The sequence below is a fragment of the Vicugna pacos genome, unplaced genomic scaffold, assembly GCF_048564905.1.
Source record: "Vicugna pacos unplaced genomic scaffold, VicPac4 scaffold_19, whole genome shotgun sequence".
Taxonomy (NCBI): domain Eukaryota; kingdom Metazoa; phylum Chordata; class Mammalia; order Artiodactyla; family Camelidae; genus Vicugna; species Vicugna pacos.
This window is the reverse complement of record NW_027328740.1, coordinates 4,555,390-4,699,568: the sequence shown is the minus strand read 5'-3', so window position 1 is coordinate 4,699,568 and position 144,179 is coordinate 4,555,390.

Below are 144,179 nucleotides of genomic sequence, written 5' to 3'. Positions count from 1 at the left end.
CAGAGCACACAATTTATAATATTGAATACAGAATACTGAATGTAAAATTTAGAATATAGAAAGTAGAACACAGAATATAGAATATAGAATAGAGAATATAGAAGACAGAATATAGAACATTGAATTCAGAACACAGAATTTAGAATATAGAATACAGAGTAATGAATATAGAATTTAGAATATAGAATGAAGAACACAGAATTTAGAATACAGTGTAAAGAATACAGAATATAGAATTTAGAATATAGAATTTAGAACACAGAATATAGCATATAGAATATAGAATGAAGAATATAGAATACAGAATATAGAAAGTTGAACACAGTATATAGAAATTAGAAAACAGAATACAGAACCCAGAATTTAGAAAATGGAATGCAGAGCACACAATTTATAATATTGAATACAGAATACTGAATGTAAAATTTAGAATATAGAATGTAGAACACAGAATATGGAATGTAGAATACGGAATGCAGAATATTGAATACAGAATATAGAATATGGAACACAGAATTTAGAATATGGAAAACAGAATATAGAACCCAGAATATAGAAAATGGAATGCAGAACACAGAATTTAGAGTATAGATTACAGAATACTGAATATAGAATTTAGAACATGGAATGCAGAACACAGAATCTAGAATATAGAATACAGTAAACTGAATATAGAATATAGAATATAGAATGTACAACACACAATATAGAATATAGAATAGAGAATATAGAACCCAGAATTTTGAACATGGAATGCAGAACACAGAATTTAGAATATAGAATACAGAATACTGAATATCGAATTTAGAATATAAACGCAGAACACAGAATATAGAATATAGAATACGGAATGCACTATATAGAATACAGAATATGGAATGTAGAATACAGAATATACATTATGGAAAACAGAATACAGAACCCAGAATTTAGAAAATGGAATTCAGAACACAGAATTTAGAATATAGAATACAGAATACATAATATAAATTTTAGAATATAGAATGTAGAACACAGAATATAGAATATAGAATAGAGAATATAGAAGACAGAATATAGAACATTGAATTCAGAACACAGAATTTAGAATATAGAATACAGAGTAATGAATATAGAATTTACAATATAGAATGAAGAACACAGAATTTAGAATACAGTGTAAAGAATACAGAATATAGAATTTAGAATATAGAATTTAGAACACAGAATATAGAATATAGAATATAGAATGAAGAATATAGAATACAGAATATAGAAAGTTGAACACAGTATATAGAAATTAGAAAACAGAATACAGAACCCAGAATTTAGAAAATGGAATGCAGAGCACACAATTTATAATATTGTATACAGAATACTGAATGTAAAATTTAGAATATAGAATGTAGAACACAGAATATGGAATGTAGAATACGGAATGCAGAATATTGAATACAGAATATAGAATATGGAACACAGAATTTAGAATATGGAAAACAGAATATAGAACCCAGAATATAGAAAATGGAATTCAGAACACAGAATTTAGAATATAGAATACAGAGTAATGAATATAGAATTTAGAATATAGAATGAAGAACACAGAATTTAGAATACAGTGTAAAGAATACAGAATATAGAATTTAGAATATAGAATTTAGAACACAGAATATAGCATATAGAATATAGAATGAAGAATATAGAATACAGAATATAGAAAGTTGAACACAGTATATAGAAATTAGAAAACAGAATACAGAACACATAATTTAGAAAATGGAATGCAGAGCACACAATTTATAATATTGAATACAGAATACTGAATGTAAAATTTAGAATATAGAAAGTAGAACACAGAATATAGAATATAGAATAGAGAATATAGAAGACAGAATATAGAACATTGAATTCAGAACACAGAATTTAGAATATAGAATACAGAGTAATGAATATAGAATTTAGAATATAGAATGAAGAACACAGAATTTAGAATACAGTGTAAAGAATACAGAATATAGAATTTAGAATATAGAATTTAGAACACAGAATATAGCATATAGAATATAGAATGAAGAATATAGAATACAGAATATAGAAAGTTGAATACAGTATATAGAAATTAGAAAACAGAATACAGAACCCAGAATTTAGAAAATGGAATGCAGAGCACACAATTTATAATATTGAATACAGAATACTGAATGTAAAATTTAGAATATAGAATGTAGAACACAGAATATGGAATGTAGAATACGGAATGCAGAATATTGAATACAGAATATAGAATATGGAACACAGAATTTAGAATATGGAAAACAGAATATAGAACCCAGAATATAGAAAATGGAATGCAGAACACAGAATTTAGAGTATAGATTACAGAATACTGAATATAGAATTTAGAACATGGAATGCAGAACACAGAATCTAGAATATAGAATACAGTAAACTGAATATAGAATATAGAATATAGAATGTACAACACACAATATAGAATATAGAATAGAGAATATAGAACCCAGAATTTTGAACATGGAATGCAGAACACAGAATTTAGAATATAGAATACAGAATACTGAATATCGAATTTAGAATATAAACGCAGAACACAGAATATAGAATATAGAATACGGAATGCACTATATAGAATACAGAATATGGAATGTAGAATACAGAATATACATTATGGAAAACAGAATACAGAACCCAGAATTTAGAAAATGGAATTCAGAACACAGAATTTAGAATATAGAATACAGAATACATAATATAAATTTTAGAATATAGAATGTAGAACACAGAATATAGAATATAGAATAGAGAATATAGAAGACAGAATATAGAACATTGAATTCAGAACACAGAATTTAGAATATAGAATACAGAGTAATGAATATAGAATTTAGAATATAGAATGAAGAACACAGAATTTAGAATACAGTGTAAAGAATACAGAATATAGAATTTAGAATATAGAATTTAGAACACAGAATATAGCATATAGAATATAGAATGAAGAATATAGAATACAGAATATAGACAGTTGAACACAGTATATAGAAATTAGAAAACAGAATACAGAACACATAATTTAGAAAATGGAATGCAGAGCACACAATTTATAATATTGAATACAGAATACTGAATGTAAAATTTAGAATATAGAAAGTAGAACACAGAATATAGAATATAGAATAGAGAATATAGAAGACAGAATATAGAACATTGAATTCAGAACACAGAATTTAGAATATAGAATACAGAGTAATGAATATAGAATTTAGAATATAGAATGAAGAACACAGAATTTAGAATACAGTGTAAAGAATACAGAATATAGAATTTAGAATATAGAATTTAGAACACAGAATATAGCATATAGAATATAGAATGAAGAATATAGAATACAGAATATAGAAAGTTGAACACAGTATATAGAAATTAGAAAACAGAATACAGAACCCAGAATTTAGAAAATGGAATGCAGAGCACACAATTTATAATATTGAATACAGAATACTGAATGTAAAATTTAGAATATAGAATGTAGAACACAGAATATGGAATGTAGAATACGGAATGCAGAATATTGAATACAGAATATAGAATATGGAACACAGAATTTAGAATATGGAAAACAGAATATAGAACCCAGAATATAGAAAATGGAATGCAGAACACAGAATTTAGAGTATAGATTACAGAATACTGAATATAGAATTTAGAACATGGAATGCAGAACACAGAATCTAGAATATAGAATACAGTAAACTGAATATAGAATATAGAATATAGAATGTACAACACACAATATAGAATATAGAATAGAGAATATAGAACCCAGAATTTTGAACATGGAATGCAGAACACAGAATTTAGAATATAGAATACAGAATACTGAATATCGAATTTAGAATATAAACGCAGAACACAGAATATAGAATATAGAATACGGAATGCACTATATAGAATACAGAATATGGAATGTAGAATACAGAATATACATTATGGAAAACAGAATACAGAACCCAGAATTTAGAAAATGGAATTCAGAACACAGAATTTAGAATATAGAATACAGAATACATAATATAAATTTTAGAATATAGAATGTAGAACACAGAATATAGAATATAGAATAGAGAATATAGAAGACAGAATATAGAACATTGAATTCAGAACACAGAATTTAGAATATAGAATACAGAGTAATGAATATAGAATTTACAATATAGAATGAAGAACACAGAATTTAGAATACAGTGTAAAGAATACAGAATATAGAATTTAGAATATAGAATTTAGAACACAGAATATAGAATATAGAATATAGAATGAAGAATATAGAATACAGAATATAGAAATTTGAACACAGTATATAGAAATTAGAAAACAGAATACAGAACCCAGAATTTAGAAAATGGAATGCAGAGCACACAATTTATAATATTGAATACAGAATACTGAATGTAAAATTTAGAATATAGAATGTAGAACACAGAATATGGAATGTAGAATACGGAATGCAGAATATTGAATACAGAATATAGAATATGGAACACAGAATTTAGAATATGGAAAACAGAATATAGAACCCAGAATATAGAAAATGGAATTCAGAACACAGAATTTAGAATATAGAATACAGAGTAATGAATATAGAATTTAGAATATAGAATGAAGAACACAGAATTTAGAATACAGTGTAAAGAATACAGAATATAGAATTTAGAATATAGAATTTAGAACACAGAATATAGCATATAGAATATAGAATGAAGAATATAGAATACAGAATATAGAAAGTTGAACACAGTATATAGAAATTAGAAAACAGAATACAGAACACATAATTTAGAAAATGGAATGCAGAGCACACAATTTATAATATTGAATACAGAATACTGAATGTAAAATTTAGAATATAGAAAGTAGAACACAGAATATAGAATATAGAATAGAGAATATAGAAGACAGAATATAGAACATTGAATTCAGAACACAGAATTTAGAATATAGAATACAGAGTAATGAATATAGAATTTAGAATATAGAATGAAGAACACAGAATTTAGAATACAGTGTAAAGTATACAGAATATAGAATTTAGAATATAGAATTTAGAACACAGAATATAGAATATAGAATATAGAATGAAGAATATAGAATACAGAATATAGAAAGTTGAACACAGTATATAGAAATTAGAAAACAGAATACAGAACCCAGAATTTAGAAAATGGAATGCAGAGCACACAATTTATAATATTGAATACAGAATACTGAATGTAAAATTTAGAATATAGAATGTAGAACACAGAATATGGAATGTAGAATACGGAATGCAGAATATTGAATACAGAATATAGAATATGGAACACAGAATTTAGAATATGGAAAACAGAATTTAGAACCCAGAATATAGAAAATGGAATGCAGAACACAGAATTTAGAGTATAGATTACAGAATACTGAATATAGAATTTAGAACATGGAATGCAGAACACAGAATCTAGAATATAGAATACAGTAAACTGAATATAGAATATAGAATATAGAATGTACAACACACAATATAGAATATAGAATAGAGAATATAGAACCCAGAATTTTGAACATGGAATGCAGAACACAGAATTTAGAATATAGAATACAGAATACTGAATATCGAATTTAGAATATAAACGCAGAACACAGAATATAGAATATAGAATACGGAATGCAGAATATAGAATACAGAATATGGAATGTAGAATACAGAATATACATTATGGAAAACAGAATACAGAACCCAGAATTTAGAAAATGGAATTCAGAACACAGAATTTAGAATATAGAATACAGAATACATAATATAAATTTTAGAATATAGAATGTAGAACACAGAATATAGAATATAGAATAGAGAATATAGAAGACAGAATATAGAACATTGAATTCAGAACACAGAATTTAGAATATAGAATACAGAGTAATGAATATAGAATTTACAATATAGAATGAAGAACACAGAATTTAGAATACAGTGTAAAGAATACAGAATATAGAATTTAGAATATAGAATTTAGAACACAGAATATAGAATATAGAATATAGAATGAAGAATATAGAATACAGAATATAGAAAGTTGAACACAGTATATAGAAATTAGAAAACAGAATACAGAACCCAGAATTTAGAAAATGGAATGCAGAGCACACAATTTATAATATTGAATACAGAATACTAAATGTAAAATTTAGAATATAGAATGTAGAACACAGAATATGGAATGTAGAATACGGAATGCAGAATATTGAATACAGAATATAGAATATGGAACACAGAATTTAGAATATGGAAAACAGAATATAGAACCCAGAATATAGAAAATGGAATGCAGAACACAGAATTTAGAGTATAGATTAGAGAATACTGAATATAGAATTTAGAACATGGAATGCAGAACACAGAATCTAGAATATAGAATACAGTAAACTGAATATAGAATATAGAATATAGAATGTACAACACACAATATAGAATATAGAATAGAGAATATAGAACCCAGAATTTTGAACATGGAATGCAGAACACAGAATTTAGAATATAGAATACAGAATACTGAATATCGAATTTAGAATATAAACGCAGAACACAGAATATAGAATATAGAATACGGAATGCACTATATAGAATACAGAATATGGAATGTAGAATACAGAATATACATTATGGAAAACAGAATACAGAACCCAGAATTTAGAAAATGGAATTCAGAACACAGAATTTAGAATATAGAATACAGAGTAATGAATATAGAATTTAGAATATAGAATGAAGAACACAGAATTTAGAATACAGTGTAAAGAATACAGAATATAGAATTTAGAATATAGAATTTAGAACACAGAATATAGCATATAGAATATAGAATGAAGAATATAGAATACAGAATATAGAAAGTTGAACACAGTATATAGAAATTAGAAAACAGAATACAGAACACATAATTTAGAAAATGGAATGCAGAGCACACAATTTATAATATTGAATACAGAATACTGAATGTAAAATTTAGAATATAGAAAGTAGAACACAGAATATAGAATATAGAATAGAGAATATAGAAGACAGAATATAGAACATTGAATTCAGAACACAGAATTTAGAATATAGAATACAGAGTAATGAATATAGAATTTAGAATATAGAATGAAGAACACAGAATTTAGAATACAGTGTAAAGAATACAGAATATAGAATTTAGAATATAGAATTTAGAACACAGAATATAGCATATAGAATATAGAATGAAGAATATAGAATACAGAATATAGAAAGTTGAATACAGTATATAGAAATTAGAAAACAGAATACAGAACCCAGAATTTAGAAAATGGAATGCAGAGCACACAATTTATAATATTGAATACAGAATACTGAATGTAAAATTTAGAATATAGAATGTAGAACACAGAATATGGAATGTAGAATACGGAATGCAGAATATTGAATACAGAATATAGAATATGGAACACAGAATTTAGAATATGGAAAACAGAATATAGAACCCAGAATATAGAAAATGGAATGCAGAACACAGAATTTAGAGTATAGATTACAGAATACTGAATATAGAATTTAGAACATGGAATGCAGAACACAGAATCTAGAATATAGAATACAGTAAACTGAATATAGAATATAGAATATAGAATGTACAACACACAATATAGAATATAGAATAGAGAATATAGAACCCAGAATTTTGAACATGGAATGCAGAACACAGAATTTAGAATATAGAATACAGAATACTGAATATCGAATTTAGAATATAAACGCAGAACACAGAATATAGAATATAGAATACGGAATGCACTATATAGAATACAGAATATGGAATGTAGAATACAGAATATACATTATGGAAAACAGAATACAGAACCCAGAATTTAGAAAATGGAATTCAGAACACAGAATTTAGAATATAGAATACAGAATACATAATATAAATTTTAGAATATAGAATGTAGAACACAGAATATAGAATATAGAATAGAGAATATAGAAGACAGAATATAGAACATTGAATTCAGAACACAGAATTTAGAATATAGAATACAGAGTAATGAATATAGAATTTAGAATATAGAATGAAGAACACAGAATTTAGAATACAGTGTAAAGAATACAGAATATAGAATTTAGAATATAGAATTTAGAACACAGAATATAGCATATAGAATATAGAATGAAGAATATAGAATACAGAATATAGACAGTTGAACACAGTATATAGAAATTAGAAAACAGAATACAGAACACATAATTTAGAAAATGGAATGCAGAGCACACAATTTATAATATTGAATACAGAATACTGAATGTAAAATTTAGAATATAGAAAGTAGAACACAGAATATAGAATATAGAATAGAGAATATAGAAGACAGAATATAGAACATTGAATTCAGAACACAGAATTTAGAATATAGAATACAGAGTAATGAATATAGAATTTAGAATATAGAATGAAGAACACAGAATTTAGAATACAGTGTAAAGAATACAGAATATAGAATTTAGAATATAGAATTTAGAACACAGAATATAGCATATAGAATATAGAATGAAGAATATAGAATACAGAATATAGAAAGTTGAACACAGTATATAGAAATTAGAAAACAGAATACAGAACCCAGAATTTAGAAAATGGAATGCAGAGCACACAATTTATAATATTGAATACAGAATACTGAATGTAAAATTTAGAATATAGAATGTAGAACACAGAATATGGAATGTAGAATACGGAATGCAGAATATTGAATACAGAATATAGAATATGGAACACAGAATTTAGAATATGGAAAACAGAATATAGAACCCAGAATATAGAAAATGGAATGCAGAACACAGAATTTAGAGTATAGATTACAGAATACTGAATATAGAATTTAGAACATGGAATGCAGAACACAGAATCTAGAATATAGAATACAGTAAACTGAATATAGAATATAGAATATAGAATGTACAACACACAATATAGAATATAGAATAGAGAATATAGAACCCAGAATTTTGAACATGGAATGCAGAACACAGAATTTAGAATATAGAATACAGAATACTGAATATCGAATTTAGAATATAAACGCAGAACACAGAATATAGAATATAGAATACGGAATGCACTATATAGAATACAGAATATGGAATGTAGAATACAGAATATACATTATGGAAAACAGAATACAGAACCCAGAATTTAGAAAATGGAATTCAGAACACAGAATTTAGAATATAGAATACAGAATACATAATATAAATTTTAGAATATAGAATGTAGAACACAGAATATAGAATATAGAATAGAGAATATAGAAGACAGAATATAGAACATTGAATTCAGAACACAGAATTTAGAATATAGAATACAGAGTAATGAATATAGAATTTACAATATAGAATGAAGAACACAGAATTTAGAATACAGTGTAAAGAATACAGAATATAGAATTTAGAATATAGAATTTAGAACACAGAATATAGAATATAGAATATAGAATGAAGAATATAGAATACAGAATATAGAAATTTGAACACAGTATATAGAAATTAGAAAACAGAATACAGAACCCAGAATTTAGAAAATGGAATGCAGAGCACACAATTTATAATATTGAATACAGAATACTGAATGTAAAATTTAGAATATAGAATGTAGAACACAGAATATGGAATGTAGAATACGGAATGCAGAATATTGAATACAGAATATAGAATATGGAACACAGAATTTAGAATATGGAAAACAGAATATAGAACCCAGAATATAGAAAATGGAATTCAGAACACAGAATTTAGAATATAGAATACAGAGTAATGAATATAGAATTTAGAATATAGAATGAAGAACACAGAATTTAGAATACAGTGTAAAGAATACAGAATATAGAATTTAGAATATAGAATTTAGAACACAGAATATAGCATATAGAATATAGAATGAAGAATATAGAATACAGAATATAGAAAGTTGAACACAGTATATAGAAATTAGAAAACAGAATACAGAACACATAATTTAGAAAATGGAATGCAGAGCACACAATTTATAATATTGAATACAGAATACTGAATGTAAAATTTAGAATATAGAAAGTAGAACACAGAATATAGAATATAGAATAGAGAATATAGAAGACAGAATATAGAACATTGAATTCAGAACACAGAATTTAGAATATAGAATACAGAGTAATGAATATAGAATTTAGAATATAGAATGAAGAACACAGAATTTAGAATACAGTGTAAAGTATACAGAATATAGAATTTAGAATATAGAATTTAGAACACAGAATATAGAATATAGAATATAGAATGAAGAATATAGAATACAGAATATAGAAAGTTGAACACAGTATATAGAAATTAGAAAACAGAATACAGAACCCAGAATTTAGAAAATGGAATGCAGAGCACACAATTTATAATATTGAATACAGAATACTGAATGTAAAATTTAGAATATAGAATGTAGAACACAGAATATGGAATGTAGAATACGGAATGCAGAATATTGAATACAGAATATAGAATATGGAACACAGAATTTAGAATATGGAAAACAGAATTTAGAACCCAGAATATAGAAAATGGAATGCAGAACACAGAATTTAGAGTATAGATTACAGAATACTGAATATAGAATTTAGAACATGGAATGCAGAACACAGAATCTAGAATATAGAATACAGTAAACTGAATATAGAATATAGAATATAGAATGTACAACACACAATATAGAATATAGAATAGAGAATATAGAACCCAGAATTTTGAACATGGAATGCAGAACACAGAATTTAGAATATAGAATACAGAATACTGAATATCGAATTTAGAATATAAACGCAGAACACAGAATATAGAATATAGAATACGGAATGCAGAATATAGAATACAGAATATGGAATGTAGAATACAGAATATACATTATGGAAAACAGAATACAGAACCCAGAATTTAGAAAATGGAATTCAGAACACAGAATTTAGAATATAGAATACAGAATACATAATATAAATTTTAGAATATAGAATGTAGAACACAGAATATAGAATATAGAATAGAGAATATAGAAGACAGAATATAGAACATTGAATTCAGAACACAGAATTTAGAATATAGAATACAGAGTAATGAATATAGAATTTACAATATAGAATGAAGAACACAGAATTTAGAATACAGTGTAAAGAATACAGAATATAGAATTTAGAATATAGAATTTAGAACACAGAATATAGAATATAGAATATAGAATGAAGAATATAGAATACAGAATATAGAAAGTTGAACACAGTATATAGAAATTAGAAAACAGAATACAGAACCCAGAATTTAGAAAATGGAATGCAGAGCACACAATTTATAATATTGAATACAGAATACTAAATGTAAAATTTAGAATATAGAATGTAGAACACAGAATATGGAATGTAGAATACGGAATGCAGAATATTGAATACAGAATATAGAATATGGAACACAGAATTTAGAATATGGAAAACAGAATATAGAACCCAGAATATAGAAAATGGAATGCAGAACACAGAATTTAGAGTATAGATTAGAGAATACTGAATATAGAATTTAGAACATGGAATGCAGAACACAGAATCTAGAATATAGAATACAGTAAACTGAATATAGAATATAGAATATAGAATGTACAACACACAATATAGAATATAGAATAGAGAATATAGAACCCAGAATTTTGAACATGGAATGCAGAACACAGAATTTAGAATATAGAATACAGAATACTGAATATCGAATTTAGAATATAAACGCAGAACACAGAATATAGAATATAGAATACGGAATGCACTATATAGAATACAGAATATGGAATGTAGAATACAGAATATACATTATGGAAAACAGAATACAGAACCCAGAATTTAGAAAATGGAATTCAGAACACAGAATTTAGAATATAGAATACAGAGTAATGAATATAGAATTTAGAATATAGAATGAAGAACACAGAATTTAGAATACAGTGTAAAGAATACAGAATATAGAATTTAGAATATAGAATTTAGAACACAGAATATAGCATATAGAATATAGAATGAAGAATATAGAATACAGAATATAGACAGTTGAACACAGTATATAGAAATTAGAAAACAGAATACAGAACACATAATTTAGAAAATGGAATGCAGAGCACACAATTTATAATATTGAATACAGAATACTGAATGTAAAATTTAGAATATAGAAAGTAGAACACAGAATATAGAATATAGAATAGAGAATATAGAAGACAGAATATAGAACATTGAATTCAGAACACAGAATTTAGAATATAGAATACAGAGTAATGAATATAGAATTTAGAATATAGAATGAAGAACACAGAATTTAGAATACAGTGTAAAGAATACAGAATATAGAATTTAGAATATAGAATTTAGAACACAGAATATAGAATATAGAATATAGAATGAAGAATATAGAATACAGAATATAGAAAGTTGAACACAGTATATAGAAATTAGAAAACAGAATACAGAACCCAGAATTTAGAAAATGGAATGCAGAGCACACAATTTATAATATTGAATACAGAATACTGAATGTAAAATTTAGAATATAGAATGTAGAACACAGAATATGGAATGTAGAATACGGAATGCAGAATATTGAATACAGAATATAGAATATGGAACACAGAATTTAGAATATGGAAAACAGAATATAGAACCCAGAATATAGAAAATGGAATGCAGAACACAGAATTTAGAGTATAGATTACAGAATACTGAATATAGAATTTAGAACATGGAATGCAGAACACAGAATCTAGAATATAGAATACAGTAAACTGAATATAGAATATAGAATATAGAATGTACAACACACAATATAGAATATAGAATAGAGAATATAGAACCCAGAATTTTGAACATGGAATGCAGAACACAGAATTTAGAATATAGAATACAGAATACTGAATATCGAATTTAGAATATAAACGCAGAACACAGAATATAGAATATAGAATACGGAATGCACTATATAGAATACAGAATATGGAATGTAGAATACAGAATATACATTATGGAAAACAGAATACAGAACCCAGAATTTAGAAAATGGAATTCAGAACACAGAATTTAGAATATAGAATAGAGAATACATAATATAAATTTTAGAATATAGAATGTAGAACACAGAATATAGAATATAGAATAGAGAATATAGAAGACAGAATATAGAACATTGAATTCAGAACACAGAATTTAGAATATAGAATACAGAGTAATGAATATAGAATTTACAATATAGAATGAAGAACACAGAATTTAGAATACAGTGTAAAGAATACAGAATATAGAATTTAGAATATAGAATTTAGAACACAGAATATAGAATATAGAATATAGAATGAAGAATATAGAATACAGAATATAGAAAGTTGAACACAGTATATAGAAATTAGAAAACAGAATACAGAACCCAGAATTTAGAAAATGGAATGCAGAGCACACAATTTATAATATTGAATACAGAATACTGAATGTAAAATTTAGAATATAGAATGTAGAACACAGAATATGGAATGTAGAATACGGAATGCAGAATATTGAATACAGAATATAGAATATGGAACACAGAATTTAGAATATGGAAAACAGAATATAGAACCCAGAATATAGAAAATGGAATTCAGAACACAGAATTTAGAATATAGAATACAGAGTAATGAATATAGAATTTAGAATATAGAATGAAGAACACAGAATTTAGAATACAGTGTAAAGGATACAGAATATAGAATTTAGAATATAGAATTTAGAACACAGAATATAGCATATAGAATATAGAATGAAGAATATAGAATACAGAATATAGAAAGTTGAACACAGTATATAGAAATTAGAAAACAGAATACAGAACACATAATTTAGAAAATGGAATGCAGAGCACACAATTTATAATATTGAATACAGAATACTGAATGTAAAATTTAGAATATAGAAAGTAGAACACAGAATATAGAATATAGAATAGAGAATATAGAAGACAGAATATAGAACATTGAATTCAGAACACAGAATTTAGAATATAGAATACAGAGTAATGAATATAGAATTTAGAATATAGAATGAAGAACACAGAATTTAGAATACAGTGTAAAGTATACAGAATATAGAATTTAGAATATAGAATTTAGAACACAGAATATAGAATATAGAATATAGAATGAAGAATATAGAATACAGAATATAGAAAGTTGAACACAGTATATAGAAATTAGAAAACAGAATACAGAACCCAGAATTTAGAAAATGGAATGCAGAGCACACAATTTATAATATTGAATACAGAATACTGAATGTAAAATTTAGAATATAGAATGTAGAACACAGAATATGGAATGTAGAATACGGAATGCAGAATATTGAATACAGAATATAGAATATGGAACACAGAATTTAGAATATGGAAAACAGAATTTAGAACCCAGAATATAGAAAATGGAATGCAGAACACAGAATTTAGAGTATAGATTACAGAATACTGAATATAGAATTTAGAACATGGAATGCAGAACACAGAATCTAGAATATAGAATACAGTAAACTGAATATAGAATATAGAATATAGAATGTACAACACACAATATAGAATATAGAATAGAGAATATAGAACCCAGAATTTTGAACATGGAATGCAGAACACAGAATTTAGAATATAGAATACAGAATACTGAATATCGAATTTAGAATATAAACGCAGAACACAGAATATAGAATATAGAATACGGAATGCAGAATATAGAATACAGAATATGGAATGTAGAATACAGAATATACATTATGGAAAACAGAATACAGAACCCAGAATTTAGAAAATGGAATTCAGAACACAGAATTTAGAATATAGAATACAGAATACATAATATAAATTTTAGAATATAGAATGTAGAACACAGAATATAGAATATAGAATAGAGAATATAGAAGACAGAATATAGAACATTGAATTCAGAACACAGAATTTAGAATATAGAATACAGAGTAATGAATATAGAATTTACAATATAGAATGAAGAACACAGAATTTAGAATACAGTGTAAAGAATACAGAATATAGAATTTAGAATATAGAATTTAGAACACAGAATATAGAATATAGAATATAGAATGAAGAATATAGAATACAGAATATAGAAAGTTGAACACAGTATATAGAAATTAGAAAACAGAATACAGAACCCAGAATTTAGAAAATGGAATGCAGAGCACACAATTTATAATATTGAATACAGAATACTAAATGTAAAATTTAGAATATAGAATGTAGAACACAGAATATGGAATGTAGAATACGGAATGCAGAATATTGAATACAGAATATAGAATATGGAACACAGAATTTAGAATATGGAAAACAGAATATAGAACCCAGAATATAGAAAATGGAATGCAGAACACAGAATTTAGAGTATAGATTAGAGAATACTGAATATAGAATTTAGAACATGGAATGCAGAACACAGAATCTAGAATATAGAATACAGTAAACTGAATATAGAATATAGAATATAGAATGTACAACACACAATATAGAATATAGAATAGAGAATATAGAACCCAGAATTTTGAACATGGAATGCAGAACACAGAATTTAGAATATAGAATACAGAATACTGAATATCGAATTTAGAATATAAACGCAGAACACAGAATATAGAATATAGAATACGGAATGCACTATATAGAATACAGAATATGGAATGTAGAATACAGAATATACATTATGGAAAACAGAATACAGAACCCAGAATTTAGAAAATGGAATTCAGAACACAGAATTTAGAATATAGAATACAGAATACATAATATAAATTTTAGAATATAGAATGTAGAACACAGAATATAGAATATAGAGTACGGAATGTAGAATATAGAATAGAGAATATAGAATATTGAACACAGAATATAGAAATAAGAAAACACAATACAGAACCCAGAATTTAGAAAATGGAATGCAGAGCAGAGAATTTACAATATAGAAAACAGAATACTGAATATAAAATTTAGAATATAGAATGTAGAACACAGAATATGGAATGTAGAATACGGAATGCAGAATATTGAATACAGAATATAGAATATGAAACACAGAATTTAGAATATGGAAAACAGAATATAGAACCCAGAATATAGAAAATGGAATGCAGAACACAGAATTTAGAATATAGAATACAGAATACAGAATGTAGAATTTAGAACATGGAATGCAGAACACAGAATCTTGAATATACAATACAGTAAACTGAATATAGAATTTAGAATATAGAATGTACAACACACAATATAGAATATAGAATAGAGAATATAGAATCCAGAATTTAGAACATGGAATGCAGAACACAGAATTTAGAATATAGAATACAGAATACTGAATATAGAAATTAGAACATGGAATGCAGAACACAGAATTTAGAATATAGAATACAGAATACTGAATATCGAATTTAGAATATAAACGCAGAACACAGAATATAGAATATAGAATACGGAATGCAGAATATAGAATACAGAATATAGAATGTAGAATACAGAATATACATTATGGAAAACAGAATACAGAACCCAGAATTTAGAAAATGGAATTCAGAACACAGAATTTACAATATAGAATACAGAATACATAATATAAATTTTAGAATATAGAATGTAGAACACAGAATATAGAATATAGAATAGAGAATATAGAAGACAGAATATAGAACATGGAATTCAGAACACAGAATTTAGAATATAGAATACAGAGTAATGAATATAGAATTTAGAATATAGAATGAAGAACACAGAATTTAGAAAACAGTGTAAAGAATACAGAATATAGAATTTAGAATATAGAATTTAGAACACAGAATATAGAATATAGAATATAGAATGAAGAATATAGAATACAGAATATAGAAAGTTGAACACAGTATATAGAAATTAGAAAACAGAATACAGAACACATAATTTAGAAAATGGAATGCAGAGCACACAATTTATAATATTGAATACAGAATACTGAATGTAAAATTTAGAATATAGAAAGTAGAACACAGAATATAGAATATAGAATAGAGAATATAGAAGACAGAATATAGAACATGGAATTCAGAACACAGAATTTAGAATATAGAATACAGAGTAATGAATATAGAATTTACAATATAGAATGAAGAAAACAGAATTTAGAATACAGTGTAAAGAATACAGAATATAGAATTTAGAATATAGAATTTAGAACACAGAATATAGAATATAGAATATAGAATGAAGAATATAGAATACAGAATATAGAAAGTTGAACACAGTATATAGAAATTAGAAAACAGAATACAGAACCCAGAATTTAGAAAATGGAATGCAGAGCACACAATTTATAACATTGAATACAGAATACTGAATGTAAAATTTAGAATATAGAATGTAGAACACAGAATATGGAATGTAGAATACGGAATGCAGAATATTGAATACAGAATATAGAATATGGAACACAGAATTTAGAATATGGAAAACAGAATATAGAACCCAGAATATAGAAAATGGAATGCAGAACACAGAATTTAGAGTATAGATTACAGAATACTGAATATAGAATTTAGAACATGGAATGCAGAACACAGAATCTAGAATATAGAATACAGTAAACTGAATATAGAATATAGAATATAGAATGTACAACACACAATATAGAATATAGAATAGAGAATATAGAACCCAGAATTTTGAACATGGAATGCAGAACACAGAATTTAGAATATAGAATACAGAATACTGAATATCGAATTTAGAATATAAACGCAGAACACAGAATATAGAATATAGAATACGGAATGCACTATATAGAATACAGAATATGGAATGTAGAATACAGAATATACATTATGGAAAACAGAATACAGAACCCAGAATTTAGAAAATGGAATTCAGAACACAGAATTTACAATATAGAATACAGAATACATAATATAAATTTTAGAATATAGAATGTAGAACACAGAATATAGAATATAGAGTACGGAATGTAGAATATAGAATAGAGAATATAGAATATTGAACACAGAATATAGAAATAAGAAAACACAATACAGAACCCAGAATTTAGAAAATGGAATGCAGAGCAGAGAATTTACAAAATAGAAAACAGAATACTGAATATAAAATTTAGAATATAGAATGTAGAACACAGAATATGGAATGTAGAATACGGAATGCAGAATATTGAATACAGAATATAGAATATGAAACACAGAATTTAGAATATGGAAAACAGAATATAGAACCCAGAATATAGAAAATGGAATGCAGAACACAGAATTTAGAATATAGAATACAGAATACAGAATGTAGAATTTTGAACATGGAATGCAGAACACAGAATCTTGAATATAGAATACAGTAAACTGAATATAGAATTTAGAATATAGAATGTACAACACACAATATAGAATATAGAATAGAGAATATAGAATCCAGAATTTAGAACATGGAATGCAGAACACAGAATTTAGAATATAGAATACAGAATACTGAATATAGAAATTAGAACATGGAATGCAGAACACAGAATTTAGAATATAGAATACAGAATACTGAATATCGAATTTAGAATATAAACGCAGAACACAGAATATAGAATATAGAATACGTAATGCAGAATATAGAATACAGAATATAGAATGTAGAATACAGAATATACATTATGGAAAACAGAATACAGAACCCAGAATTTAGAAAATGGAATTCAGAACACAGAATTTACAATATAGAATACAGAATACATAATATAAATTTTAGAATATAGAATGTAGAACACAGAATATAGAATATAGAATAGAGAATATAGAAGACAGAATATAGAACATGGAATTCAGAACACAGAATTTAGAATATAGAATACAGAGTAATGAATATAGAATTTACAATATAGAATGAAGAACACAGAATTTAGAAAACAGTGTAAAGAATACAGAATATAGAATTTAGAATATAGTATTTAGAACACAGAATATAGCATATAGAATATAGAATGAAGAATATAGAATACAGAATATAGAAAGTTGAACACAGTATATAGAAATTAGAAAACAGAATACAGAACCCAGAATTTAGAAAATGGAATGCAGAGCACACAATTTATAATATTGAATACAGAATACTGAATGTAAAATTTAGAATATAGAAAGTAGAACACAGAATATAGAATATAGAATAGAGAATATAGAAGACAGAATATAGAACATTGAATTCAGAACACAGAATTTAGAATATAGAATACAGAGTAATGAATATAGAATTTACAATATAGAATGAAGAACACAGAATTTAGAATACAGTGTAAAGAATACAGAATATAGAATTTAGAATATAGAATTTAGAACACAGAATATAGCATATAGAATATAGAATGAAGAATATAGAATACAGAATATAGAAAGTTGAACACAGTATATAGAAATTAGAAAACAGAATACAGAACCCAGAATTTAGAAAATGGAATGCAGAGCACACAATTTATAATATTGAATACAGAATACTGAATGTAAAATTTAGAATATAGAATGTAGAACACAGAATATGGAATGTAGAATACGGAATGCAGAATATTGAATACAGAATATAGAATATGGAACACAGAATTTAGAATATGGAAAACAGAATATAGAACCCAGAATATAGAAAATGGAATGCAGAACACAGAATTTAGAGTATAGATTACAGAATACTGAATATAGAATTTAGAACATGGAATGCAGAACACAGAATCTAGAATATAGAATACAGTAAACTGAATATAGAATATAGAATATAGAATGTACAACACACAATATAGAATATAGAATAGAGAATATAGAACCCAGAATTTTGAACATGGAATGCAGAACACAGAATTTAGAATATAGAATACAGAATACTGAATATCGAATTTAGAATATAAACGCAGAACACAGAATATAGAATATAGAATACGGAATGCACTATATAGAATACAGAATATGGAATGTAGAATACAGAATATACATTATGGAAAACAGAATACAGAACCCAGAATTTAGAAAATGGAATTCAGAACACAGAATTTAGAATATAGAATACAGAATACATAATATAAATTTTAGAATATAGAATGTAGAACACAGAATATAGAATATAGAATAGAGAATATAGAAGACAGAATATAGAACATTGAATTCAGAACACAGAATTTAGAATATAGAATACAGAGTAATGAATATAGAATTTACAATATAGAATGAAGAACACAGAATTTAGAATACAGTGTAAAGAATACAGAATATAGAATTTAGAATATAGAATTTAGAACACAGAATATAGAATATAGAATATAGAATGAAGAATATAGAATACAGAATATAGAAAGTTGAACACAGTATATAGAAATTAGAAAACAGAATACAGAACACATAATTTAGAAAATGGAATGCAGAGCACACAATTTATAATATTGAATACAGAATACTGAATGTAAAATTTAGAATATAGAAAGTAGAACACAGAATATAGAATATAGAATAGAGAATATAGAAGACAGAATATAGAACATTGAATTCAGAACACAGAATTTAGAATATAGAATACAGAGTAATTAATATAGAATTTAGAATATAGAATGAAGAACACAGAATTTAGAATACAGTGTAAAGAATACAGAATATAGAATTTAGAATATAGAATTTAGAACACAGAATATAGCATATAGAATATAGAATGAAGAATATAGAATACAGAATATAGAAAGTTGAACACAGTATATAGAAATTAGAAAACAGAATACAGAACCCAGAATTTAGAAAATGGAATGCAGAGCACACAATTTATAATATTGAATACAGAATACTGAATGTAAAATTTAGAATATAGAATGTAGAACACAGAATATGGAATGTAGAATACGGAATGCAGAATATTGAATACAGAATATAGAATATGGAACACAGAATTTAGAATATGGAAAACAGAATATAGAACCCAGAATATAGAAAATGGAATGCAGAACACAGAATTTAGAGTATAGATTACAGAATACTGAATATAGAATTTAGAACATGGAATGCAGAACACAGAATCTAGAATATAGAATACAGTAAACTGAATATAGAATATAGAATATAGAATGTACAACACACAATATAGAATATAGAATAGAGAATATAGAACCCAGAATTTTGAACATGGAATGCAGAACACAGAATTTAGAATATAGAATACAGAATACTGAATATCGAATTTAGAATATAAACGCAGAACACAGAATATAGAATATAGAATACGGAATGCACTATATAGAATACAGAATATGGAATGTAGAATACAGAATATACATTATGGAAAACAGAATACAGAACCCAGAATTTAGAAAATGGAATTCAGAACACAGAATTTAGAATATAGAATACAGAATACATAATATAAATTTTAGAATATAGAATGTAGAACACAGAATATAGAATATAGAATAGAGAATATAGAAGACAGAATATAGAACATTGAATCAGAACACAGAATTTAGAATATAGAATACAGAGTAATGAATATAGAATTTACAATATAGAATGAAGAACACAGAATTTAGAATACAGTGTAAAGAATACAGAATATAGAATTTAGAATATAGAATTTAGAACACAGAATATAGCATATAGAATATAGAATGAAGAATATAGAATACAGAATATAGAAAGTTGAACACAGTATATAGAAATTTGAAAACAGAATACAGAACCCAGAATTTAGAAAATGGAATGCAGAGCACACAATTTATAATATTGAATGCAGAATACTGAATGTAAAATTTAGAATATAGAATGTAGAACACAGAATATGGAATGTAGAATACGGAATGCAGAATATTGAATACAGAATATAGAATATGGAACACAGAATTTAGAATATGGAAAACAGAATATAGAACCCAGAATATAGAAAATGGAATGCAGAACACAGAATTTAGAGTATAGATTACAGAATACTGAATATAGAATTTAGAACATGGAATGCAGAACACAGAATCTAGAATATAGAATACAGTAAACTGAATATAGAATATAGAATATAGAATGTACAACACACAATATAGAATATAGAATAGAGAATAGAGAACCCAGAATTTTGAACATGGAATGCAGAACACAGAATTTAGAATATAGAATACAGAATACTGAATATCGAATTTAGAATATAAACGCAGAACACAGAATATAGAATATAGAATACGGAATACACTATATAGAATACAGAATATGGAATGTAGAATACAGAATATACATTATGGAAAACAGAATACAGAACCCAGAATTTAGAAAATGGAATTCAGAACACAGAATTTAGAATATAGAATACAGAATACATAATATAAATTTTAGAATATAGAATGTAGAACACAGAATATAGAATATAGAGTACGGAATGTAGAATATAGAATAGAGAATATAGAATATTGAACACAGAATATAGAAATAAGAAAACACAATACAGAACCCAGAATTTAGAAAATGGAATGCAGAGCAGAGAATTTACAATATAGAAAACAGAATACTGAATATAAAATTTAGAATATAGAATGTAGAACACAGAATATGGAATGTAGAATACGGAATGCAGAATATTGAATACAGAATATAGAATATGAAACACAGAATTTAGAATATGGAAAACAGAATATAGAACCCAGAATATAGAAAATGGAATGCAGAACACAGAATTTAGAATATAGAATACAGAATACAGAATGTAGAATTTTGAACATGGAATGCAGAACACAGAATCTTGAATATAGAATACAGTAAACTGAATATAGAATTTAGAATATAGAATGTACAACACACAATATAGAATATAGAATAGAGAATATAGAACCCAGAATTTAGAACATGGAATGCAGAACACAGAATTTAGAATATAGAATAAAGAATACTGAATATAGAAATTAGAACATGGAATGCAGAACACAGAATTTAGAATATAGAATACAGAATACTGAATATCGAATTTAGAATATAAACGCAGAACACAGAATATAGAATATAGAATACGGAATGCAGAATATAGAATACAGAATATAGAATGTAGAATACAGAATATACATTATGGAAAACAGAATACAGAACGCAGAATTTAGAAAATGGAATTCAGAACACAGAATTTACAATATAGAATACAGAATACATAATATAAATTTTAGAATATAGAATGTAGAACACAGAATATAGAATATAGAATAGAGAATATAGAAGACAGAATATAGAACATGGAATTCAGAACACAGAATTTAGAATATAGAATACAGAGTAATGAATATAGAATTTAGAATATAGAATGAAGAACACAGAATTTAGAATACAGTGTAAAGAATACAGAATATAGAATGTAGAATAAAGAATTTAGAACACAGAATATAGAATATAGAATATAGAATGAAGAATATAGAATACAGAATATAGAAAGTTGAACACAGTATATAGAAATTAGAAAACAGAATACAGAACACATAATTTAGAAAATGGAATGCAGAGCACACAATTTATAATATTGAATACAGAATACTGAATGTAAAATTTAGAATATAGAAAGTAGAACACAGAATATAGAATATAGAATAGAGAATATAGAAGACAGAATATAGAACATTGAATTCAGAACACAGAATTTAGAATATAGAATACAGAGTAATGAATATAGAATTTAGAATATAGAATGAAGAACACAGAATTTAGAATACAGTGTAAAGAATACAGAATATAGAATTTAGAATATAGAATTTAGAACACAGAATATAGCATATAGAATATAGAATGAAGAATATAGAATACAGAATATAGAAAGTTGAACACAGTATATAGAAATTAGAAAACAGAATACAGAACCCAGAATTTAGAAAATGGAATGCAGAGCACACAATTTATAATATTGAATACAGAATACTGAATGTAAAATTTAGAATATAGAATGTAGAACACAGAATATGGAATGTAGAATACGGAATGCAGAATATTGAATACAGAATATAGAATATGGAACACAGAATTTAGAATATGGAAAACAGAATATAGAACCCAGAATATAGAAAATGGAATGCAGAACACAGAATTTAGAGTATAGATTACAGAATACTGAATATAGAATTTAGAACATGGAATGCAGAACACAGAATCTAGAATATAGAATACAGTAAACTGAATATAGAATATAGAATATAGAATGTACAACACACAATATAGAATATAGAATAGAGAATATAGAACCCAGAATTTTGAACATGGAATGCAGAACACAGAATTTAGAATATAGAATACAGAATACTGAATATCGAATTTAGAACATAAACGCAGAACACAGAATATAGAATATAGAATACGGAATGCACTATATAGAATACAGAATATGGAATGTAGAATACAGAATATACATTATGGAAAACAGAATACAGAACCCAGAATTTAGAAAATGGAATTCAGAACACAGAATTTAGAATATAGAATACAGAATACATAATATAAATTTTAGAATATAGAATGTAGAACACAGAATATAGAATATAGAATAGAGAATATAGAAGACAGAATATAGAACATTGAATTCAGAACACAGAATTTAGAATATAGAATACAGAGTAATGAATATAGAATTTAGAATATAGAATGAAGAACACAGAATTTAGAATACAGTGTAAAGAATACAGAATATAGAATTTAGAATATAGAATTTAGAACACAGAATATAGCATATAGAATATAGAATGAAGAATATAGAATACAGAATATAGAAAGTTGAACACAGTATATAGAAATTAGAAAACAGAATACAGAACACATAATTTAGAAAATGGAATGCAGAGCACACAATTTATAATATTGAATACAGAATACTGAATGTAAAATTTAGAATATAGAAAGTAGAACACAGAATATAGAATATAGAATAGAGAATATAGAAGACAGAATATAGAACATTGAATTCAGAACACAGAATTTAGAATATAGAATACAGAGTAATGAATATAGAATTTAGAATATAGAATGAAGAACACAGAATTTAGAATACAGTGTAAAGAATACAGAATATAGAATTTAGAATATAGAATTTAGAACACAGAATATAGAATATAGAATATAGAATAAAGAATATAGAATACAGAATATAGAAAGTTGAACACAGTATATAGAAATTAGAAAACAGAATACAGAACCCAGAATTTAGAAAATGGAATGCAGAGCACACAATTTATAATATTGAATACAGAATACTGAATGTAAAATTTAGAATATAGAATGTAGAACACAGAATATGGAATGTAGAATACGGAATGCAGAATATTGAATACAGAATATAGAATATGGAACACAGAATTTAGAATATGGAAAACAGAATATAGAACCCAGAATATAGAAAATGGAATGCAGAACACAGAATTTAGAGTATAGATTACAGAATACTGAATATAGAATTTAGAACATGGAATGCAGAACACAGAATCTAGAATATAGAATACAGTAAACTGAATATAGAATATAGAATATAGAATGTACAACACACAATATAGAATATAGAATAGAGAATATAGAACCCAGAATTTTGAACATGGAATGCAGAACACAGAATTTAGAATATAGAATACAGAATACTGAATATCGAATTTAGAATATAAACGCAGAACACAGAATATAGAATATAGAATACGGAATGCACTATATAGAATACAGAATATGGAATGTAGAATACAGAATATACATTATGGAAAACAGAATACAGAACCCAGAATTTAGAAAATGGAATTCAGAACACAGAATTTAGAATATAGAATACAGAATACATAATATAAATTTTAGAATATAGAATGTAGAACACAGAATATAGAATATAGAATAGAGAATATAGAAGACAGAATATAGAACATTGAATTCAGAACACAGAATTTAGAATATAGAATACAGAGTAATGAATATAGAATTTACAATATAGAATGAAGAACACAGAATTTAGAATACAGTGTAAAGAATACAGAATATAGAATTTAGAATATAGAATTTAGAACACAGAATATAGAATATAGAATATAGAATGAAGAATATAGAATACAGAATATAGAAAGTTGAACACAGTATATAGAAATTAGAAAACAGAATACAGAACCCAGAATTTAGAAAATGGAATGCAGAGCACACAATTTATAATATTGAATACAGAATACTGAATGTAAAATTTAGAATATAGAATGTAGAACACAGAATATGGAATGTAGAATACGGAATGCAGAATATTGAATACAGAATATAGAATATGGAACACAGAATTTAGAATATGGAAAACAGAATATAGAACCCAGAATATAGAAAATGGAATGCAGAACACAGAATTTAGAGTATAGATTACAGAATACTGAATATAGAATTTAGAACATGGAATGCAGAACACAGAATCTAGAATATAGAATACAGTAAACTGAATATAGAATATAGAATATAGAATGTACAACACACAATATAGAATATAGAATAGAGAATATAGAACCCAGAATTTTGAACATGGAATGCAGAACACAGAATTTAGAATATAGAATACAGAATACTGAATATCGAATTTAGAATATAAACGCAGAACACAGAATATAGAATATAGAATACGGAATGCACTATATAGAATACAGAATATGGAATGTAGAATACAGAATATACATTATGGAAAACAGAATACAGAACCCAGAATTTAGAAAATGGAATTCAGAACACAGAATTTAGAATATAGAATACAGAATACATAATATAAATTTTAGAATATAGAATGTAGAACACAGAATATAGAATATAGAATAGAGAATATAGAAGACAGAATATAGAACATTGAATTCAGAACACAGAATTTAGAATATAGAATACAGAGTAATGAATATAGAATTTACAATATAGAATGAAGAACACAGAATTTAGAATACAGTGTAAAGAATACAGAATATAGAATTTAGAATATAGAATTTAGAACACAGAATATAGAATATAGAATATAGAATGAAGAATATAGAATACAGAATATAGAAAGTTGAACACAGTATATAGAAATTAGAAAACAGAATACAGAACCCAGAATTTAGAAAATGGAATGCAGAGCACACAATTTATAATATTGAATACAGAATACTGAATGTAAAATTTAGAATATAGAATGTAGAACACAGAATATGGAATGTAGAATACGGAATGCAGAATATTGAATACAGAATATAGAATATGGAACACAGAATTTAGAATATGGAAAACAGAATATAGAACCCAGAATATAGAAAATGGAATTCAGAACACAGAATTTAGAATATAGAATACAGAGTAATGAATATAGAATTTAGAATATAGAATGAAGAACACAGAATTTAGAATACAGTGTAAAGAATACAGAATATAGAATTTAGAATATAGAATTTAGAACACAGAATATAGCATATAGAATATAGAATGAAGAATATAGAATACAGAATATAGAAAGTTGAACACAGTATATAGAAATTAGAAAACAGAATACAGAACACATAATTTAGAAAATGGAATGCAGAGCACACAATTTATAATATTGAATACAGAATACTGAATGTAAAATTTAGAATATAGAAAGTAGAACACAGAATATAGAATATAGAATAGAGAATATAGAAGACAGAATATAGAACATTGAATTCAGAACACAGAATTTAGAATATAGAATACAGAGTAATGAATATAGAATTTAGAATATAGAATGAAGAACACAGAATTTAGAATACAGTGTAAAGAATACAGAATATAGAATTTAGAATATAGAATTTAGAACACAGAATATAGCATATAGAATATAGAATGAAGAATATAGAATACAGAATATAGAAAGTTGAACACAGTATATAGAAATTAGAAAACAGAATACAGAACACATAATTTAGAAAATGGAATGCAGAGCACACAATTTATAATATTGAATACAGAATACTGAATGTAAAATTTAGAATATAGAAAGTAGAACACAGAATATAGAATATAGAATAGAGAATATAGAAGACAGAATATAGAACATTGAATTCAGAACACAGAATTTAGAATATAGAATACAGAGTAATGAATATAGAATTTAGAATATAGAATGAAGAACACAGAATTTAGAATACAGTGTAAAGAATACAGAATATAGAATTTAGAATATAGAATTTAGAACACAGAATATAGAATATAGAATATAGAATAAAGAATATAGAATACAGAATATAGAAAGTTGAACACAGTATATAGAAATTAGAAAACAGAATACAGAACCCAGAATTTAGAAAATGGAATGCAGAGCACACAATTTATAATATTGAATACAGAATACTGAATGTAAAATTTAGAATATAGAATGTAGAACACAGAATATGGAATGTAGAATACGGAATGCAGAATATTGAATACAGAATATAGAATATGGAACACAGAATTTAGAATATGGAAAACAGAATATAGAACCCAGAATATAGAAAATGGAATGCAGAACACAGAATTTAGAGTATAGATTACAGAATACTGAATATAGAATTTAGAACATGGAATGCAGAACACAGAATCTAGAATATAGAATACAGTAAACTGAATATAGAATATAGAATATAGAATGTACAACACACAATATAGAATATAGAATAGAGAATATAGAACCCAGAATTTTGAACATGGAATGCAGAACACAGAATTTAGAATATAGAATACAGAATACTGAATATCGAATTTAGAATATAAACGCAGAACACAGAATATAGAATATAGAATACGGAATGCACTATATAGAATACAGAATATGGAATGTAGAATACAGAATATACATTATGGAAAACAGAATACAGAACCCAGAATTTAGAAAATGGAATTCAGAACACAGAATTTAGAATATAGAATACAGAATACATAATATAAATTTTAGAATATAGAATGTAGAACACAGAATATAGAATATAGAATAGAGAATATAGAAGACAGAATATAGAACATTGAATTCAGAACACAGAATTTAGAATATAGAATACAGAGTAATGAATATAGAATTTACAATATAGAATGAAGAACACAGAATTTAGAATACAGTGTAAAGAATACAGAATATAGAATTTAGAATATAGAATTTAGAACACAGAATATAGAATATAGAATATAGAATGAAGAATATAGAATACAGAATATAGAAAGTTGAACACAGTATATAGAAATTAGAAAACAGAATACAGAACCCAGAATTTAGAAAATGGAATGCAGAGCACACAATTTATAATATTGAATACAGAATACTGAATGTAAAATTTAGAATATAGAATGTAGAACACAGAATATGGAATGTAGAATACGGAATGCAGAATATTGAATACAGAATATAGAATATGGAACACAGAATTTAGAATATGGAAAACAGAATATAGAACCCAGAATATAGAAAATGGAATTCAGAACACAGAATTTAGAATATAGAATACAGAGTAATGAATATAGAATTTAGAATATAGAATGAAGAACACAGAATTTAGAATACAGTGTAAAGAATACAGAATATAGAATTTAGAATATAGAATTTAGAACACAGAATATAGCATATAGAATATAGAATGAAGAATATAGAATACAGAATATAGAAAGTTGAACACAGTATATAGAAATTAGAAAACAGAATACAGAACACATAATTTAGAAAATGGAATGCAGAGCACACAATTTATAATATTGAATACAGAATACTGAATGTAAAATTTAGAATATAGAAAGTAGAACACAGAATATAGAATATAGAATAGAGAATATAGAAGACAGAATATAGAACATTGAATTCAGAACACAGAATTTAGAATATAGAATACAGAGTAATGAATATAGAATTTAGAATATAGAATGAAGAACACAGAATTTAGAATACAGTGTAAAGAATACAGAATATAGAATTTAGAATATAGAATTTAGAACACAGAATATAGCATATAGAATATAGAATGAAGAATATAGAATACAGAATATAGAAAGTTGAACACAGTATATAGAAATTAGAAAACAGAATACAGAACCCAGAATTTAGAAAATGGAATGCAGAGCACACAATTTATAATATTGAATACAGAATACTGAATGTAAAATTTAGAATATAGAATGTAGAACACAGAATATGGAATGTAGAATACGGAATGCAGAATATTGAATACAGAATATAGAATATGGAACACAGAATTTAGAATATGGAAAACAGAATATAGAACCCAGAATATAGAAAATGGAATGCAGAACACAGAATTTAGAGTATAGATTACAGAATACTGAATATAGAATTTAGAACATGGAATGCAGAACACAGAATCTAGAATATAGAATACAGTAAACTGAATATAGAATATAGAATATAGAATGTACAACACACAATATAGAATATAGAATAGAGAATATAGAACCCAGAATTTTGAACATGGAATGCAGAACACAGAATTTAGAATATAGAATACAGAATACTGAATATCGAATTTAGAATATAAACGCAGAACACAGAATATAGAATATAGAATACGGAATGCACTATATAGAATACAGAATATGGAATGTAGAATACAGAATATACATTATGGAAAACAGAATACAGAACCCAGAATTTAGAAAATGGAATTCAGAACACAGAATTTAGAATATAGAATACAGAATACATAATATAAATTTTAGAATATAGAATGTAGAACACAGAATATAGAATATAGAATAGAGAATATAGAAGACAGAATATAGAACATTGAATTCAGAACACAGAATTTAGAATATAGAATACAGAGTAATGAATATAGAATTTAGAATATAGAATGAAGAACACAGAATTTAGAATACAGTGTAAAGAATACAGAATATAGAATTTAGAATATAGAATTTAGAACACAGAATATAGCATATAGAATATAGAATGAAGAATATAGAATACAGAATATAGACAGTTGAACACAGTATATAGAAATTAGAAAACAGAATACAGAACACATAATTTAGAAAATGGAATGCAGAGCACACAATTTATAATATTGAATACAGAATACTGAATGTAAAATTTAGAATATAGAATGTAGAACACAGAATATAGAATATAGAATAGAGAATATAGAAGACAGAATATAGAACATTGAATTCAGAACACAGAATTTAGAATATAGAATACAGAGTAATGAAAATAGAATTTAGAATATAGAATGAAGAACACAGAATTTAGAATACAGTGTAAAGAATACAGAATATAGAATTTAGAATATAGAATTTAGAACACAGAATATAGCATATAGAATATAGAATGAAGAATATAGAATACAGAATATAGAAAGTTGAACACAGTATATAGAAATTAGAAAACAGAATACAGAACCCAGAATTTAGAAAATGGAATGCAGAGCACACAATTTATAATATTGAATACAGAATACTGAATGTAAAATTTAGAATATAGAATGTAGAACACAGAATATGGAATGTAGAATACGGAATGCAGAATATTGAATACAGAATATAGAATATGGAACACAGAATTTAGAATATGGAAAACAGAATATAGAACCCAGAATATAGAAAATGGAATGCAGAACACAGAATTTAGAGTATAGATTACAGAATACTGAATATAGAATTTAGAACATGGAATGCAGAACACAGAATCTAGAATATAGAATACAGTAAACTGAATATAGAATATAGAATATAGAATGTACAACACACAATATAGAATATAGAATAGAGAATATAGAACCCAGAATTTTGAACATGGAATGCAGAACACAGAATTTAGAATATAGAATACAGAATACTGAATATCGAATTTAGAATATAAACGCAGAACACAGAATATAGAATATAGAATACGGAATGCACTATATAGAATACAGAATATGGAATGTAGAATACAGAATATACATTATGGAAAACAGAATACAGAACCCAGAATTTAGAAAATGGAATTCAGAACACAGAATTTAGAATATAGAATACAGAATACATAATATAAATTTTAGAATATAGAATGTAGAACACAGAATATAGAATATAGAATAGAGAATATAGAAGACAGAATATAGAACATTGAATTCAGAACACAGAATTTAGAATATAGAATACAGAGTAATGAATATAGAATTTAGAATATAGAATGAAGAACACAGAATTTAGAATACAGTGTAAAGAATACAGAATATAGAATTTAGAATATAGAATTTAGAACACAGAATATAGCATATAGAATATAGAATGAAGAATATAGAATACAGAATATAGACAGTTGAACACAGTATATAGAAATTAGAAAACAGAATACAGAACACATAATTTAGAAAATGGAATGCAGAGCACACAATTTATAATATTGAATACAGAATACTGAATGTAAAATTTAGAATATAGAAAGTAGAACACAGAATATAGAATATAGAATAGAGAATATAGAAGACAGAATATAGAACATTGAATTCAGAACACAGAATTTAGAATATAGAATACAGAGTAATGAATATAGAATTTAGAATATAGAATGAAGAACACAGAATTTAGAATACAGTGTAAAGAATACAGAATATAGAATTTAGAATATAGAATTTAGAACACAGAATATAGCATATAGAATATAGAATGAAGAATATAGAATACAGAATATAGAAAGTTGAACACAGTATATAGAAATTAGAAAACAGAATACAGAACCCAGAATTTAGAAAATGGAATGCAGAGCACACAATTTATAATATTGAATACAGAATACTGAATGTAAAATTTAGAATATAGAATGTAGAACACAGAATATGGAATGTAGAATACGGAATGCAGAATATTGAATACAGAATATAGAATATGGAACACAGAATTTAGAATATGGAAAACAGAATATAGAACCCAGAATATAGAAAATGGAATGCAGAACACAGAATTTAGAGTATAGATTACAGAATACTGAATATAGAATTTAGAACATGGAATGCAGAACACAGAATCTAGAATATAGAATACAGTAAACTGAATATAGAATATAGAATATAGAATGTACAACACACAATATAGAATATAGAATAGAGAATATAGAACCCAGAATTTTGAACATGGAATGCAGAACACAGAATTTAGAATATAGAATACAGAATACTGAATATCGAATTTAGAATATAAACGCAGAACACAGAATATAGAATATAGAATACGGAATGCACTATATAGAATACAGAATATGGAATGTAGAATACAGAATATACATTATGGAAAACAGAATACAGAACCCAGAATTTAGAAAATGGAATTCAGAACACAGAATTTAGAATATAGAATACAGAATACATAATATAAATTTTAGAATATAGAATGTAGAACACAGAATATAGAATATAGAATAGAGAATATAGAAGACAGAATATAGAACATTGAATTCAGAACACAGAATTTAGAATATAGAATACAGAGTAATGAATATAGAATTTACAATATAGAATGAAGAACACAGAATTTAGAATACAGTGTAAAGAATACAGAATATAGAATTTAGAATATAGAATTTAGAACACAGAATATAGAATATAGAATATAGAATGAAGAATATAGAATACAGAATATAGAAAGTTGAACACAGTATATAGAAATTAGAAAACAGAATACAGAACCCAGAATTTAGAAAATGGAATGCAGAGCACACAATTTATAATATTGAATACAGAATACTGAATGTAAAATTTAGAATATAGAATGTAGAACACAGAATATGGAATGTAGAATACGGAATGCAGAATATTGAATACAGAATATAGAATATGGAACACAGAATTTAGAATATGGAAAACAGAATATAGAACCCAGAATATAGAAAATGGAATGCAGAACACAGAATTTAGAGTATAGATTACAGAATACTGAATATAGAATTTAGAACATGGAATGCAGAACACAGAATCTAGAATATAGAATACAGTAAACTGAATATAGAATATAGAATATAGAATGTACAACACACAATATAGAATATAGAATAGAGAATATAGAACCCAGAATTTTGAACATGGAATGCAGAACACAGAATTTAGAATATAGAATACAGAATACTGAATATCGAATTTAGAATATAAACGCAGAACACAGAATATAGAATATAGAATACGGAATGCACTATATAGAATACAGAATATGGAATGTAGAATACAGAATATACATTATGGAAAACAGAATACAGAACCCAGAATTTAGAAAATGGAATTCAGAACACAGAATTTAGAATATAGAATACAGAATACATAATATAAATTTTAGAATATAGAATGTAGAACACAGAATATAGAATATAGAGTACGGAATGTAGAATATAGAATAGAGAATATAGAATATTGAACACAGAATATAGAAATAAGAAAACACAATACAGAACCCAGAATTTAGAAAATGGAATGCAGAGCAGAGAATTTACAATATAGAAAACAGAATACTGAATATAAAATTTAGAATATAGAATGTAGAACACAGAATATGGAATGTAGAATACGGAATGCAGAATATTGAATACAGAATATAGAATATGAAACACAGAATTTAGAATATGGAAAACAGAATATAGAACCCAGAATATAGAAAATGGAATGAAGAACACAGAATTTAGAATATAGAATACAGAATACAGAATGTAGAATTTAGAACATGGAATGCAGAACACAGAATCTTGAATATAGAATACAGTAAACTGAATATAGAATTTAGAATATAGAATGTACAACACACAATATAGAATATAGAATAGAGAATATAGAATCCAGAATTTAGAACATGGAATGCAGAACACAGAATTTAGAATATAGAATACAGAATACTGAATATAGAAATTAGAACATGGAATGCAGAACACAGAATTTAGAATATAGAATACAGAATACTGAATATCGAATTTAGAATATAAACGCAGAACACAGAATATAGAATATAGAATACGGAATGCAGAATATAGAATACAGAATATAGAATGTAGAATACAGAATATACATTATGGAAAACAGAATACAGAACCCAGAATTTAGAAAATGGAATTCAGAACACAGAATTTACAATATAGAATACAGAATACATAATATAAATTTTAGAATATAGAATGTAGAACACAGAATATAGAATATAGAATAGAGAATATAGAAGACAGAATATAGAACATGGAATTCAGAACACAGAATTTAGAATATAGAATACAGAGTAATGAATATAGAATTTAGAATATAGAATGAAGAACACAGAATTTAGAAAACAGTGTAAAGAATACAGAATATAGAATTTAGAATATAGAATTTAGAACACAGAATATAGAATATAGAATATAGAATGAAGAATATAGAATACAGAATATAGAAAGTTGAACACAGTATATAGAAATTAGAAAACAGAATACAGAACACATAATTTAGAAAATGGAATGCAGAGCACACAATTTATAATATTGAATACAGAATACTGAATGTAAAATTTAGAATATAGAAAGTAGAACACAGAATATAGAATATAGAATAGAGAATATAGAAGACAGAATATAGAACATTGAATTCAGAACACAGAATTTAGAATATAGAATACAGAGTAATGAATATAGAATTTACAATATAGAATGAAGAACACAGAATTTAGAATACAGTGTAAAGAATACAGAATATAGAATTTAGAATATAGAATTTAGAACACAGAATATAGAATATAGAATATAGAATGAAGAATATAGAATACAGAATATAGAAAGTTGAACACAGTATATAGAAATTAGAAAACAGAATACAGAACCCAGAATTTAGAAAATGGAATGCAGAGCACACAATTTATAATATTGAATACAGAATACTGAATGTAAAATTTAGAATATAGAATGTAGAACACAGAATATGGAATGTAGAATACGGAATGCAGAATATTGAATACAGAATATAGGATATGGAACACAGAATTTAGAATATGGAAAACAGAATATAGAACCCAGAATATAGAAAATGGAATGCAGAACACAGAATTTAGAGTATAGATTACAGAATACTGAATATAGAATTTAGAACATGGAATGCAGAACACAGAATCTAGAATATAGAATACAGTAAACTGAATATAGAATATAGAATATAGAATGTACAACACACAATATAGAATATAGAATAGAGAATATAGAACCCAGAATTTTGAACATGGAATGCAGAACACAGAATTTAGAATATAGAATACAGAATACTGAATATCGAATTTAGAATATAAACGCAGAACACAGAATATAGAATATAGAATACGGAATGCACTATATAGAATACAGAATATGGAATGTAGAATACAGAATATACATTATGGAAAACAGAATACAGAACCCAGAATTTAGAAAATGGAATTCAGAACACAGAATTTAGAATATAGAATACAGAATACATAATATAAATTTTAGAATATAGAATGTAGAACACAGAATATAGAATATAGAATAGAGAATATAGAAGACAGAATATAGAACATTGAATTCAGAACACAGAATTTAGAATATAGAATACAGAGTAATGAATATAGAATTTACAATATAGAATGAAGAACACAGAATTTAGAATACAGTGTAAAGAATACAGAATATAGAATTTAGAATATAGAATTTAGAACACAGAATATAGAATATAGAATATAGAATGAAGAATATAGAATACAGAATATAGAAAGTTGAACACAGTATATAGAAATTAGAAAACAGAATACAGAACCCAGAATTTAGAAAATGGAATGCAGAGCACACAATTTATAATATTGAATACAGAATACTGAATGTAAAATTTAGAATATAGAATGTAGAACACAGAATATGGAATGTAGAATACGGAATGCAGAATATTGAATACAGAATATAGAATATGGAACACAGAATTTAGAATATGGAAAACAGAATATAGAACCCAGAATATAGAAAATGGAATTCAGAACACAGAATTTAGAATATAGAATACAGAGTAATGAATATAGAATTTAGAATATAGAATGAAGAACACAGAATTTAGAATACAGTGTAAAGAATACAGAATATAGAATTTAGAATATAGAATTTAGAACACAGAATATAGCATATAGAATATAGAATGAAGAATATAGAATACAGAATATAGAAAGTTGAACACAGTATATAGAAATTAGAAAACAGAATACAGAACACATAATTTAGAAAATGGAATGCAGAGCACACAATTTATAATATTGAATACAGAATACTGAATGTAAAATTTAGAATATAGAAAGTAGAACACAGAATATAGAATATAGAATAGAGAATATAGAAGACAGAATATAGAACATTGAATTCAGAACACAGAATTTAGAATATAGAATACAGAGTAATGAATATAGAATTTAGAATATAGAATGAAGAACACAGAATTTAGAATACAGTGTAAAGAATACAGAATATAGAATTTAGAATATAGAATTTAGAACACAGAATATAGCATATAGAATATAGAATGAAGAATATAGAATACAGAATATAGAAAGTTGAACACAGTATATAGAAATTAGAAAACAGAATACAGAACCCAGAATTTAGAAAATGGAATGCAGAGCACACAATTTATAATATTGAATACAGAATACTGAATGTAAAATTTAGAATATAGAATGTAGAACACAGAATATGGAATGTAGAATACGGAATGCAGAATATTGAATACAGAATATAGAATATGGAACACAGAATTTAGAATATGGAAAACAGAATATAGAACCCAGAATATAGAAAATGGAATGCAGAACACAGAATTTAGAGTATAGATTACAGAATACTGAATATAGAATTTAGAACATGGAATGCAGAACACAGAATCTAGAATATAGAATACAGTAAACTGAATATAGAATATAGAATATAGAATGTACAACACACAATATAGAATATAGAATAGAGAATATAGAACCCAGAATTTTGAACATGGAATGCAGAACACAGAATTTAGAATATAGAATACAGAATACTGAATATCGAATTTAGAATATAAACGCAGAACACAGAATATAGAATATAGAATACGGAATGCACTATATAGAATACAGAATATGGAATGTAGAATACAGAATATACATTATGGAAAACAGAATACAGAACCCAGAATTTAGAAAATGGAATTCAGAACACAGAATTTAGAATATAGAATACAGAATACATAATATAAATTTTAGAATATAGAATGTAGAACACAGAATATAGAATATAGAATAGAGAATATAGAAGACAGAATATAGAACATTGAATTCAGAACACAGAATTTAGAATATAGAATACAGAGTAATGAATATAGAATTTAGAATATAGAATGAAGAACACAGAATTTAGAATACAGTGTAAAGAATACAGAATATAGAATTTAGAATATAGAATTTAGAACACAGAATATAGCATATAGAATATAGAATGAAGAATATAGAATACAGAATATAGACAGTTGAACACAGTATATAGAAATTAGAAAACAGAATACAGAACACATAATTTAGAAAATGGAATGCAGAGCACACAATTTATAATATTGAATACAGAATACTGAATGTAAAATTTAGAATATAGAAAGTAGAACACAGAATATAGAATATAGAATAGAGAATATAGAAGACAGAATATAGAACATTGAATTCAGAACACAGAATTCAGAATATAGAATACAGAGTAATGAATATAGAATTTAGAATATAGAATGAAGAACACAGAATTTAGAATACAGTGTAAAGAATACAGAATATAGAATTTAGAATATAGAATTTAGAACACAGAATATAGCATATAGAATATAGAATGAAGAATATAGAATACAGAATATAGAAAGTTGAACACAGTATATAGAAATTAGAAAACAGAATACAGAACCCAGAATTTAGAAAATGGAATGCAGAGCACACAATTTATAATATTGAATACAGAATACTGAATGTAAAATTTAGAATATAGAATGTAGAACACAGAATATGGAATGTAGAATACGGAATGCAGAATATTGAATACAGAATATAGAATATGGAACACAGAATTTAGAATATGGAAAACAGAATATAGAACCCAGAATATAGAAAATGGAATGCAGAACACAGAATTTAGAGTATAGATTACAGAATACTGAATATAGAATTTAGAACATGGAATGCAGAACACAGAATCTAGAATATAGAATACAGTAAACTGAATATAGAATATAGAATATAGAATGTACAACACACAATATAGAATATAGAATAGAGAATATAGAACCCAGAATTTTGAACATGGAATGCAGAACACAGAATTTAGAATATAGAATACAGAATACTGAATATCGAATTTAGAATATAAACGCAGAACACAGAATATAGAATATAGAATACGGAATGCACTATATAGAATACAGAATATGGAATGTAGAATACAGAATATACATTATGGAAAACAGAATACAGAACCCAGAATTTAGAAAATGGAATTCAGAACACAGAATTTAGAATATAGAATACAGAATACATAATATAAATTTTAGAATATAGAATGTAGAACACAGAATATAGAATATAGAATAGAGAATATAGAAGACAGAATATAGAACATTGAATTCAGAACACAGAATTTAGAATATAGAATACAGAGTAATGAATATAGAATTTAGAATATAGAATGAAGAACACAGAATTTAGAATACAGTGTAAAGAATACAGAATATAGAATTTAGAATATAGAATTTAGAACACAGAATATAGCATATAGAATATAGAATGAAGAATATAGAATACAGAATATAGACAGTTGAACACAGTATATAGAAATTAGAAAACAGAATACAGAACACATAATTTAGAAAATGGAATGCAGAGCACACAATTTATAATATTGAATACAGAATACTGAATGTAAAATTTAGAATATAGAAAGTAGAACACAGAATATAGAATATAGAATAGAGAATATAGAAGACAGAATATAGAACATTGAATTCAGAACACAGAATTTAGAATATAGAATACAGAGTAATGAATATAGAATTTAGAATATAGAATGAAGAACACAGAATTTAGAATACAGTGTAAAGAATACAGAATATAGAATTTAGAATATAGAATTTAGAACACAGAATATAGCATATAGAATATAGAATGAAGAATATAGAATACAGAATATAGAAAGTTGAACACAGTATATAGAAATTAGAAAACAGAATACAGAACCCAGAATTTAGAAAATGGAATGCAGAGCACACAATTTATAATATTGAATACAGAATACTGAATGTAAAATTTAGAATATAGAATGTAGAACACAGAATATGGAATGTAGAATACGGAATGCAGAATATTGAATACAGAATATAGAATATGGAACACAGAATTTAGAATATGGAAAACAGAATATAGAACCCAGAATATAGAAAATGGAATGCAGAACACAGAATTTAGAGTATAGATTACAGAATACTGAATATAGAATTTAGAACATGGAATGCAGAACACAGAATCTAGAATATAGAATACAGTAAACTGAATATAGAATATAGAATATAGAATGTACAACACACAATATAGAATATAGAATAGAGAATATAGAACCCAGAATTTTGAACATGGAATGCAGAACACAGAATTTAGAATATAGAATACAGAATACTGAATATCGAATTTAGAATATAAACGCAGAACACAGAATATAGAATATAGAATACGGAATGCACTATATAGAATACAGAATATGGAATGTAGAATACAGAATATACATTATGGAAAACAGAATACAGAACCCAGAATTTAGAAAATGGAATTCAGAACACAGAATTTAGAATATAGAATACAGAATACATAATATAAATTTTAGAATATAGAATGTAGAACACAGAATATAGAATATAGAATAGAGAATATAGAAGACAGAATATAGAACATTGAATTCAGAACACAGAATTTAGAATATAGAATACAGAGTAATGAATATAGAATTTACAATATAGAATGAAGAACACAGAATTTAGAATACAGTGTAAAGAATACAGAATATAGAATTTAGAATATAGAATTTAGAACACAGAATATAGAATATAGAATATAGAATGAAGAATATAGAATACAGAATATAGAAAGTTGAACACAGTATATAGAAATTAGAAAACAGAATACAGAACCCAGAATTTAGAAAATGGAATGCAGAGCACACAATTTATAATATTGAATACAGAATACTGAATGTAAAATTTAGAATATAGAATGTAGAACACAGAATATGGAATGTAGAATACGGAATGCAGAATATTGAATACAGAATATAGAATATGGAACACAGAATTTAGAATATGGAAAACAGAATATAGAACCCAGAATATAGAAAATGGAATGCAGAACACAGAATTTAGAGTATAGATTACAGAATACTGAATATAGAATTTAGAACATGGAATGCAGAACAGAGAATCTAGAATATAGAATACAGTAAACTGAATATAGAATATAGAATATAGAATGTACAACACACAATATAGAATATAGAATAGAGAATATAGAACCCAGAATTTTGAACATGGAATGCAGAACACAGAATTTAGAATATAGAATACAGAATACTGAATATCGAATTTAGAATATAAACGCAGAACACAGAATATAGAATATAGAATACGGAATGCACTATATAGAATACAGAATATGGAATGTAGAATACAGAATATACATTATGGAAAACAGAATACAGAACCCAGAATTTAGAAAATGGAATTCAGAACACAGAATTTAGAATATAGAATACAGAATACATAATATAAATTTTAGAATATAGAATGTAGAACACAGAATATAGAATATAGAGTACGGAATGTAGAATATAGAATAGAGAATATAGAATATTGAACACAGAATATAGAAATAAGAAAACACAATACAGAACCCAGAATTTAGAAAATGGAATGCAGAGCAGAGAATTTACAATATAGAAAACAGAATACTGAATATAAAATTTAGAATATAGAATGTAGAACACAGAATATGGAATGTAGAATACGGAATGCAGAATATTGAATACAGAATATAGAATATGAAACACAGAATTTAGAATATGGAAAACAGAATATAGAACCCAGAATATAGAAAATGGAATGAAGAACACAGAATTTAGAATATAGAATACAGAATACAGAATGTAGAATTTAGAACATGGAATGCAGAACACAGAATCTTGAATATAGAATACAGTAAACTGAATATAGAATTTAGAATATAGAATGTACAACACACAATATAGAATATAGAATAGAGAATATAGAATCCAGAATTTAGAACATGGAATGCAGAACACAGAATTTAGAATATAGAATACAGAATACTGAATATAGAAATTAGAACATGGAATGCAGAACACAGAATTTAGAATATAGAATACAGAATACTGAATATCGAATTTAGAATATAAACGCAGAACACAGAATATAGAATATAGAATACGGAATGCAGAATATAGAATACAGAATATAGAATGTAGAATACAGAATATACATTATGGAAAACAGAATACAGAACCCAGAATTTAGAAAATGGAATTCAGAACACAGAATTTACAATATAGAATACAGAATACATAATATAAATTTTAGAATATAGAATGTAGAACACAGAATATAGAATATAGAATAGAGAATATAGAAGACAGAATATAGAACATGGAATTCAGAACACAGAATTTAGAATATAGAATACAGAGTAATGAATATAGAATTTAGAATATAGAATGAAGAACACAGAATTTAGAAAACAGTGTAAAGAATACAGAATATAGAATTTAGAATATAGAATTTAGAACACAGAATATAGAATATAGAATATAGAATGAAGAATATAGAATACAGAATATAGAAAGTTGAACACAGTATATAGAAATTAGAAAACAGAATACAGAACACATAATTTAGAAAATGGAATGCAGAGCACACAATTTATAATATTGAATACAGAATACTGAATGTAAAATTTAGAATATAGAAAGTAGAACACAGAATATAGAATATAGAATAGAGAATATAGAAGACAGAATATAGAACATTGAATTCAGAACACAGAATTTAGAATATAGAATACAGAGTAATGAATATAGAATTTACAATATAGAATGAAGAACACAGAATTTAGAATACAGTGTAAAGAATACAGAATATAGAATTTAGAATATAGAATTTAGAACACAGAATATAGAATATAGAATATAGAATGAAGAATATAGAATACAGAATATAGAAAGTTGAACACAGTATATAGAAATTAGAAAACAGAATACAGAACCCAGAATTTAGAAAATGGAATGCAGAGCACACAATTTATAATATTGAATACAGAATACTGAATGTAAAATTTAGAATATAGAATGTAGAACACAGAATATGGAATGTAGAATACGGAATGCAGAATATTGAATACAGAATATAGGATATGGAACACAGAATTTAGAATATGGAAAACAGAATATAGAACCCAGAATATAGAAAATGGAATGCAGAACACAGAATTTAGAGTATAGATTACAGAATACTGAATATAGAATTTAGAACATGGAATGCAGAACACAGAATCTAGAATATAGAATACAGTAAACTGAATATAGAATATAGAATATAGAATGTACAACACACAATATAGAATATAGAATAGAGAATATAGAACCCAGAATTTTGAACATGGAATGCAGAACACAGAATTTAGAATATAGAATACAGAATACTGAATATCGAATTTAGAATATAAACGCAGAACACAGAATATAGAATATAGAATACGGAATGCACTATATAGAATACAGAATATGGAATGTAGAATACAGAATATACATTATGGAAAACAGAATACAGAACCCAGAATTTAGAAAATGGAATTCAGAACACAGAATTTAGAATATAGAATACAGAATACATAATATAAATTTTAGAATATAGAATGTAGAACACAGAATATAGAATATAGAGTACGGAATGTAGAATATAGAATAGAGAATATAGAATATTGAACACAGAATATAGGAATAAGAAAACACAATACAGAACCCAGAATTTAGAAAATGGAATGCAGAGCAGAGAATTTACAATATAGAAAACAGAATACTGAATATAAAATTTAGAATATAGAATGTAGAACACAGAATATGGAATGTAGAATACGGAATGCAGAATATTGAATACAGAATATAGAATATGAAACACAGAATTTAGAATATGGAAAACAGAATATAGAACCCAGAATATAGAAAATGGAATGCAGAACACAGAATTTAGAATATAGAATACAGAATACAGAATGTAGAATTTTGAACATGGAATGCAGAACACAGAATCTTGAATATAGAATACAGTAAACTGAATATAGAATTTAGAATATAGAATGTACAACACACAATATAGAATATAGAATAGAGAATATAGAATCCAGAATTTAGAACATGGAATGCAGAACACAGAATTTAGAATATAGAATACAGAATACTGAATATAGAAATTAGAACATGGAATGCAGAACACAGAATTTAGAATATAGAATACAGAATGCTGAATATCGAATTTAGAATATAAACGCAGAACACAGAATATAGAATATAGAATACGGAATGCAGAATATAGAATACAGAATATAGAATGTAGAATACAGAATATACATTATGGAAAACAGAATACAGAACCCAGAATTTAGAAAATGGAATTCAGAACACAGAATTTACAATATAGAATACAGAATACATAATATAAATTTTAGAATATAGAATGTAGAACACAGAATATAGAATATAGAATAGAGAATATAGAAGACAGAATATAGAACATGGAATTCAGAACACAGAATTTAGAATATAGAATACAGAGTAATGAATATAGAATTTAGAATATAGAATGAAGAACACAGAATTTAGAAAACAGTGTAAAGAATACAGAATATAGAATTTAGAATATAGAATTTAGAACACAGAATATAGAATATAGAATATAGAATGAAGAATATAGAATACAGAATATAGAAAGTTGAACACAGTATATAGAAATTAGAAAACAGAATACAGAACACATAATTTAGAAAATGGAATGCAGAGCACACAATTTATAATATTGAATACAGAATACTGAATGTAAAATTTAGAATATAGAAAGTAGAACACAGAATATAGAATATAGAATAGAGAATAGAGAAGACAGAATATAGAACATTGAATTCAGAACACAGAATTTAGAATATAGAATACAGAGTAATGAATATAGAATTTACAATATAGAATGAAGAACACAGAATTTAGAATACAGTGTAAAGAATACAGAATATAGAATTTAGAATATAGAATTTAGAACACAGAATATAGCATATAGAATATAGAATGAAGAATATAGAATACAGAATATAGAAAGTTGAACACAGTATATAGAAATTAGAAAACAGAATACAGAACCCAGAATTTAGAAAATGGAATGCAGAGCACACAATTTATAATATTGAATACAGAATACTGAATGTAAAATTTAGAATATAGAATGTAGAACACAGAATTTGGAATGTAGAATACGGAATGCAGAATATTGAATACAGAATATAGGATATGGAACACAGAATTTAGAATATGGAAAACAGAATATAGAACCCAGAATATAGAAAATGGAATGCAGAACACAGAATTTAGAGTATAGATTACAGAATACTGAATATAGAATTTAGAACATGGAATGCAGAACAGAGAATCTAGAATATAGAATACAGTAAACTGAATATAGAATATAGAATATAGAATGTACAACACACAATACAGAATATAGAATAGAGAATATAGAACCCAGAATTTTGAACATGGAATGCAGAACACAGAATTTAGAATATAGAATACAGAATACTGAATATCGAATTTAGAATATAAACGCAGAACACAGAATATAGTATATAGAATACGGAATGCACTATATAGAATACAGAATATGGAATGTAGAATACAGAATATACATTATGGAAAACAGAATACAGAACACAGGATTTAGAAAATGGAATTCAGAACACAGAATTTAGAATATAGAATACAGAATACATAATATAAATTTTAGAATATAGAATGTAGAACACAGAATATAGAATATAGAGTACGGAATGTAGAATATAGAATAGAGAATATAGAATATTGAACACAGAATATAGAAATAAGAAAACACAATACAGAACCCAGAATTTAGAAAATGGAATGCAGAGCACAGAATTTACAATATAGAAAACAGAATACTGAATATAAAATTTAGAATATAGAATGTAGAACACAGAATATGGAATGTAGAATACGGAATGCAGAATATTGAATACAGAATATAGAATATGAAACACAGAATTTAGAATATGGAAAACAGAATATAGAACCCAGAATATAGAAAATGGAATGCAGAACACAGAATTTAGAATATAGAATACAGAATACAGAATGTAGAATTTAGAACATGGAATGCAGAACACAGAATCTTGAATATAGAATACAGTAAACTGAATATAGAATTTAGAATATAGAATGTACAACACACAATATAGAATATAGAATAGAGAATATAGAATCCAGAATTTAGAACATGGAATGCAGAACACAGAATTTAGAATATAGAATACAGAATACTGAATATAGAAATTAGAACATGGAATGCAGAACACAGAATTTAGAATATAGAATACAGAATACTGAATATCGAATTTAGAATATAAACGCAGAACACAGAATATAGAATATAGAATACGGAATGCAGAATATAGAATACAGAATATAGAATGTAGAATACAGAATATACATTATGGAAAACAGAATACAGAACCCAGAATTTAGAAAATGGAATTCAGAACACAGAATTTACAATATAGAATACAGAATACATAATATAAATTTTAGAATATAGAATGTAGAACACAGAATATAGAATATAGAATAGAGAATATAGAAGACAGAATATAGAACATGGAATTCAGAACACAGAATTTAGAATATAGAATACAGAGTAATGAATATAGAATTTAGAATATAGAATGAAGAACACAGAATTTAGAATACAGTGTAAAGAATACAGAATATAGAATTTAGAATATAGAATTTAGAACACAGAATATAGAATATAGAATATAGAATGAAGAATATAGAATACAGAATATAGAAAGTTGAACACAGTATATAGAAATTAGAAAACAGAATACAGAACACATAATTTAGAAAATGGAATGCAGAGCACACAATTTATAATATTGAATACAGAATACTGAATGTAAAATTTAGAATATAGAAAGTAGAACACAGAATATAGAATATAGAATAGAGAATATAGAAGACAGAATATAGAACATTGAATTCAGAACACAGAATTTAGAATATAGAATACAGAGTAATGAATATAGAATTTAGAATATAGAATGAAGAACACAGAATTTAGAATACAGTGTAAAGAATACAGAATATAGAATTTAGAATATAGAATTTAGAACACAGAATATAGAATATAGAATATAGAATGAAGAATATAGAATACAGAATATAGAAAGTTGAACACAGTATATAGAAATTAGAAAACAGAATACAGAACCCAGAATTTAGAAAATGGAATGCAGAGCACACAATTTATAATATTGAATACAGAATACTGAATGTAAAATTTAGAATATAGAATGTAGAACACAGAATATGGAATGTAGAATACGGAATGCAGAATATTGAATACAGAATATAGAATATGGAACACAGAATTTAGAATATGGAAAACAGAATATAGAACCCAGAATATAGAAAATGGAATGCAGAACACAGAATTTAGAGTATAGATTACAGAATACTGAATATAGAATTTAGAACATGGAATGCAGAACACAGAATCTAGAATATAGAATACAGTAAACTGAATATAGAATATAGAATATAGAATGTACAACACACAATATAGAATATAGAATAGAGAATATAGAACCCAGAATTTTGAACATGGAATGCAGAACACAGAATTTAGAATATAGAATACAGAATACTGAATATCGAATTTAGAATATAAACGCAGAACACAGAATATAGAATATAGAATACGGAATGCACTATATAGAATACAGAATATGGAATGTAGAATACAGAATATACATTATGGAAAACAGAATACAGAACCCAGAATTTAGAAAATGGAATTCAGAACACAGAATTTAGAATATAGAATACAGAATACATAATATAAATTTTAGAATATAGAATGTAGAACACAGAATATAGAATATAGAATAGAGAATATAGAAGACAGAATATAGAACATTGAATCAGAACACAGAATTTAGAATATAGAATACAGAGTAATGAATATAGAATTTACAATATAGAATGAAGAACACAGAATTTAGAATACAGTGTAAAGAATACAGAATATAGAATTTAGAATATAGAATTTAGAACACAGAATATAGCATATAGAATATAGAATGAAGAATATAGAATACAGAATATAGAAAGTTGAACACAGTATATAGAAATTTGAAAACAGAATACAGAACCCAGAATTTAGAAAATGGAATGCAGAGCACACAATTTATAATATTGAATGCAGAATACTGAATGTAAAATTTAGAATATAGAATGTAGAACACAGAATATGGAATGTAGAATACGGAATGCAGAATATTGAATACATAATATAGAATATGGAACACAGAATTTAGAATATGGAAAACAGAATATAGAACCCAGAATATAGAAAATGGAATGCAGAACACAGAATTTAGAGTATAGATTACAGAATACTGAATATAGAATTTAGAACATGGAATGCAGAACACAGAATCTAGAATATAGAATACAGTAAACTGAATATAGAATATAGAATATAGAATGTACAACACACAATATAGAATATAGAATAGAGAATAGAGAACCCAGAATTTTGAACATGGAATGCAGAACACAGAATTTAGAATATAGAATACAGAATACTGAATATCGAATTTAGAATATAAACGCAGAACACAGAATATAGAATATAGAATACGGAATACACTATATAGAATACAGAATATGGAATGTAGAATACAGAATATACATTATGGAAAACAGAATACAGAACCCAGAATTTAGAAAATGGAATTCAGAACACAGAATTTAGAATATAGAATACAGAATACATAATATAAATTTTAGAATATAGAATGTAGAACACAGAATATAGAATATAGAGTACGGAATGTAGAATATAGAATAGAGAATATAGAATATTGAACACAGAATATAGAAATAAGAAAACACAATACAGAACCCAGAATTTAGAAAATGGAATGCAGAGCAGAGAATTTACAATATAGAAAACAGAATACTGAATATAAAATTTAGAATATAGAATGTAGAACACAGAATATGGAATGTAGAATACGGAATGCAGAATATTGAATACAGAATATAGAATATGAAACACAGAATTTAGAATATGGAAAACAGAATATAGAACCCAGAATATAGAAAATGGAATGCAGAACACAGAATTTAGAATATAGAATACAGAATACAGAATGTAGAATTTTGAACATGGAATGCAGAACACAGAATCTTGAATATAGAATACAGTAAACTGAATATAGAATTTAGAATATAGAATGTACAACACACAATATAGAATATAGAATAGAGAATATAGAACCCAGAATTTAGAACATGGAATGCAGAACACAGAATTTAGAATATAGAATAAAGAATACTGAATATAGAAATTAGAACATGGAATGCAGAACACAGAATTTAGAATATAGAATACAGAATACTGAATATCGAATTTAGAATATAAACGCAGAACACAGAATATAGAATATAGAATACGGAATGCAGAATATAGAATACAGAATATAGAATGTAGAATACAGAATATACATTATGGAAAACAGAATACAGAACGCAGAATTTAGAAAATGGAATTCAGAACACAGAATTTACAATATAGAATACAGAATACATAATATAAATTTTAGAATATAGAATGTAGAACACAGAATATAGAATATAGAATAGAGAATATAGAAGACCGAATATAGAACATGGAATTCAGAACACAGAATTTAGAATATAGAATACAAAGTAATGAATATAGAATTTAGAATATAGAATGAAGAACACAGAATTTAGAATACAGTGTAAAGAATACAGAATATAGAATGTAGAATAAAGAATTTAGAACACAGAATATAGAATATAGAATATAGAATGAAGAATATAGAATACAGAATATAGAAAGTTGAACACAGTATATAGAAATTAGAAAACAGAATACAGAACACATAATTTAGAAAATGGAATGCAGAGCACACAATTTATAATATTGAATACAGAATACTGAATGTAAAATTTAGAATATAGAAAGTAGAACACAGAATATAGAATATAGAATAGAGAATATAGAAGACAGAATATAGAACATTGAATTCAGAACACAGAATTTAGAATATAGAATACAGAGTAATGAATATAGAATTTAGAATATAGAATGAAGAACACAGAATTTAGAATACAGTGTAAAGAATACAGAATATAGAATTTAGAATATAGAATTTAGAACACAGAATATAGCATATAGAATATAGAATGAAGAATATAGAATACAGAATATAGAAAGTTGAACACAGTATATAGAAATTAGAAAACAGAATACAGAACCCAGAATTTAGAAAATGGAATGCAGAGCACACAATTTATAATATTGAATACAGAATACTGAATGTAAAATTTAGAATATAGAATGTAGAACACAGAATATGGAATGTAGAATACGGAATGCAGAATATTGTATACAGAATATAGAATATGGAACACAGAATTTAGAATATGGAAAACAGAATATAGAACCCAGAATATAGAAAATGGAATGCAGAACACAGAATTTAGAGTATAGATTACAGAATACTGAATATAGAATTTAGAACATGGAATGCAGAACACAGAATCTAGAATATAGAATACAGTAAACTGAATATAGAATATAGAATATAGAATGTACAACACACAATATAGAATATAGAATAGAGAATATAGAACCCAGAATTTTGAACATGGAATGCAGAACACAGAATTTAGAATATAGAATACAGAATACTGAATATCGAATTTAGAACATAAACGCAGAACACAGAATATAGAATATAGAATACGGAATGCACTATATAGAATACAGAATATGGAATGTAGAATACAGAATATACATTATGGAAAACAGAATACAGAACCCAGAATTTAGAAAATGGAATTCAGAACACAGAATTTAGAATATAGAATACAGAATACATAATATAAATTTTAGAATATAGAATGTAGAACACAGAATATAGAATATAGAATAGAGAATATAGAAGACAGAATATAGAACATTGAATTCAGAACACAGAATTTAGAATATAGAATACAGAGTAATGAATATAGAATTTAGAATATAGAATGAAGAACACAGAATTTAGAATACAGTGTAAAGAATACAGAATATAGAATTTAGAATATAGAATTTAGAACACAGAATATAGCATATAGAATATAGAATGAAGAATATAGAATACAGAATATAGAAAGTTGAACACAGTATATAGAAATTAGAAAACAGAATACAGAACACATAATTTAGAAAATGGAATGCAGAGCACACAATTTATAATATTGAATACAGAATACTGAATGTAAAATTTAGAATATAGAAAGTAGAACACAGAATATAGAATATAGAATAGAGAATATAGAAGACAGAATATAGAACATTGAATTCAGAACACAGAATTTAGAATATAGAATACAGAGTAATGAATATAGAATTTAGAATATAGAATGAAGAACACAGAATTTAGAATACAGTGTAAAGAATACAGAATATAGAATTTAGAATATAGAATTTAGAACACAGAATATAGAATATAGAATATAGAATGAAGAATATAGAATACAGAATATAGAAAGTTGAACACAGTATATAGAAATTAGAAAACAGAATACAGAACCCAGAATTTAGAAAATGGAATGCAGAGCACACAATTTATAATATTGAATACAGAATACTGAATGTAAAATTTAGAATATAGAATGTAGAACACAGAATATGGAATGTAGAATACGGAATGCAGAATATTGAATACAGAATATAGAATATGGAACACAGAATTTAGAATATGGAAAACAGAATATAGAACCCAGAATATAGAAAATGGAATGCAGAACACAGAATTTAGAGTATAGATTACAGAATACTGAATATAGAATTTAGAACATGGAATGCAGAACACAGAATCTAGAATATAGAATACAGTAAACTGAATATAGAATATAGAATATAGAATGTACAACACACAATATAGAATATAGAATAGAGAATATAGAACCCAGAATTTTGAACATGGAATGCAGAACACAGAATTTAGAATATAGAATACAGAATACTGAATATCGAATTTAGAATATAAACGCAGAACACAGAATATAGAATATAGAATACGGAATGCACTATATAGAATACAGAATATGGAATGTAGAATACAGAATATACATTATGGAAAACAGAATACAGAACCCAGAATTTAGAAAATGGAATTCAGAACACAGAATTTAGAATATAGAATACAGAATACATAATATAAATTTTAGAATATAGAATGTAGAACACAGAATATAGAATATAGAATAGAGAATATAGAAGACAGAATATAGAACATTGAATTCAGAACACAGAATTTAGAATATAGAATACAGAGTAATGAATATAGAATTTACAATATAGAATGAAGAACACAGAATTTAGAATACAGTGTAAAGAATACAGAATATAGAATTTAGAATATAGAATTTAGAACACAGAATATAGAATATAGAATATAGAATGAAGAATATAGAATACAGAATATAGAAAGTTGAACACAGTATATAGAAATTAGAAAACAGAATACAGAACCCAGAATTTAGAAAATGGAATGCAGAGCACACAATTTATAATATTGAATACAGAATACTGAATGTAAAATTTAGAATATAGAATGTAGAACACAGAATATGGAATGTAGAATACGGAATGCAGAATATTGAATACAGAATATAGAATATGGAACACAGAATTTAGAATATGGAAAACAGAATATAGAACCCAGAATATAGAAAATGGAATTCAGAACACAGAATTTAGAATATAGAATACAGAGTAATGAATATAGAATTTAGAATATAGAATGAAGAACACAGAATTTAGAATACAGTGTAAAGAATACAGAATATAGAATTTAGAATATAGAATTTAGAACACAGAATATAGCATATAGAATATAGAATGAAGAATATAGAATACAGAATATAGAAAGTTGAACACAGTATATAGAAATTAGAAAACAGAATACAGAACACATAATTTAGAAAATGGAATGCAGAGCACACAATTTATAATATTGAATACAGAATACTGAATGTAAAATTTAGAATATAGAAAGTAGAACACAGAATATAGAATATAGAATAGAGAATATAGAAGACAGAATATAGAACATTGAATTCAGAACACAGAATTTAGAATATAGAATACAGAGTAATGAATATAGAATTTAGAATATAGAATGAAGAACACAGAATTTAGAATACAGTGTAAAGAATACAGAATATAGAATTTAGAATATAGAATTTAGAACACAGAATATAGCATATAGAATATAGAATGAAGAATATAGAATACAGAATATAGAAAGTTGAACACAGTATATAGAAATTAGAAAACAGAATACAGAACCCAGAATTTAGAAAATGGAATGCAGAGCACACAATTTATAATATTGAATACAGAATACTGAATGTAAAATTTAGAATATAGAATGTAGAACACAGAATATGGAATGTAGAATACGGAATGCAGAATATTGAATACAGAATATAGAATATGGAACACAGAATTTAGAATATGGAAAACAGAATATAGAACCCAGAATATAGAAAATGGAATGCAGAACACAGAATTTAGAGTATAGATTACAGAATACTGAATATAGAATTTAGAACATGGAATGCAGAACACAGAATCTAGAATATAGAATACAGTAAACTGAATATAGAATATAGAATATAGAATGTACAACACACAATATAGAATATAGAATAGAGAATATAGAACCCAGAATTTTGAACATGGAATGCAGAACACAGAATTTAGAATATAGAATACAGAATACTGAATATCGAATTTAGAATATAAACGCAGAACACAGAATATAGAATATAGAATACGGAATGCACTATATAGAATACAGAATATGGAATGTAGAATACAGAATATACATTATGGAAAACAGAATACAGAACCCAGAATTTAGAAAATGGAATTCAGAACACAGAATTTAGAATATAGAATACAGAATACATAATATAAATTTTAGAATATAGAATGTAGAACACAGAATATAGAATATAGAATAGAGAATATAGAAGACAGAATATAGAACATTGAATTCAGAACACAGAATTTAGAATATAGAATACAGAGTAATGAATATAGAATTTAGAATATAGAATGAAGAACACAGAATTTAGAATACAGTGTAAAGAATACAGAATATAGAATTTAGAATATAGAATTTAGAACACAGAATATAGCATATAGAATATAGAATGAAGAATATAGAATACAGAATATAGACAGTTGAACACAGTATATAGAAATTAGAAAACAGAATACAGAACACATAATTTAGAAAATGGAATGCAGAGCACACAATTTATAATATTGAATACAGAATACTGAATGTAAAATTTAGAATATAGAAAGTAGAACACAGAATATAGAATATAGAATAGAGAATATAGAAGACAGAATATAGAACATTGAATTCAGAACACAGAATTTAGAATATAGAATACAGAGTAATGAATATAGAATTTAGAATATAGAATGAAGAACACAGAATTTAGAATACAGTGTAAAGAATACAGAATATAGAATTTAGAATATAGAATTTAGAACACAGAATATAGCATATAGAATATAGAATGAAGAATATAGAATACAGAATATAGAAAGTTGAACACAGTATATAGAAATTAGAAAACAGAATACAGAACCCAGAATTTAGAAAATGGAATGCAGAGCACACAATTTATAATATTGAATACAGAATACTGAATGTAAAATTTAGAATATAGAATGTAGAACACAGAATATGGAATGTAGAATACGGAATGCAGAATATTGAATACAGAATATAGAATATGGAACACAGAATTTAGAATATGGAAAACAGAATATAGAACCCAGAATATAGAAAATGGAATGCAGAACACAGAATTTAGAGTATAGATTACAGAATACTGAATATAGAATTTAGAACATGGAATGCAGAACACAGAATCTAGAATATAGAATACAGTAAACTGAATATAGAATATAGTATATAGAATGTACAACACACAATATAGAATATAGAATAGAGAATATAGAACCCAGAATTTTGAACATGGAATGCAGAACACAGAATTTAGAATATAGAATACAGAATACTGAATATCGAATTTAGAATATAAACGCAGAACACAGAATATAGAATATAGAATACGGAATGCACTATATAGAATACAGAATATGGAATGTAGAATACAGAATATACATTATGGAAAACAGAATACAGAACCCAGAATTTAGAAAATGGAATTCAGAACACAGAATTTAGAATATAGAATACAGAATACATAATATAAATTTTAGAATATAGAATGTAGAACACAGAATATAGAATATAGAATAGAGAATATAGAAGACAGAATATAGAACATTGAATTCAGAACACAGAATTTAGAATATAGAATACAGAGTAATGAATATAGAATTTAGAATATAGAATGAAGAACACAGAATTTAGAATACAGTGTAAAGAATACAGAATATAGAATTTAGAATATAGAATTTAGAACACAGAATATAGCATATAGAATATAGAATGAAGAATATAGAATACAGAATATAGACAGTTGAACACAGTATATAGAAATTAGAAAACAGAATACAGAACACATAATTTAGAAAATGGAATGCAGAGCACACAATTTATAATATTGAATACAGAATACTGAATGTAAAATTTAGAATATAGAAAGTAGAACACAGAATATAGAATATAGAATAGAGAATATAGAAGACAGAATATAGAACATTGAATTCAGAACACAGAATTTAGAATATAGAATACAGAGTAATGAATATAGAATTTAGAATATAGAATGAAGAACACAGAATTTAGAATACAGTGTAAAGAATACAGAATATAGAATTTAGAATATAGAATTTAGAACACAGAATATAGCATATAGAATATAGAATGAAGAATATAGAATACAGAATATAGAAAGTTGAACACAGTATATAGAAATTAGAAAACAGAATACAGAACCCAGAATTTAGAAAATGGAATGCAGAGCACACAATTTATAATATTGAATACAGAATACTGAATGTAAAATTTAGAATATAGAATGTAGAACACAGAATATGGAATGTAGAATACGGAATGCAGAATATTGAATACAGAATATAGAATATGGAACACAGAATTTAGAATATGGAAAACAGAATATAGAACCCAGAATATAGAAAATGGAATGCAGAACACAGAATTTAGAGTATAGATTACAGAATACTGAATATAGAATTTAGAACATGGAATGCAGAACACAGAATCTAGAATATAGAATACAGTAAACTGAATATAGAATATAGAATATAGAATGTACAACACACAATATAGAATATAGAATAGAGAATATAGAACCCAGAATTTTGAACATGGAATGCAGAACACAGAATTTAGAATATAGAATACAGAATACTGAATATCGAATTTAGAATATAAACGCAGAACACAGAATATAGAATATAGAATACGGAATGCACTATATAGAATACAGAATATGGAATGTAGAATACAGAATATACATTATGGAAAACAGAATACAGAACCCAGAATTTAGAAAATGGAATTCAGAACACAGAATTTAGAATATAGAATACAGAATACATAATATAAATTTTAGAATATAGAATGTAGAACACAGAATATAGAATATAGAATAGAGAATATAGAAGACAGAATATAGAACATTGAATTCAGAACACAGAATTTAGAATATAGAATACAGAGTAATGAATATAGAATTTACAATATAGAATGAAGAACACAGAATTTAGAATACAGTGTAAAGAATACAGAATATAGAATTAAAATATAGAATTTAGAACACAGAATATAGAATATAGAATATAGAATGAAGAATATAGAATACAGAATATAGAAAGTTGAACACAGTATATAGAAATTAGAAAACAGAATACAGAACCCAGAATTTAGAAAATGGAATGCAGAGCACACAATTTATAATATTGAATACAGAATACTGAATGTAAAATTTAGAATATAGAATGTAGAACACAGAATATGGAATGTAGAATACGGAATGCAGAATATTGAATACAGAATATAGAATATGGAACACAGAATTTAGAATATGGAAAACAGAATATTGAACCCAGAATATAGAAAATGGAATTCAGAACACAGAATTTAGAATATAGAATACAGAGTAATGAATATAGAATTTAGAATATAGAATGAAGAACACAGAATTTAGAATACAGTGTAAAGAATACAGAATATAGAATTTAGAATATAGAATTTAGAACACAGAATATAGCATATAGAATATAGAATGAAGAATATAGAATACAGAATATAGAAATTTGAACACAGTATATAGAAATTAGAAAACAGAATACAGAACACATAATTTAGAAAATGGAATGCAGAGCACACAATTTATAATATTGAATACAGAATACTGAATGTAAAATTTAGAATATAGAAAGTAGAACACAGAATATAGAATATAGAATAGAGAATATAGAAGACAGAATATAGAACATTGAATTCAGAACACAGAATTTAGAATATAGAATACAGAGTAATGAATATAGAATTTAGAATATAGAATGAAGAACACAGAATTTAGAATACAGTGTAAAGTATACAGAATATAGAATTTAGAATATAGAATTTAGAACACAGAATATAGAATATAGAATATAGAATGAAGAATATAGAATACAGAATATAGAAAGTTGAACACAGTATATAGAAATTAGAAAACAGAATACAGAACCCAGAATTTAGAAAATGGAATGCAGAGCACACAATTTATAATATTGAATACAGAATACTGAATGTAAAATTTAGAATATAGAATGTAGAACACAGAATATGGAATGTAGAATACGGAATGCAGAATATTGAATACAGAATATAGAATATGGAACACAGAATTTAGAATATGGAAAACAGAATATAGAACCCAGAATATAGAAAATGGAATGCAGAACACAGAATTTAGAGTATAGATTAGAGAATACTGAATATAGAATTTAGAACATGGAATGCAGAACACAGAATCTAGAATATAGAATACAGTAAACTGAATATAGAATATAGAATATAGAATGTACAACACACAATATAGAATATAGAATAGAGAATATAGAACCCAGAATTTTGAACATGGAATGCAGAACACAGAATTTAGAATATAGAATACAGAATACTGAATATCGAATTTAGAATATAAACGCAGAACACAGAATATAGAATATAGAATACGGAATGCACTATATAGAATACAGAATATGGAATGTAGAATACAGAATATACATTATGGAAAACAGAATACAGAACCCAGAATTTAGAAAATGGAATTCAGAACACAGAATTTAGAATATAGAATACAGAGTAATGAATATAGAATTTAGAATATAGAATGAAGAACACAGAATTTAGAATACAGTGTAAAGAATACAGAATATAGAATTTAGAATATAGAATTTAGAACACAGAATATAGCATATAGAATATAGAATGAAGAATATAGAATACAGAATATAGAAAGTTGAACACAGTATATAGAAATTAGAAAACAGAATACAGAACACATAATTTAGAAAATGGAATGCAGAGCACACAATTTATAATATTGAATACAGAATACTGAATGTAAAATTTAGAATATAGAAAGTAGAACACAGAATATAGAATATAGAATAGAGAATATAGAAGACAGAATATAGAACATTGAATTCAGAACACAGAATTTAGAATATAGAATACAGAGTAATGAATATAGAATTTAGAATATAGAATGAAGAACACAGAATTTAGAATACAGTGTAAAGAATACAGAATATAGAATTTAGAATATAGAATTTAGAACACAGAATATAGAATATAGAATATAGAATGAAGAATATAGAATACAGAATATAGAAAGTTGAACACAGTATATAGAAATTAGAAAACAGAATACAGAACCCAGAATTTAGAAAATGGAATGCAGAGCACACAATTTATAATATTGAATACAGAATACTTAATGTAAAATTTAGAATATAGAATGTAGAACACAGAATATGGAATGTAGAATACGGAATGCAGAATATTGAATACAGAATATAGAATATGGAACACAGAATTTAGAATATGGAAAACAGAATATAGAACCCAGAATATAGAAAATGGAATGCAGAACACAGAATTTAGAGTATAGATTACAGAATACTGAATATAGAATTTAGAACATGGAATGCAGAACACAGAATCTAGAATATAGAATACAGTAAACTGAATATAGAATATAGAATATAGAATGTACAACACACAATATAGAATATAGAATAGAGAATATAGAACCCAGAATTTTGAACATGGAATGCAGAACACAGAATTTAGAATATAGAATACAGAATACTGAATATCGAATTTAGAATATAAACGCAGAACACAGAATATAGAATATAGAATACGGAATGCACTATATAGAATACAGAATATGGAATGTAGAATACAGAATATACATTATGGAAAACAGAATACAGAACCCAGAATTTAGAAAATGGAATTCAGAACACAGAATTTAGAATATAGAATACAGAATACATAATATAAATTTTAGAATATAGAATGTAGAACACAGAATATAGAATATAGAATAGAGAATATAGAAGACAGAATATAGAACATTGAATTCAGAACACAGAATTTAGAATATAGAATACAGAGTAATGAATATAGAATTTAGAATATAGAATGAAGAACACAGAATTTAGAATACAGTGTAAAGAATACAGAATATAGAATTTAGAATATAGAATTTAGAACACAGAATATAGCATATAGAATATAGAATGAAGAATATAGAATACAGAATATAGACAGTTGAACACAGTATATAGAAATTAGAAAACAGAATACAGAACACATAATTTAGAAAATGGAATGCAGAGCACACAATTTATAATATTGAATACAGAATACTGAATGTAAAATTTAGAATATAGAAAGTAGAACACAGAATATAGAATATAGAATAGAGAATATAGAAGACAGAATATAGAACATTGAATTCAGAACACAGAATTTAGAATATAGAATACAGAGTAATGAATATAGAATTTAGAATATAGAATGAAGAACACAGAATTTAGAATACAGTGTAAAGAATACAGAATATAGAATTTAGAATATAGAATTTAGAACACAGAATATAGCATATAGAATATAGAATGAAGAATATAGAATACAGAATATAGAAAGTTGAACACAGTATATAGAAATTAGAAAACAGAATACAGAACCCAGAATTTAGAAAATGGAATGCAGAGCACACAATTTATAATATTGAATACAGAATACTGAATGTAAAATTTAGAATATAGAATGTAGAACACAGAATATGGAATGTAGAATACGGAATGCAGAATATTGAATACAGAATATAGAATATGGAACACAGAATTTAGAATATGGAAAACAGAATATAGAACCCAGAATATAGAAAATGGAATGCAGAACACAGAATTTAGAGTATAGATTACAGAATACTGAATATAGAATTTAGAACATGGAATGCAGAACACAGAATCTAGAATATAGAATACAGTAAACTGAATATAGAATATAGAATATAGAATGTACAACACACAATATAGAATATAGAATAGAGAATATAGAACCCAGAATTTTGAACATGGAATGCAGAACACAGAATTTAGAATATAGAATACAGAATACTGAATATCGAATTTAGAATATAAACGCAGAACACAGAATATAGAATATAGAATACGGAATGCACTATATAGAATACAGAATATGGAATGTAGAATACAGAATATACATTATGGAAAACAGAATACAGAACCCAGAATTTAGAAAATGGAATTCAGAACACAGAATTTAGAATATAGAATACAGAATACATAATATAAATTTTAGAATATAGAATGTAGAACACAGAATATAGAATATAGAATAGAGAATATAGAAGACAGAATATAGAACATTGAATTCAGAACACAGAATTTAGAATATAGAATACAGAGTAATGAATATAGAATTTACAATATAGAATGAAGAACACAGAATTTAGAATACAGTGTAAAGAATACAGAATATAGAATTTAGAATATAGAATTTAGAACACAGAATATAGAATATAGAATATAGAATGAAGAATATAGAATACAGAATATAGAAAGTTGAACACAGTATATAGAAATTAGAAAACAGAATACAGAACCCAGAATTTAGAAAATGGAATGCAGAGCACACAATTTATAATATTGAATACAGAATACTGAATGTAAAATTTAGAATATAGAATGTAGAACACAGAATATGGAATGTAGAATACGGAATGCAGAATATTGAATACAGAATATAGAATATGGAACACAGAATTTAGAATATGGAAAACAGAATATAGAACCCAGAATATAGAAAATGGAATTCAGAACACAGAATTTAGAATATAGAATACAGAGTAATGAATATAGAATTTAGAATATAGAATGAAGAACACAGAATTTAGAATACAGTGTAAAGAATACAGAATATAGAATTTAGAATATAGAATTTAGAACACAGAATATAGCATATAGAATATAGAATGAAGAATATAGAATACAGAATATAGAAAGTTGAACACAGTATATAGAAATTAGAAAACAGAATACAGAACACATAATTTAGAAAATGGAATGCAGAGCACACAATTTATAATATTGAATACAGAATACTGAATGTAAAATTTAGAATATAGAAAGTAGAACACAGAATATAGAATATAGAATAGAGAATATAGAAGACAGAATATAGAACATTGAATTCAGAACACAGAATTTAGAATATAGAATACAGAGTAATGAATATAGAATTTAGAATATAGAATGAAGAACACAGAATTTAGAATACAGTGTAAAGAATACAGAATATAGAATTTAGAATATAGAATTTAGAACACAGAATATAGCATATAGAATATAGAATGAAGAATATAGAATACAGAATATAGAAAGTTGAATACAGTATATAGAAATTAGAAAACAGAATACAGAACCCAGAATTTAGAAAATGGAATGCAGAGCACACAATTTATAATATTGAATACAGAATACTGAATGTAAAATTTAGAATATAGAATGTAGAACACAGAATATGGAATGTAGAATACGGAATGCAGAATATTGAATACAGAATATAGAATATGGAACACAGAATTTAGAATATGGAAAACAGAATATAGAACCCAGAATATAGAAAATGGAATGCAGAACACAGAATTTAGAGTATAGATTACAGAATACTGAATATAGAATTTAGAACATGGAATGCAGAACACAGAATCTAGAATATAGAATACAGTAAACTGAATATAGAATATAGAATATAGAATGTACAACACACAATATAGAATATAGAATAGAGAATATAGAACCCAGAATTTTGAACATGGAATGCAGAACACAGAATTTAGAATATAGAATACAGAATACTGAATATCGAATTTAGAATATAAACGCAGAACACAGAATATAGAATATAGAATACGGAATGCACTATATAGAATACAGAATATGGAATGTAGAATACAGAATATACATTATGGAAAACAGAATACAGAACCCAGAATTTAGAAAATGGAATTCAGAACACAGAATTTAGAATATAGAATACAGAATACATAATATAAATTTTAGAATATAGAATGTAGAACACAGAATATAGAATATAGAATAGAGAATATAGAAGACAGAATATAGAACATTGAATTCAGAACACAGAATTTAGAATATAGAATACAGAGTAATGAATATAGAATTTACAATATAGAATGAAGAACACAGAATTTAGAATACAGTGTAAAGAATACAGAATATAGAATTTAGAATATAGAATTTAGAACACAGAATATAGAATATAGAATATAGAATGAAGAATATAGAATACAGAATATAGAAAGTTGAACACAGTATATAGAAATTAGAAAACAGAATACAGAACCCAGAATTTAGAAAATGGAATGCAGAGCACACAATTTATAATATTGAATACAGAATACTGAATGTAAAATTTAGAATATAGAATGTAGAACACAGAATATGGAATGTAGAATACGGAATGCAGAATATTGAATACAGAATATAGAATATGGAACACAGAATTTAGAATATGGAAAACAGAATATAGAACCCAGAATATAGAAAATGGAATGCAGAACACAGAATTTAGAGTATAGATTACAGAATACTGAATATAGAATTTAGAACATGGAATGCAGAACACAGAATCTAGAATATAGAATACAGTAAACTGAATATAGAATATAGAATATAGAATGTACAACACACAATATAGAATATAGAATAGAGAATAGAGAACCCAGAATTTTGAACATGGAATGCAGAACACAGAATTTAGAATATAGAATACAGAATACTGAATATCGAATTTAGAATATAAACGCAGAACACAGAATATAGAATATAGAATACGGAATGCACTATATAGAATACAGAATATGGAATGTAGAATACAGAATATACATTATGGAAAACAGAATACAGAACCCAGAATTTAGAAAATGGAATTCAGAACACAGAATTTAGAATATAGAATACAGAATACATAATATAAATTTTAGAATATAGAATGTAGAACACAGAATATAGAATATAGAGTACGGAATGTAGAATATAGAATAGAGAATATAGAATATTGAACACAGAATATAGAAATAAGAAAACACAATACAGAACCCAGAATTTAGAAAATGGAATGCAGAACAGAGAATTTACAATATAGAAAACAGAATACTGAATATAAAATTTAGAATATAGAATGTAGAACACAGAATATGGAATGTAGAATACGGAATGCAGAATATTGAATACAGAATATAGAATATGAAACACAGAATTTAGAATATGGAAAACAGAATATAGAACCCAGAATATAGAAAATGGAATGCAGAACACAGAATTTAGAATATAGAATACAGAATACAGAATGTAGAATTTAGAACATGGAATGCAGAACACAGAATCTTGAATATAGAATACAGTAAACTGAATATAGAATTTAGAATATAGAATGTACAACACACAATATAGAATATAGAATAGAGAATATAGAATCCAGAATTTAGAACATGGAATGCAGAACACATAATTTAGAATATAGAATACAGAATACTGAATATAGAAATTAGAACATGGAATGCAGAACACAGAATTTAGAATATAGAATACAGAATACTGAATATCGAATTTAGAATATAAGCGCAGAACACAGAATATAGAATATAGAATACGGAATGCAGAATATAGAATACAGAATATAGAATGTAGAATACAGAATATACATTATGGAAAACAGAATACAGAACCCAGAATTTAGAAAATGGAATTCAGAACACAGAATTTACAATATAGAATACAGAATACATAATATAAATTTTAGAATATAGAATGTAGAACACAGAATATAGAATATAGAATAGAGAATATAGAAGACAGAATATAGAACATGGAATTCAGAACACAGAATTTAGAATATAGAATACAGAGTAATGAATATAGAATTTAGAATATAGAATGAAGAACACAGAATTTAGAATACAGTGTAAAGAATACAGAATATAGAATTTAGAATATAGAATTTAGAACACAGAATATAGAATATAGAATATAGAATGAAGAATATAGAATACAGAATATAGAAAGTTGAACACAGTATATAGAAATTAGAAAACTGAATACAGAACACATAATTTAGAAAATGGAATGCAGAGCACACAATTTATAATATTGAATACAGAATACTGAATGTAAAATTTAGAATATAGAAAGTAGAACACAGAATATAGAATATAGAATAGAGAATATAGAAGACAGAATATAGAACATTGAATTCAGAACACAGAATTTAGAATATAGAATACAGAGTAATGAATATAGAATTTAGAATATAGAATGAAGAACACAGAATTTAGAATACAGTGTAAAGAATACAGAATATAGAATTTAGAATATAGAATTTAGAACACAGAATATAGCATATAGAATATAGAATGAAGAATATAGAATACAGAATATAGAAAGTTGAACACAGTATATAGAAATTAGAAAACAGAGTACAGAACCCAGAATTTAGAAAATGGAATGCAGAGCACACAATTTATAATATTGAATACAGAATACTGAATGTAAAATTTAGAATATAGAATGTAGAACACAGAATATGGAATGTAGAATACGGAATGCAGAATATTGAATACAGAATATAGAATATGGAACACAGAATTTAGAATATGGAAAACAGAATATAGAACCCAGAATATAGAAAATGGAATGCAGAACACAGAATTTAGAGTATAGATTACAGAATACTGAATATAGAATTTAGAACATGGAATGCAGAACACAGAATCTAGAATATAGAATACAGTAAACTGAATATAGAATATAGAATATAGAATGTACAACACACAATATAGAATATAGAATAGAGAATATAGAACCCAGAATTTTGAACATGGAATGCAGAACACAGAATTTAGAATATAGAATACAGAATACTGAATATCGAATTTAGAATATAAACGCAGAACACAGAATATAGAATATAGAATACGGAATGCACTATATAGAATACAGAAAATGGAATGTAGAATACAGAATATACATTATGGAAAACAGAATACAGAACCCAGAATTTAGAAAATGGAATTCAGAACACAGAATTTAGAATATAGAATACAGAATACATAATATAAATTTTAGAATATAGAATGTAGAACACAGAATATAGAATATAGAATAGAGAATATAGAAGACAGAATATAGAACATTGAATTCAGAACACAGAATTTAGAATATAGAATACAGAGTAATGAATATAGAATTTAGAATATAGAATGAAGAACACAGAATTTAGAATACAGTGTAAAGAATACAGAATATAGAATTTAGAATATAGAATTTAGAACACAGAATATAGCATATAGAATATAGAATGAAGAATATAGAATACAGAATATAGAAAGTTGAACACAGTATATAGAAATTAGAAAACAGAATACAGAACCCAGAATTTAGAAAATGGAATGCAGAGCACACAATTTATAATATTGAATACAGAATACTGAATGTAAAATTTAGAATATAGAATGTAGAACACAGAATATGGAATGTAGAATACGGAATGCAGAATATTGAATACAGAATATAGAATATGGAACACAGAATTTAGAATATGGAAAACAGAATATAGAACCCAGAATATAGAAAATGGAATGCAGAACACAGAATTTAGAGTATAGATTACAGAATACTGAATATAGAATTTAGAACATGGAATGCAGAACACAGAATCTAGAATATAGAATACAGTAAACTGAATATAGAATATAGAATATAGAATGTACAACACACAATATAGAATATAGAATAGAGAATATAGAACCCAGAATTTTGAACATGGAATGCAGAACACAGAATTTAGAATATAGAATACAGAATACTGAATATCGAATTTAGAATATAAACGCAGAACACAGAATATAGAATATAGAATACGGAATGCACTATATAGAATACAGAATATGGAATGTAGAATACAGAATATACATTATGGAAAACAGAATACAGAACCCAGAATTTAGAAAATGGAATTCAGAACACAGAATTTAGAATATAGAATACAGAATACATAATATAAATTTTAGAATATAGAATGTAGAACACAGAATATAGAATATAGAATAGAGAATATAGAAGACAGAATATAGAACATTGAATTCAGAACACAGAATTTAGAATATAGAATACAGAGTAATGAATATAGAATTTACAATATAGAATGAAGAACACAGAATTTAGAATACAGTGTAAAGAATACAGAATATAGAATTTAGAATATAGAATTTAGAACACAGAATATAGAATATAGAATATAGAATGAAGAATATAGAATACAGAATATAGAAATTTGAACACAGTATATAGAAATTAGAAAACAGAATACAGAACCCAGAATTTAGAAAATGGAATGCAGAGCACACAATTTATAATATTGAATACAGAATACTGAATGTAAAATTTAGAATATAGAATGTAGAACACAGAATATGGAATGTAGAATACGGAATGCAGAATATTGAATACAGAATATAGAATATGGAACACAGAATTTAGAATATGGAAAACAGAATATAGAACCCAGAATATAGAAAATGGAATTCAGAACACAGAATTTAGAATATAGAATACAGAGTAATGAATATAGAATTTAGAATATAGAATGAAGAACACAGAATTTAGAATACAGTGTAAAGAATACAGAATATAGAATTTAGAATATAGAATTTAGAACACAGAATATAGCATATAGAATATAGAATGAAGAATATAGAATACAGAATATAGAAAGTTGAACACAGTATATAGAAATTAGAAAACAGAATACAGAACACATAATTTAGAAAATGGAATGCAGAGCACACAATTTATAATATTGAATACAGAATACTGAATGTAAAATTTAGAATATAGAAAGTAGAACACAGAATATAGAATATAGAATAGAGAATATAGAAGACAGAATATAGAACATTGAATTCAGAACACAGAATTTAGAATATAGAATACAGAGTAATGAATATAGAATTTAGAATATAGAATGAAGAACACAGAATTTAGAATACAGTGTAAAGTATACAGAATATAGAATTTAGAATATAGAATTTAGAACACAGAATATAGAATATAGAATATAGAATGAAGAATATAGAATACAGAATATAGAAAGTTGAACACAGTATATAGAAATTAGAAAACAGAATACAGAACCCAGAATTTAGAAAATGGAATGCAGAGCACACAATTTATAATATTGAATACAGAATACTGAATGTAAAATTTAGAATATAGAATGTAGAACACAGAATATGGAATGTAGAATACGGAATGCAGAATATTGAATACAGAATATAGAATATGGAACACAGAATTTAGAATATGGAAAACAGAATTTAGAACCCAGAATATAGAAAATGGAATGCAGAACACAGAATTTAGAGTATAGATTACAGAATACTGAATATAGAATTTAGAACATGGAATGCAGAACACAGAATCTAGAATATAGAATACAGTAAACTGAATATAGAATATAGAATATAGAATGTACAACACACAATATAGAATATAGAATAGAGAATATAGAACCCAGAATTTTGAACATGGAATGCAGAACACAGAATTTAGAATATAGAATACAGAATACTGAATATCGAATTTAGAATATAAACGCAGAACACAGAATATAGAATATAGAATACGGAATGCAGAATATAGAATACAGAATATGGAATGTAGAATACAGAATATACATTATGGAAAACAGAATACAGAACCCAGAATTTAGAAAATGGAATTCAGAACACAGAATTTAGAATATAGAATACAGAATACATAATATAAATTTTAGAATATAGAATGTAGAACACAGAATATAGAATATAGAATAGAGAATATAGAAGACAGAATATAGAACATTGAATTCAGAACACAGAATTTAGAATATAGAATACAGAGTAATGAATATAGAATTTACAATATAGAATGAAGAACACAGAATTTAGAATACAGTGTAAAGAATACAGAATATAGAATTTAGAATATAGAATTTAGAACACAGAATATAGAATATAGAATATAGAATGAAGAATATAGAATACAGAATATAGAAAGTTGAACACAGTATATAGAAATTAGAAAACAGAATACAGAACCCAGAATTTAGAAAATGGAATGCAGAGCACACAATTTATAATATTGAATACAGAATACTAAATGTAAAATTTAGAATATAGAATGTAGAACACAGAATATGGAATGTAGAATACGGAATGCAGAATATTGAATACAGAATATAGAATATGGAACACAGAATTTAGAATATGGAAAACAGAATATAGAACCCAGAATATAGAAAATGGAATGCAGAACACAGAATTTAGAGTATAGATTAGAGAATACTGAATATAGAATTTAGAACATGGAATGCAGAACACAGAATCTAGAATATAGAATACAGTAAACTGAATATAGAATATAGAATATAGAATGTACAACACACAATATAGAATATAGAATAGAGAATATAGAACCCAGAATTTTGAACATGGAATGCAGAACACAGAATTTAGAATATAGAATACAGAATACTGAATATCGAATTTAGAATATAAACGCAGAACACAGAATATAGAATATAGAATACGGAATGCACTATATAGAATACAGAATATGGAATGTAGAATACAGAATATACATTATGGAAAACAGAATACAGAACCCAGAATTTAGAAAATGGAATTCAGAACACAGAATTTAGAATATAGAATACAGAGTAATGAATATAGAATTTAGAATATAGAATGAAGAACACAGAATTTAGAATACAGTGTAAAGAATACAGAATATAGAATTTAGAATATAGAATTTAGAACACAGAATATAGCATATAGAATATAGAATGAAGAATATAGAATACAGAATATAGAAAGTTGAACACAGTATATAGAAATTAGAAAACAGAATACAGAACACATAATTTAGAAAATGGAATGCAGAGCACACAATTTATAATATTCAATACAGAATACTGAATGTAAAATTTAGAATATAGAAAGTAGAACACAGAATATAGAATATAGAATAGAGAATATAGAAGACAGAATATAGAACATTGAATTCAGAACACAGAATTTAGAATATAGAATACAGAGTAATGAATATAGAATTTAGAATATAGAATGAAGAACACAGAATTTAGAATACAGTGTAAAGAATACAGAATATAGAATTTAGAATATAGAATTTAGAACACAGAATATAGCATATAGAATATAGAATGAAGAATATAGAATACAGAATATAGAAAGTTGAATACAGTATATAGAAATTAGAAAACAGAATACAGAACCCAGAATTTAGAAAATGGAATGCAGAGCACACAATTTATAATATTGAATACAGAATACTGAATGTAAAATTTAGAATATAGAATGTAGAACACAGAATATGGAATGTAGAATACGGAATGCAGAATATTGAATACAGAATATAGAATATGGAACACAGAATTTAGAATATGGAAAACAGAATATAGAACCCAGAATATAGAAAATGGAATGCAGAACACAGAATTTAGAGTATAGATTACAGAATACTGAATATAGAATTTAGAACATGGAATGCAGAACACAGAATCTAGAATATAGAATACAGTAAACTGAATATAGAATATAGAATATAGAATGTACAACACACAATATAGAATATAGAATAGAGAATATAGAACCCAGAATTTTGAACATGGAATGCAGAACACAGAATTTAGAATATAGAATACAGAATACTGAATATCGAATTTAGAATATAAACGCAGAACACAGAATATAGAATATAGAATACGGAATGCACTATATAGAATACAGAATATGGAATGTAGAATACAGAATATACATTATGGAAAACAGAATACAGAACCCAGAATTTAGAAAATGGAATTCAGAACACAGAATTTAGAATATAGAATACAGAATACATAATATAAATTTTAGAATATAGAATGTAGAACACAGAATATAGAATATAGAATAGAGAATATAGAAGACAGAATATAGAACATTGAATTCAGAACACAGAATTTAGAATATAGAATACAGAGTAATGAATATAGAATTTAGAATATAGAATGAAGAACACAGAATTTAGAATACAGTGTAAAGAATACAGAATATAGAATTTAGAATATAGAATTTAGAACACAGAATATAGCATATAGAATATAGAATGAAGAATATAGAATACAGAATATAGACAGTTGAACACAGTATATAGAAATTAGAAAACAGAATACAGAACACATAATTTAGAAAATGGAATGCAGAGCACACAATTTATAATATTGAATACAGAATACTGAATGTAAAATTTAGAATATAGAAAGTAGAACACAGAATATAGAATATAGAATAGAGAATATAGAAGACAGAATATAGAACATTGAATTCAGAACACAGAATTTAGAATATAGAATACAGAGTAATGAATATAGAATTTAGAATATAGAATGAAGAACACAGAATTTAGAATACAGTGTAAAGAATACAGAATATAGAATTTAGAATATAGAATTTAGAACACAGAATATAGCATATAGAATATAGAATGAAGAATATAGAATACAGAATATAGAAAGTTGAACACAGTATATAGAAATTAGAAAACAGAATACAGAACCCAGAATTTAGAAAATGGAATGCAGAGCACACAATTTATAATATTGAATACAGAATACTGAATGTAAAATTTAGAATATAGAATGTAGAACACAGAATATGGAATGTAGAATACGGAATGCAGAATATTGAATACAGAATATAGAATATGGAACACAGAATTTAGAATATGGAAAACAGAATATAGAACCCAGAATATAGAAAATGGAATGCAGAACACAGAATTTAGAGTATAGATTACAGAATACTGAATATAGAATTTAGAACATGGAATGCAGAACACAGAATCTAGAATATAGAATACAGTAAACTGAATATAGAATATAGAATATAGAATGTACAACACACAATATAGAATATAGAATAGAGAATATAGAACCCAGAATTTTGAACATGGAATGCAGAACACAGAATTTAGAATATAGAATACAGAATACTGAATATCGAATTTAGAATATAAACGCAGAACACAGAATATAGAATATAGAATACGGAATGCACTATATAGAATACAGAATATGGAATGTAGAATACAGAATATACATTATGGAAAACAGAATACAGAACCCAGAATTTAGAAAATGGAATTCAGAACACAGAATTTAGAATATAGAATACAGAATACATAATATAAATTTTAGAATATAGAATGTAGAACACAGAATATAGAATATAGAATAGAGAATATAGAAGACAGAATATAGAACATTGAATTCAGAACACAGAATTTAGAATATAGAATACAGAGTAATGAATATAGAATTTACAATATAGAATGAAGAACACAGAATTTAGAATACAGTGTAAAGAATACAGAATATAGAATTTAGAATATAGAATTTAGAACACAGAATATAGAATATAGAATATAGAATGAAGAATATAGAATACAGAATATAGAAATTTGAACACAGTATATAGAAATTAGAAAACAGAATACAGAACCCAGAATTTAGAAAATGGAATGCAGAGCACACAATTTATAATATTGAATACAGAATACTGAATGTAAAATTTAGAATATAGAATGTAGAACACAGAATATGGAATGTAGAATACGGAATGCAGAATATTGAATACAGAATATAGAATATGGAACACAGAATTTAGAATATGGAAAACAGAATATAGAACCCAGAATATAGAAAATGGAATTCAGAACACAGAATTTAGAATATAGAATACAGAGTAATGAATATAGAATTTAGAATATAGAATGAAGAACACAGAATTTAGAATACAGTGTAAAGAATACAGAATATAGAATTTAGAATATAGAATTTAGAACACAGAATATAGCATATAGAATATAGAATGAAGAATATAGAATACAGAATATAGAAAGTTGAACACAGTATATAGAAATTAGAAAACAGAATACAGAACACATAATTTAGAAAATGGAATGCAGAGCACACAATTTATAATATTGAATACAGAATACTGAATGTAAAATTTAGAATATAGAAAGTAGAACACAGAATATAGAATATAGAATAGAGAATATAGAAGACAGAATATAGAACATTGAATTCAGAACACAGAATTTAGAATATAGAATACAGAGTAATGAATATAGAATTTAGAATATAGAATGAAGAACACAGAATTTAGAATACAGTGTAAAGTATACAGAATATAGAATTTAGAATATAGAATTTAGAACACAGAATATAGAATATAGAATATAGAATGAAGAATATAGAATACAGAATATAGAAAGTTGAACACAGTATATAGAAATTAGAAAACAGAATACAGAACCCAGAATTTAGAAAATGGAATGCAGAGCACACAATTTATAATATTGAATACAGAATACTGAATGTAAAATTTAGAATATAGAATGTAGAACACAGAATATGGAATGTAGAATACGGAATGCAGAATATTGAATACAGAATATAGAATATGGAACACAGAATTTAGAATATGGAAAACAGAATTTAGAACCCAGAATATAGAAAATGGAATGCAGAACACAGAATTTAGAGTATAGATTACAGAATACTGAATATAGAATTTAGAACATGGAATGCAGAACACAGAATCTAGAATATAGAATACAGTAAACTGAATATAGAATATAGAATATAGAATGTACAACACACAATATAGAATATAGAATAGAGAATATAGAACCCAGAATTTTGAACATGGAATGCAGAACACAGAATTTAGAATATAGAATACAGAATACTGAATATCGAATTTAGAATATAAACGCAGAACACAGAATATAGAATATAGAATACGGAATGCAGAATATAGAATACAGAATATGGAATGTAGAATACAGAATATACATTATGGAAAACAGAATACAGAACCCAGAATTTAGAAAATGGAATTCAGAACACAGAATTTAGAATATAGAATACAGAATACATAATATAAATTTTAGAATATAGAATGTAGAACACAGAATATAGAATATAGAATAGAGAATATAGAAGACAGAATATAGAACATTGAATTCAGAACACAGAATTTAGAATATAGAATACAGAGTAATGAATATAGAATTTACAATATAGAATGAAGAACACAGAATTTAGAATACAGTGTAAAGAATACAGAATATAGAATTTAGAATATAGAATTTAGAACACAGAATATAGAATATAGAATATAGAATGAAGAATATAGAATACAGAATATAGAAAGTTGAACACAGTATATAGAAATTAGAAAACAGAATACAGAACCCAGAATTTAGAAAATGGAATGCAGAGCACACAATTTATAATATTGAATACAGAATACTAAATGTAAAATTTAGAATATAGAATGTAGAACACAGAATATGGAATGTAGAATACGGAATGCAGAATATTGAATACAGAATATAGAATATGGAACACAGAATTTAGAATATGGAAAACAGAATATAGAACCCAGAATATAGAAAATGGAATGCAGAACACAGAATTTAGAGTATAGATTAGAGAATACTGAATATAGAATTTAGAACATGGAATGCAGAACACAGAATCTAGAATATAGAATACAGTAAACTGAATATAGAATATAGAATATAGAATGTACAACACACAATATAGAATATAGAATAGAGAATATAGAACCCAGAATTTTGAACATGGAATGCAGAACACAGAATTTAGAATATAGAATACAGAATACTGAATATCGAATTTAGAATATAAACGCAGAACACAGAATATAGAATATAGAATACGGAATGCACTATATAGAATACAGAATATGGAATGTAGAATACAGAATATACATTATGGAAAACAGAATACAGAACCCAGAATTTAGAAAATGGAATTCAGAACACAGAATTTAGAATATAGAATACAGAGTAATGAATATAGAATTTAGAATATAGAATGAAGAACACAGAATTTAGAATACAGTGTAAAGAATACAGAATATAGAATTTAGAATATAGAATTTAGAACACAGAATATAGCATATAGAATATAGAATGAAGAATATAGAATACAGAATATAGAAAGTTGAACACAGTATATAGAAATTAGAAAACAGAATACAGAACACATAATTTAGAAAATGGAATGCAGAGCACACAATTTATAATATTGAATACAGAATACTGAATGTAAAATTTAGAATATAGAAAGTAGAACACAGAATATAGAATATAGAATAGAGAATATAGAAGACAGAATATAGAACATTGAATTCAGAACACAGAATTTAGAATATAGAATACAGAGTAATGAATATAGAATTTAGAATATAGAATGAAGAACACAGAATTTAGAATACAGTGTAAAGAATACAGAATATAGAATTTAGAATATAGAATTTAGAACACAGAATATAGAATATAGAATATAGAATGAAGAATATAGAATACAGAATATAGAAAGTTGAACACAGTATATAGAAATTAGAAAACAGAATACAGAACCCAGAATTTAGAAAATGGAATGCAGAGCACACAATTTATAATATTGAATACAGAATACTGAATGTAAAATTTAGAATATAGAATGTAGAACACAGAATATGGAATGTAGAATACGGAATGCAGAATATTGAATACAGAATATAGAATATGGAACACAGAATTTAGAATATGGAAAACAGAATATAGAACCCAGAATATAGAAAATGGAATGCAGAACACAGAATTTAGAGTATAGATTACAGAATACTGAATATAGAATTTAGAACATGGAATGCAGAACACAGAATCTAGAATATAGAATACAGTAAACTGAATATAGAATATAGAATATAGAATGTACAACACACAATATAGAATATAGAATAGAGAATATAGAACCCAGAATTTTGAACATGGAATGCAGAACACAGAATTTAGAATATAGAATACAGAATACTGAATATCGAATTTAGAATATAAACGCAGAACACAGAATATAGAATATAGAATACGGAATGCACTATATAGAATACAGAATATGGAATGTAGAATACAGAATATACATTATGGAAAACAGAATACAGAACCCAGAATTTAGAAAATGGAATTCAGAACACAGAATTTAGAATATAGAATACAGAATACATAATATAAATTTTAGAATATAGAATGTAGAACACAGAATATAGAATATAGAATAGAGAATATAGAAGACAGAATATAGAACATTGAATTCAGAACACAGAATTTAGAATATAGAATACAGAGTAATGAATATAGAATTTACAATATAGAATGAAGAACACAGAATTTAGAATACAGTGTAAAGAATACAGAATATAGAATTTAGAATATAGAATTTAGAACACAGAATATAGAATATAGAATATAGAATGAAGAATATAGAATACAGAATATAGAAAGTTGAACACAGTATATAGAAATTAGAAAACAGAATACAGAACCCAGAATTTAGAAAATGGAATGCAGAGCACACAATTTATAATATTGAATACAGAATACTGAATGTAAAATTTAGAATATAGAATGTAGAACACAGAATATGGAATGTAGAATACGGAATGCAGAATATTGAATACAGAATATAGAATATGGAACACAGAATTTAGAATATGGAAAACAGAATATAGAACCCAGAATATAGAAAATGGAATTCAGAACACAGAATTTAGAATATAGAATACAGAGTAATGAATATAGAATTTAGAATATAGAATGAAGAACACAGAATTTAGAATACAGTGTAAAGGATACAGAATATAGAATTTAGAATATAGAATTTAGAACACAGAATATAGCATATAGAATATAGAATGAAGAATATAGAATACAGAATATAGAAAGTTGAACACAGTATATAGAAATTAGAAAACAGAATACAGAACACATAATTTAGAAAATGGAATGCAGAGCACACAATTTATAATATTGAATACAGAATACTGAATGTAAAATTTAGAATATAGAAAGTAGAACACAGAATATAGAATATAGAATAGAGAATATAGAAGACAGAATATAGAACATTGAATTCAGAACACAGAATTTAGAATATAGAATACAGAGTAATGAATATAGAATTTAGAATATAGAATGAAGAACACAGAATTTAGAATACAGTGTAAAGTATACAGAATATAGAATTTAGAATATAGAATTTAGAACACAGAATATAGAATATAGAATATAGAATGAAGAATATAGAATACAGAATATAGAAAGTTGAACACAGTATATAGAAATTAGAAAACAGAATACAGAACCCAGAATTTAGAAAATGGAATGCAGAGCACACAATTTATAATATTGAATACAGAATACTGAATGTAAAATTTAGAATATAGAATGTAGAACACAGAATATGGAATGTAGAATACGGAATGCAGAATATTGAATACAGAATATAGAATATGGAACACAGAATTTAGAATATGGAAAACAGAATTTAGAACCCAGAATATAGAAAATGGAATGCAGAACACAGAATTTAGAGTATAGATTACAGAATACTGAATATAGAATTTAGAACATGGAATGCAGAACACAGAATCTAGAATATAGAATACAGTAAACTGAATATAGAATATAGAATATAGAATGTACAACACACAATATAGAATATAGAATAGAGAATATAGAACCCAGAATTTTGAACATGGAATGCAGAACACAGAATTTAGAATATAGAATACAGAATACTGAATATCGAATTTAGAATATAAACGCAGAACACAGAATATAGAATATAGAATACGGAATGCAGAATATAGAATACAGAATATGGAATGTAGAATACAGAATATACATTATGGAAAACAGAATACAGAACCCAGAATTTAGAAAATGGAATTCAGAACACAGAATTTAGAATATAGAATACAGAATACATAATATAAATTTTAGAATATAGAATGTAGAACACAGAATATAGAATATAGAATAGAGAATATAGAAGACAGAATATAGAACATTGAATTCAGAACACAGAATTTAGAATATAGAATACAGAGTAATGAATATAGAATTTACAATATAGAATGAAGAACACAGAATTTAGAATACAGTGTAAAGAATACAGAATATAGAATTTAGAATATAGAATTTAGAACACAGAATATAGAATATAGAATATAGAATGAAGAATATAGAATACAGAATATAGAAAGTTGAACACAGTATATAGAAATTAGAAAACAGAATACAGAACCCAGAATTTAGAAAATGGAATGCAGAGCACACAATTTATAATATTGAATACAGAATACTAAATGTAAAATTTAGAATATAGAATGTAGAACACAGAATATGGAATGTAGAATACGGAATGCAGAATATTGAATACAGAATATAGAATATGGAACACAGAATTTAGAATATGGAAAACAGAATATAGAACCCAGAATATAGAAAATGGAATGCAGAACACAGAATTTAGAGTATAGATTAGAGAATACTGAATATAGAATTTAGAACATGGAATGCAGAACACAGAATCTAGAATATAGAATACAGTAAACTGAATATAGAATATAGAATATAGAATGTACAACACACAATATAGAATATAGAATAGAGAATATAGAACCCAGAATTTTGAACATGGAATGCAGAACACAGAATTTAGAATATAGAATACAGAATACTGAATATCGAATTTAGAATATAAACGCAGAACACAGAATATAGAATATAGAATACGGAATGCACTATATAGAATACAGAATATGGAATGTAGAATACAGAATATACATTATGGAAAACAGAATACAGAACCCAGAATTTAGAAAATGGAATTCAGAACACAGAATTTAGAATATAGAATACAGAATACATAATATAAATTTTAGAATATAGAATGTAGAACACAGAATATAGAATATAGAGTACGGAATGTAGAATATAGAATAGAGAATATAGAATATTGAACACAGAATATAGAAATAAGAAAACACAATACAGAACCCAGAATTTAGAAAATGGAATGCAGAGCAGAGAATTTACAATATAGAAAACAGAATACTGAATATAAAATTTAGAATATAGAATGTAGAACACAGAATATGGAATGTAGAATACGGAATGCAGAATATTGAATACAGAATATAGAATATGAAACACAGAATTTAGAATATGGAAAACAGAATATAGAACCCAGAATATAGAAAATGGAATGCAGAACACAGAATTTAGAATATAGAATACAGAATACAGAATGTAGAATTTAGAACATGGAATGCAGAACACAGAATCTTGAATATACAATACAGTAAACTGAATATAGAATTTAGAATATAGAATGTACAACACACAATATAGAATATAGAATAGAGAATATAGAATCCAGAATTTAGAACATGGAATGCAGAACACAGAATTTAGAATATAGAATACAGAATACTGAATATAGAAATTAGAACATGGAATGCAGAACACAGAATTTAGAATATAGAATACAGAATACTGAATATCGAATTTAGAATATAAACGCAGAACACAGAATATAGAATATAGAATACGGAATGCAGAATATAGAATACAGAATATAGAATGTAGAATACAGAATATACATTATGGAAAACAGAATACAGAACCCAGAATTTAGAAAATGGAATTCAGAACACAGAATTTACAATATAGAATACAGAATACATAATATAAATTTTAGAATATAGAATGTAGAACACAGAATATAGAATATAGAATAGAGAATATAGAAGACAGAATATAGAACATGGAATTCAGAACACAGAATTTAGAATATAGAATACAGAGTAATGAATATAGAATTTAGAATATAGAATGAAGAACACAGAATTTAGAAAACAGTGTAAAGAATACAGAATATAGAATTTAGAATATAGAATTTAGAACACAGAATATAGAATATAGAATATAGAATGAAGAATATAGAATACAGAATATAGAAAGTTGAACACAGTATATAGAAATTAGAAAACAGAATACAGAACACATAATTTAGAAAATGGAATGCAGAGCACACAATTTATAATATTGAATACAGAATACTGAATGTAAAATTTAGAATATAGAAAGTAGAACACAGAATATAGAATATAGAATAGAGAATATAGAAGACAGAATATAGAACATGGAATTCAGAACACAGAATTTAGAATATAGAATACAGAGTAATGAATATAGAATTTACAATATAGAATGAAGAACACAGAATTTAGAATACAGTGTAAAGAATACAGAATATAGAATTTAGAATATAGAATTTAGAACACAGAATATAGAATATAGAATATAGAATGAAGAATATAGAATACAGAATATAGAAAGTTGAACACAGTATATAGAAATTAGAAAACAGAATACAGAACCCAGAATTTAGAAAATGGAATGCAGAGCACACAATTTATAACATTGAATACAGAATACTGAATGTAAAATTTAGAATATAGAATGTAGAACACAGAATATGGAATGTAGAATACGGAATGCAGAATATTGAATACAGAATATAGAATATGGAACACAGAATTTAGAATATGGAAAACAGAATATAGAACCCAGAATATAGAAAATGGAATGCAGAACACAGAATTTAGAGTATAGATTACAGAATACTGAATATAGAATTTAGAACATGGAATGCAGAACACAGAATCTAGAATATAGAATACAGTAAACTGAATATAGAATATAGAATATAGAATGTACAACACACAATATAGAATATAGAATAGAGAATATAGAACCCAGAATTTTGAACATGGAATGCAGAACACAGAATTTAGAATATAGAATACAGAATACTGAATATCGAATTTAGAATATAAACGCAGAACACAGAATATAGAATATAGAATACGGAATGCACTATATAGAATACAGAATATGGAATGTAGAATACAGAATATACATTATGGAAAACAGAATACAGAACCCAGAATTTAGAAAATGGAATTCAGAACACAGAATTTACAATATAGAATACAGAATACATAATATAAATTTTAGAATATAGAATGTAGAACACAGAATATAGAATATAGAGTACGGAATGTAGAATATAGAATAGAGAATATAGAATATTGAACACAGAATATAGAAATAAGAAAACACAATACAGAACCCAGAATTTAGAAAATGGAATGCAGAGCAGAGAATTTACAAAATAGAAAACAGAATACTGAATATAAAATTTAGAATATAGAATGTAGAACACAGAATATGGAATGTAGAATACGGAATGCAGAATATTGAATACAGAATATAGAATATGAAACACAGAATTTAGAATATGGAAAACAGAATATAGAACCCAGAATATAGAAAATGGAATGCAGAACACAGAATTTAGAATATAGAATACAGAATACAGAATGTAGAATTTTGAACATGGAATGCAGAACACAGAATCTTGAATATAGAATACAGTAAACTGAATATAGAATTTAGAATATAGAATGTACAACACACAATATAGAATATAGAATAGAGAATATAGAATCCAGAATTTAGAACATGGAATGCAGAACACAGAATTTAGAATATAGAATACAGAATACTGAATATAGAAATTAGAACATGGAATGCAGAACACAGAATTTAGAATATAGAATACAGAATACTGAATATCGAATTTAGAATATAAACGCAGAACACAGAATATAGAATATAGAATACGTAATGCAGAATATAGAATACAGAATATAGAATGTAGAATACAGAATATACATTATGGAAAACAGAATACAGAACCCAGAATTTAGAAAATGGAATTCAGAACACAGAATTTACAATATAGAATACAGAATACATAATATAAATTTTAGAATATAGAATGTAGAACACAGAATATAGAATATAGAATAGAGAATATAGAAGACAGAATATAGAACATGGAATTCAGAACACAGAATTTAGAATATAGAATACAGAGTAATGAATATAGAATTTACAATATAGAATGAAGAACACAGAATTTAGAAAACAGTGTAAAGAATACAGAATATAGAATTTAGAATATAGTATTTAGAACACAGAATATAGCATATAGAATATAGAATGAAGAATATAGAATACAGAATATAGAAAGTTGAACACAGTATATAGAAATTAGAAAACAGAATACAGAACCCAGAATTTAGAAAATGGAATGCAGAGCACACAATTTATAATATTGAATACAGAATACTGAATGTAAAATTTAGAATATAGAAAGTAGAACACAGAATATAGAATATAGAATAGAGAATATAGAAGACAGAATATAGAACATTGAATTCAGAACACAGAATTTAGAATATAGAATACAGAGTAATGAATATAGAATTTACAATATAGAATGAAGAACACAGAATTTAGAATACAGTGTAAAGAATACAGAATATAGAATTTAGAATATAGAATTTAGAACACAGAATATAGCATATAGAATATAGAATGAAGAATATAGAATACAGAATATAGAAAGTTGAACACAGTATATAGAAATTAGAAAACAGAATACAGAACCCAGAATTTAGAAAATGGAATGCAGAGCACACAATTTATAATATTGAATACAGAATACTGAATGTAAAATTTAGAATATAGAATGTAGAACACAGAATATGGAATGTAGAATACGGAATGCAGAATATTGAATACAGAATATAGAATATGGAACACAGAATTTAGAATATGGAAAACAGAATATAGAACCCAGAATATAGAAAATGGAATGCAGAACACAGAATTTAGAGTATAGATTACAGAATACTGAATATAGAATTTAGAACATGGAATGCAGAACACAGAATCTAGAATATAGAATACAGTAAACTGAATATAGAATATAGAATATAGAATGTACAACACACAATATAGAATATAGAATAGAGAATATAGAACCCAGAATTTTGAACATGGAATGCAGAACACAGAATTTAGAATATAGAATACAGAATACTGAATATCGAATTTAGAATATAAACGCAGAACACAGAATATAGAATATAGAATACGGAATGCACTATATAGAATACAGAATATGGAATGTAGAATACAGAATATACATTATGGAAAACAGAATACAGAACCCAGAATTTAGAAAATGGAATTCAGAACACAGAATTTAGAATATAGAATACAGAATACATAATATAAATTTTAGAATATAGAATGTAGAACACAGAATATAGAATATAGAATAGAGAATATAGAAGACAGAATATAGAACATTGAATTCAGAACACAGAATTTAGAATATAGAATACAGAGTAATGAATATAGAATTTGGAATATAGAATGAAGAACACAGAATTTAGAATACAGTGTAAAGAATACAGAATATAGAATTTAGAATATAGAATTTAGAACACAGAATATAGAATATAGAATATAGAATGAAGAATATAGAATACAGAATATAGAAAGTTGAACACAGTATATAGAAATTAGAAAACAGAATACAGAACCCAGAATTTAGAAAATGGAATGCAGAGCACACAATTTATAATATTGAATACAGAATACTGAATGTAAAATTTAGAATATAGAATGTAGAACACAGAATATGGAATGTAGAATACGGAATGCAGAATATTGAATACAGAATATAGGATATGGAACACAGAATTTAGAATATGGAAAACAGAATATAGAACCCAGAATATAGAAAATGGAATGCAGAACACAGAATTTAGAGTATAGATTACAGAATACTGAATATAGAATTTAGAACATGGAATGCAGAACACAGAATCTAGAATATAGAATACAGTAAACTGAATATAGAATATAGAATATAGAATGTACAACACACAATACAGAATATAGAATAGAGAATATAGAACCCAGAATTTTGAACATGGAATGCAGAACACAGAATTTAGAATATAGAATACAGAATACTGAATATCGAATTTAGAATATAAACGCAGAACACAGAATATAGTATATAGAATACGGAATGCACTATATAGAATACAGAATATGGAATGTAGAATACAGAATATACATTATGGAAAACAGAATACAGAACCCAGGATTTAGAAAATGGAATTCAGAACACAGAATTTAGAATATAGAATACAGAATACATAATATAAATTTTAGAATATAGAATGTAGAACACAGAATATAGAATATAGAGTACGGAATGTAGAATATAGAATAGAGAATATAGAATATTGAACACAGAATATAGAAATAAGAAAACACAATACAGAACCCAGAATTTAGAAAATGGAATGCAGAGCACAGAATTTACAATATAGAAAACAGAATACTGAATATAAAATTTAGAATATAGAATGTAGAACACAGAATATGGAATGTAGAATACGGAATGCAGAATATTGAATACAGAATATAGAATATGAAACACAGAATTTAGAATATGGAAAACAGAATATAGAACCCAGAATATAGAAAATGGAATGCAGAACACAGAATTTAGAATATAGAATACAGAATACAGAATGTAGAATTTAGAACATGGAATGCAGAACACAGAATCTTGAATATAGAATACAGTAAACTGAATATAGAATTTAGAATATAGAATGTACAACACACAATATAGAATATAGAATAGAGAATATAGAATCCAGAATTTAGAATATGGAATGCAGAACACAGAATTTAGAATATAGAATACAGAATACTGAATATAGAAATTAGAACATGGAATGCAGAACACAGAATTTAGAATATAGAATACAGAATACTGAATATCGAATTTAGAATATAAACGCAGAACACAGAATATAGAATATAGAATACGGAATGCAGAATATAGAATACAGAATATAGAATGTAGAATACAGAATATACATTATGGAAAACAGAATACAGAACCCAGAATTTAGAAAATGGAATTCAGAACACAGAATTTACAATATAGAATACAGAATACATAATATAAATTTTAGAATATAGAATGTAGAACACAGAATATAGCATATAGAATATAGAATGAAGAATATAGAATACAGAATATAGAAAGTTGAACACAGTATATAGAAATTAGAAAACAGAATACAGAACACATAATTTAGAAAATGGAATGCAGAGCACACAATTTATAATATTGAATACAGAATACTGAATGTAAAATTTAGAATATAGAAAGTAGAACACAGAATATAGAATATAGAATAGAGAATATAGAAGACAGAATATAGAACATTGAATTCAGAACACAGAATTTAGAATATAGAATACAGAGTAATGAATATAGAATTTAGAATATAGAATGAAGAACACAGAATTTAGAATACAGTGTAAAGAATACAGAATATAGAATTTAGAATATAGAATTTAGAACACAGAATATAGCATATAGAATATAGAATGAAGAATATAGAATACAGAATATAGAAAGTTGAACACAGTATATAGAAATTAGAAAACAGAATACAGAACCCAGAATTTAGAAAATGGAATGCAGAGCACACAATTTATAATATTGAATACAGAATACTGAATGTAAAATTTAGAATATAGAATGTAGAACACAGAATATGGAATGTAGAATACGGAATGCAGAATATTGAATACAGAATATAGAATATGGAACACAGAATTTAGAATATGGAAAACAGAATATAGAACCCAGAATATAGAAAATGGAATGCAGAACACAGAATTTAGAGTATAGATTACAGAATACTGAATATAGAATTTAGAACATGGAATGCAGAACACAGAATCTAGAATATAGAATACAGTAAACTGAATATAGAATATAGAATATAGAATGTACAACACACAATATAGAATATAGAATAGAGAATATAGAACCCAGAATTTTGAACATGGAATGCAGAACACAGAATTTAGAATATAGAATACAGAATACTGAATATCGAATTTAGAATATAAACGCAGAACACAGAATATAGAATATAGAATACGGAATGCACTATATAGAATACAGAATATGGAATGTAGAATACAGAATATACATTATGGAAAACAGAATACAGAACCCAGAATTTAGAAAATGGAATTCAGAACACAGAATTTAGAATATAGAATACAGAATACATAATATAAATTTTAGAATATAGAATGTAGAACACAGAATATAGAATATAGAATAGAGAATATAGAAGACAGAATATAGAACATTGAATTCAGAACACAGAATTTAGAATATAGAATACAGAGTAATGAATATAGAATTTACAATATAGAATGAAGAACACAGAATTTAGAATACAGTGTAAAGAATACAGAATATAGAATTTAGAATATAGAATTTAGAACACAGAATATAGCATATAGAATATAGAATGAAGAATATAGAATACAGAATATAGAAAGTTGAACACAGTATATAGAAATTTGAAAACAGAATACAGAACCCAGAATTTAGAAAATGGAATGCAGAGCACACAATTTATAATATTGAATACAGAATACTGAATGTAAAATTTAGAATATAGAATGTAGAACACAGAATATGGAATGTAGAATACGGAATGCAGAATATTGAATACAGAATATAGAATATGGAACACAGAATTTAGAATATGGAAAACAGAATATAGAACCCAGAATATAGAAAATGGAATGCAGAACACAGAATTTAGAGTATAGATTACAGAATACTGAATATAGAATTTAGAACATGGAATGCAGAACACAGAATCTAGAATATAGAATACAGTAAACTGAATATAGAATATAGAATATAGAATGTACAACACACAATATAGAATATAGAATAGAGAATAGAGAACCCAGAATTTTGAACATGGAATGCAGAACACAGAATTTAGAATATAGAATACAGAATACTGAATATCGAATTTAGAATATAAACGCAGAACACAGAATATAGAATATAGAATACGGAATGCACTATATAGAATACAGAATATGGAATGTAGAATACAGAATATACATTATGGAAAACAGAATACAGAACCCAGAATTTAGAAAATGGAATTCAGAACACAGAATTTAGAATATAGAATACAGAATACATAATATAAATTTTAGAATATAGAATGTAGAACACAGAATATAGAATATAGAGTACGGAATGTAGAATATAGAATAGAGAATATAGAATATTGAACACAGAATATAGAAATAAGAAAACACAATACAGAACCCAGAATTTAGAAAATGGAATGCAGAACAGAGAATTTACAATATAGAAAACAGAATACTGAATATAAAATTTAGAATATAGAATGTAGAACACAGAATATGGAATGTAGAATACGGAATGCAGAATATTGAATACAGAATATAGAATATGAAACACAGAATTTAGAATATGGAAAACAGAATATAGAACCCAGAATATAGAAAATGGAATGCAGAACACAGAATTTAGAATATAGAATACAGAATACAGAATGTAGAATTTAGAACATGGAATGCAGAACACAGAATCTTGAATATAGAATACAGTAAACTGAATATAGAATTTAGAATATAGAATGTACAACACACAATATAGAATATAGAATAGAGAATATAGAATCCAGAATTTAGAACATGGAATGCAGAACACATAATTTAGAATATAGAATACAGAATACTGAATATAGAAATTAGAACATGGAATGCAGAACACAGAATTTAGAATATAGAATACAGAATACTGAATATCGAATTTAGAATATAAGCGCAGAACACAGAATATAGAATATAGAATACGGAATGCAGAATATAGAATACAGAATATAGAATGTAGAATACAGAATATACATTATGGAAAACAGAATACAGAACCCAGAATTTAGAAAATGGAATTCAGAACACAGAATTTACAATATAGAATACAGAATACATAATATAAATTTTAGAATATAGAATGTAGAACACAGAATATAGAATATAGAATAGAGAATATAGAAGACAGAATATAGAACATGGAATTCAGAACACAGAATTTAGAATATAGAATACAGAGTAATGAATATAGAATTTAGAATATAGAATGAAGAACACAGAATTTAGAATACAGTGTAAAGAATACAGAATATAGAATTTAGAATATAGAATTTAGAACACAGAATATAGAATATAGAATATAGAATGAAGAATATAGAATACAGAATATAGAAAGTTGAACACAGTATATAGAAATTAGAAAACTGAATACAGAACACATAATTTAGAAAATGGAATGCAGAGCACACAATTTATAATATTGAATACAGAATACTGAATGTAAAATTTAGAATATAGAAAGTAGAACACAGAATATAGAATATAGAATAGAGAATATAGAAGACAGAATATAGAACATTGAATTCAGAACACAGAATTTAGAATATAGAATACAGAGTAATGAATATAGAATTTAGAATATAGAATGAAGAACACAGAATTTAGAATACAGTGTAAAGAATACAGAATATAGAATTTAGAATATAGAATTTAGAACACAGAATATAGCATATAGAATATAGAATGAAGAATATAGAATACAGAATATAGAAAGTTGAACACAGTATATAGAAATTAGAAAACAGAGTACAGAACCCAGAATTTAGAAAATGGAATGCAGAGCACACAATTTATAATATTGAATACAGAATACTGAATGTAAAATTTAGAATATAGAATGTAGAACACAGAATATGGAATGTAGAATACGGAATGCAGAATATTGAATACAGAATATAGAATATGGAACACAGAATTTAGAATATGGAAAACAGAATATAGAACCCAGAATATAGAAAATGGAATGCAGAACACAGAATTTAGAGTATAGATTACAGAATACTGAATATAGAATTTAGAACATGGAATGCAGAACACAGAATCTAGAATATAGAATACAGTAAACTGAATATAGAATATAGAATATAGAATGTACAACACACAATATAGAATATAGAATAGAGAATATAGAACCCAGAATTTTGAACATGGAATGCAGAACACAGAATTTAGAATATAGAATACAGAATACTGAATATCGAATTTAGAATATAAACGCAGAACACAGAATATAGAATATAGAATACGGAATGCACTATATAGAATACAGAAAATGGAATGTAGAATACAGAATATACATTATGGAAAACAGAATACAGAACCCAGAATTTAGAAAATGGAATTCAGAACACAGAATTTAGAATATAGAATACAGAATACATAATATAAATTTTAGAATATAGAATGTAGAACACAGAATATAGAATATAGAATAGAGAATATAGAAGACAGAATATAGAACATTGAATTCAGAACACAGAATTTAGAATATAGAATACAGAGTAATGAATATAGAATTTAGAATATAGAATGAAGAACACAGAATTTAGAATACAGTGTAAAGAATACAGAATATAGAATTTAGAATATAGAATTTAGAACACAGAATATAGAATATAGAATATAGAATGAAGAATATAGAATACAGAATATAGAAAGTTGAACACAGTATATAGAAATTAGAAAACAGAATACAGAACCCAGAATTTAGAAAATGGAATGCAGAGCACACAATTTATAATATTGAATACAGAATACTGAATGTAAAATTTAGAATATAGAATGTAGAACACAGAATATGGAATGTAGAATACGGAATGCAGAATATTGAATACAGAATATAGAATATGGAACACAGAATTTAGAATATGGAAAACAGAATATAGAACCCAGAATATAGAAAATGGAATGCAGAACACAGAATTTAGAGTATAGATTACAGAATACTGAATATAGAATTTAGAACATGGAATGCAGAACACAGAATCTAGAATATAGAATACAGTAAACTGAATATAGAATATAGAATATAGAATGTACAACACACAATATAGAATATAGAATAGAGAATATAGAACCCAGAATTTTGAACATGGAATGCAGAACACAGAATTTAGAATATAGAATACAGAATACTGAATATCGAATTTAGAATATAAACGCAGAACACAGAATATAGAATATAGAATACGGAATGCACTATATAGAATACAGAATATGGAATGTAGAATACAGAATATACATTATGGAAAACAGAATACAGAACCCAGAATTTAGAAAATGGAATTCAGAACACAGAATTTAGAATATAGAATACAGAATACATAATATAAATTTTAGAATATAGAATGTAGAACACAGAATATAGAATATAGAGTACGGAATGTAGAATATAGAATAGAGAATATAGAATATTGAACACAGAATATAGAAATAAGAAAACACAATACAGAACCCAGAATTTAGAAAATGGAATGCAGAGCACAGAATTTACAATATAGAAAACAGAATACTGAATATAAAATTTAGAATATTGAATGTAGAACACAGAATATGGAATGTAGAATACGGAATGTAGAATATTGAATACAGAATATAGAATATGAAACACAGAATTTAGAATATGGAAAACAGAATATAGAACCCAGAATATAGAAAATGGAATGCAGAACACAGAATTTAGAATATAGAATACAGAATACAGAATGTAGAATTTAGAACATGGAATGCAGAACACAGAATCTTGAATATAGAATACAGTAAACTGAATATAGAATTTAGAATATAGAATGTACAACACACAATATAGAATATAGAATAGAGAATATAGAACCCAGAATTTAGAACATGGAATGCAGAACACAGAATTTAGAATATAGAATACAGAATACTGAATATAGAAATTAGAACATGGAATGCAGAACACAGAATTTAGAATATAGAATACAGAATACTGAATATCGAATTTAGAATATAAACGCAGAACACAGAATATAGAATATTGAATACGGAATGCAGAATATAGAATACAGAATATAGAATGTAGAATACAGAATATACATTATGGAAAACAGAATACAGAACGCAGAATTTAGAAAATGGAATTCAGAACACAGAATTTACAATATAGAATACAGAATACATAATATAAATTTTAGAATATAGAATGTAGAACACAGAATATAGAATATAGAATAGAGAATATAGAAGACAGAATATAGAACATGGAATTCAGAACACAGAATTTAGAATATAGAACACAGAGTAATGAATATAGAATTTAGAATATAGAATGAAGAACACAGAATTTAGAATACAGTGTAAAGAATACAGAATATAGAATTTAGACTATAGAATTTAGAACACAGTATATAGAATATAGAATATAGAATGAAGAATATAGAATACAGAATATAGAAAGTTGAACACAGTATATAGAAATTAGAAAACAGAATACAGAACCCAGAATTTAGAAAATGGAATACAGAGCACACAGTTTATAATATTGAATACAGAATACTGAATGTAAAATTTAGAATATAGAATGTAGAACACAGAATATGGAATGTAGAATACGGAATGCAGAATATTGAATACAGAATATAGAATATGGAACACAGAATTTAGAATATGGAAAACAGAATATAGAACCCAGAATATAGAAAATGGAATGCAGAACACAGAATTTAGAGTATAGATTACAGAATACTGAATATAGAATTTAGAACATGGAATGCAGAACACAGAATCTAGAATATAGAATACAGTAAACTGAATATAGAATATAGAATATAGAATATACAACACACAATATAGAATATAGAATAGAGAATATAGAACCCAGAATTTTGAACATGGAATGCAGAACACAGAATTTAGAATATAGAATACAGAATACTGAATATCGAATTTAGAATATAAACGCAGAACACAGAATATAGTATATTGAATAAGGAATGCACTATATAGAATACAGAATATGGAATGTAGAATACAGAATATACATTATGGAAAACAGAATACAGAACCCAGAATTTAGAAAATGGAATTCAGAACACAGAATTTAGAATACAGAATACAGAATACATAATATAAATTTTAGAATATAGAATGTAGAACACAGAATATAGAATATAGAGTACGGAATGTAGAATATAGAATAGAGAATATAGAATATTGAACACAGAATATAGAAATAAGAAAACACAATACAGAACCCAGAATTTAGAAAATGGAATGCAGAGCACAGAATTTACAATATAGAAAACAGAATACTGAATATAAAATTTAGAATATAGAATGTAGAACACATAATATGGAATGTAGAATACGGAATGCAGAATATTGAATACAGAATATAGAATATGAAACACAGAATTTAGAATATGGAAAACAGAATATAGAACCCAGAATATAGAAAATGGAATGCAGAACACAAAATTTAGAATATAGAATACAGAATACAGAATGAAGAATTTAGAACATGGAATGCAGAACACAGAATCTTGAATATAGAATACAGTAAACTGAATATAGAATTTAGAATATAGAATGTACAACACACAATATAGAATATAGAATAGAGAATATAGAATCCAGAATTTAGAACATGGAATGCAGAACACAGAATTTAGAATATAGAATACAGAATACTGAATATAGAAATTAGAACATGGAATGCAGAACACAGAATTTAGAATATAGAATACAGAATACTGAATATCGAATTTAGAATATAAACGCAGAACACAGAATATAGAATATAGAATACGGAATGCAGAATATAGAATACAGAATATAGAATGTAGAATACAGAATATACATTATGGAAAACAGAATACAGAACCCAGAATTTAGAAAATGGAATTCAGAACACAGAATTTACAATATAGAATACAGAATACATAATATAAATTTTAGAATATAGAATGAAGAACACAGAATATAGAATATAGAATAGAGAATATAGAAGACAGAATATAGAACATGGAATTCAGAACACAGAATTTAGAATATAGAATACAGAGTAATGAATATAGAATTTAGAATATAGAATGAAGAACACAGAATTTAGAATACAGTGTAAAGAATACAGAATATAGAATTTAGAATATAGAAATTAGAACACAGAATATAGAATATAGAATATAGAATGAAGAATATAGAATACAGAATATAGAAAGTTGAACACAGTATATAGAAATTAGAAAACAGAATACAGAACCCAGAATTTAGAAAATGGAATGCAGAGCACACAATTTATAATATTGAATACAGAATACTGAATGTAAAATTTAGAATATAGAATGTAGAACACAGAATATAGAATATAGAATAGAGAATATAGAAGACAGAATATAGAACATTGAATTCAGAACACAGAATTTAGAATATAGAATACAGAGTAATGAATATAGAATTTAGAATATAGAATGAAGAACACAGAATTTAGAATACAGTGTAAAGAATACAGAATATAGAATTTAGAATATAGAATTTAGAACACAGAATATAGAATATAGAATATAGAATGAAGAATATAGAATACAGAATATAGAAAGTTGAACACAGTATATAGAAATTAGAAAACAGAATACAGAACCCAGAATTTAGAAAATGGAATGCAGAGCACACAATTTATAATATTGAATACAGAATACTGAATGTAATATTTAGAATATAGAATGTAGAACACAGAATATGGAATGTAGAATACGGAATGCAGAATATTGAATACAGAATATAGAATATGGAACACAGAATTTAGAATATGGAAAACAGAATATAGAACCCAGAATATAGAAAATGGAATGCAGAACACAGAATTTAGAGTATAGATTACAGAATACTGAATATAGAATTTAGAACATGGAATGCAGAACACAGAATCTAGAATATAGAATACAGTAAACTGAATATAGAATATAGAATATAGAATGTACAACACACAATATAGAATATATAATAGAGAAAATAGAACCCAGAATTTTGAACATGGAATGCAGAACACAGAATTTAGAATATAGAATACAGAATACTGAATATCGAATTTAGAATATAAATGCAGAACACAGAATATAGAATATAGAATACGGAATGCACTATATAGAATACAGAATATGGAATGTAGAATACAGAATATGCATTATGGAAAACAGAATACAGAACCCAGAATTTAGAAAATGGAATTCAGAACACAGAATTTAGAATATAGAATACAGAATACATAATATAAATTTTAGAATATAGAATGTAGAACACAGAATATAGAATATAGAGTACGGAATGTAGAATATAGAATAGAGAATATAGAATATTGAACACAGAATATAGAAATAAGAAAACACAATACAGAACCCAGAATTTAGAAAATGGAATGCAGAGCACAGAATTTACAATATAGAAAACAGAATACTGAATATAAAATTTAGAATATAGAATGTAGAACACAGAATATGGAATGTAGAATACGGAATGCAGAATATTGAATACAGAATATAGAATATGAAACACAGAATTTAGAATATGGAAAACAGAATATAGAACCCAGAATATAGAAAATGGAATGCAGAACACAGAATTTAGAATATAGAATACAGAATACAGAATGTAGAATTTAGAACATGGAATGCAGAACACAGAATCTTGAATATAGAATACAGTAAACTGAATATAGAATTTAGAATATAGAATGTACAACACACAATATAGAATATAGAATAGAGAATATAGAACCCAGAATTTAGAACATGGAATGCAGAACACAGAATTTAGAATATAGAATACAGAATACTGAATATAGAAATTAGAACATGGAATGCAGAACACAGAATTTAGAATATAGAATACAGAATACTGAATATCGAATTTAGAATATAAACGCAGAACACAGAATATAGAATATAGAATACGGAATGCAGAATATAGAATACAGAATATAGAATGTAGAATACAGAATATACATTATGGAAAACAGAATACAGAACCCAGAATTTAGAAAATGGAATTCAGAACACAGAATTTACAATATAGAATACAGAATACATAATATAAATTTTAGAATATAGAATGTAGAACACAGAATATAGAATATAGAATAGAGAATATAGAAGACAGAATATAGAACATTGAATTCAGAACACAGAATTTAGAATATAGAATACAGAGTAATGAATATAGAATTTAGAATATAGAATGAAGAACACAGAATTTAGAATACAGTGTAAAGAATACAGAATATAGAATTAAGAATATAGAATGTAGAACACAGAATATAGAATATAGAATACGGAATGAAGAATATAGAATACAGAATATAGAATGTTGAACACAGAATATAGAAATAAGAAAACAGAATACAGAACCCAGAATTTAGAAAATGGAATGCAGAGCACACAATTTAAAATATAGAATACAGAATACTGAATATAAAATTTAGAATATAGAATGTAAAACACAGAATATGGAATGTAGAATACGGAATGCAGAATATTGAATACAGAATATAGAACATGGTGCACAGTATTTAGAATATGGAAAACAGAATATAGAACCCAGAATATAGAAAATGGAATGCAGAACACAGAATTTAGAATATAGAATACAGAATACTGAATATAGAATATAGAACATGGAATGCAGAACACAGAATTTAGAATATAGAATAAAGTAAACTGAACATAGAATTTAGAATATAGAATGTACAACACACAATATAGAATAGAGAATATAGAACCCAGAATTTAGAACATGGAATGCAGAACACAGAATTTAGAATATAGAATACAGAATACTGAATATCGAATTTAGAATATAAACGCAGAACACAGAATATAGAATATAGAATAAGGAATGCAGAATATAGTATACAGAATATAGAATGTAGAATACAGAATATACATTATGGAAAACAGAATACAGAACCCAGAATTTAGAAAATGGGATTCAGAACAGAGAATTTAGAATATAGAATACAGAATACATAATATAAATTTTAGAATATAGAATGTAGAACAGAGAATATAGAATATAGAATAGAGAATAGAGAAGACAGAATATATAACATGGAATTCAGAACACAGAATTTAGAATATAGAATACAGAATAATGAATATAGAATTTAGAATATAGAATGAAGAACGCAGGATTTAGAATACAGTGTAAAGTATACAGAATATAGAATTAAGAATATAGAATTTAGAACAAATAATTTAGAATTTAGAACACGGAATGAAGAATATATAATATAGAATATAGAATGTTTAACACCGAATATAGGAATAAGAAAACAGAATACAGAACCCAGAATTTAGAAAATGGAAAGCAGAGCACACAATTTAAAATATAGAATACAGAATACTGGATATAAAATTTAGAATATAGAATGTAGAACACAGAATATGGAATGTAGAATACGGAATGCAGAATATTGAATACATAATATAGAATATGGAACACAGAATTTAGTATATGGAAAACAGAATATAGAAACCAGAATATAGAAAATGGAATGCAGAGCACAGAATTTAGAATATAGAATGCAGAATAATGAATATAGAAATTAGAACATGGAATGCAGAACTCAGAAATTAGAATATACAATACAGTAAACTGAATATATAATTTAGAATATAGAATGTACAACACACAATATAGAATATAGAATAGAGAATATAGAACCCAGAATTTAGAACATGGAATGCAGAACAAAGAATTTAGAATATAGAATACAGAATAATGAATATAGAATTTAGAATATAGAATGAAGAACACAGAATATAGAATACATTATAAAGAATACAGAACATAGAATTTAGAATATAGAATTTAGAACACAGAATATAGAATATAGAATACCGAATGCAGAATATAGAATACAGAAAATAGAATGTAGAATACAGAATATACATTATGGAAAAAAGAATACAGAACCCAGAATTTAGAAAATGGAATTCAGAATACAGAATTTAGAACATAGAATACAGAATACATAATATAAATTTTAGAATATAGAATGTAGAACCCAGAATATAGAATATAGAGTACAGAATGCATAATATAGGATACAGAATATAGAATTAGAACACTGAAAATGGAATATTTCATAGAGTATATGGAACCCAAAATTTAGAACATGGAATGCAGAACACAGAATTTAGAATATAGAATACAGAATAATGAATATAGAATTTAGAATATAGAATGAAAAACACAGAATATAGAATATATTAAAAAGAATACAGAACATAGAATTTAGAATATAGAATTTAGAACACAGAATATAGAATATAGAATACCGAATGCAGAATATAGAATACAGAATATAGAATGTAGAATACAGAATATACATTATGGAAGAAAGAATACAGAACCCAGAATTTAGAAAATGGAATTCAGAATACAGAATTTAGAACATAGAATACAGAATACATAATATAAATTTTAGAATATAGAATGTAGAACCCAGAATATAGAATATAGAGTACGGAATGCATAATATAGGATACAGAATATAGAACTTAGAACACTGAATATGGAATACTTCATAGAGTATATGCAACCCAAAATTTAGAACATGGAATGCAGAACACAGAATTTAGAATATGGAAAACAGAATACTGAATATGGAATTTAGAATATAGAATGTAGTATACAAAATATAGAATATAGAATATGGAATGTAGAATATAGAATATAGAATATTGAACACAGAATATAGAAATAAGAAAACACAATACAGAACCCAGAATTTAGAAAATGGAATGCAGAGCACAGAATTTAAAATATAGAAAACAGAATACTGAATATAAAATTTAGAATATAGAATGTAGAACACAGAATATGGAATGTAGAATACGGAATACAGAATATTGAATACAGAATATAGAATATGGAGCACAGAATTTAAAATATGGAAAACAGTATATAGAACCCAGAATATAGAAAATGGAATGCAGAACACAGAATTTAGAATATAGAATACAGAATACTGAATATAGAAATTAGAACATGGAATGCAGAACACAGAATTTAGAATATAGAATACAGAATACTGAATATCGAATTTAGAATATAAACGAAGAACACAGAATATAGAATATAGAATACGGAATGCAGAATATAGAATACAGAATATAGAATGTAGAATACAGAATATACATTATGGAAAACAGAATACAGAACCCAGAATTTAGAAAATGGAATTCAGAATACAGAATTTAGAATATAGACTACAAAATACATAATATAAATTTTAGAATATAGAATGTAGAACACAGAATATAGAATATAGAATAGAGAATATAGAAGACAGAATATAGAACATGGAATTCAGAACACAGAATTTAGAATATAGAATACAGAGTAATGAATATAGAATTTAGAATATAGAATTTAGAACACAGAATATAGAATATAGAATACCGAATGCAGAATATAGAATACAGAATATAGAATGTAGAATACAGAATATACATTATGGAAAAAAGAATACAGAACCCAGAATTTAGAAAATGGAATGCAGAATACAGAATTTAGAACATAGAATACAGAATACATAATATAAATTTTAGAATATAGAATGTAGAACACAGAATATAGAATATAGAGTACGGAATGCATAATATAGGATACAGAATATAGAATTTAGAACACTGAATATGGAATATTTCATAGAGTATATGGAACCCAAAATTTAGAACATGGAATGCAGAACACAGAATTTAGAATATAGAATACAGAATACTGAATATAGAATTTAGAATATAGAATGTAGTATACAGAATATAGAATATAGAATACGTAATGTAGAATATAGAATAGAGAATATAGAATATTGAACACAGAATATAGAAATAAGAAAACACAATACAGAACCCAGAATTTAGAAAATGGAATGCAGAGCACAGAATTTACAATATAGAAAACAGAATACTGAATATAAAATTTAGAATATAGAATGTAGAACACAGAATATGGAATATAGAATACGGAATGCAGAATATTGAATACAGAATATAGAATATGAAACACAGAATTTAGAATATGGAAAACAGAATATAGAACCCAGAATATAGAAAATGGAATGCAGAGCACACAATTTAAAATATAGAATACAGAATACTGAATATAAAATTTAGAATATAGAATGTAAAACACAGAATATGGAATGTAGAATACGGAATGCAGAATATTGAATACAGAATATAGAACATGGTGCACAGTATTTAGAATATGGAAAACAGAATATAGAACCCAGAATATAGAAAATGGAATGCAGAACACAGAATTTAGAATATAGAATACAGAATACTGAATATAGAATATAGAACATGGAATGCAGAACACAGAATTTAGAATATAGAATAAAGTAAACTGAACATAGAATTTAGAATATAGAATGTACAACACACAATATAGAATAGAGAATATAGAACCCAGAATTTAGAACATGGAATGCAGAACACAGAATTTAGAATATAGAATACAGAATACTGAATATCGAATTTAGAATATAAACGCAGAACACAGAATATAGAATATAGAATAAGGAATGCAGAATATAGTATACAGAATATAGAATGTAGAATACAGAATATACATTATGGAAAACAGAATACAGAACCCAGAATTTAGAAAATGGGATTCAGAACAGAGAATTTAGAATATAGAATACAGAATACATAATATAAATTTTAGAATATAGAATGTAGAACAGAGAATATAGAATATAGAATAGAGAATAGAGAAGACAGAATATATAACATGGAATTCAGAACACAGAATTTAGAATATAGAATACAGAATAATGAATATAGAATTTAGAATATAGAATGAAGAACGCAGGATTTAGAATACAGTGTAAAGTATACAGAATATAGAATTAAGAATATAGAATTTAGAACAAATAATTTAGAATTTAGAACACGGAATGAAGAATATATAATATAGAATATAGAATGTTTAACACCGAATATAGGAATAAGAAAACAGAATACAGAACCCAGAATTTAGAAAATGGAAAGCAGAGCACACAATTTAAAATATAGAATACAGAATACTGGATATAAAATTTAGAATATAGAATGTAGAACACAGAATATGGAATGTAGAATACGGAATGCAGAATATTGAATACATAATATAGAATATGGAACACAGAATTTAGTATATGGAAAACAGAATATAGAAACCAGAATATAGAAAATGGAATGCAGAGCACAGAATTTAGAATATAGAATGCAGAATAATGAATATAGAAATTAGAACATGGAATGCAGAACACAGAATTTAGAATATAGAATACAGAATACTGAATATCGAATTTAGAATATAAACGAAGAACACAGAATATAGAATATAGAATACGGAATGCAGAATATAGAATACAGAATATAGAATGTAGAATACAGAATATACATTATGGAAAACAGAATACAGAACCCAGAATTTAGAAAATGGAATTCAGAATACAGAATTTAGAATATAGACTACAAAATACATAATATAAATTTTAGAATATAGAATGTAGAACACAGAATATAGAATATAGAATAGAGAATATAGAAGACAGAATATAGAACATGGAATTCAGAACACAGAATTTAGAATATAGAATACAGAGTAATGAATATAGAATTTAGAATATAGAATTTAGAACACAGAATATAGAATATAGAATACCGAATGCAGAATATAGAATACAGAATATAGAATGTAGAATACAGAATATACATTATGGAAAAAAGAATACAGAACCCAGAATTTAGAAAATGGAATGCAGAATACAGAATTTAGAACATAGAATACAGAATACATAATATAAATTTTAGAATATAGAATGTAGAACACAGAATATAGAATATAGAGTACGGAATGCATAATATAGGATACAGAATATAGAATTTAGAACACTGAATATGGAATATTTCATAGAGTATATGGAACCCAAAATTTAGAACATGGAATGCAGAACACAGAATTTAGAATATAGAATACAGAATACTGAATATAGAATTTAGAATATAGAATGTAGTATACAGAATATAGAATATAGAATACGTAATGTAGAATATAGAATAGAGAATATAGAATATTGAACACAGAATATAGAAATAAGAAAACACAATACAGAACCCAGAATTTAGAAAATGGAATGCAGAGCACAGAATTTACAATATAGAAAACAGAATACTGAATATAAAATTTAGAATATAGAATGTAGAACACAGAATATGGAATATAGAATACGGAATGCAGAATATTGAATACAGAATATAGAATATGAAACACAGAATTTAGAATATGGAAAACAGAATATAGAACCCAGAATATAGAAAATGGAATGCAGAGCACACAATTTAAAATATAGAATACAGAATACTGAATATAAAATTTAGAATATAGAATGTAAAACACAGAATATGGAATGTAGAATACGGAATGCAGAATATTGAATACAGAATATAGAACATGGTGCACAGTATTTAGAATATGGAAAACAGAATATAGAACCCAGAATATAGAAAATGGAATGCAGAACACAGAATTTAGAATATAGAATACAGAATACTGAATATAGAATATAGAACATGGAATGCAGAACACAGAATTTAGAATATAGAATAAAGTAAACTGAACATAGAATTTAGAATATAGAATGTACAACACACAATATAGAATAGAGAATATAGAACCCAGAATTTAGAACATGGAATGCAGAACACAGAATTTAGAATATAGAATACAGAATACTGAATATCGAATTTAGAATATAAACGCAGAACACAGAATATAGAATATAGAATAAGGAATGCAGAATATAGTATACAGAATATAGAATGTAGAATACAGAATATACATTATGGAAAACAGAATACAGAACCCAGAATTTAGAAAATGGGATTCAGAACAGAGAATTTAGAATATAGAATACAGAATACATAATATAAATTTTAGAATATAGAATGTAGAACAGAGAATATAGAATATAGAATAGAGAATAGAGAAGACAGAATATATAACATGGAATTCAGAACACAGAATTTAGAATATAGAATACAGAATAATGAATATAGAATTTAGAATATAGAATGAAGAACGCAGGATTTAGAATACAGTGTAAAGTATACAGAATATAGAATTAAGAATATAGAATTTAGAACAAATAATTTAGAATTTAGAACACGGAATGAAGAATATATAATATAGAATATAGAATGTTTAACACCGAATATAGGAATAAGAAAACAGAATACAGAACCCAGAATTTAGAAAATGGAAAGCAGAGCACACAATTTAAAATATAGAATACAGAATACTGGATATAAAATTTAGAATATAGAATGTAGAACACAGAATATGGAATGTAGAATACGGAATGCAGAATATTGAATACATAATATAGAATATGGAACACAGAATTTATTATATGGAAAACAGAATATAGAAACCAGAATATAGAAAATGGAATGCAGAGCACAGAATTTAGAATATAGAATGCAGAATAATGAATATAGAAATTAGAACATGGAATGCAGAACTCAGAAATTAGAATATACAATACAGTAAACTGAATATATAATTTAGAATATAGAATGTACAACACACAATATAGAATATAGAATAGAGAATATAGAACCCAGAATTTAGAACATGGAATGCAGAACAAAGAATTTAGAATATAGAATACAGAATAATGAATATAGAATTTAGAATATAGAATGAAGAACACAGAATATAGAATACATTATAAAGAATACAGAACATAGAATTTAGAATATAGAATTTAGAACACAGAATATAGAATATAGAATACCGAATGCAGAATATAGAATACAGAAAATAGAATGTAGAATACAGAATATACATTATGGAAAAAAGAATACAGAACCCAGAATTTAGAAAATGGAATTCAGAATACAGAATTTAGAACATAGAATACAGAATACATAATATAAATTTTAGAATATAGAATGTAGAACCCAGAATATAGAATATAGAGTACAGAATGCATAATATAGGATACAGAATATAGAATTAGAACACTGAATATGGAATATTTCATAGAGTATATGGAACCCAAAATTTAGAACATGGAATGCAGAACACAGAATTTAGAATATAGAATACAGAATAATGAATATAGAATTTAGAATATAGAATGAAAAACACAGAATATAGAATATATTAAAAAGAATACAGAACATAGAATTTAGAATATAGAATTTAGAACACAGAATATAGAATATAGAATACCGAATGCAGAATATAGAATACAGAATATAGAATGTAGAATACAGAATATACATTATGGAAGAAAGAATACAGAACCCAGAATTTAGAAAATGGAATTCAGAATACAGAATTTAGAACATAGAATACAGAATACATAATATAAATTTTAGAATATAGAATGTAGAACCCAGAATATAGAATATAGAGTACGGAATGCATAATATAGGATACAGAATATAGAACTTAGAACACTGAATATGGAATACTTCATAGAGTATATGCAACCCAAAATTTAGAACATGGAATGCAGAACACAGAATTTAGAATATGGAAAACAGAATACTGAATATGGAATTTAGAATATAGAATGTAGTATACAAAATATAGAATATAGAATATGGAATGTAGAATATAGAATATAGAATATTGAACACAGAATATAGAAATAAGAAAACACAATACAGAACCCAGAATTTAGAAAATGGAATGCAGAGCACAGAATTTAAAATATAGAAAACAGAATACTGAATATAAAATTTAGAATATAGAATGTAGAACACAGAATATGGAATGTAGAATACGGAATACAGAATAATGAATACAGAATATAGAATATGGAGCACAGAATTTAAAATATGGAAAACAGTATATAGAACCCAGAATATAGAAAATGGAATGCAGAACACAGAATTTAGAATATAGAATACAGAATACTGAATATAGAAATTAGAACATGGAATGCAGAACACAGAATTTAGAATATAGAATACAGAATACTGAATATCGAATTTAGAATATAAACGAAGAACACAGAATATAGAATATAGAATACGGAATGCAGAATATAGAATACAGAATATAGAATGTAGAATACAGAATATACATTATGGAAAACAGAATACAGAACCCAGAATTTAGAAAATGGAATTCAGAATACAGAATTTAGAATATAGACTACAAAATACATAATATAAATTTTAGAATATAGAATGTAGAACACAGAATATAGAATATAGAATAGAGAATATAGAAGACAGAATATAGAACATGGAATTCAGAACACAGAATTTAGAATATAGAATACAGAGTAATGAATATAGAATTTAGAATATAGAATTTAGAACACAGAATATAGAATATAGAATACCGAATGCAGAATATAGAATACAGAATATAGAATGTAGAATACAGAATATACATTATGGAAAAAAGAATACAGAACCCAGAATTTAGAAAATGGAATGCAGAATACAGAATTTAGAACATAGAATACAGAATACATAATATAAATTTTAGAATATAGAATGTAGAACACAGAATATAGAATATAGAGTACGGAATGCATAATATAGGATACAGAATATAGAATTTAGAACACTGAATATGGAATATTTCATAGAGTATATGGAACCCAAAATTTAGAACATGGAATGCAGAACACAGAATTTAGAATATAGAATACAGAATACTGAATATAGAATTTAGAATATAGAATGTAGTATACAGAATATAGAATATAGAATACGTAATGTAGAATATAGAATAGAGAATATAGAATATTGAACACAGAATATAGAAATAAGAAAACACAATACAGAACCCAGAATTTAGAAAATGGAATGCAGAGCACAGAATTTACAATATAGAAAACAGAATACTGAATATAAAATTTAGAATATAGAATGTAGAACACAGAATATGGAATGTAGAATACGGAATGCAGAATATTGAATACAGAATATAGAATATGAAACACAGAATTTAGAATATGGAAAACAGAATATAGAACCCAGAATATAGAAAATGGAATGCAGAACACAGAATTTAGAATATAGAATACAGAATACAGAATATAGAATTTAGAACATGGAATGCAGAACACAGAATCTTGAATATAGAATACAGTAAACGGAATATAGAATTTAGAATATAGAATGTACAACACACAATATAGAATATAGAATAGAGAATATAGAACCCAGAATTTAGAACATGGAATGCAGAACACAGAATTTAGAATATAGAATACAGAATACTGAATATCGAATTTAGAATATAAACGCAGAACACAGAATATAGAATATAGAATAAGGAATGCAGAATATAGAATACAGAATATAGAATGTAGAATACAGAATATACATTATGGAAAACAGAATACAGAACCCAGAATTTAGAAAATGGGATTCAGAACACAGAATTTAGAATATAGAATACAGAATACATAATATAAATTTTAGAATATAGAATGTAGAACAGAGAATATAGAATATAGAATAGAGAATATAGAAGACAGAATATATAACATGGAATTCAGAACACAGAATTTAGAATATAGAATACAGAGTAATGAATATAGAATTTAGAATATAGAATGAAGAACACAGGATTTAGAATACAGTGTAAAGTATACAGAATATAGAATTAAGAATATAGAATTTAGAACAAATAATATAGAATATAGAATACGGAATGAAGAATATATAATATAGAATATAGAATGTTTAACACCGAATATAGGAATAAGAAAACAGAATACAGAACCCAGAATTTAGAAAATGGAATGCAGAGCACACAATTTAAAATATAGAATACAGAATACTGGATATAAAATTTAGAATATAGAATGTAGAACACAGAATATGGAATGTAGAATACGGAATGCAGAATATTGAATACATAATATAGAATATGGAACACAGAATTTAGTATATGGAAAACAGAATATAGAACCCAGAATATAGAAAATGGAATGCAGAACACAGAATTTAGAATATAGAATACAGAATACTGAATATAGAAATTAGAACATGGAATGCAGAACACAGAATTTAGAATATAGAATACAGAATACTGAATATAGAATTTAGAATATAGAATGTACAACACACAATATAGAATATAGAATAGGGAATATAGAACCCAGAATTTAGAACATGGAATGCAGAACACAGAATTTAGAATATAGAATACAGAATACTGAATATCGAATTTAGAATATAAACGCAGAACACAGAATATAGAATATAAAATACGGAATGCAGAATATAGAATACAGAATATAGAATGTAGAATACAGAATATATATTATGGTAAACAGAATACTGAACCCAGAATTTAGAAAATGGAATTCATAACACAGAATATAGAATACAGAATACATAATATAAATTATAGAATATAGAATGTAGAACACAGAATATAGAATAGAGAATAGAGAATATAGAAGACAGAATATAGAACATGGAATTCAGAACACAGAATTTAGAATATAGAATACAGAGTAATGAATATAGAATTTAGAATATAGAATGAAGAACACAGAATTTAGAATACATGTAAAGAATACAGAATATAGAATTAAGATTATAGAAGGTAGAAAACAGAATATAGAATATAGAATACGGAATGAAGAATATAGAATTTTGAACACAGAATATAGAAATAAGAAAACAGAATACAGAACACAGAATTTAGAAAATGGAATGCAGAGCACACAATTTAAAATATAGAATACAGAATACTGAATATAAAAATTAGAATATAGAATGTAGAACACAGAATATGGAATGTAGAATACGGAATGCAGAATATTGAATACAGAATATAGAACATGGAGCACAGAATTTAGAATATGGAAAACAGAATATAGAACCCAGAATATAGAAAATGGAATGCAGAACACAGAATTTAGAATATAGAATACAGAATACTGAATATAGAATTTAGAACATGGAATGCAGAACACAGAATTTAGAATATAGAATACAGTAAACTGAATATAGAATTTAGAATATAGAATGTACAACACACAATATAGAATATAGAATAGGGAATATAGAACCCAGAATTTAGAACATGGAATGCAGAACACAGAATTTAGAATATAGAATACAGAATACTGAATATCGAATTTAGAATATAAACGCAGAACACAGAATATAGAATATAGAATACCGAATGCAGAATATAGAATACAGCATATAGAATGTTGAATACAGAATACATTATGGAAAAAAGAATACAGAACCCAGAATTTAGAAAATGAAATTCAGAATACAGAATTTAGAATATAGAATACAGAATACATAATATAAATTTTAGAATATAGAATGTAGAACCCAGAATATAGAATATAGAGTACGGAATGCACAATATAGTATACAGAATATAGAACTTATAACACTGAATATGGAATATTTCATAGAGTATATGGAACACAAAATTTAGAACATGGAATGCAGAACACAGAATTTAGTATATACAATGTAGTATACAGAATATAAAATATAGAATACGGAATGTAGAATATAGAATAGAGAATATAGAATATTGAACACAGAATATAGAAATAAGAAAACACAATACAGAACCCAGAATTTAGAAAATGGAATGCAGAGCACAGAATTTAAAATATAGAATACAGAATACTGAATATAGAATTTAGAACATGGAATGCAGAACACAGAATTTAGAATATAGAATACAGTAAACTGAATATAGAATTTAGAATATAGAATGTACAACACACAATATAGAATATAGAATATAGAATATAAAACCCAGAATTTAGAACATGGAATGCAGAACACACAATTTAGAATATAGAATACAGAATACTGAATATCGAATTTAGAATATAAACGCAGAACACAGAATATAGAATATAGAATATAGAATACCGAATGCAGAATATAGAATACAGAATATAGAATGTAGAATACTGAATATACAATATGGAAAACAGAATACAGAACCCAGAATTTAGAAAATGGAATTCAGAACACAGAATTTAGAATATAGAATAGAGAATACATAATATAAATTTTAGAACAAAGAATGTAGAACACAGAATATAGAATATAGAATAGAGAATATAGAAGACAGAATATAGAACATGGAATTCAGAACACAGAATTTAGAATATAGAATACAGAATAATGAATATAGAATTTAGAACATAGAATGAAGAACACAGAATTTAGATACAGTGTTAAGAATACAGAATATAGAATTCAGAATATAGAATGTAGAACACAGACTATAGAATATAGAATACGGAATGAAGAATATAGAATACAGAATATAGAATGTTGAACACAGTATATAGAAATTAGAAAACAGTATACAGAACCCAGAATTTAGAAAATGGAATGCAGAGCACACAATTTATAATATTGAATAAAGAATACTGAATGTAAAATTTAGAATATAGAATGTAGAACACAGAATATGGAATGTAGAATACGGAATACAGAATATTGAATACAGAATATAGAATATGGAACACAGAATTTAGAATATGGAAAACAGAATATAGAACCCAGAATATAGAAAATGGAATGCAGAACACAGAATTTAGAGTATAGAATACAGAATACTGAATATAGAATTTAGAACATGGAATGCAGAACACTGAATTTAGAATATAGAATACAGTAAACTGAATATAGAATTTAGAATATAGAATGTACAACACACAATATAGAATAGAGAATATAGAACCCAGAATTTAGAACATGGAATGCAGAACACAGAATTTAGAATATAGAATACAGAATACTGAATATAGAAATTAGAACATGGAATGCAGAACACAGAATTTAGAATATAGAATACAGAATACTGAATATCGAATTTAGAATATAAACGCAGAACACAGAATATAGAATATTGAATACGGAATGCAGAATATAGAATACAGAATATAGAATGTAGAATACAGAATATACATTATGGAAAACAGAATACAGAACGCAGAATTTAGAAAATGGAATTCAGAACACAGAATTTACAATATAGAATACAGAATACATAATATAAATTTTAGAATATAGAATGTAGAACACAGAATATAGAATATAGAATAGAGAATATAGAAGACAGAATATAGAACATGGAATTCAGAACACAGAATTTAGAATATAGAACACAGAGTAATGAATATAGAATTTAGAATATAGAATGAAGAACACAGAATTTAGAATACAGTGTAAAGAATACAGAATATAGAATTTAGACTATAGAATTTAGAACACAGTATATAGAATATAGAATATAGAATGAAGAATATAGAATACAGAATATAGAAAGTTGAACACAGTATATAGAAATTAGAAAACAGAATACAGAACCCAGAATTTAGAAAATGGAATACAGAGCACACAGTTTATAATATTGAATACAGAATACTGAATGTAAAATTTAGAATATAGAATGTAGAACACAGAATATGGAATGTAGAATACGGAATGCAGAATATTGAATACAGAATATAGAATATGGAACACAGAATTTAGAATATGGAAAACAGAATATAGAACCCAGAATATAGAAAATGGAATGCAGAACACAGAATTTAGAGTATAGATTACAGAATACTGAATATAGAATTTAGAACATGGAATGCAGAACACAGAATCTAGAATATAGAATACAGTAAACTGAATATAGAATATAGAATATAGAATATACAACACACAATATAGAATATAGAATAGAGAATATAGAACCCAGAATTTTGAACATGGAATGCAGAACACAGAATTTAGAATATAGAATACAGAATACTGAATATCGAATTTAGAATATAAACGCAGAACACAGAATATAGTATATAGAATAAGGAATGCACTATATAGAATACAGAATATGGAATGTAGAATACAGAATATACATTATGGAAAACAGAATACAGAACCCAGAATTTAGAAAATGGAATTCAGAACACAGAATTTAGAATACAGAATACAGAATACATAATATAAATTTTAGAATATAGAATGTAGAACACAGAATATAGAATATAGAGTACGGAATGTAGAATATAGAATAGAGAATATAGAATATTGAACACAGAATATAGAAATAAGAAAACACAATACAGAACCCAGAATTTAGAAAATGGAATGCAGAGCACAGAATTTACAATATAGAAAACAGAATACTGAATATAAAATTTAGAATATAGAATGTAGAACACATAATATGGAATGTAGAATACGGAATGCAGAATATTGAATACAGAATATAGAATATGAAACACAGAATTTAGAATATGGAAAACAGAATATAGAACCCAGAATATAGAAAATGGAATGCAGAACACAAAATTTAGAATATAGAATACAGAATACAGAATGAAGAATTTAGAACATGGAATGCAGAACACAGAATCTTGAATATAGAATACAGTAAACTGAATATAGAATTTAGAATATAGAATGTACAACACACAATATAGAATATAGAATAGAGAATATAGAATCCAGAATTTAGAACATGGAATGCAGAACACAGAATTTAGAATATAGAATACAGAATACTGAATATAGAAATTAGAACATGGAATGCAGAACACAGAATTTAGAATATAGAATACAGAATACTGAATATCGAATTTAGAATATAAACGCAGAACACAGAATATAGAATATAGAATACGGAATGCAGAATATAGAATACAGAATATAGAATGTAGAATACAGAATATACATTATGGAAAACAGAATACAGAACCCAGAATTTAGAAAATGGAATTCAGAACACAGAATTTACAATATAGAATACAGAATACATAATATAAATTTTAGAATATAGAATGAAGAACACAGAATATAGAATATAGAATAGAGAATATAGAAGACAGAATATAGAACATGGAATTCAGAACACAGAATTTAGAATATAGAATACAGAGTAATGAATATAGAATTTAGAATATAGAATGAAGAACACAGAATTTAGAATACAGTGTAAAGAATACAGAATATAGAATTTAGAATATAGAAATTAGAACACAGAATATAGAATATAGAATATAGAATGAAGAATATAGAATACAGAATATAGAAAGTTGAACACAGTATATAGAAATTAGAAAACAGAATACAGAACCCAGAATTTAGAAAATGGAATGCAGAGCACACAATTTATAATATTGAATACAGAATACTGAATGTAAAATTTAGAATATAGAATGTAGAACACAGAATATAGAATATAGAATAGAGAATATAGAAGACAGAATATAGAACATGGAATTCAGAACACAGAATTTAGAATATAGAATACAGAGTAATGAATATAGAATTTAGAATATAGAATGAAGAACACAGAATTTAGAATACAGTGTAAAGAATACAGAATATAGAATTTAGAATATAGAATTTAGAACACAGAATATAGAATATAGAATATAGAATGAAGAATATAGAATACAGAATATAGAAAGTTGAACACAGTATATAGAAATTAGAAAACAGAATACAGAACCCAGAATTTAGAAAATGGAATGCAGAGCACACAATTTATAATATTGAATACAGAATACTGAATGTAATATTTAGAATATAGAATGTAGAACACAGAATATGGAATGTAGAATACGGAATGCAGAATATTGAATACAGAATATAGAATATGGAACACAGAATTTAGAATATGGAAAACAGAATATAGAACCCAGAATATAGAAAATGGAATGCAGAACACAGAATTTAGAGTATAGATTACAGAATACTGAATATAGAATTTAGAACATGGAATGCAGAACACAGAATCTAGAATATAGAATACAGTAAACTGAATATAGAATATAGAATATAGAATGTACAACACACAATATAGAATATATAATAGAGAAAATAGAACCCAGAATTTTGAACATGGAATGCAGAACACAGAATTTAGAATATAGAATACAGAATACTGAATATCGAATTTAGAATATAAATGCAGAACACAGAATATAGAATATAGAATACGGAATGCACTATATAGAATACAGAATATGGAATGTAGAATACAGAATATGCATTATGGAAAACAGAATACAGAACCCAGAATTTAGAAAATGGAATTCAGAACACAGAATTTAGAATATAGAATACAGAATACATAATATAAATTTTAGAATATAGAATGTAGAACACAGAATATAGAATATAGAGTACGGAATGTAGAATATAGAATAGAGAATATAGAATATTGAACACAGAATATAGAAATAAGAAAACACAATACAGAACCCAGAATTTAGAAAATGGAATGCAGAGCACAGAATTTACAATATAGAAAACAGAATACTGAATATAAAATTTAGAATATAGAATGTAGAACACAGAATATGGAATGTAGAATACGGAATGCAGAATATTGAATACAGAATATAGAATATGAAACACAGAATTTAGAATATGGAAAACAGAATATAGAACCCAGAATATAGAAAATGGAATGCAGAACACAGAATTTAGAATATAGAATACAGAATACAGAATGTAGAATTTAGAACATGGAATGCAGAACACAGAATCTTGAATATAGAATACAGTAAACTGAATATAGAATTTAGAATATAGAATGTACAACACACAATATAGAATATAGAATAGAGAATATAGAACCCAGAATTTAGAACATGGAATGCAGAACACAGAATTTAGAATATAGAATACAGAATACTGAATATAGAAATTAGAACATGGAATGCAGAACACAGAATTTAGAATATAGAATACAGAATACTGAATATCGAATTTAGAATATAAACGCAGAACACAGAATATAGAATATAGAATACGGAATGCAGAATATAGAATACAGAATATAGAATGTAGAATACAGAATATACATTATGGAAAACAGAATACAGAACCCAGAATTTAGAAAATGGAATTCAGAACACAGAATTTACAATATAGAATACAGAATACATAATATAAATTTTAGAATATAGAATGTAGAACACAGAATATAGAATATAGAATAGAGAATATAGAAGACAGAATATAGAACATTGAATTCAGAACACAGAATTTAGAATATAGAATACAGAGTAATGAATATAGAATTTAGAATATAGAATGAAGAACACAGAATTTAGAATACAGTGTAAAGAATACAGAATATAGAATTAAGAATATAGAATGTAGAACACAGAATATAGAATATAGAATACGGAATGAAGAATATAGAATACAGAATATAGAATGTTGAACACAGAATATAGAAATAAGAAAACAGAATACAGAACCCAGAATTTAGAAAATGGAATGCAGAGCACACAATTTAAAATATAGAATACAGAATACTGAATATAAAATTTAGAATATAGAATGTAAAACACAGAATATGGAATGTAGAATACGGAATGCAGAATATTGAATACAGAATATAGAACATGGTGCACAGTATTTAGAATATGGAAAACAGAATATAGAACCCAGAATATAGAAAATGGAATGCAGAACACAGAATTTAGAATATAGAATACAGAATACTGAATATAGAATATAGAACATGGAATGCAGAACACAGAATTTAGAATATAGAATAAAGTAAACTGAACATAGAATTTAGAATATAGAATGTACAACACACAATATAGAATAGAGAATATAGAACCCAGAATTTAGAACATGGAATGCAGAACACAGAATTTAGAATATAGAATACAGAATACTGAATATCGAATTTAGAATATAAACGCAGAACACAGAATATAGAATATAGAATAAGGAATGCAGAATATAGTATACAGAATATAGAATGTAGAATACAGAATATACATTATGGAAAACAGAATACAGAACCCAGAATTTAGAAAATGGGATTCAGAACAGAGAATTTAGAATATAGAATACAGAATACATAATATAAATTTTAGAATATAGAATGTAGAACAGAGAATATAGAATATAGAATAGAGAATAGAGAAGACAGAATATATAACATGGAATTCAGAACACAGAATTTAGAATATAGAATACAGAATAATGAATATAGAATTTAGAATATAGAATGAAGAACGCAGGATTTAGAATACAGTGTAAAGTATACAGAATATAGAATTAAGAATATAGAATTTAGAACAAATAATTTAGAATTTAGAACACGGAATGAAGAATATATAATATAGAATATAGAATGTTTAACACCGAATATAGGAATAAGAAAACAGAATACAGAACCCAGAATTTAGAAAATGGAAAGCAGAGCACACAATTTAAAATATAGAATACAGAATACTGGATATAAAATTTAGAATATAGAATGTAGAACACAGAATATGGAATGTAGAATACGGAATGCAGAATATTGAATACATAATATAGAATATGGAACACAGAATTTAGTATATGGAAAACAGAATATAGAAACCAGAATATAGAAAATGGAATGCAGAGCACAGAATTTAGAATATAGAATGCAGAATAATGAATATAGAAATTAGAACATGGAATGCAGAACTCAGAAATTAGAATATACAATACAGTAAACTGAATATATAATTTAGAATATAGAATGTACAACACACAATATAGAATATAGAATAGAGAATATAGAACCCAGAATTTAGAACATGGAATGCAGAACAAAGAATTTAGAATATAGAATACAGAATAATGAATATAGAATTTAGAATATAGAATGAAGAACACAGAATATAGAATACATTATAAAGAATACAGAACATAGAATTTAGAATATAGAATTTAGAACACAGAATATAGAATATAGAATACCGAATGCAGAATATAGAATACAGAAAATAGAATGTAGAATACAGAATATACATTATGGAAAAAAGAATACAGAACCCAGAATTTAGAAAATGGAATTCAGAATACAGAATTTAGAACATAGAATACAGAATACATAATATAAATTTTAGAATATAGAATGTAGAACCCAGAATATAGAATATAGAGTACAGAATGCATAATATAGGATACAGAATATAGAATTAGAACACTGAATATGGAATATTTCATAGAGTATATGGAACCCAAAATTTAGAACATGGAATGCAGAACACAGAATTTAGAATATAGAATACAGAATAATGAATATAGAATTTAGAATATAGAATGAAAAACACAGAATATAGAATATATTAAAAAGAATACAGAACATAGAATTTAGAATATAGAATTTAGAACACAGAATATAGAATATAGAATACCGAATGCAGAATATAGAATACAGAATATAGAATGTAGAATACAGAATATACATTATGGAAGAAAGAATACAGAACCCAGAATTTAGAAAATGGAATTCAGAATACAGAATTTAGAACATAGAATACAGAATACATAATATAAATTTTAGAATATAGAATGTAGAACCCAGAATATAGAATATAGAGTACGGAATGCATAATATAGGATACAGAATATAGAACTTAGAACACTGAATATGGAATACTTCATAGAGTATATGCAACCCAAAATTTAGAACATGGAATGCAGAACACAGAATTTAGAATATGGAAAACAGAATACTGAATATGGAATTTAGAATATAGAATGTAGTATACAAAATATAGAATATAGAATATGGAATGTAGAATATAGAATATAGAATATTGAACACAGAATATAGAAATAAGAAAACACAATACAGAACCCAGAATTTAGAAAATGGAATGCAGAGCACAGAATTTAAAATATAGAAAACAGAATACTGAATATAAAATTTAGAATATAGAATGTAGAACACAGAATATGGAATGTAGAATACGGAATACAGAATATTGAATACAGAATATAGAATATGGAGCACAGAATTTAAAATATGGAAAACAGTATATAGAACCCAGAATATAGAAAATGGAATGCAGAACACAGAATTTAGAATATAGAATACAGAATACTGAATATAGAAATTAGAACATGGAATGCAGAACACAGAATTTAGAATATAGAATACAGAATACTGAATATCGAATTTAGAATATAAACGAAGAACACAGAATATAGAATATAGAATACGGAATGCAGAATATAGAATACAGAATATAGAATGTAGAATACAGAATATACATTATGGAAAACAGAATACAGAACCCAGAATTTAGAAAATGGAATTCAGAATACAGAATTTAGAATATAGACTACAAAATACATAATATAAATTTTAGAATATAGAATGTAGAACACAGAATATAGAATATAGAATAGAGAATATAGAAGACAGAATATAGAACATGGAATTCAGAACACAGAATTTAGAATATAGAATACAGAGTAATGAATATAGAATTTAGAATATAGAATTTAGAACACAGAATATAGAATATAGAATACCGAATGCAGAATATAGAATACAGAATATAGAATGTAGAATACAGAATATACATTATGGAAAAAAGAATACAGAACCCAGAATTTAGAAAATGGAATGCAGAATACAGAATTTAGAACATAGAATACAGAATACATAATATAAATTTTAGAATATAGAATGTAGAACACAGAATATAGAATATAGAGTACGGAATGCATAATATAGGATACAGAATATAGAATTTAGAACACTGAATATGGAATATTTCATAGAGTATATGGAACCCAAAATTTAGAACATGGAATGCAGAACACAGAATTTAGAATATAGAATACAGAATACTGAATATAGAATTTAGAATATAGAATGTAGTATACAGAATATAGAATATAGAATACGTAATGTAGAATATAGAATAGAGAATATAGAATATTGAACACAGAATATAGAAATAAGAAAACACAATACAGAACCCAGAATTTAGAAAATGGAATGCAGAGCACAGAATTTACAATATAGAAAACAGAATACTGAATATAAAATTTAGAATATAGAATGTAGAACACAGAATATGGAATATAGAATACGGAATGCAGAATATTGAATACAGAATATAGAATATGAAACACAGAATTTAGAATATGGAAAACAGAATATAGAACCCAGAATATAGAAAATGGAATGCAGAGCACACAATTTAAAATATAGAATACAGAATACTGAATATAAAATTTAGAATATAGAATGTAAAACACAGAATATGGAATGTAGAATACGGAATGCAGAATATTGAATACAGAATATAGAACATGGTGCACAGTATTTAGAATATGGAAAACAGAATATAGAACCCAGAATATAGAAAATGGAATGCAGAACACAGAATTTAGAATATAGAATACAGAATACTGAATATAGAATATAGAACATGGAATGCAGAACACAGAATTTAGAATATAGAATAAAGTAAACTGAACATAGAATTTAGAATATAGAATGTACAACACACAATATAGAATAGAGAATATAGAACCCAGAATTTAGAACATGGAATGCAGAACACAGAATTTAGAATATAGAATACAGAATACTGAATATCGAATTTAGAATATAAACGCAGAACACAGAATATAGAATATAGAATAAGGAATGCAGAATATAGTATACAGAATATAGAATGTAGAATACAGAATATACATTATGGAAAACAGAATACAGAACCCAGAATTTAGAAAATGGGATTCAGAACAGAGAATTTAGAATATAGAATACAGAATACATAATATAAATTTTAGAATATAGAATGTAGAACAGAGAATATAGAATATAGAATAGAGAATAGAGAAGACAGAATATATAACATGGAATTCAGAACACAGAATTTAGAATATAGAATACAGAATAATGAATATAGAATTTAGAATATAGAATGAAGAACGCAGGATTTAGAATACAGTGTAAAGTATACAGAATATAGAATTAAGAATATAGAATTTAGAACAAATAATTTAGAATTTAGAACACGGAATGAAGAATATATAATATAGAATATAGAATGTTTAACACCGAATATAGGAATAAGAAAACAGAATACAGAACCCAGAATTTAGAAAATGGAAAGCAGAGCACACAATTTAAAATATAGAATACAGAATACTGGATATAAAATTTAGAATATAGAATGTAGAACACAGAATATGGAATGTAGAATACGGAATGCAGAATATTGAATACATAATATAGAATATGGAACACAGAATTTAGTATATGGAAAACAGAATATAGAAACCAGAATATAGAAAATGGAATGCAGAGCACAGAATTTAGAATATAGAATGCAGAATAATGAATATAGAAATTAGAACATGGAATGCAGAACACAGAATTTAGAATATAGAATACAGAATACTGAATATCGAATTTAGAATATAAACGAAGAACACAGAATATAGAATATAGAATACGGAATGCAGAATATAGAATACAGAATATAGAATGTAGAATACAGAATATACATTATGGAAAACAGAATACAGAACCCAGAATTTAGAAAATGGAATTCAGAATACAGAATTTAGAATATAGACTACAAAATACATAATATAAATTTTAGAATATAGAATGTAGAACACAGAATATAGAATATAGAATAGAGAATATAGAAGACAGAATATAGAACATGGAATTCAGAACACAGAATTTAGAATATAGAATACAGAGTAATGAATATAGAATTTAGAATATAGAATTTAGAACACAGAATATAGAATATAGAATACCGAATGCAGAATATAGAATACAGAATATAGAATGTAGAATACAGAATATACATTATGGAAAAAAGAATACAGAACCCAGAATTTAGAAAATGGAATGCAGAATACAGAATTTAGAACATAGAATACAGAATACATAATATAAATTTTAGAATATAGAATGTAGAACACAGAATATAGAATATAGAGTACGGAATGCATAATATAGGATACAGAATATAGAATTTAGAACACTGAATATGGAATATTTCATAGAGTATATGGAACCCAAAATTTAGAACATGGAATGCAGAACACAGAATTTAGAATATAGAATACAGAATACTGAATATAGAATTTAGAATATAGAATGTAGTATACAGAATATAGAATATAGAATACGTAATGTAGAATATAGAATAGAGAATATAGAATATTGAACACAGAATATAGAAATAAGAAAACACAATACAGAACCCAGAATTTAGAAAATGGAATGCAGAGCACAGAATTTACAATATAGAAAACAGAATACTGAATATAAAATTTAGAATATAGAATGTAGAACACAGAATATGGAATATAGAATACGGAATGCAGAATATTGAATACAGAATATAGAATATGAAACACAGAATTTAGAATATGGAAAACAGAATATAGAACCCAGAATATAGAAAATGGAATGCAGAGCACACAATTTAAAATATAGAATACAGAATACTGAATATAAAATTTAGAATATAGAATGTAAAACACAGAATATGGAATGTAGAATACGGAATGCAGAATATTGAATACAGAATATAGAACATGGTGCACAGTATTTAGAATATGGAAAACAGAATATAGAACCCAGAATATAGAAAATGGAATGCAGAACACAGAATTTAGAATATAGAATACAGAATACTGAATATAGAATATAGAACATGGAATGCAGAACACAGAATTTAGAATATAGAATAAAGTAAACTGAACATAGAATTTAGAATATAGAATGTACAACACACAATATAGAATAGAGAATATAGAACCCAGAATTTAGAACATGGAATGCAGAACACAGAATTTAGAATATAGAATACAGAATACTGAATATCGAATTTAGAATATAAACGCAGAACACAGAATATAGAATATAGAATAAGGAATGCAGAATATAGTATACAGAATATAGAATGTAGAATACAGAATATACATTATGGAAAACAGAATACAGAACCCAGAATTTAGAAAATGGGATTCAGAACAGAGAATTTAGAATATAGAATACAGAATACATAATATAAATTTTAGAATATAGAATGTAGAACAGAGAATATAGAATATAGAATAGAGAATAGAGAAGACAGAATATATAACATGGAATTCAGAACACAGAATTTAGAATATAGAATACAGAATAATGAATATAGAATTTAGAATATAGAATGAAGAACGCAGGATTTAGAATACAGTGTAAAGTATACAGAATATAGAATTAAGAATATAGAATTTAGAACAAATAATTTAGAATTTAGAACACGGAATGAAGAATATATAATATAGAATATAGAATGTTTAACACCGAATATAGGAATAAGAAAACAGAATACAGAACCCAGAATTTAGAAAATGGAAAGCAGAGCACACAATTTAAAATATAGAATACAGAATACTGGATATAAAATTTAGAATATAGAATGTAGAACACAGAATATGGAATGTAGAATACGGAATGCAGAATATTGAATACATAATATAGAATATGGAACACAGAATTTATTATATGGAAAACAGAATATAGAAACCAGAATATAGAAAATGGAATGCAGAGCACAGAATTTAGAATATAGAATGCAGAATAATGAATATAGAAATTAGAACATGGAATGCAGAACTCAGAAATTAGAATATACAATACAGTAAACTGAATATATAATTTAGAATATAGAATGTACAACACACAATATAGAATATAGAATAGAGAATATAGAACCCAGAATTTAGAACATGGAATGCAGAACAAAGAATTTAGAATATAGAATACAGAATAATGAATATAGAATTTAGAATATAGAATGAAGAACACAGAATATAGAATACATTATAAAGAATACAGAACATAGAATTTAGAATATAGAATTTAGAACACAGAATATAGAATATAGAATACCGAATGCAGAATATAGAATACAGAAAATAGAATGTAGAATACAGAATATACATTATGGAAAAAAGAATACAGAACCCAGAATTTAGAAAATGGAATTCAGAATACAGAATTTAGAACATAGAATACAGAATACATAATATAAATTTTAGAATATAGAATGTAGAACCCAGAATATAGAATATAGAGTACAGAATGCATAATATAGGATACAGAATATAGAATTAGAACACTGAATATGGAATATTTCATAGAGTATATGGAACCCAAAATTTAGAACATGGAATGCAGAACACAGAATTTAGAATATAGAATACAGAATAATGAATATAGAATTTAGAATATAGAATGAAAAACACAGAATATAGAATATATTAAAAAGAATACAGAACATAGAATTTAGAATATAGAATTTAGAACACAGAATATAGAATATAGAATACCGAATGCAGAATATAGAATACAGAATATAGAATGTAGAATACAGAATATACATTATGGAAGAAAGAATACAGAACCCAGAATTTAGAAAATGGAATTCAGAATACAGAATTTAGAACATAGAATACAGAATACATAATATAAATTTTAGAATATAGAATGTAGAACCCAGAATATAGAATATAGAGTACGGAATGCATAATATAGGATACAGAATATAGAACTTAGAACACTGAATATGGAATACTTCATAGAGTATATGCAACCCAAAATTTAGAACATGGAATGCAGAACACAGAATTTAGAATATGGAAAACAGAATACTGAATATGGAATTTAGAATATAGAATGTAGTATACAAAATATAGAATATAGAATATGGAATGTAGAATATAGAATATAGAATATTGAACACAGAATATAGAAATAAGAAAACACAATACAGAACCCAGAATTTAGAAAATGGAATGCAGAGCACAGAATTTAAAATATAGAAAACAGAATACTGAATATAAAATTTAGAATATAGAATGTAGAACACAGAATATGGAATGTAGAATACGGAATACAGAATAATGAATACAGAATATAGAATATGGAGCACAGAATTTAAAATATGGAAAACAGTATATAGAACCCAGAATATAGAAAATGGAATGCAGAACACAGAATTTAGAATATAGAATACAGAATACTGAATATAGAAATTAGAACATGGAATGCAGAACACAGAATTTAGAATATAGAATACAGAATACTGAATATCGAATTTAGAATATAAACGAAGAACACAGAATATAGAATATAGAATACGGAATGCAGAATATAGAATACAGAATATAGAATGTAGAATACAGAATATACATTATGGAAAACAGAATACAGAACCCAGAATTTAGAAAATGGAATTCAGAATACAGAATTTAGAATATAGACTACAAAATACATAATATAAATTTTAGAATATAGAATGTAGAACACAGAATATAGAATATAGAATAGAGAATATAGAAGACAGAATATAGAACATGGAATTCAGAACACAGAATTTAGAATATAGAATACAGAGTAATGAATATAGAATTTAGAATATAGAATTTAGAACACAGAATATAGAATATAGAATACCGAATGCAGAATATAGAATACAGAATATAGAATGTAGAATACAGAATATACATTATGGAAAAAAGAATACAGAACCCAGAATTTAGAAAATGGAATGCAGAATACAGAATTTAGAACATAGAATACAGAATACATAATATAAATTTTAGAATATAGAATGTAGAACACAGAATATAGAATATAGAGTACGGAATGCATAATATAGGATACAGAATATAGAATTTAGAACACTGAATATGGAATATTTCATAGAGTATATGGAACCCAAAATTTAGAACATGGAATGCAGAACACAGAATTTAGAATATAGAATACAGAATACTGAATATAGAATTTAGAATATAGAATGTAGTATACAGAATATAGAATATAGAATACGTAATGTAGAATATAGAATAGAGAATATAGAATATTGAACACAGAATATAGAAATAAGAAAACACAATACAGAACCCAGAATTTAGAAAATGGAATGCAGAGCACAGAATTTACAATATAGAAAACAGAATACTGAATATAAAATTTAGAATATAGAATGTAGAACACAGAATATGGAATGTAGAATACGGAATGCAGAATATTGAATACAGAATATAGAATATGAAACACAGAATTTAGAATATGGAAAACAGAATATAGAACCCAGAATATAGAAAATGGAATGCAGAACACAGAATTTAGAATATAGAATACAGAATACAGAATATAGAATTTAGAACATGGAATGCAGAACACAGAATCTTGAATATAGAATACAGTAAACGGAATATAGAATTTAGAATATAGAATGTACAACACACAATATAGAATATAGAATAGAGAATATAGAACCCAGAATTTAGAACATGGAATGCAGAACACAGAATTTAGAATATAGAATACAGAATACTGAATATCGAATTTAGAATATAAACGCAGAACACAGAATATAGAATATAGAATAAGGAATGCAGAATATAGAATACAGAATATAGAATGTAGAATACAGAATATACATTATGGAAAACAGAATACAGAACCCAGAATTTAGAAAATGGGATTCAGAACACAGAATTTAGAATATAGAATACAGAATACATAATATAAATTTTAGAATATAGAATGTAGAACAGAGAATATAGAATATAGAATAGAGAATATAGAAGACAGAATATATAACATGGAATTCAGAACACAGAATTTAGAATATAGAATACAGAGTAATGAATATAGAATTTAGAATATAGAATGAAGAACACAGGATTTAGAATACAGTGTAAAGTATACAGAATATAGAATTAAGAATATAGAATTTAGAACAAATAATATAGAATATAGAATACGGAATGAAGAATATATAATATAGAATATAGAATGTTTAACACCGAATATAGGAATAAGAAAACAGAATACAGAACCCAGAATTTAGAAAATGGAATGCAGAGCACACAATTTAAAATATAGAATACAGAATACTGGATATAAAATTTAGAATATAGAATGTAGAACACAGAATATGGAATGTAGAATACGGAATGCAGAATATTGAATACATAATATAGAATATGGAACACAGAATTTAGTATATGGAAAACAGAATATAGAACCCAGAATATAGAAAATGGAATGCAGAACACAGAATTTAGAATATAGAATACAGAATACTGAATATAGAAATTAGAACATGGAATGCAGAACACAGAATTTAGAATATAGAATACAGAATACTGAATATAGAATTTAGAATATAGAATGTACAACACACAATATAGAATATAGAATAGGGAATATAGAACCCAGAATTTAGAACATGGAATGCAGAACACAGAATTTAGAATATAGAATACAGAATACTGAATATCGAATTTAGAATATAAACGCAGAACACAGAATATAGAATATAAAATACGGAATGCAGAATATAGAATACAGAATATAGAATGTAGAATACAGAATATATATTATGGTAAACAGAATACTGAACCCAGAATTTAGAAAATGGAATTCATAACACAGAATATAGAATACAGAATACATAATATAAATTATAGAATATAGAATGTAGAACACAGAATATAGAATAGAGAATAGAGAATATAGAAGACAGAATATAGAACATGGAATTCAGAACACAGAATTTAGAATATAGAATACAGAGTAATGAATATAGAATTTAGAATATAGAATGAAGAACACAGAATTTAGAATACATGTAAAGAATACAGAATATAGAATTAAGATTATAGAAGGTAGAAAACAGAATATAGAATATAGAATACGGAATGAAGAATATAGAATTTTGAACACAGAATATAGAAATAAGAAAACAGTATACAGAACACAGAATTTAGAAAATGGAATGCAGAGCACACAATTTAAAATATAGAATACAGAATACTGAATATAAATATTAGAATATAGAATGTAGAACACAGAATATGGAATGTAGAATACGGAATGCAGAATATTGAATACAGAATATAGAACATGGAGCACAGAATTTAGAATATGGAAAACAGAATATAGAACCCAGAATATAGAAAATGGAATGCAGAACACAGAATTTAGAATATAGAATACAGAATACTGAATATAGAATTTAGAACATGGAATGCAGAACACAGAATTTAGAATATAGAATACAGTAAACTGAATATAGAATTTAGAATATAGAATGTACAACACACAATATAGAATATAGAATAGGGAATATAGAACCCAGAATTTAGAACATGGAATGCAGAACACAGAATTTAGAATATAGAATACAGAATACTGAATATCGAATTTAGAATATAAACGCAGAACACAGAATATAGAATATAGAATACCGAATGCAGAATATAGAATACAGCATATAGAATGTTGAATACAGAATACATTATGGAAAAAAGAATACAGAACCCAGAATTTAGAAAATGAAATTCAGAATACAGAATTTAGAATATAGAATACAGAATACATAATATAAATTTTAGAATATAGAATGTAGAACCCAGAATATAGAATATAGAGTACGGAATGCACAATATAGTATACAGAATATAGAACTTATAACACTGAATATGGAATATTTCATAGAGTATATGGAACACAAAATTTAGAACATGGAATGCAGAACACAGAATTTAGTATATACAATGTAGTATACAGAATATAAAATATAGAATACGGAATGTAGAATATAGAATAGAGAATATAGAATATTGAACACAGAATATAGAAATAAGAAAACACAATACAGAACCCAGAATTTAGAAAATGGAATGCAGAGCACAGAATTTAAAATATAGAATACAGAATACTGAATATAGAATTTAGAACATGGAATGCAGAACACAGAATTTAGAATATAGAATACAGTAAACTGAATATAGAATTTAGAATATAGAATGTACAACACACAATATAGAATATAGAATATAGAATATAAAACCCAGAATTTAGAACATGGAATGCAGAACACACAATTTAGAATATAGAATACAGAATACTGAATATCGAATTTAGAATATAAACGCAGAACACAGAATATAGAATATAGAATATAGAATACCGAATGCAGAATATAGAATACAGAATATAGAATGTAGAATACTGAATATACAATATGGAAAACAGAATACAGAACCCAGAATTTAGAAAATGGAATTCAGAACACAGAATTTAGAATATAGAATAGAGAATACATAATATAAATTTTAGAACAAAGAATGTAGAACACAGAATATAGAATATAGAATAGAGAATATAGAAGACAGAATATAGAACATGGAATTCAGAACACAGAATTTAGAATATAGAATACAGAATAATGAATATAGAATTTAGAACATAGAATGAAGAACACAGAATTTAGATACAGTGTTAAGAATACAGAATATAGAATTCAGAATATAGAATGTAGAACACAGACTATAGAATATAGAATACGGAATGAAGAATATAGAATACAGAATATAGAATGTTGAACACAGTATATAGAAATTAGAAAACAGTATACAGAACCCAGAATTTAGAAAATGGAATGCAGAGCACACAATTTATAATATTGAATAAAGAATACTGAATGTAAAATTTAGAATATAGAATGTAGAACACAGAATATGGAATGTAGAATACGGAATACAGAATATTGAATACAGAATATAGAATATGGAACACAGAATTTAGAATATGGAAAACAGAATATAGAACCCAGAATATAGAAAATGGAATGCAGAACACAGAATTTAGAGTATAGAATACAGAATACTGAATATAGAATTTAGAACATGGAATGCAGAACACTGAATTTAGAATATAGAATACAGTAAACTGAATATAGAATTTAGAATATAGAATGTACAACACACAATATAGAATAGAGAATATAGAACCCAGAATTTAGAAAATGGAATGCAGAACACAGAATTTAGCATATAGAATACAGAATACAGAATATCGAATTTAGAATACAAAAGCAGAACACAGAATATAGAATATAGAATACGGAATGCAGAATATAGAATACTGAATATAGAATGTAGAATACAGAAAATATATTATGGTAAACAGAATACTGAACCCAGAATTTAGAAAATGGAATTCAGAACACAGAATTTAGAATATAGAATAGACAATACATAATATAAATTTTAGAATATAGAATGTAGAACACAGAATAGAGAATATAGAATAGAGAATATAGAAGACAGATTATAGAACATGGAATTCAGAACACAGAATTTAGAATATAGAATACAGAATAATGAATATAGAATTTAGAACATAGAATGAAGAACACAGAATTTAGAATACAGTGTAAAGAATACAGAATATAGAATTTAGAATAAAGAATTTAGAACACAGAATATAGAATATAGAATACGGATTGAAGAATATAGAATACAGAATATAGAATGCTGAACACAGAATATAGAAATAAGAAAACAGAATACAGAACCCAGAATTTAGATAATGGAATGCAGAGCACACAATTTAAAATATAGAATACAGAATACTGAATATAAAATTTAGAATATAGAATGTAGAACACAGAATAAGGAATGTAGAATACGGAATGCAGAATATTGAATACAGAATATAAAATATGGAACACAGAATTTATAATATGGAAAACAGAATATAGAACCCAGAATATAGAAAATGGAATGCAGAACACAGAATTTAGAATATAGAATACAGAATTCTGAATATCGAATTTAGAATATAAACGCAGAACACAAAATATAGAATATAGAATACGGAATTCAGTATATCGAATACAGAATATGGAATGTAGAATACAGAATATATATTATGGAAAACAGAATACAGAACCCAGAATTTAGAAAATGGAATTCAGAACACAGAATTTAGAATATAGAATACAGAATACATAATATAAATTTTAGAATATAGAATGTAGAACACAGAATACAGAATAGAGAATAGAGAATAGAGAAGACAGAATATAGAACATGGAATTCAGAACACAGAATTTAGAATATAGAATACAGAGTAATGAATATACAATTTAGAATATAGAATGAAGAACACAGAATTTAGAATACATTGTAAAGAATACAGAATATAGAATTAAGAATATAGAATTTAGAACACAGAATATAGAATATAGAATAGGGAATGAAGAATATAGAATACAGAATATAGAATGTTGAACACAGAATATAGAAATAAGAAAATAGGATACAGAACACAGAATTTAGAAAATGGAATGCAGAGCACACAATTTAAAATATAGAATACAGAATACTGAATGTATAATTTAGAATATAGAATGTAGAACACAGAATATGGAATGTAGAATACGGAATGCAGACTATTGAATACAGAATATAGAATATGGAACACAGAATTTAGAATATGGAAAACAGAATATAGAAACCAGAATATAGAAAATGGAATGCAGAACACAGAATATAGAATATAGAATACAGAATACTGAATATAGAATTTACAACATGGAATGCAGAACACAGAATTTAGAATATAGAATACAGTAAACTGAATATAGAATTTAGAATATAGAATGTACAACACACAATATAGAATATAGAATAGAGAATATAGAACCCAGAATTTAGAACATGGAATGCAGAACACATAATTTAGAATATAGAATACAGAACCCTGAATATCGAATTTAGAATATAAACGCAGAACACAGAATATAGAATATAGTATATGGAATGCCGAATATAGAATTCAGAATATAGAATATAGAATACAGAATATACATTATGGAAAACAGAATACAGAACCCAGAATTTAGAAAATGGAATTCAGAACACAGAATTTAGAATATAGAATACAGAATACATAATATAAATTTTAGAATGTAGAATGTAGAACACAGAATATAGAATAGAGAATAGAGAATATAGAAGACAGAATATAGAACATGGAATTCAGAACACAGAATTTAGAATATAGAATACAGAATAATGAATATAGAATTTAGAATATAGAATGAAGAACACAGAATTTAAAATACAGTGTAAAGAATACAGAATATAGAATTTAGAATATAGAATGTAAAACACAGTATATAGAATATAGAATACGGAATGAAGAAAATAGAATACAGATATAGAATGTTGAACACACAATATAGAAGTAAGAAAACAGAATACAGAACCCAGAATTTAAAAAATGGTATGCAGAGCACATAATTTAAAATATAGAATACAGAATACTGAATATAAAATTTAGAATATAGAATGTAGAACAAAGAATATGGAATGTAGAATACGGAATGCAGAATATTGAATACAGAATATAGAATATGGAACACAGAATTTATAATATGGAAAACAGAATATAGAACCCAGAATATAGAAAATGGAATGCAAAACACAGAATTTAGAATATAGAATACAGAATACTGAATATAGAATTTAGAACATGGAATGCAGAACACAGAATTTAGAATATAGAATACAGTAAACTGAATATAGATTTTAGAATATAGAATGTACAACACACAATATAGAATATAGAATAGAGAATATAGAACCCAGAATTTAGAACATGGAATGCAGAACACAGAATTTAGAATATAGAATACAGAATACCGAATATCGAATTTAGAATATAAACGCAGAACACAGAATATAGAATATAGAATACGGAATGCAGAATATAGAATACAGAATATAGAATGTAGAATACAGAATATACATTATGGTAAACAGAATACCGAACCCAGAATTTAGAAAATGGAATTCAGAACACAGAACTTAGAATATAGAATACAGAATACATAATATAAATTTTAGAATATAGAATGTAGAACAGAGAATATAGATTATAGAATAGAGAATATAGAAGACAGAATATAGAACATGGAATTCAGAACACAGAATTTAGAATATAGAATACAGAGTAATGAATATAGAATTTAGAATATAGAATGAAGAACACAGGATTTAGAAAATGGAATGCAGAGCACACAATTTAAAATATAGAATACAGAATACTGGATATAAAATTTAGAATATAGAATGTAGAACACAGAATATGGAATGTAGAATACGGAATGCAGAATATTGAATACAGAATATAGAATATGGAACACAGAATTTATAATATGGAAAACAGAATATAGAACCCAGAATATAGAAAATGGAATGCAAAACACAGAATTTAGAATATAGAATACAGAATACTGAATATAGAATTTAGAACATGGAATGCAGAACACAGAATTTAGAATATAGAATACAGTAAACTGAATATAGAATTTAGAATATAGAATGTACAACACACAATATAGAATATAGAATAGAGAATATAGAACCCAGAATTTAGAACATGGAATGCAGAACACAGAATTTAGAATATAGAATACAGAATACCGAATATCGAATTTAGAATATAAACGCAGAACACAGAATATAGAATATAGAATACGGAATGCAGAATATAGAATACAGAATATAGAATGTAGAATACAGAATATACATTATGGTAAACAGAATACCGAACCCAGAATTTAGAAAATGGAATTCAGAACACAGAACTTAGTATATAGAATACAGAATACATAATATAAATTTTAGAATATAGAATGTAGAACAGAGAATATAGATTATAGAATAGAGAATATAGAAGACAGAATATAGAACATGGAATTCAGAACACAGAATTTAGAATATAGAATACAGAGTAATGAATATAGAATTTAGAATATAGAATGAAGAACACAGGATTTAGAAAATGGAATGCAGAGCACACAATTTAAAATATAGAATACAGAATACTGGATATAAAATTTAGAATATAGAATGTAGAACACAGAATATGGAATGTAGAATACGGAATGTAGAATATTGAATACAGAATATAGAATATGGAACACAGAATTTAGTATATGGAAAACAGAATATAGAACCCAGAATATAGAAAATGGAATGCAGAGCACAGAATTTAGAATATAGAATACAGAATAATGAATCTAGAAATTAGAACATGGAATGCAGAACTCAGAAATTAGAATATAGAATACAGTAAACTGAATATAGTATTTAGAATATAGAATGTACAACACACAATATAGAATATAGAATAGAGAATATAGAACACAGAATTTAGAACATGGAATGCAGAACACAGAATTTAGAATATAGAATACAGAATAATGAATATAGAATTTAGAATAAAGAATGAAGAACACAGAATATAGAATACATTATAAAGAATACAGAACATAGAATTTAGAATATATAAATTAGAACACAGAATATAGAATATAGAATACCGAAATCAGAATATAGAATACAGAATATAGAATGTAGAATACAGAATATACATTATGGAAAAAAGAATACAGAACCCAGAATTTAGAAAATGGAATTCAGAATACAGAATTTAGAATATAGAATACAGAATACTGAATATAGAATTTAGAACATGGAATGCAGAACACAGAATTTAGAATATAGAATAAAGTAAACTGAATATAGAATTTAGAATATAGAATGTACAACACACAATATAGAATATAGAATAGAGAATATAGAACCCAGAATTTTGAACATGGAATGCAGAACACAGAATTTAGAATATAGAATACAGAATACTGAATATCGAATTTAGAATATAAACGAAGAACACAGAATATAGAATATAGAATACGGAATGCAGAATATAGAATACAGAATATAGAATGTAGAATACAGAATATACATTATGGAAAACAGAATACAGAACCCAGAATTTAGAAAATGGAATTCAGAACACAGAATTTAGAATATAGACTACAGATTACATAATATAAATTTTAGAATATAGAATGTAGAACCCAGAATATAGAATATAGAGTACGGAATGCATAATATAGGATACAGAATATAGAATTTAGAACACTGAATATGGAATATTTCATAGAGTATATGGAACCCAAAATTTAGAACATGGAATGCAGAACACAGAATTTAGAATATAGAATACAGAATACTGAATATAGAATTTAGAATATAGAATGTAGTATACAGAATATAGAATATAGAATACGGAATGCAGAATATAGAATAGAGAATATAGAATATTAAACACAGAATATAGAATAAGAAAACACAATACAGAACCCAGAATTTAGAAAATGGAATGCAGAGCACAGAATTTAAAATATAGAAAACAGAATACTGAATATAAAATTTAGAATATAGAATGTAGAACACAGAATATGGAATGTAGAATAAGGAATGCAGAATATTGAATACAGAATATAGAATATGAAACACAGAATTTAGAATATGGGAAACAGAATATAGAACCCAGAATATAGAAAATGGAATGCAGAACACAGAATTTAGAATATAGAATACAGTAAATTGAATATAGAATTTAGAATATAGAATGTACAACACACAATATAGAATATAGAATAGAGAATATAGAACACAGAATTTAGAACATGGAATGCAGAACACAGAATTTAGAATATAGAATATAGAATACTGAATATCGAATTTAGAATATAAACGCAGAACACAGAATATAGAATATAGAATACAGAATGCAGAATATAGAATACAGAATATAGAATGTAGAATACAGAATATACATTATGGAAAACAGAATACAGAACCCAGAATTTAGAAAATGGAATTCAGAACACAGAATTTAGAATTTAGAATACAGAATACATAATATAAATTTTAGAATATAGAATGTAGAACACAGAATATAGAATAGAGAATAGAGAATATAGAAGACAGAATATAGAAAATGGAATTCAGAACACAGAATTTAGAATATAGAATACAGAGTAATGAATATAGAATTTAGAATATAGAATGAAAAACACAGAATTAAGAATACAGTGTAAAGAATACAGAATATAGAATTAAGACTATAGAAGGTAGAAAACAGAATATAGAATATAGAATACGGAATGCAGAATATAGAATACAGAATATAGAATGTAGAATACAGAATATACATTATGGTAAACAGAATAACGAACCCAGAATTTAGAAAATGGAATTCAGAACACAGAATTTAGAATATAGAATACAGAATACATAATATAAATTTTAGAATATAGAATGTAGAACAGAGAATATAGATTATAGAATAGAGAATATAGAAGACAGAATATAGAACATGGAATTCAGAACACAGAATTTAGAATATAGAATACAGAGTAATGAATATAGAATTTAGAATATAGAATGAAGAACACAGGATTTAGAAAATGGAATGCAGAGCACACAATTTAAAATATAGAATACAGAATACTGGATATAAAATTTAGAATATAGAATGTAGAACACAGAATATGGAATGTAGAATACGGAATGCAGAATATTGAATACAGAATATAGAATATGGAACACAGAATTTAGTATATGGAAAACAGAATATAGAACCCAGAATATAGAAAATGGAATGCAGAGCACAGAATTTAGAATATAGAATACAGAATAATGAATATAGAAATTAGAACATGGAATGCAGACCTCAGAAATTAGAATATAGAATACAGTAAACTGAATATAGAATTTAGAATATAGAATGTACAACTCACAATATAGAATAGAGAATAGAGAATATAGAACACAGAATTTAGAACATGGAATGCAGAACACAGAATTTAGAATATAGAATACAGAATAATGAATATAGAATTTAGAATATAGAATGAAGAAAACAGAATATAGAATACATTATAAAGAATACAGAACATAGAATTTAGAATATAGAATTTAGAACACAGAATATAGAATATAGAATACCGAATGCAGAATATAGAATACAGAATATAGAATGTAGAATACAGAATATACATTATGGAAAAAAGAATACAGAACCCAGAATTTAGAAAATGGAATTCAGAATACAGAATTTAGAACATAGAATACAGAATACATAATATAAATTTTAGAATATAGAATGTAGAACCCAGAATATAGAATATAGAGTACGGAATGCATAATATAGGATACAGAATATAGAACTTAGAACACTGAATATGGAATATTTCATAGAGTATATGGAACCCAAAATTTAGAACATGGAATGCAGAACACAGAATTTAGAATATAGAATACAGAATACATAATATAAATTTTAGAATATAGAATGTAGAACACAGAATATAGAATATAGAATAGAGAATATAGAAGACAGAATATAGAACATGGAATTCAGAACACAGAATTTAGAATATAGAATACAGAGTAATGAATATAGAATTTAGAATATAGAATGAAGAACACAGAATTTAGAATACAGTGTAAAGAATACAGAATATAGAATTAAGAATATAGAATGTAGAACACAGAATATAGAATATAGAATACGGAATGAAGAATATAGAATACAGAATATAGAATGTTGAACACAGAATATACAAATAAGAAAACAGAATACAGAACCCAGAATTTAGAAAATGGAATGCAGAGCACACAATTTAAAATATAGAATACAGAATACTGAATATAAAATTTAGAATATAGAATGTAAAACACAGAATATGGAATGTAGAATACGGAATGCAGAATATTGAATACAGAATGTAGAACATGGTGCACAGTATTTAGAATATGGAAAACAGAAAATAGAACCCAGAATATAGAAAATGGAATGCAGAACACAGAATTTAGAATATAGAATACAGAATACTGAATATAGAATATAGAACATGGAATGCAGAACACAAAATTTAGAATATAGAATAAAGTAAACTGAATATAGAATTTAGAATATAGAATGTACAACACACAATATAGAATAGAGAATATAGAACCCAGAATTTAGAACATGGAAAGCAGAACACAGAATTTAGAATATAGAATACAGAATACTGAATATCGAATTCAGAATATAAACGAAGAACACAGAATATAGAATATAGAATACGGAATGCAGAATATAGAATACAGAATATAGAATGTAGAATACAGAATATACATTATGGAAAACAGAATACAGAACCCAGAATTTAGAAAATGGAATTCAGAACACAGAATTTAGAATATAGACTACAAAATACATAATATAAATTTTAGAATATAGAATGTGGAACACAGAATATAGAATATAGAATAGAGAATATAGAAGACAGAATATAGAACATGGAATTCAGAACACACAATTTAGAATATAGAATACAGAGTAATGAATATAGAATTTAGAATATAGAATGAAGAACACAGAATTTAGAATACAGTGTAAAGAATATAGAATATAGAATTTAGAATATAGAATTTAGAACACAGAATATAGAATATAGAATACAAAATGAACAATATAGAATACAGAATATAGAATGTTGAACACAGTATATAGAAATTAGAAAACAGAATACAGAACCCAGAATTTAGAAAATGAAATGCAGAGCACACAATTTATAATATTGAATACAGAATACTGAATATAAAATTTAGAATATAGAATGTAGAACACAGAATATGGAATGTAGAATACGGAATGCAGAATATTGAATACAGAATATAGAATATGGAACACAGAATTTAGAATATGGAAAACAGAATATAGAACCCAGAATATAGAAATTGGAATGCAGAACACAGAATTTAGAATATAGAATACAGAATACGGAATATAGAATTTAGAACATGGAATGCAGAACACAGAATCTAGAATATAGAATAAAGTAAACTGAATATAGAATTTAGAATATAGAATGTACAACACACAATATAGAATATAGAATAGAGAATATAGAACCCAGAATTTAGAACATGGAATGCAGAACACAGAATTTAGAATATAGAATACAGAATATTGAATATCGAATTTAGAATATAAACGCAGAACACAGAATATAGAATATAGAATAAGAAATGCAGAATATAGAATACAGAATTTAGAATGTAGAATACAGAATATACATTATGGAAAACAGAATACAGAACCCAGAATTTAGAAAATGGGATTCAGAACACAGAATTTAGAATATAGAATACAGAATACATAATATAAATTTTAGAATATAGAATGTAGAACAGAGGATATAGAATATAGTATAGAGAATATAAAAGACACAATATAGAACATGGAATTCAGAACACAGAATTTAGAATATAGAATACAGAGTAATGAATATAGAATTTAGAATATAGAATGAAGAACACAGAATTTAGAATACAGTGTAAAGAATACAGAATATAGAATTAAGAATATAGAAAGTAGAACACAGAATATAGGATATAGAATACGGAATGAAGAATATAGAATGTTGAACACAGAATATAGAAATAAGAAAACAGAATACAGAACAAAGAATTTAGAAAATGGAATGCAGAGCACACAATTTAAAATATAGAATACAGAATACTGAATATAAAATTTAGAATATAGAATGTAAAACACAGAATATGGAATGTAGAATACGGAATGCAGATTATTGAATACAGAGTATAGAACATGGTGCACAGTATTTAGAATATGGAAAACAGAATATAGAACTCAGAATATAGAAAATGGAATGCAGAACACAGAATTTAGAGTATAGATTACAGAATAATGAATATAGAATTTAGAACATGGAATGCAGAACACAGAATCTAGAATATAGAATACAGTAAACTGAATATAGAATATACAATATATAATGTACAACACACAATATAGAATATAGAGTAGAGAACATAGAACCCAGAATTTTGAACATGGAATGCAGAACACAGAATTTAGAATATAGAATACAGAATACTGGATATCGAATTTAGAATATAAACGCAGAACACAGAATATAGAATACAGAATACGGAATGCACTATATAGAATTCAGAATATGGAATGTAGAATACGAAATATACATTATGGAAAACAGAATACAGAACCCAGAATTTAGAAAATGGAATTCAGAACACAGAATTTACAATATAGAATACAGAATACATAATATAAATTTTAGAATATAGAATGTAGAACACAGAATATATAATATAGAATAGAGAATATAGAAGACAGAATATAGAACATGGAATTCAGAACACAGAATTTAGAATATAGAATACAGAATAATGAATACAGAAATTAGAATATAGAATTAAGAACACAGAATTTAGAAAACAGTGTAAAGAATACAGAATATAGAATTAAGAATATAGAATGTAGAACACAGAATATAGAATATAGAATACGGAATGAAGAAAATAGAATACAGATATAGAATGTTGAACACACAATATAGAAGTAAGAAAACAGAATACAGAACCCAGAATTTAAAAAATGGTATGCAGAGCACATAATTTAAAATATAGAATACAGAATACTGAATATAAAATTTAGAATATAGAATGTAGAACAAAGAATATGGAATGTAGAATACGGAATGCAGAATATTGAATACAGAATATAGAATATGGAACACAGAATTTATAATATGGAAAACAGAATATAGAACCCAGAATATAGAAAATGGAATGCAAAACACAGAATTTAGAATATAGAATACAGAATACTGAATATAGAATTTAAAACATGGAATGCAGAACACACAATTTAGAATATAGAATACAGTAAACTGAATATAGAATTTAGAATATAGAATGTACAACACACAATATAGAATATAGAATAGAGAATATAGAACCCAGAATTTAGAACATGGAATGCAGAACACAGAATTTAGAATATAGAATACAGAATACCGAATATCGAATTTAGAATATAAACGCAGAACACAGAATATAGAATATAGAATACGGAATGCAGAATATAGAATACAGAATATAGAATGTAGAATACAGAATATACATTATGGTAAACAGAATAACGAACCCAGAATTTAGAAAATGGAATTCAGAACATAGAATTTAGAATATAGAATACAGAATACATAATATAAATTTTAGAATATAGAATGTAGAACAGAGAATATAGATTATAGAATAGAGAATATAGAAGACAGAATATAGAACATGGAATTCAGAACACAGAATTTAGAATATAGAATACAGAGTAATGAATATAGAATTTAGAATATAGAATGAAGAACACAGGATTTAGAAAATGGAATGCAGAGCACACAATTTAAAATATAGAATACAGAATACTGGATATAAAATTTAGAATATAGAATGTAGAACACAGAATATGGAATGTAGAATACGGAATGCAGAATATTGAATACAGAATATAGAATATGGAACACAGAATTTAGTATATGGAAAACAGAATATAGAACCCAGAATATAGAAAATGGAATGCAGAGCACAGAATTTAGAATATAGAATACAGAATAATGAATATAGAAATTAGAACATGGAATGCAGATCTCAGAAATTAGAATATAGAATACAGTAAACTGAATATAGAATTTAGAATATAGAATGTACAACTCACAATATAGAATAGAGAATAGAGAATATAGAACACAGAATTTAGAACATGGAATGCAGAACACAGAATTTAGAATATAGAATACAGAATAATGAATATAGAATTTAGAATATAGAATGAAGAAAACAGAATATAGAATACATTATAAAGAATACAGAACATAGAATTTAGAATATAGAATTTAGAACACAGAATATAGAATATAGAATACCGAATGCAGAATATAGAATACAGAATATAGAATGTAGAATACAGAATATACATTATGGAAAAAAGAATACAGAACCCAGAATTTAGAAAATGGAATTCAGAATACAGAATTTAGAACATAGAATACAGAATACATAATATAAATATAAAATATAGAATGTAGAACCCAGAATATAGAATATAGAGTACGGAATGCATAATATAGGATACAGAATATAGAACTTAGAACACTGAATATGGAATATTTCATAGAGTATATGGAACCCAAAATTTAGAACATGGAATGCAGAACACAGAATTTAGAATATAGAATACAGAATACATAATATAAATTTTAGAATATAGAATGTAGAACACAGAATATAGAATATAGAATAGAGAATATAGAAGACAGAATATAGAACATGGAATTCAGAACACAGAATTTAGAATATAGAATACAGAGTAATGAATATAGAATTTAGAATATAGAATGAAGAACACAGAATTTAGAATACAGTGTAAAGAATACAGAATATAGAATTAAAAATATAGAATATAGAACACAGAATATAGAATATAGAATACGGAATGAAGAATATAGAATACAGAATATAGAATGTTGAACACAGAATATAGAAATAAGAAAACAGAATACAGAACCCAGAATTTAGAAAATGGAATGCAGTGCACACAATTTAAAATATAGAATACAGAATACTGAATATAAAATTTAGAATATAGAATGTAAAACACAGAATATGGAATGTAGAATACGGAATGCAGAATATTGAATACAGAATATAGAACATGGTGCACAGTATTTAGAATATGGAAAACAGAATATAGAACCCAGAATATAGAAAATGGAATGCAGAACACAGAATTTAGAATATAGAATACAGAATACTGAATATAGAATATAGAACATGGAATGCAGAACACAGAATTTAGAATATAGAATAAAGTAAACTGAATATAGAATTTAGAATATAGAATGTACAACACACAATATAGAATAGAGAATATAGAACCCAGAATTTAGAACATGGAAAGCAGAACACAGAATTTAGAATATAGAATACAGAATATTGAATATCGAATTTAGAATATAAACGCAGAACACAGAATATAGAATATAGAATAAGGAATGCAGAATATAGAATACAGAATTTAGAATGTAGAATACAGAATATACATTATGGAAAACAGAATACAGAACCCAGAATTTAGAAAATGGGATTCAGAACACAGAATTTAGAATATAGAATACAGAATACATAATATAAATTTTAGAATATAGAATGTAGAACAGAGGATATAGAATATAGAATAGAGAATATAGAAGACACAATATAGAACATGGAATTCAGAACACAGAATTTAGAATATAGAATACAGAGTAATGAATATAGAATTTAGAATATAGAATGAAGAACACAGAATTTAGAATACAGTGTAAAGAATACAGAATATAGAATTAAGAATATAGAATGTAGAACACAGAATATAGAATATAGAATACGGAATGAAGAATATAGAATGTTGAACACAGAATATAGAAATAAGAAAACAGAATACAGAACCCAGAATTTAGAAAATGGAATGCAGAGCACACAATTTAAAATATAGAATACAGAATACTGAATATAAAATTTAGAATATAGAATGTAAAACACAGAATATGGAATGTAGAATACGGAATGCAGAATATTGAACACAGAGTATAGAACATGGTGCACAGTATTTAGAATATGGAAAACAGAATATAGAACCCAGAATATAGAAAATGGAATGCAGAACACAGAATTTAGAGTATAGATTACAGAATAATGAATATAGAATTTAGAACATGGAATGCAGAACACAGAATCTAGAATATAGAATACAGTAAACTGAATATAGAATATAGAATATACAATGTACAACACACAATATAGAATATAGAGTAGAGAATATAGAACCCAGAATTTTGAACATGGAATGCAGAACACAGAATTTAGAATATAGAATACAGAATACTGGATATCGAATTTAGAATATAAACGCAGAACACAGAATATAGAATATAGAATACGGAATGCACTATATAGAATACAGAATATGGAATGTATAATACAAAATATACATTATGGAAAACAGAATACAGAACCCAGAATTTAGACAATGGAATTCAGAACACAGAGTTTAGAATATAGAATACAGAATACATAATATAAATTTTAGAATATAGAATGTAGAACACAGAATATATAATATAGAATAGAGAATATAGAAGACAGAATATAGAACATGGAATTCAGAACACAGAATTTAGAATATAGAATACAGAATAATGAATACAGAAATTAGAATATAGAATCAAGAACACAGAATTTAGAATACAGTGTAAAGAATACAGAATATAGAATTAAGAATATAGAATGTAGAACACAGAATATAGAATATAGAATACGGAATGAAGAATATAGAATACAGAATATAGAATGTTGAACACAGAATATAGAAATAAGAAAACAGAATACAGAAACCAGAATTTAGAAAATGGAATGCAGAGCACACAATTTAAAATATAGAATACAGAATACTGAATATAAAATTTAGAATATAGAATGTAGAACACAGAATATGGAATGTAGAATACGGAATGCAGAATATTGAATACAGAATATAGAATATGAAACACAGAATTTAGAATATGGAAAACAGTATATAGAACCCAGAATATAGAAAATGGAATGCAGAACACAGAATTTAGAATATACAATACAGAATACTGAATATAGAAATTAGAACATGGAATGCAGAACACTCAATTTAGAATATAGAATACAGTAAAGTGAATATAGAATTTAGAATATAGAATGTACAACACAAAATATAGAATATAGAATAGAGAATATAGAACCCAGAATATAGAACATGGAATGCAGAACACAGAATTTAGAATATAGAATACAGAATACTGAATATCGAATTTAGAATATAAACGCAGAACACAGAATATAGTATATAGAATAAGGAATGCACTATATAGAATACAGAATATGGAATGTAGAATACAGAATATACATTATGGAAAACAGAATACAGAACCCAGAATTTAGAAAATGGAATTCAGAACACAGAATTTAGAATACAGAATACAGAATACATAATATAAATTTTAGAATATAGAATGTAGAACACAGAATATAGAATATAGAGTACGGAATGTAGAATATAGAATAGAGAATATAGAATATTGAACACAGAATATAGAAATAAGAAAACACAATACAGAACCCAGAATTTAGAAAATGGAATGCAGAGCACAGAATTTACAATATAGAAAACAGAATACTGAATATAAAATTTAGAATATAGAATGTAGAACACATAATATGGAATGTAGAATACGGAATGCAGAATATTGAATACAGAATATAGAATATGAAACACAGAATTTAGAATATGGAAAACAGAATATAGAACCCAGAATATAGAAAATGGAATGCAGAACACAAAATTTAGAATATAGAATACAGAATACAGAATGAAGAATTTAGAACATGGAATGCAGAACACAGAATCTTGAATATAGAATACAGTAAACTGAATATAGAATTTAGAATATAGAATGTACAACACACAATATAGAATATAGAATAGAGAATATAGAATCCAGAATTTAGAACATGGAATGCAGAACACAGAATTTAGAATATAGAATACAGAATACTGAATATAGAAATTAGAACATGGAATGCAGAACACAGAATTTAGAATATAGAATACAGAATACTGAATATCGAATTTAGAATATAAACGCAGAACACAGAATATAGAATATAGAATACGGAATGCAGAATATAGAATACAGAATATAGAATGTAGAATACAGAATATACATTATGGAAAACAGAATACAGAACCCAGAATTTAGAAAATGGAATTCAGAACACAGAATTTACAATATAGAATACAGAATACATAATATAAATTTTAGAATATAGAATGAAGAACACAGAATATAGAATATAGAATAGAGAATATAGAAGACAGAATATAGAACATGGAATTCAGAACACAGAATTTAGAATATAGAATACAGAGTAATGAATATAGAATTTAGAATATAGAATGAAGAACACAGAATTTAGAATACAGTGTAAAGAATACAGAATATAGAATTTAGAATATAGAAATTAGAACACAGAATATAGAATATAGAATATAGAATGAAGAATATAGAATACAGAATATAGAAAGTTGAACACAGTATATAGAAATTAGAAAACAGAATACAGAACCCAGAATTTAGAAAATGGAATGCAGAGCACACAATTTATAATATTGAATACAGAATACTGAATGTAAAATTTAGAATATAGAATGTAGAACACAGAATATAGAATATAGAATAGAGAATATAGAAGACAGAATATAGAACATTGAATTCAGAACACAGAATTTAGAATATAGAATACAGAGTAATGAATATAGAATTTAGAATATAGAATGAAGAACACAGAATTTAGAATACAGTGTAAAGAATACAGAATATAGAATTTAGAATATAGAATTTAGAACACAGAATATAGAATATAGAATATAGAATGAAGAATATAGAATACAGAATATAGAAAGTTGAACACAGTATATAGAAATTAGAAAACAGAATACAGAACCCAGAATTTAGAAAATGGAATGCAGAGCACACAATTTATAATATTGAATACAGAATACTGAATGTAATATTTAGAATATAGAATGTAGAACACAGAATATGGAATGTAGAATACGGAATGCAGAATATTGAATACAGAATATAGAATATGGAACACAGAATTTAGAATATGGAAAACAGAATATAGAACCCAGAATATAGAAAATGGAATGCAGAACACAGAATTTAGAGTATAGATTACAGAATACTGAATATAGAATTTAGAACATGGAATGCAGAACACAGAATCTAGAATATAGAATACAGTAAACTGAATATAGAATATAGAATATAGAATGTACAACACACAATATAGAATATATAATAGAGAAAATAGAACCCAGAATTTTGAACATGGAATGCAGAACACAGAATTTAGAATATAGAATACAGAATACTGAATATCGAATTTAGAATATAAATGCAGAACACAGAATATAGAATATAGAATACGGAATGCACTATATAGAATACAGAATATGGAATGTAGAATACAGAATATGCATTATGGAAAACAGAATACAGAACCCAGAATTTAGAAAATGGAATTCAGAACACAGAATTTAGAATATAGAATACAGAATACATAATATAAATTTTAGAATATAGAATGTAGAACACAGAATATAGAATATAGAGTACGGAATGTAGAATATAGAATAGAGAATATAGAATATTGAACACAGAATATAGAAATAAGAAAACACAATACAGAACCCAGAATTTAGAAAATGGAATGCAGAGCACAGAATTTACAATATAGAAAACAGAATACTGAATATAAAATTTAGAATATAGAATGTAGAACACAGAATATGGAATGTAGAATACGGAATGTAGAATATTGAATACAGAATATAGAATATGAAACCCAGAATTTATAATATGGAAAACAGAATATAGAACCCAGAATATAGAAAATGGAATGCAGAACACAGAATTTAGAATATAGAATACAGATTACAGAATGTAGAATTTAGAACATGGAATGCAGAACACAGAATCTTGAATATAGAATACAGTAAACTGAATATAGAATTTAGAATATAGAATGTACAACACACAATATAGAATATAGAATAGAGAATATAGAACCCAGAATTTAGAACATGGAATGCAGAACACAGAATTTAGAATATAGAATACAGAATACTGAATATAGAAATTAGAACATGGAATGCAGAACACAGAATTTAGAATATAGAATACAGAATACTGAATATCGAATTTAGAATATAAACGCAGAACACAGAATATAGAATATAGAATACGGAATGCAGAATATAGAATACAGAATATAGAATGTAAAATACAGAATATACATTATGGAAAACAGAATA